Here is a 144,179-nt window from a genome sequence, read left to right on the forward strand (position 1 = left end):
CCCAGTACCACTGGGTGAACAGATTTCTCCAAAATAAAAATGATATCTCTTCATGGTGGAGGATCCCATTCTGGACAGTTATGGGAGCCGTGCAGAATGTGACACACCCGGGAAGGTTCTCCCCTTGGATAGAAGAGTGAATAATGGCGTCTTGCGAGGAAGTATCGGGAGTTGTAGCTGATGGACCAATTCAGCCAAGATAAAGTTCCCTCCAGCTCCAGAATCAACCAGAGCCTGAGTGGTGAGAGATCCTTGACCACACTGCAATGTCACTGGAACGACAAAGTGAGGAGCCAGGTTACTCCATAGGGTCTGCTCCTCGGAGACACCTAGGTTCGATAGTTTCCTGGGCGCTCCTGGCATTGAGCCAAGAGGTGTCCCTTGTTCCCGCAATATAAGCAAAGTCCCATCCTTCTCCGGCATTGCTTCTCCTCGGCAGTCAACCGACTTCTTCCTAACTGCATGGGCTCCTCCCTGTTTTCTGTTGGTGCTTCGGTAGTGGTAGGAGTAACCAAAGGTCGAGAGAAACCTGGAGCCAGGGAAACCATTCGCCAGGGTGGTCTTGCTTCCTTTGCGCGCTGTTGTAAACATCGGTCGATACGGCCTGCCAAGTCGATGAGAGCGTCCAAATCCTCCGGAATCTCACGGCCTGTGAGTTCGTCCTTGATGCGGGGTGACAACTCTTCAAGGAATATGCCCCATAGACAGTCCGGACGCCATCCTAGTTCGGAGGATAGGGTGCGAAAATCGATTGCGAAGTCAGCCAGAGCACGGGAACCTTGTCGCAGGTTGAGGAGTTCCAAAGAAACTGTGGATAGCCGCCCAGGCTCATCAAACACCTGACGGAAGGTCTGGACGAATCTGGATAGGTCACTTAAAATAGGATCCCCCCATTCCCAGATGGGAGAGGATCAGGCCATGGCTTTCCCATTCAGCAAAGAAATGATGAAAGAGGTCTTCACTTGGTCAGTAGGAAATTGTTGCCCTTGCAAGGAAAATCTAATGAAACATTGGATCAGGAAACCACAAGACTGTTTTGCATCTCCAGAGAAGCAAGGAGGTGTAGGCATGTGGGAAACCGAAGAAGAGGTACTTGGAAGTGTTGGTGCAGGAGCGGCCGCCTCAGCTCCAGGAGCAGAATCGACACGACGGACCAGGCGTTCCACGGTGGCAGTTAATGCCTCCAGACTCTGCTGTTGTTGTTGCTGTTGTTGTCGTTGCTGCATAAGCTGATGGGCTAGGCCTGGAATAGCCTGGACACCAATCAAATCCACCAGATCTATGGCCTTTGCAATCTGTTATAGTAGTGGATCCTTAGATTGGGACGAGGGATGACACCCACCTGTAGCGCCCAGGTGTACTTGTCTCCAGAGGGTGGAAAGTTCTGCAGCACAATCCGGCAAGGAGTCCCCAGGAAGGCGTCGAGCAACACAGTCCGAGTTCCAAGCAAGGGTCCAAGGCAGGCGGCAAACAAACATAGTCCGAGTTCCAGGCAAAGGTCAAGGCAGGCAGCAAACAAACACAGTCCGAATTCCAGGCAAGGGTCAAGGCAGGCGGCAAACAAACACAGTCCGAGTTCCAATCCGAGTCAGGCCAGCAGACAGAATCGAAACACAGGTTGGGGCAGGCAGCGAGCAATGAAATCCAAATCCAGGCAGAGGTCCAAGGCAGGCAGCAAGCAGCAAATCCAAATCCAATCCAAAATCAGGATTTTGGAAACAGGAAAGCCAGAAGAACAGCAGACAAACACTGGAACCTGTTGCAAAGGTGTCTTCCATTCCTCAGAGGGAGGTTAAATCTCCCTGGCTGATGATGTCATCTTCCGGGGCCAGCCTGGTTTGGGCGTCGCGGCCCCTTTAAGAGGCGGGACTCGCCGCTTCTCTCCCGATGCTATTCCACGATGTCCAGAGGCAGTCGCGCCGTGGCCCGTGCGCTGCTGCCTGCCCCGATGGAGACCCTGTGCCGGCAACGTGGAGGAGGTAGGGGGGTCTGGCCACAAGTAAGCACGGCTGGGACCCACAACAGGAATAATTTTCAAAGTTAGCATACATGCATAATTTTGCTTTGAAAACTAGTGGAACTTATGTGTGAATTTGTCAACTTTCTTATACAAGCTTTTACAAAATTGCCTCTAAACCAGGGATTCCTAACTCATTCCTTGGGACACAACTAGTTTTAAGGATATCCATAATGAATATGCATAAGGTATATGTGCATATTTTGGAGGAAGTGAATGCAAATCGATCTCATGCTTATTCATTGTGAATATCCTGAAAACCTGACTTAGCTAGGTGTGTCCCAAGAACTGATCAAAAACCACAGTCTAAATGTTCACTTGTTTTGCATGCTGCAAAGGGAAGGATAACACTGGTAAAATTGCATTCAGATGCCTTTTGAACTTTCGAGGGTTAATCTAAACTATGCTACTTGTAGAAAATTATCCAAGGAAAGGTCAGCCATTCATTAAGCCTTAACACAAGACAAAGTTATATATATTATGGTTTATTGCCTCAAGTACAAGTATAAATTAATAAAGAATGAAAAAAGAAAAGAAAAGAAAAACCAGGGATTCACACCTTTGCCTGCAGAACACTTATACTTCAGTTCCATGCTAAAATATTAATAGTCATTATAGTTGTGTAGTATTTTATTAGGCACTTAACTTTATAGGTTTTATTAAAAGATAGATGATATTCATTTATAACAAAATGCTGCAGAGATTTTAGGAACATTTACTCAAAATCCAATAAAATGTATTTTAGAGATATGGTATAACTACAGACTAATAATAGATATAAATTATTGATGAAGCAGAAATTCCTAATAATAGGAGGATGAAAGGAAGGCTATAAAGATTACTGAAATATCTTCATGATATCAAGGACAATTGTCTTCTTAGGGGGCATGGAAAAAAAAACAATAAAACTGATAATTACCTACTACAGCATTAATGAATTTTGCCTGGAAGGTTGTTGCACTGCTTATTTTTAGTCTTATGTGCATCTCATTTGTTTTACAGGATCCGTATGTTTTCTACTGCCTTCAGACAGATAAATGCTAAAGCTGTATGACAGATAATCATCTTCAAAGCTACTTACCAAAATAGTACTTTTACAGCCTTTTCATCAACAGCACGTGCTGGAAAATGCCTAGGTGTTTGAAAAGATGCCATCAGCATGCCAAACTGAAAACACAGATTGCACCTACAGATGCCAGCATTACTGCACATTCCCAAGGGCACATTCTACTATCCTCTCTGTCATACTAGGAACTGAAACCTGGAGTTAAGTTCTGTTGAAGTAAAAGTGGCACAAATGTTTATTCTGCAAAAAGTACATTACAGAAAAAATCCTTCTCAGCTAAGGGTTCAAGATAAAATATGCATAACCCTCAGTAGTCCTATCTCAATATGTAGAGTAACTCTCCAGATGTCACTAACATCTGGAATTAGGGAGAAGATGCAATTTGAGCATGTTCCTATTTCATGTCAGCTCAAAGTAGGGGTAAGATGTCAAAAATGTTTGCATTTCATTTACTATATGGCCTCATTTCAATATTATGCAAAGCATCTACAACTATAAAAATATCACTGGAAAGAAAAGAACAATTACACAAAAAATCTAGCATTTCTGTACAACAATCATTTTTTTAAATTTATAGTGAAGTAGTAAAGAATGCTATACGTTGCATTAGCCTGAATCATATCAGCAGCACTAAACATTAAGGAGAATCATTTCCTCTTAAAAAAAAAAAAAAAAAAAAATACACATGGCTCCTTTATACAATTCTGAAGCTTCAGTTTCCATTCCATCTCTTCTAGAATAGAATACTTTAACAGTTCTAAAGTGCACTATACATAGCAATCTCCCACAGAAGTGTAGGTGAATGAGAAAAGATATCCTTATCTTCCTCACATACAGGCTGATACAGTACTGTTTAGCCCGCGTTTGGCCACGCATTTTCAACACGCTCTTTTTACCCCTTATACAGTAAGGGGTAATAGCGTGTTGAAAATGCGCAGCCAACCCCCCCAAAACTAATAGTGCCCGCAACATGCAAATGCATGTTGATGGGCCTATTAGTTATTCCCACGCGATACAGAAAGTAAAATGTGCAGCCAAGCCGCACATTTTACTTTCAGAAATGAACGCCTGCCCAAAGGCTGGCGTTAATTTCGGCCGGCACCGGGAAAGTGTACAGAAAAGCAGTAAAAACTGCTTTTCTGTACACCCTCCATCTTAATATCATAGCGATATTTAGTCGGAGGCCCCAAAAGTAAAAAAAAAGTAAAAATTTTTAAAAAAATTTTTAAATCTGCCCACGGGTCGGAAGTCGGACTCTCAATTTTGCCAGCGTCCATTTTCCGTACCCATAGCTGTCAGCGGGTTCAAGAACCAATGCCAGTAAAATTGAGCGTCGGCTGTCAAACCAGCTGACAGCCACCGCTTCTGTCAAAAAGGAGGTGCTAGGGACGCGCTAGTTTCCCTAGCGCCTCCTTTTACCATGGGCGCTCATTTGCATGTTGTTCCCTCCGGAATCGCGCGCCCAGTAGAGTGGCCTGTGCACGCGTCGGGATAGCAGGTGCTCGCCAGCTCTCCTGCGAATTTTACTGAATCGGCCTTTAAAACTGCATGACTTGAAACAAACAGAAAAAAACCCCAAACATAAGAAACGAGTCTAAATAAATGCCTTGGTGACTTATGTGTCAGCTTAGTCTAAAACTTGCACCCCAAAAAATTAATTGTTCTGCATATTATGAACTTTTCCTCTAGGAACTTACTCAAACCTCTTTTAAACCCCGCTATGCTAGTTGCCTTGATCACTTTTTCTGTCCTGGAAAACTCATGCTTTAATAAATTGGTTTGTCTAGAAGGTGCCACACACCTCTTGTCATTTTTGCTATAACCAGACAAACATGGCTATGCCCTTGTATATATTCAGTGGTGCAGTCATGCCGCTGAATACCTTGGCCAAGTTAGCCAGCTAAGCTTATCCATCTAACTTGCTCAGCCAGATAGCAGTTAAATATTGGCTTCAATAACAATACAGTTTTTTTTCTAGTATATCAAAAGTAAAAGATCAGAGAGGAAGGCAGTTGGCTGACTGGATGCCAACGTGGTTAAGGTTACCAAAGCTGAATTATTTCTTTACCTAGGTCTTCACCACAGTGGCAGGCTTAGAATTAAGTATTACTACAGTTTTCTGTATCAACAGTGCTTTGGATCAAGATTAGAAACATTCCATCTGTTCTAATCCTGTTAGCTGTTAGCAGTTGTCACACTGTGTTAATTTGCACAGGTTTATAATGTTTTTAAAACATCTCACTCTGTCACTGCTACTGACTTAGAGGAAGGTAACTTTCTCCAGTATTCCCTTTCCTTTAGGGGGAAGTCACTCCAGGCTGCCTGGCCTGCCTGGCTGGCAATGGATATTTTTGCAGCAATTTATTAAATGTTAAACCTGTTGCTACCAGTGTAGTACCAGTGCTTTAGCTGATCTCTGCCACAGTATCCCACCTACAGGCCGATACAGTAAAAGTCGCAGGAGAGCGGGCAAACGCCCGCTCTCCCAGCACGCGCACAAGCCACTCTTCTGTGCACGCGATTCTGTATTCAAATGAGGGCCCACGGCAAAAAGAGGCGCTAGGGACAGTAGCGCGTCCCTAGTGCCTCTTTTTGGACAGGAGCAGCGGTTGTCAGCGGGTTTGACAGCCGACACTCAATTTTGCCGTTGTCGGTTCTCAAACCCACTGACAGCCACGGGTTCGGAAACTGGATGCCGGCAAAATTGAACATACGGTTTTCAACCCGCAAGCTGTGGGCCGATTTCTAATTTTTTTTTCTTTAACTTTTTTTAACTTTCGGGACCTCTGACTTAATATCACCATGATATTAAGTGGGAGGGTGACAGAAAATAAGTTTTTACTGATTTTCTGTGCACTTTCCCGATGCCCGGAGAAATTAACGCCTACCTTTGGGTAGGCACTAATTTCTGAAAGTAAAATGTGCGGCTTGGCTGCACATTTTGCTTTCTGAATCGCGCGGGAATACCTAATAGAGCCATCAACATGCATTTGCATGTTGCGGGCGCTATTAGGTTCGGGGGGGGGGGGGGTGGTTGCACTCTTATTACTGAATAAGGGGTAAAGCTAAGGCATTGAAAACATGCGTCCAATCGCAGGTTAAAAGTGCGCTCTGCCGGAGTGCACCATTTCTATTAATGCAGCTGTGGCCCGAGAGTAGAAGATCACACCGGGACCCCAGGTAATTTAAAACATTTTGGGGGGGTTCAGGAGGGTGGGGGATTTATTTTAAAGGGTCGGGGTGGGTTTTAGGGTTGTTTTAGTGTGCTGGTTTTCCCGCCCTCCCCCTTCCCCCGATTTACAATTTTTGACGATAAATCAGGGGAATTCCTATTGTATCGCGCCTCTAATGATTTTTTACGATTTAAAATATATCGGACGATATTTTAAATCGTCAAAAAATGATTCACATCCCTACTGGGCAACAAATTTTCACAAAAGTCATGTTACGGAAATGAAATTAGTCAATTCTTATACATTTCCATGTGCTAAACATGAATGTGACTGTGAAAATGCAAAATTGGCTCTAGTTTTTTTGTAATATGCAATAATATAATTACATCTTGAACTGGGCAACAAATTTTCACAAAAGTCATGTTACTGAAATGAAATTAGTCAATTCTTATACATTTCCATGTGCTAAACATGAATGTGACTGTGAAAATGCAAAATTGGCTCTAGTTTTTCTGTAATATGCAATAATATAATTATATCTTGAATTGTATGCCAGTAGTAGGAGACCTACGGTTAATACCGTTTGAAAAATGAAGACATAGACTACGTCTCAGATTTCTTTGCTTGTCCCTTGTACACCTGTTTGGGAGCATCTCTGCAGAGTGTCCAGCAGTAGTCAGCCAGCATGAATATTTCAAATGCTCACCCTTTCTGACTGGGCTTCATATAGTACACTGCTGATGTCAGCTTACTCGGCAGCAGCATGGCAGTAGAACTGCATTGCATCAGAAAATGATGTAATAAACTCTGGATGATGTGTGCATGATGGTATTATGCAATATGATGCAATATTACATCATTCTAGGCTTATTTACAGTCCTACTGGATAAATTTACATGACCAAACATAGAAAGTGAACTATATTAAATATCTTCAAAACGAGAGCCAATAAAAACTTTTCATGGTCATATTCGTGTTCAGCACATCAAGATACTACAGAGTAGGACCTTTTTAGGTCAGTAACACTTTCATTGTTGCCCAGTGTTATAAAACAAAATGAAAAAAAAAACAAAACAGATACTTTTTCTTTGCACATCCTTTCTGTTCTGGGTTCAGACCGAGAAAGCTTACCATAATACTCCTCTCTCTCTCACACACACTCATTAAGATAAAACACCTTGGTGCCAAGTGAAAATAATAGTGGATTTATTATGGGCATATAGGAATAATTTGATATTAAGAATTGCTACAAATAACACTAAATGATTGATTGCAATAATCAGACAAGAAGAAGAATCACAATAATTGAGTAGATTGTAGTGAACATCAGCATGTGTCTTGTCTGTTTTTTCTCTGTCTAAGAGTTTGTGTGTGTAGACAACGAGTTAACATACAACCACAGTGTGTGCGAGACATTTTGGCACACACAGAGTTACTGTGTATAGTATTATACTGTATAACTTGTGCCTTGTTTTTGGGTTTGCCAGCTAAATCTGTACGTCGATTACAAATTGTTCATATTATGGGGGCAAGGATTGTTTTCAGCTGCCCAAGAAGACTTAGTGTGACTTCATTATTGTGCCAATTACATTGGCTTCATGAAATAGGTGGGCCTGTGCCTCCTGGCCAGAACCCCCACCCTTACCTGACGCACCGCCCACCCCCACGAAGGACGGAGACACAACAAAAGTGGGGGAGGGGAATGAGAAGCTCGCAGCAACGCGGGTGGGAGTGCCTGCACGTGAGTCGGGAGCTGGTTAACAACCTCCCCCGGTGCGCGAGCGCGACGACGTGCAGCAGTCAGAGGGAGTGGCGGTGGCGCTGGCCGATGATGTCATCTGCCCTTTAAAGGGCCACGACGGAGGCCATAGAGCCCTCTTTGATCACGCGCCGGAAAAACCCACCCACCCACCTCCGAACTAAGTTAGTGTGAAAAGTTGAGAATGTCTTTGTCTTTGAAGAGGGGATGCTCGAAGAGAAGAATAATGCTTTGTACTATGTTAAGCTTCTATTATTGTGAAGTATAGTTAGCATATGTGTGTAAGTTAGTACACTTCAAACTTTATTCATTGTTGTGAAATATATGTCGCAGCTGAGAGGGAGGGAGTAGTTACCCGGGTCAGTTGGGCATATTGCAAGTGGTGCCGGTGACATCACAGGATGGCCTGGTAGCCGATCAGCGCCTTGTACGGCGCAAAAATGTGGGGGCGCGGAATGCGCCAATGGTCGTGTCCTCCGTGCTGGCAGATAAGGCAGGGGGCCCAGGGAGAAGGCTCCCTTGCTTGGTACCTACGGCGGGCAGCGGTGGATACATCACACCGGCTCGGGTACCCAAGGAGGTTTTCATGAGGTGTTAAATAAAAGCTGCGGCCTTATTATACCCACAACATTTTCTGTGTTTTCCAAGTTTTATAAAACAAATGCATAATTTGGTCTAAGGTATAAAAGGGGCCAGAAGGTAGGGATGACAGCCACGTGGGTAAGAGGCGGCTGCTAGCGTTAATGCTGTATTCAATTTAAAGTTCTGACAGTGATTTTTAAGGCATTGAGTAGTATAGGAGTGGGATATTTACAGCAAATATTGAGACATTATGCCCTAAACTGGAACTTGAGATCGACAAACAGTGGTCTTTTACAGATTCCTTCAAGAAAGGCGGTGTGTAAAGGACATAGCCATAAGAGAATGTTTTCAGTTGGTGGTATAGAGCTTTGGAACTGATTGCCTGGTGAGATTTGTTTGTAAATAAACTATTTGTGGTTTAGAAAGAAAGTAAAAATTTGGCTTTTTCCAAATGAATAGCTTTGTCTGGTGGGTAAAACAGTAAAGTGAAAGAAGCGGAAGAGAGATGGAAGAAATGCCAGTTCTTTATTTTATTGTATTTAATTTTAATGTTTTAAATGGTTTTAAATATGTTCTAAAATATTGTAATTGTATTGTGTTCTTAAATTTGTTGTGAACCAACTTGGGCAGCTATATTAGTTTGATTGGTATGGTATAAATAATAAATGAAATGAAAATGAAATGAAATTCTCTCTGCAATCTCAGTCACCTTCATATTTTTCCCTAAATTCTTCATTCATGCACTTATCACTGTCTCTCTCTTGAAGCATCCAGTGTAGCATTTTCCTTTATTCATTTTCCTTCTTTTTCTTCTCTCTTTTTTATTCTGTAGTAGGGCATCTTCTGAACACATCTCTCTTTGAATAAACAATCGAAATACGACTAAGGCATCTATTTTGTTTTTGTTTTCCTGACGGCTATCATAGATCGCCTACCTCTTTGCTTTCTTGGACCATATCAAAGATAATGCAACTCTCTCTAATTTGGTCCTATATCTATTTCCAAGCCATGCCAGATATTTATATGTTGAATAATTATTGGGTATCTATCAACTTTTATGACAGTTGATGTTTGACAATTTCCTATTAAACCTTAGCAGAATAATGTATAGACAGGTAGAGCAATTTAATTTGTGTTACTTTATATTTTCATGACAGAAATACGTTGATACATTATATTTGTTAAGAAGAGGCTATTTTGTAGACATAGCTACATGCTAAAGAAAGAAAAGACCAAATAAAACAAATCAGGTCACCTGCAGCTGGTATTCAGCTTAACAAAACCTTTTCTCATTTTATTCTGGTCTCTTTTTCTTTCATTGTATTTTTAGTTCAAGAATAATTATAATATATTTGCATAACAATCTACCTTTACTGTTGCTCTGTATTTGATTCCTTTTCATGTCATACTATTTGTGCCTGTTTGCAGTGTCTGTAATTAGAAATTAGCAGCAACTGGGGGCTGTCCCAATAACTCAGACTGCGGTGCTGCAGGCTACGAAGCAGAAGATCTGGGTTTGATTCAGAAGCAACTAGCTTCTGTTCTTTGGGTGAGTCCTGTGGATAGTATAAAATCAGCTTTTTTATTTTCAATGAGTGAAGGTAGGGACATGTATTCCTTTAAAGTGAAGGCGGCAATCCAAAACAAAATGTGCCATTTTTGTTTTGTTTAATTTAAACAAAACAAATGGAAACTGCCTTGAAAAATAATAAGTTTTCAAATTCTCTCCTCAATTCTTTCAGGCTTCCTGATGGCTTGGGAAAGCACCCTACCTGAAAAAGCCTCTCTTCCCTTGCTGTACACCTCAGGAGGGGTGACAGCTACATCCTCACTCCACACCTTCATATTGGTGAAGCCCCAGATCCACTCCGAACAAAGGGTGATATACTCTGCAGACATGTGCAGAAGGAAAAAATGTTGTTTCGATTCAGTTTTTGTTTCGCCGGGACCCAAATTCATTGCATTAGTTTCATAGGAGGAAAAAACAATTTGTTGATTACTTTTATTCCTTTTTCCATTTTCCCATTAAAGTCAATGTGGGAAGGATTTGCAGCCTATTTTTGGCTGCAAAATTGGGGTTTTCTTATCAATTCTGATGAAACTTCTGGGGAGTAATCATCAAAACGAGAAAAGAGCTCAAGGTACTTAGACTGAGGCAAAGTGGCACCAAAGTGGCATGAATTAACCTAAGGCACTGTATAGGGGCAAAGGGGTACCAGGAGTGGCAAGAGTGCTTTAACAGAGGTGCAAAGCAGCAACGAGAGTGTCAAAAACACACCACAGCTTCAAAAGAGAGCACCAATAACACTTGCATGAACCCTCGAAGGCAGCACGACAGGCAAACTGGCAAGACAAGTGGCATCAACATCCTACAGCACAATGAAAGGGGAACATATCAAGCAGAAAGACAAGCACTAGGGGTGTGAATCTTGTGATCGATCGTCTTAAAGATCGATTTTGGCTGGGGGGGGGAGGGAAATCTGATCGTCGTGTTTGTTTGTTTTTTTTTTAAATCGTTAAAAATCGTAAATTGGGGGAGGGCGGGAAAACCAGCACACCAAAACAACCCTAAAACCCACCCCGAACCTTTAAAACAAATCCCCCACCCTCCCAACCCCCCCCCCCAAAAAATGTTTTAAATTACCTGGGGTCCAGTGGGGGGGGGGGTCCCGGCATGATCTCCCGCTCTCTGGCCATGGCTGCGTTAAAAGAAATGGCGCTGGTGGCCCTTTGCCCTTATCATGTGACAGGGCAAAGGTAGCACGGCGCCATTTTGGTTCCTGGCTCCCGACGTCATGCGTGCAGGAGATCGCTCCCGGACCCCCGCTGGACCCCCAGGGACTTTTGGCCAGCTTGGGGGGGCCTCCTGACCCCCACAAGACTTGCCAAAAGTCCAGCAAAGGTCCGGGAGCGACCTCCTGCATGCGGGCCGTATTGCCAATATTCAAAATGGCACCGGCGCTACCTTTGCCCTCACTATGTCATAGATCCATCTTGGTGAAGATCCATGCCCCTTGAAGGTGGTCAAACAGCTCACTGATAAGGGGCAGATGGTAACAGTCTTTGCGGGTAATGGCATTGAGCCCTCTGTAATCAATACAAGGGCTCCAGCGGGAGAATCAGAGGGACGAATGAACCCTTTTTCTTGGTTCTCTTTCATATACTCAGACATGGCTAGGGTTTCTGGGCGAGACAATGGGTAAGTTCTGCCCTTGGGAGGCATCATGCCTGGCAGAAGCTCTATGGAGCAATTGAACTTGCGTAACAGAGGCAAGGTGTCTGCCATCTGTTTCGAGAAGATGACTTCGAACTCAACATACTGGGTAGGATAACCAGATAGAGTGGTAGACTTCATAACAGAAACTGCTGGGGATACTTGATGTAGGCATGTCTTCTGGCATTTGGAACCCCACTGCACCAACTGCAGAGAATGTCAATCAAACCGGGGTTCGTGGATCTGGAGCCAAGGCAGCCCCAGGATGACTGAATGTGTGGAATGTTTTAACACATAGAAGGACACCTCTTCCTCGTGGAACATGTCCACGGGAAGACAAACAGCCACTGTTCGATGGGTCATGAGCCCTGGAAGATGTTCTCCTTGAATGGAGGTGACGTGGAGGCTCACATCTAATGGCTGAAGAGGAATTTTCAGAAGCTTGACGATGTCCTCCGTGATGAAGCTGCCACTTGCTCCCATATCGATCAGAGCAGTGGTGGTGAAAGAGTGGGCCTGGATGCCCAGAGAGACTGGAAGCAGGAGTTGGGGGCTGCTGATGGTATCGCCTAAGCTCAGGACCCCCACTGAGCTCAGGCGTTGCAGTTTTCCGGACGGGCCAAACAGAACTGCTGAAGATGTCCAGAAGTGCCATAGTAAGAACATAAGAACATGCCATACTGGGTCAGACCAAGAGCAGTTTGTTTTCCATACCTCTAAGAGACCAATAAGAAATATCCATCAAGCTAAATTTGCAGCTGCGCCTATTAAACATATCAAACATGTGACCACAAGAGGCCGCGCTTTCTCCATAGCGGGAATCAACCTATGGAACAAGATGCCCACTGACTTGCGTCTGGAACCCTGCCATAAGAAATTCAAACAAGGCCTCAAAACGTGGTTATTTGAACTAGCTTTCACACAATGATATCCTATTAAACTGAAATGCCATTCAATTTGCAACCCCCTTTTTATCCCCTGCTCCTTGTCCCTCCTACCCTCTATCCCTCCCTAAATTCTTCCCCTCCCATTTGCCCACTGACTTGCGTCTGGAACCCTGCCATAAGAAATTCAAACAAGGCCTCAAAACGTGGTTATTTGAACTAGCTTTCACACAATGATATCCTATTAAACTGAAATGCCATTCAATTTGCAACCCCCTTTTTATCCCCTGCTCCTTGTCCCTCCTACCCTCTATCCCTCCCTAAATTCTTCCCCTCCCATTTGCCCACTCTTTCCCCGATTATGATATTTTAATTGATTTATGTAATAGAATTATCCTCTGTTCAATCTAGAACTTGTATTCCCTCTCAGCACCGTTATTGTATTATATGCTCTATGGTTTTAGTGTTGGTTCGTAAATATGTTTAGTTACTTCAATTTTATTTTTGTATGTTAAACACTAATGGATGGTCCACGGTCTGTACAGCCTGTTTTTCCGTCAATCCTGTTATTTGTAATTAATTCTAATTAATACTTATTAATAATGTCAATTGTAAAGCCTGTTGCTAAGTTATTGTTAAATGTAAACTGCGGTGATGTATATCCTTACGTACTGCGGTATATAAAAATCTCTAAATAAATAAATAAATACATCAAGCCCAGCATCCTGTTTCCAACAGTGGCCAATTCAGGCAATAAGAACCTGGCAAGTACCAAAAAAAAGTCTATTCCATGTTACTGTTGCTAGTAATAGCAGTGGCTAATTTCTAAGTCAACTTAATTAATAGCAGGTAATAGCAACTTAATTAATAGCAGGTAATAGCAAAGTCAGCATGGCTTTACCCAGGGAAAGTCTTGCCTCACAAATCTGCTTCACTTTTTTGAAGGAGTTAATAAACATGTGGATAAAGGTGATCCGGTAGATATAGTATACTTGGATTTTCAGAAGGCGTTTGATAAAGTTCCTCATGAGAGGCTTCTAGGAAAAGTAAAAAGTCATGGGATAGGTGGCGATGTCTTTTCGTGGATTGCAAACTGGCTAAAAGACAGGAAACAGAGAGTAGGATTAAATGGGCAATTTTCTCAGTGGAAGGGAATGGACAGTGGAGTGCCTCAGGGACCTGTATTGGGACCCTTACTGTTCAATATATTTATAAATGATCTGGAAAGAAATATGACGAGTGAGATAATCAAATTTGCAGATGACACAAAATTGTTCAGAGTAGTTAAATCACAAGCAGATTGTGATAAATTGCAGGAAGACCTTGTGAGACTGGAAAATTGGGCATCCAAATGGCAGATGAAATTTAACGTGGATAAGTGCAAGGTGATGCATATAGGGAAAAATAACCTATGCTATAATTACACAATGTTGGGTTCCATATTAGGTGCTACAACCCAAGAAAGAGATCTAGGTGTCATAGTGGATAACACATTGAAATCGACGGTGCAGTGTGCTGCGGCAGTCAAAAAAACAAACAGAATGTTGGGAATTATTAGAAAAGGAATGATGAATAAAACGGAAAATGTCATAATGCCTCTGTATCGCTCCATAGTGAGACCGCACCTTGAATACTGTGTACAATTCTGGTCGCTGCATCTCAAAAAAGATATAATTGCGATGGAGAAGGTACAGAGAAGGGCTACCAAAATGATAAGGGGAATGGAACAACTCCCCTATGAGGAAAGACTAAAGAGGTTAGGACTTTTCAGCCTGGAGAAGAGGCGACTGAGGGGGGATATGATAGAGGTGTTTAGAATCATGAGAGGTCTAGAACGGGTAGATGTGAATCGGTTATTTACTCTTTTGGATAGTAGAAAGACTAGGGGGCACTCCATGAAGTTTAGCATGGGGCACATTTAAAACTAATCGGAGAAAGCTCTTTTTTACTCAACGCACAATTAAACTCTGGAATTTGTTGCCAGAGAATGTGGTTAGTGCAGTTAGTATAGCTGTGTTTAAAAAAGGATTGGATAAGTTCTTGGAGGAGAAGTCCATTACCTGCTATTACTTTCACTTAGAACAGAGCTTTCCAAACTGTGTGTCGGGACACGTTAGTGTGTCGCCTGCAGTGTGCAGGTGTGTCGCGCAAGCCCGGTCAACTCTGATGCGAGTTTGGGCTTTGTTTTTCCTAGAGATTCACTTTTTTTTTTCAGTTTATGGGTTGCTTATTATTGGGTGATTTTTGCTGTCAATCGCGTTTTTTGGGGGGGCTTGGTGGGTGGAACGAGCCCAGCCATCCTTGCATTGGCTGCTGCTGCCGATGAGGCCTGGCCATGAGGAGTACTGACTGCAAGCAGCAGTGTCTGGTGATCATGGAAGGGAGTGAAGCACTTAACTGGCAACAATCAAAAAGACGAGGTACATGAGTGTGGGGGCCAGACATGTGCTGGGGGGAGGAGAGAGATGAGGGTGTGGGGGACAGACAATTTGTTTTATTATTGTTTCTCGTAAATTATAACAATAACATGAATCTTGGAATATATATTTTTAATATAAATTTAAGGTTTTCATGAGATAGGTTGTGTCGTGAAACATTTTATTTATGTATATATTTAAGGAAACATACATAAATTGTCGAAATATGTTTCGTTCGTTTAACCTTTAACCTCTGGTTTACTAGTAGACTGAATTACCGTGTCGTGAAATTATGTTTGTCTAAAAAGTGTGTCACCAACATGAAAAGTTTGGAAAGCTCTGACTTAGAGAATAGCCACTTCCATTAGCAATGGTTACATGGAATAGACTTAGTTTTTGGGTACTTGCCAGGTTCTTATGGCCTGGATTGGCCACTGTTGGAAACAGGATGCTGGGCTTGATGGACCCTTGGTCTGACCCAGTATGGCATTTTCTTATGTTCTTACTCAGAGAGGGTCCAAGACCCTTGGCGGAGGTGGAGTAGGCTGGCGACAGCTCACCGGCCGGGGTCTCCGAAGGTCTGCTTGAAGAGAGCAATAAACTCAGAGAGCTTGGAAAGCATAGGATCAGAGCATTCCCATAAGGGAGAGGCCCATGCCAGAGCCTTCCCTTCCAGGCAGGAAAGGATGAAGGTCACTTTGGTTGATTTCTTCGGGAACAAGGATGGTTGCAGAAAAAATTGCATGAAGCACTGATTGAGGAAGCCACAACAGGAGCTTGGGTCCCCATTGTATCGGGGAGGTGCAGGGAGCGCCAGTGATGCTTTGGGTAGCATAGAGGCCGATTGGTCAGGGCTGTATCTCGCGGCTGTGAATGAAGCTCTTTTCCAAAGAGACTAGCGATTCCAAAGCCCTGCGATGTTCTTGGACTGTGGTGGCCAAGCCCAGTAGGGCCCTGGAGGTGGGAGACTCTGACGAGGCCATGGCCTTGGCAACCTGTTGCACTTGGAGGTGGACCCTGGACCTGGAGCAGTGGGGAATTGCTCCCTGGTAGAGACCAGGGAGCACCTGCCCCCAGGGGGCGGAGCACAGGAGGAGACAGAGGCTGAGATGAGCTTCACTACTGCAAGCCCAAGGTCCTCCCGGGTGGAGCCCATAGGGATCTGGGCCACTTGGACTTAGGTGGGCCTCGCAGGGTCTCCCGGAGAGGTAATAGAGAGGCATGCCCATGATCAGCAAGGGAGCACGGTCGGATTTCACGCTGTTGTCCTGGATAAGCAAGGAAGGCCCAACAGCATAGGCGATGACAGGGCAAGGGACAGAGCCAGAATCAGGAGACGTAATCAATGGTAGCCAAGGTCAGAATCCGAGGATCAATCCGAGGAGTAGTCAACGAGGCAGAGGTCAGGTTCCAGAGGTCAGACGAGGTCACAAGGCAGGCAGAGGTCAGGATGCAGGCAGCAGACAGGAGAGTCAAGGAACAGGCCGAGGTCAGTACCAGAGAGACAGTCCGAGGGTTCTACCTGGGAAGAAGAACAGACAGACGCAGGAACAGGAGGACACTGGAACAGTAGGACACTGGAACAAGGCTGGAACAGTTGGCTCCTGGAACAAGGCTGGAACAAGACTGGAACAAGACAGTGAATGCGCAGGCAACCTAGCTAAAATACAATGCTGACCCGATTGCCAAGGCAAGGAAGTACAGGCAGGGACTTCCTTATATTAGGCAATCAATCAGGGCGCACCATAGAACTAGGACCCGCCCCAGGCCCTACAAGAGTCCAGGCGGTCCGTGTGCACGTGTAGGGGCATGGCCGATGCCACTGGAGATGCCGTACTCCAGCGTGAGGCCTGGTGCACAGTGGAAGGCCTGGCGACCGCCACCTGGGATGCTGAGGCCTAGCGGAGCTCTCAGCAGCCACTGGGGAGGCCGATCCGTGACCTGCAGAGGAGCTAGCAAGGTGAGCAGGCCGTGCGCGGGCCGGACGCGGATGGGGCGCGCAATACTCTCATGATTTTAAAGACCTCTATCATATTCCCCCCTCAGCTGTCTCTTTTCCTGTTAAATACCAGAATTAACTTACTTCTTAAAAATGCATGATAAAACAGGAGAAAAAAATGGTGCTAACTTTAGTGTTACTTAAAAATAGGGGTTCCCATGGGATGCAGTAAACCAATGGGATACAAGTTGAGCAGAAGTTTATAAAAAGCATGCTTTACTCCAGTATTCTTACTCTTATTATTCAATTGTCTTATTGCAAATGCTTAAATTGGTATTTGTATAATATATTGATGTTTGGATTCCTAAGGGGTACCTATTCTGTTTTCATTTTTATGCTTCCTTTTGTCAATAAAAAAATTATTTTGAAAAAAAAAGCACACTAAATAAAAACACATGCTAAAATGTGAGTTAATTGAAAAATCCACAGTAATGTAGAAAATATTGTTCAAAACTAGTGATGTGCATTCATCCTGGATCAGGAAGCCTGAAATATGAAGGAATTTTTCCCAAAATTTCAGGAAAATTTTGTTTCGGGTTTAGTGCGCACTAACGGAGTTAATGCGCACTAACTCCTGTTAGTGTGTGCTAATGAAAAAATGTTAGCAGACACTAATGGGAGTTACGTGCACTAACCTAGTGTGCACTAAACCAAAATTCGGGTCTCCCCAAATTTTAAAGGCCCGAACCACGAGAAATACGAGATTTCCCGCAGCGGGCTGAAAACGAAGACCAAACCAATAGGTTCGGGCTTCGCACATCTCTATTCAAAAGTGCTTTATTTCACTCACATTGGTGCCGTATTGCATCTGCCCCAATGTGAGTGAAATCAGGATTGAAATCCTGTACTAAAATTAGAGCGCCTTATTACATAGGCACTATTGTCACTTAGTGGCATTTATGTTACTTTGTTCCATTAGGTTCTTTGTCAGTGTTGTTGGTACTCTTTGCCCTTCTTTTAGAGCCTTGGGTTTTCTTGATACTGCTTGGTGCTGTTTTGCTCCTCTCCCAGTGGCTTGGAGTGTGGATGCCTCCGCTTGAGTTCTTTTGCCCTGTCATTATGCCTTGGGCTATTCATGCCATGCTTGATGCCTCTTTCCCCTATTCTTTTTGTCTTGCAATGCTTTTTCCTCTGCTGCTGGTATCTGCCAGCAAGTTTTACAAAACTTGAATAGAAAACCCCAATTTTGGAGCACAGAATATGATGTATTGCTTTCCCCATTGACTTTAACTGGAACTGAATGAAAGAATGACATGAAAAAAGTTGTTTGAAATGAACAAAATTAATTGTGGAGGCAAATGAAATGAATTAACAAACCATTTTGCTATAATAAAGTGTGATTTGTCTTGGTCAAGGGTGAACACATTCTAGAGATGTACAGAAAAAAAACTGTTTCAGTTCATTTATTCATTTCATTGGGACCGAAATTCATTTCATTCGTTTCAAAGCAAAAAAAAAAAAAAAAAATAGTGTTTGTTTCATTAGTTTACTTGTTTTCCATTAAAGTCAATGGGGGAAGCATTGCAGTTTATTTTGGGCTCCAGAATAGTGATTTTCTTATCAATTCTCATGAAACCTATGGGAAGATATCATCAGAAGGTGAAAAGAACTGCAAGGTACTTACATTGTGGCAAAGTGGCACAGAAAGTGGAATAAATAGCTTAAGGCTCCGCAAAGGAGCACAGGGGTGCCAGCATTGGCAAGAGTTCTCCTAATCACTGTCAGAACAGCAACTAACAGCAAGAGGAGGAAGAACACCCCCAAGGTGCCACATGATGACACTAGCAATAGTGACATGAACCATGTATTTATTTATTTATTTATTTATTTATTTATTTATTTATTTTCTTGCTTTCTTATCTGCCCTTCTTATGTTCAGGGTGGGGTACAACATAACATCCTCTGTTAGTTTGTTAACATAAAAATATTATTTAAAACATATCAATAACTAAAATAATGCACAAGTAGAAATTACATAACAAATTATAAGGACAGAATAAAAGCACAATAAAAAGCACAAAATATGTTTAACCTTCATAGGCTTGCTTAAAAGATAGGCCTTTAGGGCTTTTCTTAAAAAACTTGGGCTCCTTCAAGTTTTGGATTTCCTTTGGAAGTGAGTTCCAAAAAATCAGACCTGCTATTGAGAAAGTATGTTCCCTGGTGTCGTGAAAATGTGGTGACTTCGGACAAGGAATATCCAAAAGATTTTGGCCAGATGATTGACATGTTCTAGAGGGGGCTTGTAGTTTCATGGCATCACAGAAGCAAAATGGCACCAAAAGAGGCATCAACATCCTAAGGCACCATGAAGGAGGAACAAAGTAGAGAAGGTGGCAGGAAAAATCCAAGACACTAATAAATGGAGCAAGAATCAGAAAGAGTGGTATAAAGATTTCAAAAGAACAAGAGAGGTGTTCAAGCATGCCCTCAGACTGGGAAGAACACCTCCTGGTGTAATAACTTGAGTATGCCAGGCAGGCACAGTGTCAAAAAGAATCCCAAGTTATAAAATCTATGCATGGCAGCAAAGGCCAAGTGGCACAAAACCCAGAAGGTTTAATATGAGGGGCAGAGCAGTAAGGCAGAGTGGCATAGGAGATGCCAGTCATTCTGTCCAAGCATATTTGAAAATTGTTATAAACAGTGAAAGACAATGAACTGCGATAGGCAGAATTGTCTGAAATAAGCTTTGATTGCATTCTCTGCATTCTGCTGGAACTTGATCTAGGTGATGGGGGCAATAGTGATTGTCTTGTGAATTATTCTGAAGGAGCCTGTTATCACATGCAGGACATCTTAATGTTTTCTCAAATAAATGTGATGTGGTTTTCCTGGAAAGTAGTGAGGGTTGCTCCATTTAGAAACCATTTCTCATATTCTATAGCTGAAGTCTGTTCTAAATGCTAATTTTTTTGTTTTGTACATATTAAATATGTCTGACTGAAACTCTAACCACATGCAGAATATAGAAATGATGACTATCCTCTATGTTTTCTGTTCTGCTTGCATTTCTTCCTGCTGACTAAGGGCTTTTGTGGATAAACTACACTGGTATCATCAACAAAGAAATGGGACATGAAAAGAGAACCAGGATGGGACTGGAACAGTAAAAGAAAATGAAGTACTAAAAGAGGTAACATCTAAAGAGAAATTTATATTCTTTGACCATCTTATTCTGATCTGGGGATACAACACTCCAGCATAATCAATAAAGAGGATTAGAGTAGGCCACAAAAGTATGGTGTAAACCCACCAAAGCTGTATGAGAGGACAAAGTGGAACCATGTGTAGTATGAATAGCTGAAGGTAACATGAAGGTGGAAGAAAGCACCAGAAGAGGCAGAAAATACCTCAAAGCAATGATAGCGTGTGATAGAGTAGCTTGAGGAAACCAACACATCATAAGAAGGGCATCTTGGGGTGCTCTTACCACCATGAGTGGTAAGTGCACCCAAAGACTCCAGATGAGGGGCAAAGGGCTACAAGTATATTGGTCAAAAGTGACAAGTGTGCAGGAAAAAGACAGGGGAAAACCTTGGATGTCACCTGATATCATTTCTGCAGGTTGTGGCTGTTTGGGTTTGGATTGGGTCTTCACTGGAGGCTAAAATGCCACTGATTAGAGGCATGAAATGCTCTTTAGCCAGTAGTTGTGTAATATTCTATGATTCACGAATGCAAGACACGGTTCTCCTTCTGAATCAGTATTTGCAAATACTGACTCCATTACCTTAGAAGTAGGAAAGGGTGCAGTTCTGGTGTTTCTGAGTGCTGCATCTTTGCAGCACATCCCTTGCCTTTTACTCTGATATAATCCATCGAAGGTTAAATATCTAATGATACCAACATTGACAAGATCTGAAAGGGTACTGAGACTGAAGAAAATATTCAACAGACCTTAAAACCATTAAAGATAAGTGGAAGGGTAAGGCTTATGTTAAGTATCAGATAGCCATGGCAAATGCAAGAGTTGGCAAGTACCATAAGGAAAGATGATTTTGAAGGTATCTCATATACACTGCAAGCTGGAGTGGGGGATAGGGATGTGAATCGTTTTAGGACGATTAAAATTATCGTCCGATAATTTTAATATCGTCTTAAACCGTTATGGAACACAATACAATAGAGATTCTAACGATTTATCGTTATAAATCGTTAGAATCGTGAGCCGGCACACTAAAACCCCCTAAAACCCACCCCCGACCCTTTAAATTAAATCCCCACCCTCCCGAACCCCCCCCCCAAATGAGTTAAATAACCTGCGGGTCCAGCGGCGGTCCGGAACGGCAGCGGTCCGGAACGGGCTCCTGCTCCTGAATCTTGTTGTCTTCAGCCGGCGCCATTTTCCAAAATGGCGCCGAAAAATGGCGGCGGCCATAGACGAACACGATTGGACGGCAGGAGGTCCTTCCGGACCCCCGCTGGACTTTTGGCAAGTCTCGTGGGGGTCAGGAGGCCCCCCACAAGCTGGCCAAAAGTTCCTGGAGGTCCAGCGGGGGTCAGGGAGCGATTTCCCGCCGCGAATCGTTTTCGTACGGAAAATGGCGCCGGCAGGAGATCGACTGCAGGAGGTTGTACAGCGAGGCGCCGGAACCCTCGCTGAATGACCTCCTGCAGTCGATCTCCTGCCGGCGCCATTTTCCGTACGAAAACGATTCGCGGCGGGAAATCGCTCCCTGACCCCCGCTGGACCTCCAGGAACTTTTGGCCAGCTTGTGGGGGGCCTCCTGACCCCCACGAGACTTGCCAAAAGTCCAGCGGGGGTCCGGAAGGACCTCCTGCCGTCCAATCGTGTTCGTCTATGGCCGCCGCCATTTTTCGGCGCCATTTTGGAAAATGGCGCTGGCTGAAGACAACAAGATTCAGGAGCAGGAGCCCGTTCCGGACCGCTGCCGTTCCGGACTGCCGCTGGACCCGCAGGTTATTTAACTCATTTGGGGGGGGGGTTCGGGAGGGTGGGGGATTTAATTTAAAGGGTCGGGGTGGGTTTTAGGGGGTTTTAATGTGCCGGTTTTGCGATTTTTAGATTTTTAGATTTTTCACGATTTTTCACGATTTTTCACGATATTTTACCCCCCCAAACGGCAACAATACGATTCCCTCCCCCTCCCAGCCGAAATCGATCGTTAAGACGATCGAGGACACGATTCACATCCCTAGTGGGGGATTCCTTTCCTAGTCAAAGGTGTTATAATATATGACTGATCCTACTAGTAGAGTATGCTTCCATAAAATAGTAGACATTGAGCAGCATTTGCAGTGGCATAAAAAGGCCCTGGAGTAGTACAGCAAGCATTCAGGGCAACAGATATCCAGGGGAGGACCAGAAGTCAACAAGTACCATAGGGAAGGGGAAGGAGAATAGAAATGGGAAAGAATCTCCTATATAAGTAGAGTGGAGGAATGGAATTTGAAAGAAATGTTGAAGACAACTGGAGCAATGGAGGAAGTCCCACAATATACCAAGATTGGTTTGGAGAGGCAGGGAGAGCCATGGTGCTTGCTATTGTTGAAAACTGAAATAGTAGGAGCAGAGCAATACAGTCAGAAGATTAGCTGTATAACTCTAAGGTGCAGGGCCAAAGTGCAGGATGAATGGAATCAGAAGCATGAGTACTGGTGCAGCAGTGTTATTTGCCCTTGGGCTGCAGGAGATATCCATCACTGTGCTCTTCTTCCGATACTTAACATAAGCCAAAGGGGATGGGGCCCACTACTTCTGGTGTGATGGTTAACCAGAGTGTACTGTACTCATTGTACCTAGACTGCATAATGTTGCTGGTCAGGCAGGCTCATGCCAGGCTTCAGGCATCTGCAGTGATATTGGTGACCTACCCAACCTGTATGGAAAATTGGAAAAGGAGTCTAACACTTCTCTTGGGCCTCCCCGCTACTACAATAAGACCGCTACAACTTCTGCAGAATTTGGCAGTGCAACTATTAACTAACTCTAAAAGATCTGAGCATATCACGCCTATATTGAAAGACCTACATTGGCTCCCTATTAGTTATAGACTTCAGCACAAAGCACTTTCTCTAATTCATAAATCATTGTACAATCAGAAGGTTGAGTGGCTTAACACAGCCGTACATTTTCACACACCATCCCGATCAACTCGATCAACCAACATCGGTCTCCTTCCAATGCCTTCATTGAAAGCCACTCATTTGAACACAGTACACGAAAGAGCATTGTCAATTGCAGGGCCGAACATATGGAATACCCAACATTCACAGGATGGAATCTGACATTAAAGCCTTTAAAAAAGGAATTAAAACCTGGCTGTTTATCCAAGCTTTTCAATAGTATATCTATCTTTTATATCTTAAGTTAATTTTAGATTTTATGTTTATGACTGTATTTTAATGGTTTGTATAATGAGTTGAAACAATGTATTTATATATTTTAGACTGTTAATTTTGATTTGCAAATAATTGAACTGTTATTTGAGTAACTCTGTAAACTGACATGATATTTTCCTATGAATGCCAGTATACAAAAATCTAATAAATATATAAATAAAATATTTGCAAGTTGTATGGCCTCCGTAACTCTGTGGTACAATGAAAGTGAGGTCTGGCATGTGCCTGCTAATGTTGGTTCCCACAGTGGGTGCAGCACTAGATTGTTTCACCTGCCCCATTAGGCAGGTAGAGAATGAGTGTGTGTGCTTAGACCCAAAATATGGTGAACTATTCCTGGTCAAAGTGAAGTCAGAGGAAACCCTAGTGTCAGTTTGTAGTGGTTCTGATGTGAAAATAGGTTGTCTGGCCTGGGTTTTGAGGGAAAAGAGTAAATGAACTATCTGGTAGCTGGATCCCTGCGAAACGGGTAAGATAGTCTTCATGCTGGAATGGAGGTGGGCATGGAATATGAGTTTCTAGTGGGTCATCTTTGAAAAGCATCACTGGCTTTTGTCGAAAAAAAAATTTCTGGTTTGGTTAATTTGCCAAGTCAAAAAACAAATTAAACAAAACTTCCCACACAAAACAAAACAATAAAAATATAACTGCAAACAAAAGTACCACTGTTGGGAGCAGAACTTGGCATTGAGACCTCACCTGAGGACTAGAATTGGCACTGGTGCCCGGCCCAAGGTCTATCCCAGTGGTGAGACATGGTGGTCCTGGCACAAAGGACTGACCCAAGGTCTGTTCCCAGTGCAAAAACATGAACCAAAGCCTGATCCTTGTGCGAGAACCCATCCAAAGGCATAGTCTCAGCACTGGGGTCAAACCATGGCACCAGGGCCTGGACCAAGGTCTGATCCCATTGTTGAGGCTAAGGCCTAGGACCAGCAATGAGGTCTAGCCTATGGCCTAGGCCCAGTGCAAAGGCTTAAACCTGGCACTGGGGAACAACACAAGGCCTGTTCCCATCTCCGAGGCCCATGGCTGTATCGAGAGCCATCTTGGAGGCTTATGATCAGACCTCCTGACATCATCTTTCTTCATCAATCTTCAAAATAGATGCTGTAAGCTTGAAAGATTCACTGGAGTGATGTCACAGGGGCAACTTTTTCTGGCGTGGTCAGTGCCATTTTCAGGTATGGCTGTTGAAATATATAGCTTTACATTAAAAGAGCACTATTCACTCTGAAGCAGGTTGCCACAGTGAAATCCCTGCAGTGTTTCCGTCAAGCAGACGGAAACACTGCAGGGATTGTTAAAAATGTTATACTGTTATAATGTTAAGATAATAAGACTCTGTTGTTATGATGTAAAGATAATTTGACTCTGTTGTCAAATTATCCCATGAGTTACTATGTAAACCAATGTGATATACCTTATTGAATGTCGGTATAGAAAAATCAAACAAATAAATTATATTTTTGTTGATCTTTAAATAAGACTCTGTCTGCTTGATGGAAGCACTACAGGGATGTTACTCTGGCACCTTCCTTCAGAGTGAACAGTACTGGGCTGGGCCTAGGTGATGGGACCAAGCTTCAGGCCTAGGCCTTGCCTGAATGCCAGACCTAGGCGTAGGTCTTGGAAAAGAGACCAGACCTCAGGCCAGGTCCTGGTGATGGTACTAGCCCTCAGACCCAGCAATGGTCCCAGCCTCAGGCTGGGCCCTGATGGAACACTTAGGTCTTAGCTAGGGCACCAGATCTTTGGCCCTACCCCAGCTAGACTTGTCCTTTTTGTTGGGGACATTGGCACTGGGACTAGGCTTTAGTGTTGGAGGTAGGTCCAGGCCTTGGGAACAGCCCCAGAATTTGGTCTAAGCCTAAGCCTTAGTCTGGGAATTGGCAACAGTCAAAGGTCTTGGCAATAGGACCAGGCCTGGGCCCCATCTCCAGGCCTAGCCTAGGTTACAGAAACAGTACCAGTTTGAATGTTGAACCTGCCAAAGGCTAGGGTTTTTTTTAATTTTTAAAGCATGCATACAAATATACTAAAAAATTTGGAAGCATTTTTGTAGGAAGTTTCATTCAGAACCAACCAAAATGTCCTCATTCATTGCATTTTACACATTTGTTTTAAATGAATGCTCATTCCTACCTTGCATTCTAACTCTTGGGGGGGTTATGCCACTAAGGGCCTCATTTTCCATGCTGCTCGCACGCGATAAGGGGCTTTTCGCATGTGACAAGTCCCTTATCGCGTGCGATACCAGGATGGGGGTGGAGTTGGGGCGGAGTCGGCCCCGGAAGAGGAGGAGTCGGGGCGTCACCAGGGCCGACTCTGCCCCGATGCCGCGGACAGCGAAAAGGTAAGTGCCTTTTCGCGGCAGCTTTCGTTCCCAATAGCTCCCCCTTTATCAGCCCCCCACCCCTCATCTTCTAAAGTATCGCAGGCCTGCGATACTTTAGAAAATGAGGCCCTATATGATTTGCAATTCTCCGCACATATACTTTGGGGATTTTTATGCCACTCTACTTAAGAACATAAGAACATGCCATACTGGGACAGACGAAGGGTCCATCAAGCCCAGCATCCTGTTTCCAACAGTGGCTAATCCACGCCATAAGAACCTGGCAAGTACTCAAAAACTAAGTCTATTCCATGTTACTATTGTAGTAATAGCAGTGGCTATTTTCTAAGTCAACTTAATTAATAGCAAGTAATGGACTTCACCTCCAAGAACTTCTCCAATCCTTTTTTAAACACAGCTACACTAACTAACTGCACTAACCACATCCTCTGGCAACAAATTCCAGAGTTTAATTGTGCGTTGAGTGAAAAAGAACTTTCTATGATTAGTTTTAAATGTGCCGCATGCTAACTTCATGGAGTGCCCCCTAGTCTTTCTATTATCTGAAAGAGAAAATAATCGATTCACATCTACCAGTTCTAGACCTCTCATGATTTTAAATACCTCAATCATATCCCTCCTCAGCTGTCTCTTCTCCAAGCTGAAAAGTCCTAACCTCTTTAGTCTTTCCTCATAGGGGAGCTGTTCCATTCCCCTTATCATTTTGGTTGCCCTTCTTTTTACCTTCTCCATCGCAGCTATATATTTTTTGAGAAGCGGTGACCAGAATTGTTTTTTAGCCAGTTTGTAATCCATGAAAGGACATTGCCACCTATCCCATGAATTTTTACTTTTCCTAGAAGCCTCTCATGAAGAACTTTGTCAAACGCCTTCTGAAAATCCAAGTACACTACATCTACTTGTTCACCTTTATCCACATGTTTATTAAGTCCTTCAAAAAAGTGAAGCAGATTTGTGAGGCAAGACTTGCCCTGGGAAAAGCCATGCTGACTTTGTTCCATTAAACCATGTCTTTCTATATGTTCAGTGATTTTGAAATTTAGATATACTTTCCACTATTTTTCCTAGCACTGAAGTCAGGCTAACCGGTCTGTAGCTTCCCGGATCACCCCTGGAGCCCTTTTTAAATATTGGAGTTACATTAGCTATCCTCCAGTCTTCAGGTACAATGGATGATTTTAGTGATAGGTTACACATTTTTACTAATAGATCTGAAATTTCATTTTTTAGTTCCTTCAGAACTCTGGGGTATATACCATCCAGTCCAGGTGATTTACTACTCTTCAGTTTGTCAATCAGGCCTACCACATCTTCTAGGTTCACCGTGATTTGGTTCAGTCCATCTGAATCATTACCCATGAAAACCTTCTCCGGTATGGGTACCTCCCCAACATCCTCTTCAGTAAACACCGAACCAAAAATTCAGTTAATCTGTCTGCAATGGCCTTATCTTCTCTAAGTACCCCTTTAACCCCTCGATCATCTAATGGTCCAATTGACTCTCTCACAGGCTTTCTGCTTCGGATATATTTTTTAAAGATTTTACTGTGAGTTTTTGCCTTTATGGCCAAATTCTTTTCAAATTTACCCAGGGGAAGACTTGCCTAACAAATCTGCTTTATTTTTTTGAAGGGGTTAATAAACATGTGGATAAAGGTGAATCAGTAGATGTAGTGTATTTGGATTTTCAGAAGGCGTTTGACAAAGTCCGTCATGAGAGGCTTCTACGAAAACTAAAAAGTCATGGGATGGGAGGTGATGTCCTTTCGGGGATTACAAACTTGTTAAAAGACAGGAAACAGAGAGTAGGATTAAATGGTCAATTTTCTCAGTGGAAAAGTTTATACAGTGGAGTGCCACAGGGATCTGTACTTGGACCGGTGCTTTTCAATATATATATATATATCAATGATCTGGAAAGGAATACGACGAGTGAGGTTATCAAATTTGCGGATGATACAAAATTATTTAGAATAGTTAAATCACAAGCAGACTGTGATACATTACAGGAGGACCTTGCAAGACTGGAAGATTGGGTATCCAAATGGCAGATGAAATTTAATGTGGACAAGTGCAAGGTGTTGCATATAGGGAAAAATAACCCTTGCTGTAGTTACACGATGTTAGGTTCCATATTAGGAGCTACCACCCAAGAAAGAGATCTAGGAGTCATAGTGGATAATACTTTAAAATTGTCGGCTCAGTGTGTTGCAGCAGTCAAAAAAGCAAACAGAATGTTAGGAATTATTAGGAAGGGAATGGTTAATAAAACGGAAAATGTCATAATGCCTCTGTATCGCTCCATGGTGAGACCACACCTTGAATACTGTGTACAATTCTGGTCACCGCATCGCAAAAAAGATATAGTTGCGATGGAGAAGGTACAGAGAAGGGCAACCAAAATGATAAAGGGGATGGAACAGCTCCCCTAAGAGGAAAGGCTGAAGAGGTTAGGGCTGTTCAGCTTGGAGAAGAGACGACTGAGGGGGGATATGATAGAGGTCTTTAAGATGATGAGTAGATGTGACTCGGTTATTTACACTTTCGAATAATAGAAGGACTAGGGGGCATTCCAAGAAGTTAGCAAGTAGCACATTTAAGACTAATCGGAGAAAATTATTTTTCACTCAATGCAGAATAAAGCTCTGGAATTTGTTGCCAGAGGATGTGGTTAGTGCAGTTAGTATAGCTCGGTTCAAAAAAGGTTTGGATAAGTTCTTGGAGGAGAAGTCAATTAACGGCTATTAATCAAGTTTACTTAGGGAATAGCCACTGCTATTAATTGCATCAGTAGCATGGGATCTTCTTAGTGTTTGGATAATTGCCAGGTTCTTGTGGCCTGGTTTGGCCTCTGTTGGAAACAGGATGCTGGGCTTGATGGACCCTTGTTCTGGCCCAGCATGGCAATTTCTTATGTTCTCATGTTCTTATGTTCTTATGTTCTTATAATTCTCTGGTTGGTCTTGCCACTGTTGTTCTGCTGTTTTCCTCTTTAGGGGCCAATGTAATAAGCCATGCTGATCCTATCATGGGTTTTTCGGCACTAACGTTTCCCAGGCATATAAAAAGGGTTTTAGCGCCAAAATAACCTGTGCTAAAAAGATCCACAGTAAGGTTAGCACATTTGTTGCAAATTGGAGGTATTAACTAGGGGTGTGAATCGTGTGATCGATCGTCTTAACGATCGATTTTGGCTGGGGGGGGAGGGAAATCTGATCGTCGTGTTTTGTTTTGTTTTTAAATCGTTAAAAATCGTAAATCGGGGGAGGGCGGGAAAACCGGCACACCAAAACAACACTAAAACCCACCCCGAACCTTTAAAACAAATCCCCCACCCCCACCCCCCCCCGAACGCCCCCAAAATGTTTTAAATTACCTGGGGTTTAGTGGGGGGGAGGTCCCGGACCGATCTCCCGCTCTCTGGCCATGGCTGCGTTAAGAGAAATGGCTCCGGTGTCCCTTTGCCCTTATCATGTGACAGGGCAAAGGTAGCGCTGGCGCCATTTTGGTTCCTGGCTCCCGACGTCACGCGTGCAGGAGATCGCTTCCGGACCCCCGCTGGACCCCCAGGGACTTTTGGCCAGCTTGGGGGGGCCTCCTGACCCCCACAAGACTTGCCAAAAGTCCAGCGGGGGTCCGGGAGCGACCTCCTGCACGCGGGCCGTATTGCCAATATTAAAAATGGTGCCAGCGCTACCTTTGCCCTCACTATGTCATACGGGCGACCGTCTAACTCCAATTTTAGCTTAAGTTTTATTACATCAGCCCCTAAGTGCCTTGCTGTGTTCATGCTGCTATTCATAGTTCTCTATATTGCTCTTTAGATGCCTTGTGGTGTTTATGCCACTATTATTAATGCCCTTTGTTAATCTGCTGTTGCCTCGTGGTACTCATTCCAGTATTGTTGGAATCCTTTGTTCTCTTTAAGTGCTTTGTGGTGTTCATGCCTCTAATGTCAGTGGCATATCTCCTCTGTAAGTGTCTGGTAGTGTTCATTCACGCCACCACGGCTGCTGCTGCTTCATCCATCTCACTCTGTCTTGTTCATTCCGCCGCTGCTGCTTCCCCCTTCTTGCTTTTTCCTTGGGATGTTCATGACTCTTTTGCTGCTGCTTTGTTCTTCTTTAGGCTTCTTGTGATGGGTTGTTATATGTTAAAACTAGTCCTGCAGCTTGGTTTTCAGAGGCATTAAGGGGAGGAGAGGAAATTTTTATGTAAGGTGGAACGGGGTTGGTGAAAATTTCAGTCAGATGTTTTAAAGCAGAAATATCAGATTTCTTTAGTGAATTATCGCAAGTCGTGTTGGTTGGCTAAACTAATTATTTTACACAATCATTATCAAATTCACTCAATCGACCTTTGGAGTTGTTTTCAATAGTAAGGAAATTAACTAAAACACCAGTAAGTCTTTATCAGAATGTGCCGGCTTGTGAACAAACAGCAGATCATTTTCAAGAAAAGATTAATGGTATACAACAGAGGTTAGGGACAAATAGACATTTATAATCCGATATACTAGCTACATCTGTTCAATGGTCAGTTTTTTCCCCTATATATTTGAAAGATGTTTCCTCATTAATATGTTCCCTTAAATGTATTACATCGCCTTTGGACCCATGTCATTTTTATTTAATAAAGAATTTTCAGGATGCTTCTGGTATAATTATACAAAAGATACTAAATTGTTGTTTGACAGAGGGAGTTGTTCCAAGTGTGCTAAAGCAAGCAACTGTTAGACCAATACAAAAAGATTGCAAGGTGTCTGCTGGTGAGTTATCTAATTATAGGCCTCTTTCAAATTTGCCAACCATTTCAAAAGTTCTTGAACATAGTGTGTATTACAGTTAAATTAACTTTTATTAGATAACAGTCTTGATGAGCATCAATTTAGATTTAGAGAAGGTCATAATACTGAGACATTGAGGATCTCAATGTTTGATACATTATTGTATAACTTGCAGCATGGAATAAATGAAATATCGGTCCAGTTAGATATTGCTGTCCTGTTTATAAGCTACAGGGGATTATGAGCACTGTGTTGAAGTGGTGTGAATACTTTCTAAATTATAGAAAGCAATGTATTCAAATTGGAAATCAAAATTCATTGTGGCGTGCATTGCCAGTTGGTGTGCCTCAAGTTTCTGCACTATGCTCTGTTCTTTTAAATTTGTATTTAGGTCCACTTTGTTCATCACTTCACACATTATGGGTATTTATTTAAAATTAGGGATATTTTTTTTTTGTATACGCTGATGATATTCAGTTATATATTCAGAGTGAGAGTTTTGATGACATTCTTGAAAGAAAGCTTCAGGATTGCATGTATGAAGTAAAGAAATGGTTGTGAAACAATGGTCTGGTTTTCAATATTTTGAAGACTAAGCTTTTGTAGGTGGGGAAAAAACTCTGGGGTAATGGATAAGGCAGTGATAACTTTTGAGGGACTGGAGTTATGAATATCATCAGAAATAAAAACTTTGGGAGTGTATTTGGATTCACAGTTTAGTATGAAACCCCAGATAAAGCATATAGTGAAAACAGCATTTAATAAGATGAAGATGCTTAGGACATTGAAATATGTTATACCAATAAATATGTTTAGAACGGTACTTCAGCCTCTTGTACTAGGGCATATTGATTATTGTAGCACTATTTGTGTAGGTTTACCTGCAAAATTAACAATGTGCTGTAATTAATACAGCAAGCGGCGGCTTGGCTTTTTAACAGGTGTGAAAAAATATAAACATATAAGCTCGGTATTGTGGACATTACATTGGCTGTAAGTAAGGTATAGGGCTAAATTTTGATTGTTGGTCAGCATATTTTAATTGTTGCTTGCAACTACACCTTGCATTCTTCCAAAAAAAATTAGAAATGTATAATCCAGTACATGTTCTTTATTCAAAAAACTTACTTATTGACATTACCTTTGAGTAGAGATTATAAAGCAGAAAGACTACGGGATAGAGCTTTCTCATATATGGCCTCAACATACTGGAATGCCTTCCCATTGCATCTTAGACAGGAAACAGATTTTAAAGTGCTTACAAAGGGGGTGAAGGTGTTGCTTTTCCAAGAGGCATTTGGGTAAAGTTTGATTGCTCAATTTATGAAGTATTGTATATGTGATGTTGATTTTGTGTTTTATTTGTATTTTATGTATGATTTTATGTAAACCGCACTGAACACTAAGGGGTAGATTTTAAAAAATAGCGCGATCGCGTACTTTTGTTCGCGCACCAGGCGCAAACAAAAGTACGCTGGATTTTATAAGATACGCGCGTAGCCGCGCGTATCTTATAAAATCCGGATCGGCGCGCGCAAGGCTGCCGATTTTGGGCAGCCTGCGCCCGCCGAGCCGCACAGCCTGCCTCCGTTCCCTCTGAGGCCACTCCGAAATTGGAGCGGCCTCAGAGGGAACTTTCTTTTGCTCTCCCCTCACCTTCCCCTCCCTTCCCCTACCTAACCCACCCCCCCCCCCCCCCCGGCCCTATCTAAACCCCCCCCTACCTTTATCCATGGATTTATGCCTACCGGAGGCTGATGTAAATCCGCGTGCGCCAGCGGGCTGCTGGCGCGCCAAGACCTGACCCGGGGGCTGTTCCGGAGGGTGCGGCCATGCCCCCGACGCCCCTGGGCCCGCCCCCCAAACGCCACGTCATGCCCCCGAAACACTGCGTCATTTGGCGACGCCCCCTACACACCCCTTTTTAAAAGCCCCGGGACTTACGCGCGTCCCGGGGCTCTGCGAGCGCCGGCGGCCTATGCAAAATAGGCGCGCCGGCGCACGAGGGCCCTGCTCGCGTTAATCCGGCCAGATTTACGTGGGCAGGGCATTTAAAATCTGCCCGCAAATTGTTTGGAAGTTTGTGGTATATAAGTTTTATAATAAATAAATAAATAATATCATTAATGCCCTTTGTTGCTTTGTAGGTTCCTTGTAATGCTCATGCCATTATTGTTGGTACATTGCTCTTCTTTAGATGTTTTGTGATGCTCATGCCTCTATTGTTGGAATCCTTATTCAAATGTTCCTAACAGTAACAATCTCATATTCATAAAATCATAGTAAACATAAACATGCTGAAAAAAACACTTACCTTTCAAACCAACTGATTTAACCCAGTAAGATTCAACAAAAACTAATACCAATCTCATGGCAATTGACATTGGTTTCATCAAACGCACACAACAAAACACAAGAAGGGCACAAGCAACCGGAGGGCTACCTGTTAAGATGGCAGCAGAAGTCAGACGTCTGTAAGATCAGCGTTAACATTTCAAGAATTTTCTCTTTGAAAAACTCTATTATGCCACCTAAACATAAGGGTAAGGTGAGGGTATACCCAACGGAGCCTTTATCCTCACCTATTCAACTTGAAATTATCCGCTTCATGTCTGTACCTGCTGGAGTAGATCCAGGAGCCAAGGAACCTGATGGACAGAGCGGCGGGGGAGAGCCTCTCATGCCCTTAGATGAGGCGTCTCTGAGTCCTGATCTGAGGAGGCTGCCGGCACAGAGAGGGAATGGTGAAGACTTCAAAGAAGGTCCAGGAAATGACCTCACTTCCGACGCAGACACGAAGCAGAGGGGAGCATCGCTGGAGAGGCATCACGAAACCTGACACCTCCAGAGGTAAACTCCATTCTAGAGTCAGCGGAGAGAATGGAAAAAGCTGGAGAAGCAGAAACATCGAGCCTGAACCAGCGACCTGGAGAGAACATCATGGAACCCGGTCAGCGAGATGTAGCAGGTACGGGGGAGAGTGAGGTAGTCGGTGCGACCGGTGGTGACTCGAGCCATCCCCTGTGGTGATCCTTGATGGGCTCTGGGATTTGGTGATAGGCTTTATAACTGAAATGAGGATTGCCTATCAAAAGTTAGACCATGCTAATACTTAGCAACATCAGTAAATATCTGAAATTCAGGAGAAATTGAATACTGCAAGTAATACGATCTCTGAACTTGAGAAAAAAGATGAAAAAACTCAGGAATTCAAAGCATTGCTAGTTAAAGACCAAGATGCAATGGTAAGAAATATTTAAACTTCGGAGAATAACGCCAAAAGTTTAAATATTCATATTTTGAATTTTCCACGAATAGTAGGAGAAACTCCATATATTTCACTTAAAAAGTTTCTTGGTGAGATTTTGGGTTTCATAGACTCTGATACGCCAGCTGTGAACACATATTATTTCTTGCCTATTTTTAGAAGGGTAAATAGAGATTCCAATATACCGTTCCAAGATGACTTGACAAATTTTCTGGAGCAGTCAGATTTAGTGGTAATGGATAAGGGAACGTTATTGGTTTCTCTAATTACAAGCTTTGACATAAATAAAATAATGAAAGCATATTTCAGAAAATACCCTATAAAGTTTCATGATTTGAATGTTAAAATATTTCCAGATTTGGCATTGTTAACACAACAAAGATGAAAGAATTTTCTCGCTTTACGTCAAGAAATGATTTATTAGGATATAAGTTTTTATTGTGTTTTCCTTGTAAATGTCTAGTAAAAAGGAGAGATGAATGTAATATTTTTTTTGCTTCAGACCAGTTAGCTAGGTTTATAGATTCTAAAAAGCATCTTACATCATCCCCAGAGACATAACTATATGTACAGCAGAAGTCTTATGTATCGCTACTTAATGTTTTCCTCTAAAAATTAGATTGTATATTATATAACTCCCATATTCTATAGCCCAAGACTAGAGTCATTGACTGGTCAATAGGATATTGTCAATAGAAAAATATTCTAGAGAATTGTTGTAACAACTAAATGTTGAAAGTGACATACTCTTAATTTTCTGTTATGAACTGGAATTGGTTTGTAAAAATTTGGAAAAGCTAATAAATAAAGAATTAAAAAAAAAACAAAAAACACAACAAAACGATTTGCAATGTTTCCAAAACTGTTCCATGTATCATTCCAGTAATTGAGCACATCAAATGCTTATGTGAAGAAGAAAATACCCTTATGTTGTTCATGCAATAATTGTTGATATGCATTGTTTTTAAGTTTCCTGTGGTATTCATGCCACTGTAGTTGGTACATTTTGCTTCTCTGTAGGTTCCTTGTAGTTTTCTTGTCAATATTGTTGGTGCCCTTTGTTGTTTTGTAGGTACCTCATGGTGCTTATGCCACTATTTCCTCCTGTGTATGTGCCTTATGTGTATTGTGGGTATTCTGTTTTTCCATAAATTGGGTCATCATCTCTGGGAAAGAAAAGTACCACTTCCAGCCACTGGAACAACCGAATGTATGCCTATGTGTACTGCAGTCTCTGCCTATCAGTATGTATGTGTGAGTCTGAGACAGTCTGCACACTGGTGCGTATGTGAGAGTTGAGAATTAGAGGAGTACACACACTAATACTACTTGTAAAAAGACAAATTCCATTCATAGTAGCGTCATTGCTACTGCTGCTATACCCCAATCACTGTGCCTTGGTGTATACATGCAACTGTTGCTACTGCTTTGTTGCTCTTTAGGTGCCTTGATTATTCATTCTAGAGATGTGAATCGGAACCGGAATCGGTTTGGATTCCAGTTCCAATTCACATGTGGGGGTTTTTTCATCGGGCCTGATCGTGGTTATGTTTATCGGCTGCACCCAAGCCGATAAACAAAAAACCCACCCCGACTCTTTAAAACTAATCCCTTTGCTTCCCCCACCCTCCCAACCTCCCCAAAAACATTTTACAGGTACCTGGTGGTCCAGTGGGGGTCCAGGGAGTGATCTCCCGCTCTCGGGCCGTCAGCTGCCACTAATCAAAATGGCGCTGATGGCCTTTGCCCTTACCATGTGACAGGGTATCCGTGCCATTGGCCGGCCCCTGTCACATGGAGGGAGCACTGGATGGCCGGCACCAACTTTAAAAATGGCGCGGGTCATCCAGTGCTCCTACCATGTGACAGGGGCTGGCCAATGGCACGGATACCCTGTCACATGGTAAGGGCAAAGGCCATTGGCACCATTTTGATTAGTGGCAGCCGACGGCCCGGGAGCGGGAGATCACTCCCGGGACTCCCACTGGACCACCAGGTACCTGTAAAATGTTTTTTGGGGGGTCGGGAGGGTGGGGTAAGCAAAGGGATTAGTTTTAAAGGGTCGGGGTGGGTTTAGGGGTAATTTTTGTGTGCCGGTTTTCCCACCCTCCCCCAAAACGATAAGAGAACCCCCACGATCAATATTGTGGGTTTTTCCTATCGTTCGGGGGAGTCCCCGATTTCTGACAATTTTGAAAATATCGATGATATTTTCAATCGTCCGAAGCCCGATTCACATCCCTAATTCATTCCTCTATGGCTAGTGCCTTTGACTCCTCTCTAGGTGCGTTGCCATTTCATACACTTTTATTGCTGCCCTTTTCCCTTCATTTGGACCCTTGGGTACTCAACATTATCAGTGGCTGTTTTGCACCTTTCATTGTGCTTTGCAGTCTTTATGCCACTGGTTGTGCTTCTTTAACCCTCTGTTGGTGCCTTGGGGTATTTCCTGCCCCTATTGGTGATTTGTTCCCCATCTCATGATGTTTTGGGCTGTTCATGCTACGCTTTGTGCTGCTTTGCACTTCTTTTAGGGCATTGGGGTCTTCATGTCAATGTTTTGGGTTTTTTTACTTTTTACCTCTCTTTTGGAGCCATGGGATATTCTTGCCACTCTTGCTGCTGCTTTTCTCATTTCATAGTGTCTTGGGGTAAGGCTGCCTCTGTTTGGGCCTCTTTACCATGTCGTGATTCCTTGAAAAATTCATGCCATTCTTGGTGCCACTTTGACACAATCTTGGGACCTTGGAGTGCTCTTCCCTCTTACGGATATGTACAACTGATTAGAAAACCCAAATTTTGGAGCCCAAAATAGGACACCTTGCTTTTTTCATTGATTTTAAAGTGAAATAAATGAAAGAATGACAGGCATAAACAAATATTTTGTTTTTGGTCTGTAATGAATGAAACAAATTGGGTACAGGGGAGGCATGCAAAATAAATTAAGGAACTAAAACAAAATATATTTCTGTGTAAATCCTTATACTGTACGATAGTCTATGTGGGATTAACTCAAGTAGCTCTAAAAAGGCTACAATTATTCCAGAACACAGTAGCTAAAATTCTTGGGGTCATGGTTTCAGAGAGCAGGTTAACTCATTATTACATGCTTTTCTTTGGCTGTCAATTCAATATCAAATGCAATTTAAAGTTCCAGTATTGACGTTTAATAAAGCCTTTCATTTTGCTTTGCTAGTTTTCGATATTGAGTTTCATTTTTAGATTTTGCTAATTCAAGTTTATGCTTGATGTATTTGGTGGAAACATAGAAATAAAGAGTAAAAAATAGTCTTGAATGTTCTGGGCCCTGAATATTTAAATATATACATGTTCAGTTATGCTCCTTCCCAGGTTTAACAGTCGTCCCAAAGGAGGCTTTTGTGCCCTTTCATTAAAAAATGCTTGTATACAATAAATGAGAAAGATGGTCTTTCTCTGGAATAAACTTCAAAAGGCATGTTGGGTGCAAAAATACTTTAGTTCAGAGAATTAGCAAAAGCAGGGTTATTTCATGCAGCTTTTTCATCAGGGTAGTATGGTTGGGTGAGATTAGCTGATATGAGTTGTTCTTTTGATTGGATATAGTTTTTACTTTTTAGGTTCTTGTTATTTTTTCTGATTTTAGGAGTTGGGGCAAGAGGTCTATACAACTGAATGAGCATAGTGCTAGGAGGTCATTGGGAAATATTTTGTTATATATGATGACTGTGATGAGGTATGATTTATTAAGTAAGATGATTGAGATGATACATGGGGACATTTTAATTTTTATTACATTTGCTTGTTATTGTTTGAACAGCACTTTGATTAACAAAAGAAGTGAATGATCAATGTGAATATATAAAATAAAAAGATAGGAAAGCATGTTATTCAACTGTTATTCACCTTATGGAGGGTGAATTAACCTCTAGAGACCAATCATAAGATCAAAGTCAATACAAAAGACACAGACTTGTGATTAATGAGAACTTCTTGACCAGGATGAGATCTTAGTTTTCAAGAAATTAATTTGCACAAAGAAGGGATGAATCTGTGAGAAAATGCATAAGTACTAAGTAAATCAACTTCCCCTCATATCCTACATATACTCAGTGAATTCCATAAACATCGTCACTATATGCATTTAGAACAAGTACATTTAAAAAATTCCACATGCAGAATATGCATTCTAATAAACTGAGATATTTAATAAATAGTCCTAGAATAAGTGCTCTCTTTTAGTAGATCATCTTCAGGAAAGCTTTTATCTTACCACAAAGCATCCACTGGCAATTATAGGTTAGCTCTTTCATTATTTGAAAATATAGATAATTTTATATATAAAGAGAGTTCCATGAAGGGATAAGAACTACACTACCCAAAAGGATTTCATTAGCCATGGAACCATTTTCCATTATTCTTTCCCTTTTGTTGATCCTTCTGGCAATGGATGTAATTAAAAACAGTATTCATCTGCAGTAGTAAATAAATATCCTACAAGAAAGAAATCCCCTGGTTCTACAGAAAACACATTAATTAGTGTCCTATGTACTCTACAGCTGTAAAAAAATCAATTTTTTTTTAGCAGAATGGAATCTTTGGCAGCTATGTAACTTAGGCTACAGCATGGCCTCCATTGTTTTTCTGTCACTTCACTTAGTCTAGTGGAACATTGATTTTTTTTTTAAAGTATGTGCCTAAACAATATCCAATATTCTTTTTAAGAAAATGTTTGCATGACTATAAAGTAATGTATTATCTAATGGACTGTTTTAATAAGCTTTGCAAACAATGTACCTCTTTCTCTAAACATTCAAATAAAAGATATTTGCATTTCACTACAAAAAGAAAACAACATCCTCTTTCCTTAAGGGAATGAGCTGAACATGTCAGTAATTTAAGCAAAGTTAAAACTGTCAGAGTATTTGCAGTTCAGAAAGACTGAGTTTGGTTTTCTATGCAGAAGTCCTCCCAAATGCAATTAAAATGAATTTCAAACAAATTTTAAATATCTCCAGAAGTAATTGATGGCAGTTAATCTTTCAGTTTTTGACTGGTTTCAAACACATTTGGTAAAGACATTTAAGTCAGATTTATGTTTCTGTCCTAAGTAGTGCAAAAAACTTGCAAATCAGCTTGCCTGCACAGTTTAGAAATGAAATATCTTTAATTCAAGAATTTAGCTTCATGGATAGCCAACAAACCTCTTATTAAGAGCTGCAAGGGGGGGAAGAACCATCAGCCCTGAGGTACGGTCCCCTCTTGTCCACACTGCCATCTGCTGTGCGAATAGCTCCTTTCCTCCTATTGATGTCATTTTGTCCAGATGTAATATAATTCCTTCTTTTCTTCACGTCTCCTTTTTTGGGGGCAATAATTTTGGAAGTAAAATTTAAGACCCACGTGCATGCACACATGTGCATGCATTTGCCAACGTGCACACTAGTGCCCAATTTTATAAACCACTCGCGTATATGCTTGTATGTATGCACATGTTATGCTATTCGCACGAACCTGCAAAACCTGCAAATATATCTAGTATACTGCCCTCCCAAACTTCTAGATAACGAAATCTCCCCCTCTTAGAATTCCTAATAACAAACATCAGCATGAAAAAGCCGACAATTATACTTGGCGACTTCAATCTTCACACAGACACCAGCCCCAGATCGCAAAAATGCCAAACCATGCTCGACATGCTATCAAGTCTAAACCTAAACCAACAAGTGAACAACCCCACACATAAAGCGGGACACACATTAGACCTGATTTTCACAAATCATTTCTTCTCAGACACATCAATAACATATAGACCAGTCCCTCCTACAATGCAAGACACAAGCAAACGTCAATGTCAACAACTTGGCAAGAAAAAATGAATCCTCATCTTTCAAATACTGACCACCCTGCCAAACCAACATTCTCCAACAAGAACTAGGAAAACAACTAGCATATCTAGATCTCTCAAACATAAACAACGCCACTCAATCCTGGTTCCAACTTACAGAAGAAACTGCAAACAATATAAACCCTGAAAAACTAAAACAGATAAGGAACAACAGAGGAAAACTCAACCCATGGTTCAACTCACAACTAAGAATAACAAAATCCAACCTAAGGAAAAAAGAAAAGGAATGGAAAAGACAAATGTCCCTTAACACTGCAAAGATATTGCACGCAGCTCGCCATTTATAAAAAAATGATTCTGAACACTAAGGGGTGGATTTTCAGAGTCCTGCCAAAACCGGGCGGATTTAGGCGAGCAGGGCCCTGCGCGCCGGTGAGCCTATTTTACATAGGCCTACCGGCGCGTGCAGAGCCCCGGGACTCGCGTAAGTCCCGGGGTTCTCCGAGGGGGGCGTGTCGGGGGCATGTTGGGGGCGGGCCCGGTCGTCACGGCGTGTCGGGGGCGTGTCGGCAGCGTTTTGGGGATGGGTACGGGGGCATGGCTATGGCCCGGGGCGGTCCGGGGGCGTGGCCACGCCCTCCGTACCCGCCCCCAGGTCGCGGCCCGGCGCGCAAGAGGCCCGCTGGCGCGCGGGGATTTACTTCTCCCTCCGGGAGGCGTAAATCCCCGGAGAAAGGTAAGGGGGGGGGGGGTGTAGACAGGGCCGGGCGGGTGGATTAGATAGAGGAAGGGAGGGGAAGATGAGGGGAGGGCGTTAGAGGATTCCCTCCAAGGCCGCTCCGATTTCGGAGCGGCCTTGGAGGGAACGGGGGTAGGCAGCGCGGCTCGGCGCGCGCCGGCTATACAGAATTCATAGCCTTGCGCGCGCCGATCCAGGATTTTAGTGGATACGCGCGGCTCCGCGCTTATCTACTAAAATCCAGCGTACTTTTGCTTGCGCCTGATGCGCCAGCAAAAGTACGCCTATTCGCATTTTTTGAAAATCTACCCCTAAGCGTGACTACTATAGTCAAAAGATCAAAAACTCCACCAATAACTCCAAATCCCTATACAACATAGTAAACAACCTCATATCTGAAAACAACAACTCCCATACAACTGAAACCAAAAATATAAGCCAAGACCTAGCCATGTTTTTCAAAAACAAAATAAGCAAAATAACCGGAGCCATCAACAAATCCTCGATCACAGAAGACCAATTATCCATCACAAATATGATACCATAGTCTAATTTCGAACCAATCTCAACCACTGAAACAGAAAAAATGATAAGAAAAATAAACCCAGCATGCCATGATCTAGACATAATACCAACACGTGAGCTAAAGGAAATAGCCCACATCATAGCCCCAACCATAGCAGCAATGATAAATAAATCTCTCGAAGAAGGTGAACTACCAAATTAAAAATTGCAACGATCAAACCAATAATAAAGAAGAAGAACCTAGATCCAGACGATCTGAACAACTACCGTCCAATCTCAAACCTACCCCTGCTTGCAAAACTGACAGAGAAAGCGGCCCTGAAACAGCTCAATGAACACCTCAAAACCAACAACATATTACATCCCACCCAACACAGTTTTAGGACAAACCGCTCCACTGAAACCCTGCTACTTAACTTATCAAACAATATTTTAAGAGGCTTTGATAGCAACTAAGCCATCTACTAATCCTACTTGACCTCTCCGCTGCATTCAACACTGTAGACCACAAAAACCTAATATCAAGATTAGCAAACATTGATCTCTCAGGCAAAACTAGACTGGTTCATGTCCTTCCTCAATAACAGATATTTCAAAGTCAACTTCAACACCAACTCATCTGAAGCCATCCCCCTTGAATCAGGAGTGACACAAGGGTCTGCTCTCTCGGCCACACTCTTTAATATTTACCTACTCCCACTCTGCCATCTCATCTCAGGTCTAGTCATAACGTACTATAGGTACGCTGATGATAGACAACTCCTCATACCAATAACTTCCACCATCGAAGATGCAATGATACTAGCAGCCTCTCACCTTGATGTAATTAGAAACATGCTAAACCACCTAAAGCTATGCCTCAACATGAACAAAACAGAATGCATTCTGATAGAAAGAAAAAACACAGGATCAAAAACCAACCATTCCATACAAATAAACAACATCTGTATCCAACTAAAGGACAACGTAAAAAAACCTCGGTATATGGATTGACAATGAACTAAACTACAAAAAACACATTGCAATGAAAACCAAAGAAGGCTTTCACAAACTTCAAATTCTTAAACACCTAAAACCGCTGCTCCACCACCAAGATTTCAGAACAGTCTTACAATCTCTCATTTTCACTAACCTCGACTACTGCAACTCCCTCCTGATTGGACTCCCAAAAACGACCTTGAGACCACTGCAGCTACTGCAGAACGCTGCAGCTAGAGTACTGTCCAGCAAAAAAAAATCAGACCACATCACCCCTGTACTCAACAGTCTACACTGGCTACCGGTAGAAAAAAGAATTGAATTCAAAATCCTGACAATCTTACACAATGCAATATACAAAGCAGATAACACAGCCCCCAATAACGTCATACAGATACACAGATCACAACTCATGACAAGAATCACAAGTAAAATACATCTAGTCATACCATCACTTCCTCTAGCTAAGCTATCCAACACTAGAAACAGAGCCATTTCTATTGCAGGACCGAAATTATGGAACTTACTACCAGATCATCTGAGCTCATAAAAGTAACATCAAAACATTTAAAAAAGAGCTCAAAACATGGATCTTCAGTCAAACTTTCAAAGATATGGTATCTGTTAACCACACATATAATATCTATACAAGAACAATCTCAAGTCTATGACAGAGAATGTTTAAGCTTGATAGTTCACCGCCAAGAACGATACTGCATACTCACTTTACCCAGTTTGATTCCAGTTATCCCTGTTTATATCAGTCGTTGCCAAAATGTATTAGTTGTTGACCATTACCCGGTCTGATTACAGTTATACCCTGTTGGTCTCAGTTTTTGTCAGAATGTATTAAGTTGTTGTATCTGTAAACCAGAGTGTAGGCAGATAGCTAAACTCCGGTATAGAAAAACATATAAATAAATAAATAAATAAATAAATAAAAATAAATAAGAACATGTGCACCTGATTTTATAATGATACGTGCATGTGTGCATGATTACCATCTCGAACACGTAAGTGAGGGGAATTTTAGTAGGTATGTGCGGTGACGCAATAGGCCTTTTTCCCAGTTCACTCCCGGTTCACTGCATTAAAGGACAGGACTTCCTAAAACCCCTAGCTAATTTGCCTCCCTTTAACCATATTAGCACTGAGCCTTAAAACCCCACTGACTAGCCTCATTTTTTTGTTACATGACTTAGACGCCGTCCATAGCAGAAGTAAAGTTATGAGGTAGTGGACCCCAGCACATGCTTGTGCACATAACTACTTATGCGCTGACTTCATGGTGCAGTCCCAGCCTGCCCATGTGCTGCCCAGGCCATGCCCATGCCCCGACTCTTTTACAGAACACTTTTTTATGCATGTCCCAGGAGATACACATGTGGCCGTGGGCCTTGTAACATCTGCGTCGAACACGTGGGTCCGAGTCATGCATGTATCTCCTAGTTTTGGCACTTCAAGCCTTTGAAAATCGACCAGAAACTGTTCATGTTGGTGCAAGCAATATAGTAAACAGGTCAAATTTCTCTGATTATTGCCCCTGATGAAAAAAATCACCTGTAGAGATTTGCCCCTAATTTGTATTCAGATACCTTTTCTGTGGGACCTGTGTACATTATAGCCTCCATTGGCCTAATTCCACTCATGGGATTGTCTCCAAACATTGCAGGTAAATTATATGCATTGTATAATGTGCATAATTTTAACTGTATTCAGAGTGGGCAATTTTCAAATACCTTATTCACGCAAATGAAAAGCTGGTATATCCATAGAAATGTCTTTATTGCTGTCTTTGTGATGTGTAATACATTATTTCTCCCTCTCTAATTTATTTTCAAATGCAGTTGATGGTAAACACTGCCTATGCAATGAACTAATATGCATGTTAAGACCCTCTTGTGCACACTAAAATTATTGTACCATGCAAGAAGAACCTATCATGCATGTTAAAGTAGTGTGGACAGAAAGTAGTGTGAGCATGCTAAAATTAGTATGTACATCTATGTAAATAAAGGAATGCTATATGAAAATGAGTCTTTAGCATGTGCAAAGTAATTGGCATGGTATGGTTTCCTCTACAATATTTACCAAGTACTTGAAAATGACACACAATTTAATACCTATATTAGACAAGGTCAGTGCTGTGGGCTATCAAAATAATCACTTAACACTGGCAGCTAAAAGATAGATCTTTATTTAGATAAAGTAAGGGATATCCCAGGAGAGTGCAGGATTACCAGCAAGATAATTCAGAACCAGGATCAGAGAACATTGACACAATATATTAAATAGTTTACACTTCCAATTCATACACCAATGAGCTAGTTTGTTTACATAACATTTTCCTATTTGTTTGGCATTATAATTTTATCTGTTATATGTTACTGGGACCAGGATTTATGTGATTTCTTGTAAATCCCGCCCAGAAGGCAGGAATGAATTTTAAGGCTGAACTTTAACTACTTTTTGATTTTTAGTATACATTCTAGCATTTCAGAATATTCTGGCATATCAGCAACCTTGAATAGTTTTTTACAAGTCCAATCAATGTAATTTCACAGTGTCATAATGATTTTCAACTTAACTAGTCTGGTCTTAGTGAAGAATACATTTTCTAAGTACTCCTATATCAAGGGTTGGCAGCTTGCAGCTGCTGAGCCACATGCAGCTCTTTCCATCCTTCCCTGTGAGTCTCATAGAGCTCAGCACAGAACTGGTGGCCAAAGAAAAAGCACAGTAGGCTACATGGAACCAATCCGGCAGCAGCCAAAGAAGAGGCCCAGTAAGCTGCCACAAATCCCATCCCATGGTGGCTGAAGAAGAGGTCTGGCGAGACTGGTGGTGGCTGAAGAAGAGACACAGAAGAAAGGGGGAGGCTAGGAGTGAGAGCTTTTGTCAGTGTATATTGTTGTGTTCCACAGCCGTGGAAGGCCACGACCATATCCCCCTGATCCTGTGCCCGTCACTCCGGCACGGGCCCCAGAGATGGTTGCCGGGTGGTCACCGGGTGGGTTGCAATGGAGGAGCTGTCCCTGCTCCTCCCTTGCAGCGTCCAGCAGTTTTCCTCCACAGAGGAAATCCAAGATGGCCGCCACCATCTTTAGGCACAAGGCCGTGCCTCCTCATCAGATTTAAAGGGACCTGATCCCTTTAACTACCCACAGCTGTTCCTTATGAGCGAGAGCAGAGGAAGTATAAAAGGAGGCTTTCTCTGCTCATTCCTTGACTTGGCAACGTCCCACGTAGTCAGGTCTGCTTGCTTCGGTGAGTTCTTGTACTTCGGATCCTTGTTCCTGTCTCGTCTTGATGTTCTTGGTTCCTGACTTAGGATTGGCAAGCGGTGATTCCTGGTGTGTGACTTCGGACTGGCAAGTGGTCAGTGCATGGTCGTGTACCTGGACGACATTTTGATATTCTCTCTGACCGCTCACTGTCAGCACAAAGTCCAGGTATTCCAATGCCTCCGAGAACACAGATTGTATACGAAACTTGAAAAGTGCCTTTTTGAGCAGGAGTCCCTTCCCTTCCTGGGGTACATCATCTCCAGTGAGGGATTCCGTATGGACCCTCAGAAGCTTAAGGCCATTCGGGAACGGCCTCAGCCGTCCGGACTAAAGGCACTTCTATGGTTCCTGGGTTTCGCTAATTATTACCAATAATTCATACCTCATTATGCATCCATCATTGTCCCGATGACAGCCCTGACCTGGAAAGGCGCGAATCCCAAGAACTGGCCTCCGGGAGCGGAGGCCGCCTTTCATCGCCTCAAGGAGGCGTTCCTGCAACAACCGTGCCTTTGGCATCCAGATCCACAGCGGCCATTTGTCATCGAAGTGGACGCGTCCTCAGAAGGCGTAGGGGCCATTCTGAGCCAGACTTCCGAATGTCATAAGTTACACCCGTGTGCCTTCCTCTCCCGCCAATTCTCTCCAGCAGAGAGGAACTACGCCATAGGTGACAAGGAGCTCTTAGCTATAAAGGTGGCCTGGGAAGAGTGGCACCCTTGGCTAGAGGGGGCACAACACCAGTTTACGGTCTACACAGAGCATAAAAACCTAGAGTACCTGCATTGGGCACAACGACTCAACCCGCGACAGGCACGTTGGGCCCTATTCTTCACCTGATTCAATTTTATTCTCTGTTACCGACCTGCCGGGAAGAATATCAAGGCTGATGCCCTATCACATGTATTTGAGTCTACGGAGAATGCTGATGAACCGCAGTTCATCATCGAGCCATCACGCATTCTACTGTCTGCCACCACGACAATCCCTCCCTGGAAGACCGTGGTTCCACCACACTTGCGGAAGCAAGTCCTGGCGTGGGCTCTCGATTCCCTCCATCTTTAAAAATGGCGCGGGCCATCCAGTGCTCCTACCATGTGACAGGGGCCGGCCAATGGCACGGATACCCTGTCACATGGTAAGGGCAAAGGGCCATCGGCACCATTTTGATTAGTGGCAGCCAATGGCCCGGGAGTGGGAGATCGCTCCCGGGACCCCCACTGGACCACCAGGTACCTGTAAAATGTTTTTGAGGGGGTCGGGAGGGTGGGGGAAGCAAAGGGATTAGTTTTAAAGGGTCGGGGTGGGTTTAGGGGTTATTTTTGTGTGCCGTTTTTCCTGCCCTCCCCCAAAACAATAAGAGAACCCCCACGATCAATACTGTGGGGTTTTCCTATCGTTTCGGGGGAGCCCCTGATTTCTATCGATTTTGAAAATTTTGACGATATTTTTAATCGTCTGAAGCCCGATTCACATCCCTAGTGTGAATTAGCGCATGTAGGAGTGAGATCCTCTGTATGATAGCATATATGCATGTGCAAAAGAGCCTGTGGGAGTGAGAGCCTGAATGAGTGAGAGAGAGAGAACATGTGGGAATGAGAGCCTGTGTGTGTGAGAGAGGGAGTACGTGTGAGAGAGAGGAAAGGAGTGTGAGAGCATATGCATGTGTGAGAGAGGGAGGGGTATGAGTGAGAGAGAATGTATGAGATCATGTGTGTATAAGAGAGCATGTGTAAGGCCACTTGTGTGTGTGTGTGTGTGTGTGCGTGTGCTTACAAGAAAAAGAGGAGGAGTGTGTATGAGGGAGAAAGAGCCTCAATGTGAGAGAATGTGTGTGTGTGTGTGTGTGTGTGTGTATGAGGCAGAGAAAGCCAGTGTGAGTATATGTGAGAACATATGGGTGGGTGATAGAGAGTTTGTGCTGCCTTCTCTCCTGCTAGAAAGCAGAAATAGCTGAAGGGCTCAAGTCACCTATCTCTTGCCAACAACCTGATAGAAACAGTGAAGGTCCCCATTGGTTGCCCTTCTGCCAAATAGAATCAGAAGTTAAAGGGATATAGTGGCCTTCATCATGCTAGAGTGGAGGAGTAGCCCAGTGGTTAGAGCAATGAGATGAAAGTGGGGAGACCAGGGTTTAAGACCCATTGTCACTCCTTCTGTCTATGGGACAGTCACTTTACCCTCCATTGCCTCAGGTACAGATTTAAGGCCAAGTTTTAAAAGCCCGTTATACATAAAAGCCGGGTGATAATTCCAGGCTGGGCTCTTTTTAAAAACGGCCCGACACACCTGTATCTCCTGATGTATGCAGAAGTGCGGGCTCAGTAAAAGGAGTGGGCTAGGGGGTACAGCCAGCTGGTGCGTGGGGCTTACCACTGCTCAAAGGAGCAGGTAAGTTCAAAAATAAAAAAAAATAGGTTAGGTTAGGTTTAGGGGTCAGGGAGGAGAGGGGAAAAGGGAGGAAGAATAGGTAGGGGGATAGGAAAGTTTCCTTCCAATCTGTTCCTTAATTGGAGCAGACTAGGAGGGAACTGGCGTAGGCTCAATTGCGTCGCCGTGCAGTTTTTTACTAAAATCTCTCCCTTCCATGCGTAAGTCTCAACCCACCCACACATGCATGCACTGATATAAAAATCGGACGCACATGTTCGTGCAGGTATCATATTTTATAACATGCGCCGGCGACACATGCATATTATAAAAATCACTGCGTCCATGTTCTTCATCAGGAACCACACACGCATGGATGCCTGCGAATATGTTTTAAAATCTGCCTTACACATTGTAAGCTCTCTAGGGATAGGGAAATATCTACAGTACCTGAATGTAATCTGCTTTGAAGTGCCAAAAAGCAGAATATAAAAATCTAAATCTAAAAATAAGCAGAAGCTGAAAGGCCACAGTGGCCTTCCTCATGTCAAAGAAAAGCTGAAGGGCTCCAGTCACCTCCCTTCTGCCAGGTAGAAGCAGCAGCTGCTAAATGGCCACAGCCACCTTCATCCTGTGGATGGAAGCAGCAGCTGAAGAGCTGGAGCTGCCTCTTTCTCTTGCATCAGATATAATCACCTCCAGGTCCCAGCAAAGTGAAAGGACCAAGCCACCTTCACCAGCCCTATGTATTTATTTATTTATTTATTTATTTGCTTGTTTGTTTATTTATTTATTTAATATATTTTAATATACCGATACTCAAGATAAAATATCTAATCGTACCGGTTTACATCAAACATGGGATAACCAACGATATATGAGCATAAAAGCATAACAGTTACCTGAAACAGGGTGATGAACTCAGGACAACTGTAGAATGGATAACAAGCAGAGTTGAATAGTAACAAGGCGAACGATTTAGTGGGTGAACATCTAACAAACAAACAAACATTTTTTTAAATCACTTAGTAAGTGGTCAAACAAACAACAGTTTTAAGGGTAGTGCTGTCTGTGCATGGCAATGGCTCTAGGGTTGAGGCTAGAGGAAGGGGTAGAAGGGACAAGAGGGGGGGAAAGACTAAGGCTGGGAAGTGGGAATAGTGGGTAGGAATCTAGCGGGGAGGTTGCAATATAATTGGTTTGGGCGCAGGAGAGCGTTCTGAGCTTAAAATTGTAGATGGAACAGAGTATTTTAGTTAGCGGTATTTTAGTTGGAAGCTATGACATAATATTTAGGTACAATCTATGAAAGGATAATTATGTCCAATCCTAATTTGAGGAATGGTCAATTGGGGAAGGCTTCTTTGAAAAGCCAGGTTTTCAGTTTCTTTCTGGAGGCGACTGGGCATTGTTCCTGGCAAAGCTCTGGTGGTAATGAGCTCCATTGAGAGGGTCTGGCAGTGGACAAGGCGCGTTTCTGAATGGCAGGGTGAAGTGAAGCTTTGGTGGGGGGTGCGTGAAGAATCCTTTGTATGCCATTCTGATTGGTCTAGTAGATGCGTGAAGGTTGAGTGGAATTTTCAGTTGGCATTTATTTGGCATTTTGGAGTGTGGATTGAAGGTAGATGGTTTTATGGATAATGGTCAGAGTCTTAAATAATATTCTAAAGTCGATGGGGTGCCAGTGTACGTTTTTGAGTATAGGTGTTATATGGTCTCTTCTCCTTGAATTAGTTAGGATTCTAGCTGTAGCATTTTGGAGCATCTGTAATGGTTTTGTTGTGGAGGCAGGAAGGCCGAGGAGTAAAGTGTTGCAATAATCAATTTTTGAGAACAGTATGGCCTGAAGGACTGATCGGTAATCATGGAGGTGAAGGAGAGGTCTGAGCGTGTTTTAAGACATGTGGCTTGTAGAAGCATTCTTTGGTGGTGTTGTTTATGAACTTTTTGAAGTTCATGCGGGTGTCTAGAATAGCTCCGAGGACTCTCACATGGTTTACTGCTGGTGTGAAGGGGTTGTTGACTCGAGGGTTGGAGTCATTGGGAGAGATTACGAGGATCTCCGTTTTTGAAGTGTTGAGGACAAGGTTGAGACTGGAGAGGAGAAGATTGATGGAATGAAGGCAACTGTTCCAGAAATTTAAGGTTTTGGAGATAGGATCTGTGATGGGGATCAAGATCTGTACGTCGTCTGTATGAATGCTGGAGCATCTGGATGAATGCTGGAGCATCTGGATGAGTTCTGGGGGTGGTTGGGTGGATGCTGGGAGTGAATGTGGAGATAGGATGCGTGCCGGGTGTCTGTGTAGATCGGGAATAAAATTGTAAGAGAGAGGTAGAAAGCAGAAATTAGGGACTCTGTCCTGAGTCCTGGGGCCCACAAAGGGGCGCACTAAGGGGCAGGCCCCTTAGGTCGCACTCCTTCGGGTGCGTGATGCCACTGAGAATACTGCGAAATTTTAAAGAGCTCTAGGCGGTTTTAAAGAGCTCTGGGGGCGCGGTTTCACTCACCACGCGGTGCCCTCCTCAAATTGTTTCCTTGTTTCTCTTTATAGCTCCTTTGTTTTAATTTTAAGCTGGGTCCAATTTTTTTTTCTGCCCTGCCCTCTCTGCAGGCTCTTACACAGAGTGTGAGCGGGCTCCTGCCCCGAATGGGCTGCGCCGACCATGCGAGCCCCAGCGGAGAGGAGGAGGATGGATCGCAGGGACGGCAGTCGCAGTAGGGAAAGGGATGCCGCAGGGAATGCTGTGAAATTTAAAAGAGCTCTAGGCGACTTCCGATAGGCCGGGAGAGGTAATGGGGGCGCGGTTTCACTCACCACGTGGTGCCCTCCTCAGATTGTTTCCTTGTTTCTCTTTGTAGCTCCTTTGTTTTATGCAAGCAGCAGCTGCCCCTGCCAAGTTTAGGTTTTGGGATCAATTTTCTAGTCTTGATAAAAATACATTGTATTATTTTCCCATCATTTTGAACTATGTTTATTCTGTACTGTATGCTGTGGTAGGACTGTATTCATGCTGTTACTCTCTCTCAGACCTGCTTTCCATCCCCAGCAATCACTCTCTCAATTCAGTTTCGCCTTAATTAAAGGCTGCATCAGGGGCTGCAAATACATAAAATAAATATAAAATATATACAGATGTTGATCTAATTGACCATCAATACATTTGTATACATTTTAAAAACAGAAAAGAATCATATATTAAAAATGTAAGAGAATAACATGCCACATAATCTATAGGAAAAAGGGGGGCAACAGGGGGATAAAGTTAATTGTGCTAATTAAATGTATTGGTGGTCGATTAAATCAACATCTGTATTTATTTTATCTTTATTTTACGTATTTGCAGCCCCTGATGCAGCCTTTAATTAAGGCAAATCTCGGCCAGAGTTGGGCAAGAGTATTTTAATTAATGATGTGCTAATAAAGACTTTTTATTCCATGACTGGTCCCATCACCCTTCTGTTGCTATCTGCATTTTGCGACCATCCACCGCTGTTTTTTCTTTCAGACTGATAATTGTCATACAGCCATGTTATTAGATGTGAGCATTTCTTTTTAGAGCTTCCAATTAAGTTATTATGCATCCTATAAGACAAGAAAAGCAACATTAAATAAAACAAAGGAACAAATTCAATTAATGGACTTTAAATCAATTATTGTCAATATTATGCTGGGGGAAATCTCAATAACTTTCTCTTGGATTCAGCATATATACATTGTTTTAGTTGTAATTATCACCATTTCTCAGCTCAAGGACAGAGTAGAATATGCAATTGAAATTATTCTTGTTTCATCATCATTTTTTAATGTAATTGTTCCCAACAACATTTGCATTCTGGAGTGTAATATAAGCGATATTAAGAATTCAGTCTACTGCTTTACCCACTAGCTAATTCTCTACTCTTAGTTAAGGAGGAGTAGGCTAGTAGCTAAAGCAATGGATTGAAAACAAGGGAAGCCAGATTTCAAATCATGCTGCTGTTCCTTGTAACCTGCAACAATTTACTTCACGCTCCATTGCCTCAGGTACAAATTTGTACATTTACTAAGCTGAATTATGGCTACAATGCATGTTATAACTGCTTAAAAATTATGTAAAGTGGAAAGTGGAAGTTTCATATATTTTTTTGGCAGGAACCATCCAGGTTGTCCCGTCCTTTTGTTTTAATCATCAACCAACCCTCCTTCCACCGCTTTTTTTTTTTAGTAAATTGCGTGAAACACTGTGAAATTTATACTTGTTAAAGTGCACTTATAACGTGACAAAAATCTATTATTTTTTTCAATATTAAAAAACTGCCCTAAAGACTTTTCAATTTCTGTATACAGACTACTAGAACAGAAACTTAGCTGGATTAAGATGTAACATTAATGCTGCTGCTTCATCAAAACCGACTTGCGCAAGTTTTTAAATCAATCCTTCTTCAGGAGTCAATGTTCTTATAACAAAAGTTGTTCCCATTTGAATCATCAAACTTCTTCCACTTCTTCACTCCCTCAATTCCTATTTGGGCAGAAAGGCCTCTTCACCAAACATATTCAGTGGCGGTCATATTCAGAGGTTATATTCAGAGGAGGCCTTTCTGCCCGAATAGGCTCGGTGCACGCAGGGGCAGCTTGGGGCAGCTTTTCGGGGGTTACGCGCATATGTTACTCACGTAACCCTTTGAAAATATGCCCCTAAACGTTTTTATTGCACAGGCCACTACATGTTTTAGTTATCTAATCATTGACTGTTTTAGTAAAGACTGAAGTTAAAAACCTTAGAGGCGGATTTTCAGAGCCCTGCTCGCGTAAATCCGCCCAAAACCGGGCGGATTTACGCGAGCAGGGCCCTGCGCGCCGGGAAGCCTATTTTACATAGGCCTCCCGGCGCGCGCAGAGCCCCGGGACTCGCGTAAGTCCCGGGGTTCTCGGAGGGGGGCGTGTCGGGGGGTGTCGGGGCGGGCCCGGTCGTCGCGGCGTTTCGGGGGCGTGTCGGCAGCGTTTTGGGGGCGGGTACGGGGGCGTGGCTACGGCCAGGGGGCGTGGCCGCGCCCTCCGTACCCGCCCCCAGGTCGCGGCCCGGCGCGCAGGAGGCCCGCTGGCGCGCGGGGATTTACGCCTCCCTAGGGAGGCGTAAATCCCCCGACAAAGGTAAGGGGGGGGTTTAGACAGGGCCGGGCGGGTGGGTTAGGTAGGGGAAGGGAGGGTAAGGTGAGGGGAGGGCAAAGGAAAGTTCCCTCCGAGGCCGCTCCGATTTCGGAGCGGCCTCGGAGGGAACGGGGGGAGGCAGTGCGGCTCGGCGCGCGCAGGCTATACAAAATCGATAGCCTTGCGCGCGCCGATCCAGGATTTTAGTGGATACGCGCGGCTCCGCGCGTATCTACTAAAATCCAGCGTACTTTTGCTTGAGTCTGATGCGCAAGCAAAAGTAGGCTGATCGCGCTTCTTTTAAAATCTACCCCTTAAGGAATAATATTTAGACTGTGTATATCTGTGAAGTCTATGGGTACTTTTTACCCATGAGCTTTTATTATGTATGTTTGCTGTGCCTTGCACTGAAGGCAGGAAGGGTGAGTAATAAATATTATAAAATAAAATAATAAAAAATAAAATAATTTCAAAGTGAAAATTCAAACTTTCACTTTGAAAATATTCACAAGAAAATTACCCACACACATTTATATCTGTTATTTTGTGTGGGTAATTCTTCTGACTAAAAAATGCACATATGTTTGAATTTTCAAAAGTGTACATTAGGTGGCCCTTATTTTTCAACTTTTGAAATTCTTTGATCCCAACCCCTAATCTTGCTCTAATATATGACAAAGTGCTCCTTGCCAAATTTCAGCTCAATTGAACTATTTTAAGGTGACCTCCCAAAGGACTTAAAGTTTCAAATTTCACCAAAAACTTAGAATTTCTTTTTTAAAACTTTTGTATTTCATTTTCAAAGGTTGTTTGGAAAAATAATAGTCAAGCATAATCGAAAGATAATTTTATTTATAACTATTTTCTTCAAACAGTTATTTACATGAAACTAAAATTAACCAAGCTATTGAGCAAAAATTAAAACCAAAAGAAATATGCATAATTCACAAAATAACATCTAAAATGGAAATAACAATAAAAACGTAATAAGATACCAGATTTTACTGCATCATTAGGCCATTTTTGGTAGCATCTGGGTACTTGTTTTTGTGTTTACTAACAATCTGCACAATGTATTGCTTTTCTTTATCGTTCTTGGTCAGAATGTTCTGATATTCCTGCATTAGCTTCACTCCTCTCTCAGCCATGTCATTAACTACTAGGGATGTGAATCGTTTTAGGACGATTAAAATTATCGTCCGATAATTTTAATATCGTCTTAAACCGTTATGGAACACAATACAATAGAGATTCTAACGATTTATCATTATAAATCGTTAGAATCGTGAGCCGGCACACTAAAACCCCCTAAAACCCACCCCCGACCCTTTAAATTAAATCCCCCACCCTCCCGAACCCCCCCCCCCCCCAATGACTTAAATAACCTGCGGGTCCAGTGGCGGTCCGGAACGGCAGCGGTCCGGAACGGGCTCCTGCTACTGAATCTTGTTGTCTTCAGCCGGCGCCATTTTCCAAAATGGCGCCGAAAAATGGCGGCGGCCATAGACGAACACGATTGGATGGCAGGAGGTCCTTCCGGACCCCCGCTGGACTTTTGGCAAGTCTTGTGGGGGTCAGGAGGCCCCCCCCCAAGCTGGCCAAAAGTTCCTGGAGGTCCAGCGGGGGTCAGGGAGCGATTTCCCGCCGCGAATCGTTTTCGTACGGAAAATGGCGCCGGCAGGAGATCGACTGCAGGAGGTCGTTCAGCGAGGGTTCCGGCGCCTCGCTGAACGACCTCCTGCAGTCGATCTCCTGCCGGCGCCATTTTCCGTACGAAAACGATTCGCGGCGGGAAATCGCTCCCTGACCCCCACTGGACCTCCAGGAACTTTTGGCCAGCTTGGGGGGGGCCTCCTGACCCCCACAAGACTTGCCAAAAGTCCAGCGGGGATCCGGAAGGACCTCCTGCCGTCCAATCGTGTTCGTCTATGGCCGCCGCCATTTTTCGGCGCCATTTTGGAAAATGGCGCCGGCTGAAGACAACAAGATTCAGTAGCAGGAGCCCGTTCCGGACTGCTGCCGTTCCGGACCGCCGCTGGACCCGCAGGTTATTTAAGTCATTTGGGGGGGGTTCGGGAGGGTGGGGGATTTAATTTAAAGGGTCGGGGGTGGGTTTTAGGGGGTTTTAATGTGCCGGTTTTGCGATTTTACGTTTTTTTTGATTTTTCACGATTTTTCACGATTTTTCACGATATTTTACCCCCCCAAACGGCAACAATACGATTCCCTCCCCCTCCCAGCCGAAATCGATCGTTAAGACGATCAAGGACACGATTCACATCCCTATTAACTACTACAATGCTTTTCAATGTTTCCAACCCACATTGGAAATTGACATCATCTTTCCAAGTGGACATTTTTTAGAAAATTTGTGTTTATTGAAAATCTTCAGAAGCACATCTTCGATTCTGCAGAAATAAAATCATAGAAGTATTTTTCTATTAAATGGTTGAGGTCTTCACTACCAACAATGTATCATTTTATTTGATTTTATGCTTCTCTGTCTTCTGTAGTCATCATTATAGTAGCCATTTTTTGCTAAATGTCTAGTGGGATTTCATCATCAAAGAATGTGAATGCTGCAGTTTTTGGTGACAGATACCATAAATGGTTTGCAAATTTTTCATGGCAGCACTACTAATTTCTGGATCTATGTCCTTATACTTGATTAATTTCAGTAAAAAAGTGTATTCTGGATACGGAGCTTTCAGAGCCAGCAGTGCTAGGAACCAGGCTCATAAATAGAGTCTGATTTAAAAAAATGCATGTTCTTCTGACTGAATCGTCTCTTTCTTGGTCAGTTTAAATTGATCTTTTTATTGCAAATTAAATTCTCCTTCAATTATAATCTATACTTCTTTTGAAAAAAGTATGATAAAGAAGATAAAAACAGTTTAATATAAAAATATCGATTTTGTTAAAGTCTGAAATTTCAGGGCCTTTGGGGCCCATTTTAATATTATCTGAGTGAGCTGAAATTTTACAGAGAGTACTTTTACACAGATTGGAACAATTCTGGGGGTTGGAAGATGAAAAATATTTCAGTTCACAAAAACATATACAACTAATGGCCACCCTAGTGTACATGTAGTTCTAAAACCCATCTATTCATCCAATCAAAAAATCAATCAGATATTTCTGACAGGACCTTCCCCTGGTGATTCCATGCTTCTTCAGGTTGAGCAACCCACCCTATTGTAGATAGTTCACTGTCCTTTCCTTCAGCAGTTTCCATTAATTTTCCCACTACCAAGTTGAAGCTAACTGGCCTGTAATTTCCAGCCTCCTCTCTGCTCCCACTCATGTGGAGCGGGACCACCACCACTTTTCTCCAATCTTGCAGCATCATAGAGGGAGATTGTGATGGTGCTGAGGAGAGAGGGGGTTAGGTATAGGCCACTTTTCATCAGTGGGTTTTGTGAGGGAAGAGGAAATCTCCCCTGATAACTATCCATTTCATGTTAAGCCAGTTGGCACAGAGGATTTCCTGAAGCAGGTAGCACAACATACATTTTTGGGGATAATGTGCATGTTCCTACTATGGGCATGTTACACCTGGAATTGTTTGTGTCAGCTCACATAAACTTAATGCATAGCACATTTACTGCCATTTTCAATATATATCTTACACCCCTCTGCCAACTCTTATCAGATCTCGGCCTCAAATTCTATCTATATGCTGATGACGTGCAAATCATCATACCCATCCAGGATTCCTTAACCAATGCCCTTGAATTCTGGAAAAACTGCCTTGCTTCCATTAATGCACTCCTCTCTAACCTCCACCTTGCTTTAAACACGTCTAAAACAGAACTAATCCTTATCTCACAACACTCACCCCCTAAACCCTCCCTTGCAAATGATCCTGCCTTTAACACCTTTCTTATGCAGCCCTGTGCACGAAACCTCAGGGTTCAGATTGACCAGCAACTGAACCTAAAAAAAACATATCAACTTAATCCTCAAGGAAGGCTTCTACAAACTCAATGTGATGAAAAAACTAAAACCCTTTCTTCATGCTTGTGATTTCCGCACCGTCATTCAAGCCACCCTCTCATTCAAAAATGGACTATTGCAATGCCCTCTTCCTAGGCCTCCCCTACTCTTCCTTAAAACCTCTCCAAATGCAGAATGATGTAGCGAGAACTATCTCTAACACCGTAAATATGACCACATCACTCCCAGCCTTAAAAACTTGCACCTGGCTCCTGATCCCCTCTCGCATCCTATATAAAACCCTGACTGTGATTCACAAAGCCATACATACACACAACGCTAACTGGCTTGAAGAGCCCTTCCGTCCCGTGCGATCCAACCATTCCACCAGAGCCTCCAACAATGGGACCCTCCACGTGCCTTCCCTAAAAAAGGCACACCTCACCTCCACGAGGGATCGAGCCCTTTCCATTGCTGGAAATACACTCTGGAACTCTTTACCTCCCAACCTCCGGCTCAAGAGTTTCACTCCTAAATTCAAAACTAATTTAAAAACCTGGCTCTTCAAACAAGCTTACCCTCAATAACACCTCCCCCTCCCTGGCCCCCTCCTCTCCTGCCATGCTAGTACTTACTGAACTCCTGTACAAAGTTTTGGTTTCACAATTGTTACACTATTATGTTATTGTTTCTGTTTATTACTGGCTCTCAATTGTTTTCCGAGCAGCCCCACACGTTCGTACTCTTTTGTCTCTTTGTTATTTACTTGTTCCTATGTGATCCCTCCCCCGATACCTGTTCATTGTAATTTTCCATTCTATAGTTCTCATGAAAACTGATATGATGTCCCCACTAATATCGGTATAGAAAAGCCTTTAAATACATACATAAATAAATAAATAAATTTTACCATGCATGTGTGGCATCCCCTTAGGTCAGCAACTAGATGGCCCTAGGTCCCTATTTAGAAACAACATGCCTGTGAACCTTCCATCCCCTTCAGCCCCTCCTAATCTGGAGTACTAGAATTGATTGGCTGTGCCTATTTAATGAAGCCATTTTAATGTTTGGGGTGGTCAGTTTTATGTAGCCTCAGTGCAGTGAGGATCTCACTTTTTTTTTTACTCTCTGGTGAGGCCTCCCAGCCTTACCATGTTTCATGGTTTGAAGAGAACTCTCATTGTGCACTCTCTGCTAGAGTGTCCTTCTACTATTATTTACAGTAAGATAGATTTTTGTGCCAAATGCCCTCTGGGGACTCTCATTTAGTGGACTGGAGACCCATGAGCTCTATTCTACTCCCTAGGTGGGCAAGACTGGTAACAGCACCTATGAGTGACGTTTGATGGCTGAAGATGTATCCAGTTTTCTGCATTAAGATTGGTTGTGGGGAGGTTTGTGACTATGTTTTAAAGACTTTTCCTGCAAGAGAAGTCCCAAGCACCAAGACCTAGAAATAAGGAACAAAATCTAGGGAGTTCCCCACTGGATCTCCAACTCTTGACAGGCTGGGTGTCTGTGAAAATCTGGATTCAGTTAGGACTTTTCCACATTTGAGGGGTCCCCTCCACTAGGTTTCTCATTTGGCCACTGGGAAAACTTTGTGTACTTTAAAATCACCATGGGAAGCTTTTCCCAGATATTTGAGGTTAAGGATACCTACCCAGAGGAAAATCACATCTGTTCCATTCAACTGTAATTTCACCTTTATTGGAACAAATGGACTTTAATTTAATGATTAATGAATCTGTAAACATTTCAATTAATACCCAGTGCCTTGTCCTGCCTGGTTTGTCCCAGCATCTCACCTCCTTGGGGTGCAGCATTTAACTGCACTACACAGAGAGAAACACATCACTGCCTGGGCCATAAGCAAGAGCTTCCCCCCCACAAAAAAGATCCATCCTTGGGACAAAGCATCAAGTGTGGGAGGCGTGCAGGCCGTGTGCATGCCTGAAGAGAAAAAATAAGTTTGTGTGCTTTTGGGACCTAACCCCCCCTCTCTCCCCCCCCCCCCCAAGCATGGGTGACACATGTTAAAGTTTTTTGTTTGGTCACAAGATTTATTGTATAGACCTCAACATGTTCTTTAGAAGATGTATCTTATTTTGTAGGTTAGCCTTATGAATGTTATGTTATTCTCCAGATTAGGAGTATTAAACTGCAATCCTCAAGGACCACAGACCTTTCTGGTTTTCTGAATATCCTTTGATAAAATGCCCAAATTATATTTCCTTAAAGCTGAGGCAGTATATACATATGGATCTCATGAATATTCAATAGGGATATTTTGAAAACCAGACCATTTTGTGGTCCTTGACGATCAGAGTTTCATATCCTTGCTCTTTATTTTCTTATATGATCTGCTTTTCGTGAGATTGCTCTTTGACTTTCAGACCTTAAGCTCATGAAAGGGTGTCCAAACTTTTCCTAGTTACCCCATAGCAAGTTGGATATGCAGGATATCATATTCTTTGGAGAATCAAAGGTTGTTCCTTTTGCCTTCAGCTGTGTGCAATTAAAATGGAGCTGTTTCATCAAAGAGAGGAATTGTCAAGGTTTCAATTAACCCCCCCTTCCTCAAACAATCCAGTATCTCTCTCCCATCTCCCACAAAGGTTAAAGAATCCCAGGAAAAAATGGTTTATAGTGGGCTCTAGTAGAATAAGACATGTGACATACACCCACCTCCCCAACTTTACAGCATCCTGTGCAGCAACAACCACTCCTGCAGAGATGTTGGATATCCAGGATTCCAAAATCCAGGAGCAAGTGGGTAACAGTGTGCTCTGGCAAAATAAGGCCTGTGATGAAGAGATATACACTTTCCCCAAAGTTACCCCTACCTAATGCATTTTCTGCATTGGAGAATGAAGACAACTCAGCAATAGATTTTGAAGTGATTTGTAAAAGTGGTGTCACCCAATGCACCCAGAAGCCCTTCAACAGAATCAAATATCATAAAAGAAAGCTGCTTCTGCTGGGAGACTCAGTCATCAGAAGAACCAATTTGGGAGCACTTTTTGATGGTGACACAAAAGTTAAATGCATTCCATGGCTCTCTGCAAATAGAAACACAAATCAGATCATCCATGTCACTGAAGATGAAAGTAGTAACTTTGATATCAGTGTTATCATCCATCTGAGGACCAATGACCTCAATAGAAATGGTATTCATGAAGTACAGAAAGAGTTACAAAATCTAGGCAAGATGAGAAGTCACAATGCAAAGGCTATTGCCTTTTTGGAAGTACTCCCTGTTCATGGAAAGGGAAATGAGAAAATATGCCATTTAAATAATTTCAATTCCTGGCTCAAAACCTGGTGTACAGAAAGTGGTTTTGGATACATTGGAGGCCGGAGTTGTGTATGGAGCAGTAAAAGGCTTTATGGAAGGGATGGCCTACATTTGTCTGTAGCATGAAGGAGGATGCTAAGTGAGAAATTCAGATCATATATTATCAGGCATTTAAACTAAAGAATGGGGATAGCAGGAAATGACCAATGAAATTGGCATGTCACCCCCAAGCAATGCAGGACATGGAAGGAGAAAATAACAAAATCAATCAGCCCAAAAATGCAGAGAAGGTGCCTAGGAATTGCTACAAATCAAGGGAGAAAAATTGGAAATCTATGACTACAAATGTTCATAGTTTGGGGAATAAAATCTCTGACCTGCAGACCTTAATGATGGAGGTGGACTTGGACATTGTTGCTGTTACAGAGACATGGTTCATGAATTCTCATGACTGGGATATGGCCATACCGGACTATAACTTGTTAAGGAAGGACAGAGAGGACAGAAAAGGGGGAGGAGTAGCTCTTTATGTCAAATACAATATCCAGGCTACTGAACTGCAAGGAATGTGACGTAGAGAAGAATCATTATGGGCTGTCCTAAAAAAAGACGATGGTGCAATTATTTTTAATGGTATGGTTTACAGGCCTTCGACTCAAACAGAAGAAATAGATAGAGATCTGGTGAAAGACATCCAACAAATGGGAAAGAAAGGAGAAGTATTGATTTTTGGAGACTTTAATATGCCAGACATAGACTGGAAACTCCCTTCCGTGGAATCAACCAGAAGTAGAGAGATAGTGAATTCACTGCAAGGAGCTCTCTTCAAACAATTGGTAATGGAATACATGAGGGAGGGAGTTATACTCGACCTAGTGCTCACTAATGGGAATAATTTCTCAAATGTCCGGGTAGGTGCCCAACTCAGCACCAGTGTGTTAGAAAAGTAAACAAAAGTAAGAGAAATAAGAAACTGATCTGGTTCTCAAAGGAGGTGGCTGACATAATAAAAGCAAAAAAAAAAAGCATTCAAGAATTATAAAGGATCCCAAAAAGAGGAACACAGAGAAGAATACCTGGTAAAACTTAGGGAGACAAAGAAGGTAATGAAGAAAAAGGTCTGGCAGAAGAAAGGATTGCCAAAGAGGTAAAGCGAGGTGACAAAATATTCTTCAGTTACGTCAGGGAAAGGAGAAAGGACCAAAGAGGTATAGAGAAATTGAAAGGAAACCAGGATCAATGTGTAGAGAGAGATGAAGAAATGGTGGAAATATTAAACCATTACTTAAGTTTGGTGTTCAATAAGAAGACCCTGGAGAAGGACCATTGCTAGTTAACAAGACTGTAGAAGGGGGTGGAGCAGATGAAACTCCATTTACAGAGGAGAATGTATGGGAAGAGCTAGGAAAACTGAAAGTGAACAAAGCCATGGGGCCTGATGAGGTTCATCCCAGGATACTGAGGGAGCTCAGTGATGTGCTGGTGGATCCACTATGTGACCTGTTCAATAGATCCTTGGAAACAGGAGTGGTGCCAAGTGATTGGAGAAGAGCGATGGTGGTCCTGCTTCACAAGAGTGAGAGCAGAGGAGGCTGGAAACTACAGGCAGGTTAACCTGACCTCTGTGGTAGGAAAATTAAAGGAGAATGTGCTGAAGGAAAGAATAGTGAACTATCTACAATAGGGTGGGATACTCAACCTGAAGAAGCATGGAATCACCAGGGGAAGTTCCTGTCAGACAAATCTAATTGATTTTTTTTTGATTGGTTGAATAGATGGATTTTAGAACTACATGTACCCTAGGGTGGCCCTTAGTTGTAATGAACTGAAATATTTTTTCATCTTCCAACCCCCAGAATTGTTCCAATCTGTGTAAAAGTACTCTATAAAATTTCAGCTCACTCAGATATTATTAAAATGGGCCCCAAAGGCCTTGACGTTTCACACTAACAAAATCGATATTTTTATATTAAACTATTTTTATTTTCTTTAACATACTTTTTTCAAAAGAAGTACAGAATATGATTGAAGGAGAATTTACTTTGCAATAAAAAGATCAATTTAAATTGACCAAGAAAGAGAACGATTCAATCAGAAGAACATGCATTTTTTTATCAGACTCTATTTGCGAGCCTGGTTCCTAGCACTGCTGACTCTGAAAGCTCCGTAAAGGTCCTGTCAGATGAATCTGATTGATTTTTTTGATTGGGTGACTAAAGAATTGGATCAAGGGAAAGCGCTCGATGTGATTTACTTGAATTTTAGTAAAGCTTTTGATATGGTCCCACATAGAAGACTCATGAATAAAATGAGAAGCTTGGGAGTGAGCGCCAAAGTGGTGGCGTGGATTACAAACTGGTTCACAGATAGAAGGCAGTGTGTGATGGTAAATGGAACCTGCTCTGAAGAAAAAACAGTGTTAAGTGGAGTGCCACAGCGAGCGGTGTTGGGACCAGTTCTGTACAATATCTTTGTGAGCGATATTGCGGAAGGGATAGAAGGTAAAGTTTGTCTGTTTGAGGATGATACTAAAATCTGTAACAGAGTGGACACACCGTAAGGAGTAGAGAGGGTGAGAAATGATGTAAGGAAGCTTGAAAGGTGGGCAAAGATATGGCAACTGGGATTCAATGCCAAGAAGTGCAGAATCATGCATCTGGGGTGTGTTAATCCAAAAGAATTGTATGTGATGCGGGGTTGAAGGGCTGTTGTGCACAGAACAAAAGAGAGACCTTGGGATAATAGTGTCTAGTAGAGATGTGTTTCGTACCAGCGATCATTTCTGGTTTCGTTTTCATAGAACCGCAGGAAATTTCGTTTCCCACAGTTCTGACCAGTTTTTTTTTCGGCTGTCTCGATCCGAAAAACAAAACCCACCCTGATCCTTCAGATTTAATTATTTAAAATCCCCCACCCTCCCAACCCCCCAAAACCTGCCTAAAGTCCCTGGTGGTCCAGCAGGGGACCCAGGAGCCATCTCCCACTCTCGGGCCATCGGCTGCCAGTAAACAAAATGGCACTGGTGGCCATTTGTCCTTACCATGTGACGGGGCTATCAGTGCCATTGGCCGGCCCCTGTCACATGGTAGGAGCAATGGATGGCCAACACCATCTTAAAAAATGGCACGGGCCATCCATTGCTCCTACCATGTGATAGGGGCCGGCCAATGGCACTGATAGCCCCTGTCACATGGTAAGGGCAAAGGGCCATTGGTGCCATTTTGATTAGTGGCAGCTGATGCCCGAGAGGGAGACATTGCTCCTGGGACCCCCTCTGGACCACCAGGGACTTTAAGCAAGTTTTTTGGGGAGTTGGGTGGGTGGAGGATGGTAAATAATTAGATCTGAAGGGCTAGGGTGGGTTTGGAGTTTTTTTTTCTGTGAGCCCTTTCTCCCCCCCCCCCCAAAAAAAAAAAAAACGATAAGAAAACCACACGAAATTTAATGGAGTTTTCCTATCATTTTCGGGGACCCCTGATCCGCGATGAAATATATCGTCTATATTTCCTATTTCGTCTAAAATGAATGCACATCCCTAATGTCTAGCAATCTGAAGATGGCAAATTAATGTGTCAAGGCGTTAGCAAAAGCCAGAAGAATTCTGGGCTGCATTGAGCGAGGTATAGCCAGTAAGAAAAAGGAGGTGATAATCCCTTTGTACAGGTCCTTGGTGAGACCTCATCTAGAGTACTGTGTTCAGTTCTTGAGACCATATCTAAAAAGGGATAGAGACTGGATGGAGGCGGTCCAGAGAAGGGTGACCAAAATGCTGGTGGGTCTCCATCAAATGACTTATGAGGAGAGGTTGAAGGTCCTAAATATGTATACCCTGGAGGAGAAAAGGTGCAAGGGAAATATGATACAAACTTTCAGATACTTGAAAGTTTTTAATGATGGACAATCGACAAACCTTTTCAGTTGGAAATTATTAGAAATAGGGGTCAAGAAATGAAACTCCAGTGAGGACGACTCGGAACCAATGTCAGGAAATTTTTCTTCACAGAAAGGGTGGTGGATGCCTGGAATGCCCTGCCGGAGGAGGTGGTGAAAACAAAAACAGTAAAAGATTTCAAAGGGGCATGCAATAAACACTGTGGATCCCTTAAGGCTAGAGGATGTGAATGAAGACAAGAGTGCATGGGGGTAAATTGCTGGTGTGGTGGTTGCTACCCTTAACCAATAAACCTTTATGCTATTGATACAACTCCAACATTGCTCTCTGCTTCAATGGCAACTGGGAATTGGACTCAAACAGCAACCAACAAGGGCCCTGACTTTGACAGTCTGGGAAACTGATAATTATAAAGGTGTCTTCTATGGCCAGTAATTACAACCATACGCTTGCTGGGCAGACTTGATGGACCATTTGGTCCTTTTCTGCTGTCATTTCTATGTTTCTGTGTTTCTATAATGAATATGTATGAGATAAATGGGCATATTCTGTGTCATCAATGTATGACATTTTTTTCTCAAGCATATTCAATGTAGATATTCTGAAAACTTCATTGGCTCTGGGGTCACCAGTTCAGGTCTGAAAAGCCCTGTTTCATAAATGAATCACCTGATTTCTTTGCAAGTACCCTACAAAGTGAACAGAATTTATAGTTCTAATGTTCCAAAGGTTAATTTCCATCCTTTGCCTATGGGGAAACATTTGATAAATTAGGCCCCAAATATGAATTGTAATATTTTTTTCAAGTTTGTGTTTGGTATTTCTAGACATCATGTTGAGTCGAAAAAAGAATTCACACTGTGAATTCTCATGCTGTGCATTTTCAAAACAATTTAGGAACTTTGAAATGTAAATTTGATAAGTGAAAGCAAAGCACTACTGACATGCAGCTATTACTTGCAAAGCCTTAAGCAGGTGCAAATGAGATCACTTTGTGCTTACAGTCTGCACCTGCCTGAGAACTTCATTTAAAAGCAGCCAGAATAACACTAATGGAACTGACTGTACTAATTTTGGACTAGAAGAAATTGAATGTGTACAGTACCACTGTAATAAAGTTGATACACATTGCAACTTATTTCTCATTGAAAACTACTTTTGTCTAGACTTCCAGGTATATTATTAGATATTCTAAAACACAGGCAGGACACAAGTCAATGTAAAAAAAAATATGCCCTGCCAACAAGCCTACAACCTCATCCCCCAATCTCTTCCAAGTATTAAAAAAAAATGAAAGTAAGATGTGTTGATGCCACACTCCCACTCCCACATCCCACCTCCCTTTCCCCAAATAGACAAACTCTTCAATCCATGCTCCTTCCCCCCACCACTGCCAACTTCAACCCTTAACACTTTCACACACTCGTACCTTAATGAACCCCATCCTGCTCCAGTGCCGCAGGTACACAGTGATCCTGGTTGCTTTCAGCATTACTCTTAGTGTTTGGATAATTGCCAGTTCTTGTGGCCTGGTTTGGCCTCTGTTGGAAACAGGATGCTGGGCTTGATGGACCCTTGGTCTGACCCAGCATGGCAATTTCTTATGTTCTTATGTAACGCTGCCAGTGTGGTTGGCAGAGTGACAGCAATGCTGGCAGCTTATGCTGCCAGCATTACTGTCAGAGCAATGTTGGAAGCAGCCAGGATCACTGTGTACCTGCGATCCCGGTGCTGAATGGTGTCCACTAATGTACCAGAATAGTGAAAGGGTTAGGGTTAGGATAGGGAGTTAGGAATTGAAGGAACATGGATTAAAGAGTTTGCCTATCCAGGGAAGAGGAGAGGGGAGAGGGAGCCTGTAGCCAACCCAACATGCCTTCATTATTCAGGGATGGTGGTGAAGTGTACAACCACCTTCCGTGTTGTCTTATTTTCTTGATAAAACAATAAAAATTGTATTAAAAAAAAACAAAAAAAAACTTGGAAGGGTTTGAGGAATGGGGTAGTTCAGCTCGACAAGGTACTTTCTGAAGTAGGACCTGAGACTCATGTCATTAGACTGGTGCTCCACATTTTTTAAGGCCATTGCTGTTTAAGCAACTATATTATTTTGAATATAGCTGGTTAAGGTGCAAGTTAACTGGGAACATGATCCTGGATAGCTTTAGATCTGCTCCAGGGCGCAGTTAGCATTAACCAATAAACGTATTCAGCTAACTTCTAATATCGGAATTAGCTGGATAGGTTTCTTGACTAACTTGTCCCTGCGTCTGTAATGCCCATATTGTTAGAAATTATACACAAAATTACTGGCAAATTTGAAAACTTGGCATTCAGCCAGCTAAGCTGTGAGTTCTCGGTTACATTCCTTTGAATATTGATCTCATAAGGTATAATTTCAAAATATGAAGAAGCCACATCAAGCCTATATTAAAAAAAACTTAGCTTCTAATTATAGGCACCTAAGTTAGGTTCCTAAGTTAGAAACCTACTTTCAACCAAACTAATAGGGTATTTATCAAATTGCGTTAGGGCCTTATCGCACGCGATGATGCCATAATGCACACGATAAATAACACAACACAAATTGAGTATGCAAATTAAACATTGAGTATTCAAGTGGGGGGAGTTTGGGCAGAGCAAATACAAATGAGGGTCTGCCAGCACGGAATGCAATAGAGTAACGCACACTAACACGGGCTTTGACGCTGGAAATAACTACACCTTTTCTTTTTGCGGTACGGTGAAATATCCTTTTATCATGCTCCTGCGGCCGATATCACATAGCACGGATTGCAGGTATTATCGTGTGCAATAAAAGAGGTATTCTAACGACGCATCTACCAGGCCTTCCTGGGTCAATAAAAACACCTGTTCTTACCTGGCCTAGCTTCCTAAAAACATAATGTTTGTGACAAGTTTAATTGTTGGGGGATACTGGATGCTTCAGGAGGCTTGCCGCAGATAACAACAAGAGAAACAACAACAACAAACTCAAGAACAGGCAAGGGCAGTTCAGAGTCCTCCTAGACAAAGTCCCTACACTGGAGGCAGAGCTACTGGCCCCACAGGATTGGGGCCCATGGCAACACCTGGCACGCATGATGACCATGGCAAAGGAGATACAGGGAGTGCATCTTTCCTCCATGAGAATCATTACTGGGCATGCCAAAGGATTATGTGGTTAGCAGGCATTGCTTCAGCTCTCAGGCTATCCTGGAGTTATATGAAGAAACTCAAGGGGAATCAGGATCCCATCATGGAAAGGCCCCATGCTGTGCCTGGCCTCACCAAACTGATGGCCACCCTGCATTTCAAAGCAACCGGCTCCTTCCAAATGACAGTAGGAGTCATGAGGGGTATGTCCCAAATCACTTTTTTCTGCTTCTGGACCAGGTCATAACAGCTGTCTCTGCCCACATCAATCGCTACATAGCATGTCCTTATGACAGGCAGGACTTGAAGGATTTGAAGAGAGGCTTTTATACCTTTGCAAATTTTCCCAGTGTTCTGGGAGCTATTGACTGCATTCATGTGGCAATCATTCCACCCTATGACAGGGAAGAGATGTACTGCAACAAAAAACGATACCATTCCATCAATGTGAAAGTGGTCTGTGATGCTCAAATGTGCATCCTCGACGTGGTGGCCAGGTACTCGGGAGCCATGCATGATTCCTTTATACTAAGGCAATTGGGCCTGTGTGAAAATTTTGAGGATGGCCTGTATGGTGACTGTTGGCTCATAGATAAGAGAGATACTTCTTCCTCTATTCCATCTCAGTCTATGTGTTTGTGGCAAATGGCATGGAAATGGGGTGGGGGGGGGGGGGCTGTGAGGATGTAACAGCATCGCTGCCATGACAAGTGGCTTATACACTTATGTCTACAAGCCATTGCCCCAGGGCCTGCCTTTTTCTCTCCATGCAGCTTAGGCCTGCTAATCTTGTAATGACAAACAATGCACTTACCCTAATGCTCAGTGTGTGAGCTGGCACTATAAACTTTCTATGTTTTCACTTTCTAAATTGCCCTGTTCCTATCATCCCAATGGGAGCAATTGAAATCTCACTGGTTAATCAAAAGCTTAAAGTGTCCACACTGCTGGTACTGCCAGATCACATGTGGCCTGTTAGTGATGTGTCAGCCAGAATGTCAGCCACTGTTTGTCTTGACCCTCACATAGCTAAACCAGAAGCAGTGTCCTGTGCATTTTGGGGGCCAGGCATATTCCCTGTGTCAGGGCTCACAAATTTGTTTCTCTGGAGGGCATACTGCAGAGCAGACAGGCACTTGCCCAATCACACCATGAAGTAGCGTTTTTTCTGCTAGAACAGGTATGGCAGCTCTTATGTATTGTTTCAATGTTGGCTGACTGCTACACACCAGAATCCTTAGCTTGGTTACGAGGGCCTGGCATACAGTTGTTGGAATCTCCAGATGCAATTTAGTAGTCTGGAAGAACAGAGCTACATTTGGCTACTGCTATCCTGCACATATACTGGCCCAGAACAATGTGGCAGAAACTTAGGGTAGGGATTTAGGTAGGGGTGTGCATTCGTTTTCGAAGTATTGGCAATCCACAACATATATGTCCCTATTCGTTGTATTCGTGGGGTCATGAAACGTATGGTGAACCCCCACAAATACAACGTATCTAACGAATAAACCCCCCACCCTCCTGACCCTCCCCCAAGACTTACCAAAAGTCTTTGGTGGTCCAGCTGGGGTCCTGGAGTGATCTCCTGCACTGGCTGCCAATATTCAAAATGGTGCCGATAGCCTTTGCCCTTACTATGTCACAGGGGCTACCAGTGCCATTGGTTGGCCCCTGTCACATGGGTAGGAGCAAAAGATGGCGCCAGCCATCCATTGCTCCTACCATGTGACAGGGGCCGACCAATGGCACCAGTAGCCCCTGTGACATAGTGAGGGCAAAGGCTAACAGCACCATTTTGAATACCAGCAGCCGACAGCCCGAGTGCAGGAGATCACTCCAGGACCCCCGCTGGACCACCAGGGATTTTTTGTAGGGGGGGTCAGGAGGGTGGGGGTTGTAGTTAATTAAATTTAAAGGGTTAGGATGGGGTGTTTTTTGGGAAACGAATACATACGTAACTAATGAATGGATCAGAGTCCCCGAGTACAGATGCAACGGATTTGGCTCCCCACGAATACGAATACCGAATGGGATGAATCCGTCCCTGCTGCACATCCCTAGAATTAGGCCTTTTAGTCTCAGGCAACGCTACAGACTAACTTCTACTGTCTTAAAGCACGCTGTGGTTTGCCAATCAGATCTGCAAGTGACTGTGCTATGATTGATGCCTTAAATCTGTTGTTGCCGCATGAGATTCTGGGTATGTTTGCAGGACCTGACTTCTCACCCCATTGCCATTCCCAACACGCCGGCAGAGATTAGGTACAATGAGGCCTTATGTTCTACCCACTGTGTCATCGAACACAGGAAAGGGAGGCCTGTAGAGTGTTAGCTAACTGCTGCTCTCCTCTCTATTATCTTTCTTTCTCTCATTGCTTCTCTGTCTAGGTCAGTGTGTAACAGAAAACACGCATGCCTACTTAGGATTTCTCTTGACAATGAAGCAGTAGACTATGCTTGAAAAACAGTAGTCAAAGTAAAGATAAAAACAAATGCATGTGGCTGCCATAATGTGTTCTGCCTTGCAGTGACACTAAAAGAGGCATGTGTGGCACGTGAGTTTGTGAACGACTGCCAACTCAGTGTTCGTAGTTTGGTCTAGCTAGCGCTATTTGGCTTGCTGGTCCTCCCCAGCAGACCCCATCCTAGCCCTCATGTGTGGATGAGATAGTGCCATAAGTGTGATGGGACCTCAGCTGGGCCTTGAGCATGGAGAGCAACAGCTCTTGAAATGCTGTAAATCTCAAAAAGCTCTGAAGCTTAAAGGCACAGCCTAAAGGTACAGGTAGACAGTTTAAGGTTTCAGTTACAGAGTTCCCATTTTACTGCCTCATTCCATAGCTGAGAAACATGTGCATGTGAAGTTTTACTCCTGTACTGGGGAGGCTTAATGTCACATGGACATGCCAAGACACAGCTAACACCACTGCCTCAACAGTTTCAGAGCCACTGCTGACTAAGTTTTCCAGCTGGCTCCAGATTTACAGGACATATTGAACCAGTCCTGGTCTTACTCCCAAGCATGCATGTAGTTATAGACTTCGTTTTGCTAGGGAAAGCTATAAGAAAATCAGATGAAATCCCAGCATATAATGGCTTTAAAACCAGGACTGGATCTACCTGTACTGAAAATAGGAGCCAGTTGGCAACCCTACTGCTGACTTCAGAGTGCTCACATTGCAAGCCTTTATTTACAACCTTGGGTAAAGTTCCTGTGCTACTTGGTGACTTTCTCACAATGCTCACAGGTCCTTCCTAGCTATCATACCTCTTGGTGGTTGCATGCACCTCTATCTAGATGCACCCTACTCTACCTAGCTATGTAATTTGTCAATGATAATGTGCAGAAGGTGAGGGCCTTGGCCACTGGGATGTCATGTAGTTTCAGTTATCTTCTTGGGGAGCCTACACCAGGATGCATGTCCAGCTCTTAGAAGGCAGGATTGAGAATCAGATGGTGTCCTGCCTTCATTTGTATTTTCCAATGACCTCTGAGATGTCACCATCACAGTATAGTTTCTAATGACTCTTAAGTGCACCCACATCTCTTCTAAGTAAAGGTTGATGTCATAGAAGCCAATGCTAAGATATGTTAGAAGCTCCTGACTTCTACTGAGCCGTCACAGGTAGCCTTAGTTAGATATGGAGATGTCAGGGTGCTGCAAGGCCCTTGGCCATTGTAGCTCATGGACAGTCATTTGGTGCTGCTGTATGTAAATATGTATGTACCCAGAAAATATGCAGAGTAGTTTGCTTGTAGCAATAGCTAGTATTAATTAAAGCACTGGTATGATCTGTGACCAACTTTAAAGCATATAGACTGAGCACCCCTGCAGGTAGTCAGTATTCAATAGATAAGTGTGTCAGTGTGTGACTCGATGAGTGATGTGCTGTGTTAGCCTTTGTCAATCTCAGTGTCTGGGGGTGCTGTTGCACTCGGAGGTACCTCCCTTACCACAGCAAGGCATTCCCAAGAGCAGGCAGTGTGTGAACATTAATTTTGCATCAGGCCTGGCACGACCAGGTGTGCATACCATGCATTTGCATGGAGTAGCACACCCGGGGAGGCGGTGGGCCGGCGGCAACAGGAGAAGCTGCGGGCTGCCAGCAGAGCCTAACCAGCAGGTAGCCGAAGAAGGAGTGTGCCAGCAACAGAAGGAGAGGCCCGACTTCCAGGTAAGGGCATGCGTGCATGCATGTCCGTGCATAGCTTCCGCTCCCTCCCCCCCAAGCAGAAAGATTGGTGGGCCATATAGCATGAAGAAAGCAGGAGGCCCACAGTGCTGTGGTGGAGCTCATCCTACCATGGCTCGAACTCAGCAGGAGGCCCTTGGAGCCACAGCTCGAAGACAGCACAGGAAGCCTGTGGGACTGTGGTGGAGCTCATCTCACCATGGCCCAATGATTACAGCACACCATGCGTGTGTGTGAGCTTGAAAGTATGTGTGAATGAGTGAGAGCCTGTGTGTGTCTGAGCCTGTTTGTATGTGCATGTGTGTCTGTGTGAGAGCCTGTGTCTGTGTGAGAGCTTCAGTGTGGATCTGTGTGAGGATCTGTGTGCCTGTGAGAGCCTATGTGTTACATTTAGGCTCTCACAGGCATAAGAACATAAGAACATAAGAAATTGCTATGCTGGGTCAGACCAAGAGTCCATCAAGCCCAGCATCCTGTTTCTAATAGAGGCTAAGCCAAGCCACAAGAGCCTGGCAATTACCCAAACACTAAGAAGATCCCATGCCACTGATGCAATTAATAGCAGTGGCTATTCCCTAAGTAAATTTGATTAATAGCCGTTAATGGACTTCTCCTCCAAGAACTTGTCCAAACCTTTTTTGAACCCTTTTTTGAACCCAGCTAGCATGCACACACACACATACACACACACAGACATAATGTATCTGTGAGGGTGAAGGACGGCAGTCTGTGTATGTTAGAGAGAGGAAGTGTGTGAGAGAATGAATGCGTTATTGTGCATCTGTGTGAGAGAGAAGATACAATGTTTGTGGCCCTACCTCCCCCAATCCACGACAATCTCAGGGTGACTAGAAATCAGATCCCAGGTAAGGAGAACAGATTTTTAAATCCTTATTAGTTTTAATAATTGGGTGTAATTTGATGATTCTGCTCTTTTGAAATGGTCGGGGCCTTTGAGACATGATACAAGTAACAGGGGTTCTAAGGTCAAGTCTTCCCCGCAACACCACACAAGATCTACATGTTCGCAATATACTCTTTGGGCCAGCTAGCTAGTGTCCATCTCCCATACAGGCCTATGTAAACAGGAGTTAGCTAAGAGCATGCTGTGTGAAGAAGGCAACAGGAGACAATTTGGAAGGTCCCCAATAATGAGCTTCTTCTTTACCTCTTGCTGTCTTCCTTAGGAGCATACACTGAGCATTCATTCAGTTGTATGACCTAGCCCATATGGTCTTGCCTGCTAGTTGCAATGTGCAAGGGCATTCTAGCATGCAATATCATGTGGAGGACAAACCTTGTACCTAGTGAACTGTTAACACAAAAACCACACAATGAAAGGATCCAACCAGAAAGTGTATTTTTCAAACCCGTGACTACTTTATTAGAAAACACATGTGGTAATCACTTTCTGCAAGGACAAGATAGCATATAGCACAAAATATTGGAAATTAACTGAACAGCACATTCAGTATAGTCCTGTACATACATTGTTTGAAATGGTATCATTACATCACAGGATTAGTATCTTATTCTTTTGGCACCATCATGATTACAACAAAGAAAACAGAAAGTGGAAATGGCACCCCAATAGCTGCAGTACAGCTCTAATGTTAGAACTAATAGCAGCACAAATATGCACTGTTAAACCAAAGGCCACAGATAGCCCATGTTAAGAGAGTGCACTCAAGGGGATAGCTTAATGGCTAAGGCAGCAGAGTTCAAGTAAAGGCCCCTGACAGTCCATGTTGAAAAAGTACCCTCAAGGAGACAGCCTAAGGGCAAGGCAGCAGAGTTCAGAAAGAAGGCAGCAGGACCAAGGCCAAAGAGTGCAGTATGGAGACAGGAGGTCCAGGAGAAGACACAGCAGCATGGAGGCAGCAGGTCCAGGAGAAGACATAGCAGTATAGAAGCAGCAGCAGCATAAGCTGAGATGAGACATAGCAGCATGGAGATAGCAGCAGCATGAGCTGAGATGAGATGAAACACCAGCATCAGGAGCAGGAGATGATACATGATGAGAAGAGGCAGCAGCTAGACCATGACTGGAGGCCACATCAAGGAGGATAAAATAGACAGAGCATCGAGGAGGGTGTTAGAGTTAGGCTGTAGAACCACAATGGCTGACAGTAGACCATTCCTTCAGGTAGCTGGCACAGGAACCCTGTAGTGAGGATGGGCCTAGCAGGCTTCTTCCATCTAACTGGAAGAAGCCTCTGTAGAGGGGCCCACCCAGGACTATTGGTATGACTCTTCTTATTTGGCATTTGATGGCACCACCTTTGGGGCTTTATGGTCCCTTGCTATGTCATGGCTTGCCACTTCGGAGGGCATGCCTTTTGAGGGTCTACCCTTTGGGCCTCTCAGACCAGGGTCTGCTGTGGGGTGTGGACTCCAGTGATGCTGGGGAAGACACGGATGGATGCTCAGGCATCCTTTGAAGGATCTGCATCAGCACGTTGGTCATACTATTGATTGCTGTGGCCAGCATCATTACACCCCGCATGTGTGCGGCAGTCTGATCTCACAGGGTCTGGCTCTGTCTGTTCACAGCCCTCCTGAGGTACACTATCTCAGCCTGTATGTATCAAAGATGTACCCCATGCCTCCTTTCCAGCTGCTCCAGCTGCTTGTGCATCGACTCCTCTGTTTTTGACAGGGATGTTGTTGGTGCTGATGCTGGTGCTAGTGCTGGTGTTGGTGGTGGCGCTGTGATGGTGGTGTGGATTGCTGAAATTTGGGCCTCCAAATGTGGCATGATGGGGCTGTTTGGCTGCTCCTGCCAAGGGTGTGGTGCTTCAGGCTGGTGTAAACTGCCTCTCTCGTGGGGTAAGAAGACCGTCGTGGCCAGTATTGATGTGAATGGTATTAAAAATGTAGCTGTAAAATTAGGCAGCAAATTCTCTGATGTTGCCCACAAGAGAGTACAGTACAAGGCTTTCCTCCCTACTAGGTCTCCCTTAGGAATGGGGTGCGTAGGGATTCGAATTGCTACCACCCACCCAGTACAGTCTTTTGCTGGTAAAGAGGGGAGGCAAGGATAAATAAGGTAGTGTTGTACATTTTTTATAATTTTATTTAAAAACACTTCTTTAAAGTTATCATACTATTTCTTAATAATATTGTGCACATTAAAATAACAATTCTCTTAATAAACTTTAATATATATTTTCTTTTTCTTTTCCTACAACAGATTATCAACTATAAATAAACAAGAAATTACAAAAGAAAATATTCAAGATGCTTCTAACTCAATTACTTATTAGATAAGTATTAAAGTTAAATTTCTTCTTCTTTCTTTTATATTAACATTAATGTTCCATATATGTTGTTTCTTCTGTCTAAAATAAAATTGATTATTTGTGTTTCTTTTTCTTTTCTTCTTTTTTTTTTTTTTGTAGGTACAGTATTCCTTCTCCTCTTTGTATTCAGGTAAGTATAGTATTATGCTTTTCTTATAGTCTTTTACTGTCCCTTTGTATTTTGTGTCTTTTTTTTAACTTATTGTTTGTAGTTATTCTCAAGTGTGCATGTAAAATAATAAGCTCAGGCCTGGCAATAGTAGCTTTAAGTTCTGCTATTACACCTATCTGCTTTTCTTCTTCTTTTCGTTGCCGGCCAGATGATGGTATGTCATCCTCTAGTACTTTAGTCTTCTTTTCTCTGGATGCTATTTCTTCTTTCTTGTACTAACTTACGCTTTAAATAAACCAATAAAAAAAAATGCTAACTCCCTACAACAGCTCCAGTTCTTCTGTGTACTAGTCAGTGTGTTCCCTTCATGTAAGTGTCTTTGAAAGCTTATTGTTTCTGAATATCTTAATCAATTAAATTAAAAGATAATTAAAACCATCCTATCTTTTTTTATATATGAAAGAACAGTTCACTCTTTACTAAAACAATCGATACTGTCACACAATCATTCACTCTTTATTCTTTATTTTTGTGTCCGTCGGTGCCCGACGCCTCTCTCCACCCCCTTACCTCTTTGGCTCCTCCCTCTCCATCCGCAGGAAGACTGGCTGCTGCGGCATCCATTTGCCGAGGTCCCTCCGGCGTTCCTGGACTGGCTCGATGCTGCAACCGCCTTGTTTCCTGGAGGCCTAGGGGCCTAGGGGCACGTGCGAACCTCGGGGGCGTCCCCCAAAGATGACGTCACCCGCGATGGATATTTAAGGTCTCAGTATTTGCTAACAGATCGAGTTAGCAAGGGTTTCACTACCTAAGCAACTCTGCCTCCTCGGACTTACAAGAGGTATCCGCTCCTCGGGGGCCTCGCTCTCTCCTTTGTTTTTCAGGTGACAGTCTGGAACCGGTACTCGCTCCTCGAGGGCCCTGATCCCAGACTTGCTTCATATACTCTTCTGCCTGGAAGTCTTCACTACCAACTATATCAGCTACATCAGTGAGTTACCATCATTCTCTCTGAGCTTTCCCTGGAACCAGGTACTTGCTCCTCGAGGGCCTATACTTTCCAGCTCCTGGGCTTCATTGGGACATTGTGTGAGTGTTACCATCTGTATACCCTGTCTACTCACTATATCTCACTCTCTCTTCAGCTCAGCCTCCTTCCAGTATCTGAGGGACTACAGCCCAGCCGGGCTTACCAGCTCACTACTGCCATCTCTGGTGGTTCAGTATACTGTCTAATAAAAGAACTAGTGTGTGTTTGTCTTCTAACTCTGAGCCTGCCCGGTGGTCCCTCTCGGGATCATTCCCTGGTCATCTGCCACTGGTCATCTGCCACTGGTCCAAGGATCCACTCTCTACTCTCTATATAACTACAGATTACTGTCTCCAGCAACTCCGTTAATAACAGATTGCTAATTCCTATCTGATTGCTCCTCCCATCAGGCATCAGATTATAACATTTATACTCAAATATTTTTAACTTTTCTTCAAATTCTATATAAAATTCTGTTTCTTCATATAATATGTAGTTGTAGACAGACATTATAGAGACAGCATTTTATATACTGTTCTCATATATATATATATATATATATATATATATATATATATATATATATCAGACTTTTATATTTCATATTTCATCTGATATTGATGTAGTTGATGATGTTATTTATAGCTTTCTCAGCAAAGGGTGTTTCTTCAGTCTGATCTCACACTGGTCTATAGCGCTTTGCTATGAATCCTCATTTCTTGTCCTTCACTATTAATAGGAGTCACAAGCATACATTATATAATATTGCTAATATAATTGCTGTTTTAACACACGGTACAGCAACAACATTTATGAATTAACTTTGCTGCTTCTCTTCTTACCTTGTCAGGAACCTTATAATCATTCACTCTCTCTTATACTCATACTTATTTATTTATTTATTTATTTAAGGTTTTTTTATACCGGCATTCATGAACTCGTTCACATCATGTCGGTTTACAGAAAACAGGGGTGCGGATAATACAACCAAAAAACATAAATAACGTGATGAAGAGAAGCATCTTATATACTTATATACTATTGTGAATGTTCTTTCATTTACTTTTCAATGTTTATAATCTTTTATAGGCCTCAAAGTCAGAGTGCATTGACAGCACTTCTGATACTTTTGACTTCAGGCTCTAAACTGCTTTATTCTTTAACTATCTCTTTCTTTTCCTTAGATTATTAGATCATTTCTCCTGCTGATGTCTCTCCTTTAAATAGTAGGGGTGTGCATTCATTTCCTAAGTAATGGTAATCTGCAACGTATAGGGCCATATTCGTTGTATTCGTGGGGAAGCGAAACGTATCGGGATTCCCCACGAATACAACGAATCTTCGCCAAATTATTCGGCTGTCTAAAGGAGCCAATTTAAACAAACCTCCCACCCTCCTGACCCCCCCCCCCCCCACAAGACTTACCAAAATTCCCTGGTGGTCCAGCGGGGGGTCCGGGAGCCATCTCCTGCACTCACACCCTTGACTGCCGGTATTCAAAATGGCGCTGATAGCCTTTGACCTACTATGTCACAGGGGCTACCAGTGCCATTGGTCAGCTCCTATCACATGGTAGAAGCAATGGATGGCCGGCACCATCTTGTGCTCCTACCATGTGACAGGGGCTGACCAATGGCACTGGTAGCCCCTGTTACATAATAAGGGCAAAGGCTATCGGTGCCATTTTGATTACTGGCAGCCTGTGGCCCGCGTGCATAAGATTGCTCCAGGACCCCTGCTGGACCACCAGGGAGTTTTGGTAAGTCTTGGGGGTTCATGAGGGTGGGGGGGTTGTACTTAATTCAATTTTAGCCAGGAAATGAATAAGAATTAATGCATGAACGTATCGGGGGCTCCCCTTGCCGAATGCAACATATCTGCCCCCCTGACGAATACAAATCCCGAATGCAACGTATGGCGTCCCTCTGCACATCCCTATTAAATAGTACCCTACCCTACTCATTAGATATATTATCTTTTTCTATTTGTGTTCATTTTTATTTGGGTTTATTAATTTCAATATAAGAACATTTTTAATATAATGTTTATTGATAAAATCCCTTCTTATTCCTTATTTAAATTCAGCGCTGAGGCTCGAACTAGTGTACTTGTGCTCGCCTTGTCACCTGTAACCAGGGAAGCTATTGATCTCACTACACGGTTACCACCTTATTTTTCAAAGGTGTTGTGGTTCATACTACTCCTAATAGGGGTGCTCGGATCATACCAATTGTCTTATTATTTTATTTCTTTAACTTTCTCAGACTTCTACTTTTTCCCTAAATACCATCAAAATACTCAACATATTTTCTCCCCACTTTTGTAGTAATTTTCTTCCTGCTAATACCTTTAATATGCATACAATTATAATCTAAACTATCACTCCATTAAGATCCCTATTCAACCACACCAGCCAGAATTCTCCTCCAACTGCTTTCTTCCTCTCAAAAACTCACCCATCAGTTCTCTGCTTCACTTGACTAAGCTGTTCCTTTCTGCTTGATGCAGGACAGCTCTCCTGTACCGTTCACACAATTTCTCTCTCTCATCTCGATCGCAGCTCCTCATCTCCACTTGCTGTCCTGCCTACTTCCTGATTTCATCCTTCTCTGTGCTCAACACTGTTCCTTGTTTCCATCTCATCAGGCCTGACTCAGCACTGCCTATCTCGTCCTGAGGCAGTGACAAGCAACAAAAACAAACTTTTCTCTTTCCCCCTTATTTCTCTCGTGGTGACACCAGCCCTGAATCAGCACTGCCCACAACAGAGGGACAAAACAAACAAAATAAAGCACTGGTCCCCAGCTTTTCTTGCTTCCAGGTAACTCTCTTTTTAATTTATTTATTTATACTATCTACACTGGCTTGAGGTTGTGTTGCATCAATTGACTCCCAGTCGAGGCTGGGTTCCTTCATGAAGCCATTGAGTGGGCTGGGTGAAGCCAGGGGCAGAAGCATCTGCAGGGCCTCCTAAGGCTGTTGCTGCTGCTGCTGCTCCTCTTCCTCGCTCACCTGGGTCTGGGCGTTCATCATGAAGGCCCTCTGCAAAAAGGCTGGTGCGCTGCTGGTCCCTGGGGCTTGCTGGCTGGGACCGGAAACTTCATGGACAAGCGATGTGTAAACAAAGAATAAGTATCAATGGCAGCAAGTATCCATTTTGCATGGTGAACTTACTGACTGCAGCTCGCATAAGAACATAAGAAATTGCCATGCTGGGTCAGACCAAGGGTCCATCAAGCCCAGCATCCTGTTTTCAACAGAGGCCAAACCAAGCCACAAGAACCTGGCAATTACCCAAACACTAAGAAGATCCCATACTACTGATGCAATTAATAGCAGTGGCTATTCCCTAAGTAAACTTGATTAATAACATTTAATGGATTTCTCCTCCAAGAACTTATCTAAACCTTTTTTGAACCCAGCTATACTAACTGCACTAACCACATCCTCTGGCAACAAATTCCAGAGCTTTATCGTGCGTTGAGTGAAAAATAATTTTCTCCAATTAGTCTTAAATGTGCTACTTGCTAACTTCATGGAATGCCCCCTAGTCATTCTATTATTCGAAAGTGTAAATAACTGGTTCACATCTACTCGTTCAAGACTCTCATGATTTTAAAGACCTCTATCATATCCCCCCTCATCCATCTCTTCTCCAAGCTGAACAGCCCTAACCTCTTCAGCCTTTCCTCATAGGGGAGCTGTTCCATTCCCTTTATCATTTTGGTTGCCCTTCTCTGTACCTTCTCCATCGCAACTATATCTTTTTTGAGATGCGGTGATCAGAATTGAACACAGTATTCAAGGTGCAGTCTCACCATGGAGCGTTGTTGAGGCATTATGACATTTTCCGTTTTATTAACCATTCCCTTCCTAATAATTCCTAACATTCTGTTTGCTTTTTTGATTGTTGCAGTACACTGAGCTGATGATTTTAAAGTATTATCCACTATGATGCCTAGATCTTTTTCTTGGGTGGTAGTTCCTAATATAGAACCTATCATTGTCTAACTACAGCAAGGGTTATTTTTTCTTATATGCAACATCTTGCACTTGTCCACATTAAATTTCATCTGCCATTTGGATGCCCAATCTTCCAGTCTTGCAAGGTCCTCCTGTAATGTATCACAATCCGCTTGTGATTTAACTACTCTGAATAATTTTTTATCATCCATAAATTTGATAACCTCACTCGTCGTATTCCTTTCCAGATCATTTTTATATATATATATATATATATATATATATATATATATATTGAAAAGCAGCAGTCCAAGTACAGATCCCTGAAGCACTCCACTGTTTACCCTTTTCCACTGAGAAAATTGACCATTTAATCCTACTCTTTGTTTTCTGTCTTTTAACCAGTTTGTAATCCACCAGAGGACATCGCCTCCTATCCCATTGCTTTTTAGTTTTCTTAGAAGCTTCTCATGAGGGACTTTGTCAAATGCCTTCTGAAAATCCAAATACATTATATCTACCGGTTCAGCTTTATCCACATGTTTATTAACCCCTTCAAAAAAGCCGTGCCCTTGAAGACATCTGGTCCCAGCCATTGCATGAGGGTTTCCTCCATGGGTGTGAGGATGATGGGACAAGGGGCTCCTTTTTCGGTCTGGCATATATATTTATTTCAGATCACCACCTTTGCTTTCCACTGTGCCTTGATTTCCTGGTACCTGTGGACCAGCTGCTCCCCGCTGCATTGAATTCCACTGTGCCTGGAGATGGCCTGGGCTATGTTGCGCCAGATCTTGTGCTTGTCTGCCTTTGAGGTCTTGGCCTCATGGTTGCCAACCAGCATGGTATAATGCTGCAGGATCCTTGCAATCACCATCTTGTTGTCCTACACACTGAACTTGATAATATCCCTGAGATGAGGGCATCCTGCTGTCTGGCTGTGAGAATGGGGTGCCACTTATGCTTCCGTTGAAGTATCCTCCCTTTCCTCCCTCTCCCTCCCACTCCCCTATTTCCTCCCTTTCTCCCTCCCACTCCTGCCCCTGCCCTGCAAACTCTCTTCCCCTCTGCCCTTTCTCACTATCCCTAGACTCCTCCCTCCATCGCCTGCCTATCCCCTTCCTCCTTCCACCTCCTCCTATCCCTTCCCTCCTGTCTATCTCTACTTCTGTCCCTACTCCTCTTCCTCCTCCTAGCACTCCTGTCCTCATCTTCCCAGATCCTCTCTTTCCTCCTCCCCCTCCTCTCCTCATGCCTCTCCTCTTCTCTCTCCCCATCCCTCTCATGCTCCATCCTCCTCTATCCTCCTCACCACAATCACCACTCCTCCTCTCTTCTCCACTCTTCCAACAGCACTCCTCCTCCACTCACATCACTTCCCCTCATTCCTCAATCCTCCACCACCACTCCTCTACTCCTCCTCACTCCTCCACTCCTCCAGCACCACCACTCCTCCTCACCAAAAGATAGACAAAGAAACTGCACAAACAAAAACTTTCACTCCAACAAAGAAGACAAAAGATCAAGGTAAAGTGAAACAGATGGCAACAGAAGACCAGATAATGCCCTCAGGTAATTGCATCTGAAAATGCTCCTACTCCCACTATCCAATTCACCAGCTCTCTTCTTTTCTCTGTCCCATGCCTGATACACCCTCAAAAAGGCAGCTGTAGGAAGCCAAGATATATAAAGTGAAAAAATAATGCATCACGCACTAATCAACGCTGGCCACGTAAAATGATGTGGCATGCGCTGATGCGCGCACAATGTGCTCATGCAACACACCATACATTACTTACCTATGTGATGTGGTAGGCAGGAAATTAGCCTAATCATACCCCCTTTTTTTTAATTGCAGGCACTATTTTCGCTATATTTATAGCATTTTGATAAATCACTGCCTTAGGAACCTAGGGAGCCAATTTTCAAAGGGTTTAGGCTTCAATCATTGGGAGTTGGCTCCTAAATTGGCCTTTTTGAAAATGTACAAAGGCTGAGTCCCTAAATTTAGGATTCTAGTTTCAATAGGCTTCATAATTTTGAATTCTAAAAAGTGGCTACAGAGGCAGAGTTAAGGCAGATATATAATGTTAGGAGTTTACACTGATTTTCAGAACTGGGCACCTAATTTACTGGGTCATTCATCAAGCCATGTTAAGGCCTTATGGCATGATAAATGGGGTCTAATGCATGAAAAATGTGTGATAGTCATCACATCATGCATTAGCATGTAAATATTATAATGAGTAAGGAAAAGAAGGACAATTATGCAAATGAGGGACCCCTACCACATTTCACGGTAAAATAACACATAATAATATGGGATTTAATGTGGGAAATAACATCAACTTTTTTGCGTTAGAGTGGAAAAAAGAATTTATCGTGCCCTAGCAGCCGTTATTGTGGATCGTGGTTGTTATTGTGGCTATTATCACATGCGATAAAAAGAGACCTTCTCTCACACACATCTTCACACCTTTGCTGGCCCAATAAAAACAGCTTTTATTACCTGCCCTGTCTTCCTAAAGCTACAATGTTAGGGGGAAGTGTACTAGTAGTGGGATACTGGCTGGCTGCTTCGGGCTGCTCAGCAACAACTACTTCTATGATAGGCAAGGGAGGTTCAAATGCAACCAAGGCCAGAGTCGCAAGTCCCACCAATGGAGCACCCTGGCCTACAGCAGGGCTTGCCATACAGGAGGGCATGCAGGGTGTATAGGGAGTGTATCTTTCATTCACAAACCACATTGCTGCAGATGCCAGAGGAACACATGGTTATGAGGTTTCGCCTTCACTTTCAGGCTTTCATGAAATTATATCAAGAAGTCAGAGGGGATCTGGATCCTATCATGGAAAGGTCCGACACTATGCCAGGCATCACCAAATCACCAAATCACAATCACTATTGTGCACCTTGCATTTTATCGCATCTGGCTCTTTCCAGACAACAGTTGCGGTCATCGGGGTAATGTCCCAAGCATATTTTTCCAGCTGTCTGGGCCAGGTCATAACAGCTGTACTTAGCCGCATTAATCATTACATACGATTCCCTCATGAAAGGCGGACTTCCTGAACTTGAACAGAGTTTTTTATGCCATTGCCAATTTACCTAATGTTCTGGGAGCTAATGACTGCACTCATGTAGCCATCATTCCACCCCAATTCAGAGAAGAGATGTACTGCAACAGAAAGCTCTTCCATTCCATTAATGTGCAAGTAGTCTGTGACGCTCGACTGTGTATTCTTGATGTGGTTACAAGATACCCGGAAGTTGTGCACAATTCCTTAATACTTAGGCAACCTGGCCTGTTTGAAAACTTTGAAGATACCTTGATGGTGACAGTAAGAGTGCTGCTTCATTCTATAGTCCCATTCCAGCTATGTGTTTACAGCAAACAGCACTGTCACAGAGGAATGTTGAGGATGTGACTGCATCATTTACATAACAAGTGGCTTGCACAATTCAGTCTACAAGCCATAGTGCTAAGGTCCAGGCTTCTCTCTCCCTGCTGTAGAAGCAAGCTAAGGTTGCATGCCAAAACAATGCACTTGCCACAAAGCTCTGCATGTGACTGAGCACTGCTGACTTTCCCTCCCTTAACACCAGGAAAACAAATGGGACTATAAACAAGGCTGGCAGTATGTACAAATATATACAGGTTTATTAGACTATACAAACATATACATTTCTACATGACTATGTACATGGCTAATAGGATATCAAACAACACATTTATCTACTTGTGGGTAATAATCTAGGTCTGTACAACTACATACATTTCTACAAGTTAGCAAGAACATTCAGTATTTGGAATTTAGGGTTGTTGGGCCCCCCACAATATACCATCAAATACAATAGAATGGACCTCTTGCATTCCTGCTTACTCAAGCATTATTATTATCCTCCCCCCTTTATCTGAAGTCTTACCAATGTGAAAAGATGCAACTGGGCTGGTGGGCAGTGTTGGCCTGAGGGGGGTCTGCTGAATCTAAACTGTCTCCTTCCACTCTGCTGAAAGGACTGTGCCAATGCAGGGGTCTCCGCCCTCCTGGGAGACTGAACTCTACCTCCCAGTCTGTCGCTGGGGTCCAAGCCCTCCTGGGAGACCCAATTCTGCCTCCTGGTCTTCCACTGGGGTCCCCACCCTCCTGGGGATGCAACTCTGCTTCCCGATCTGCTGCTGGGGTTCCTGCCCACCTGGGGGATTTGACTCTGCCTCCCAGTCTTCCAGTGGTGTCTCCACCCTCTTGGGGGACCCAGCTCCACCTCCTGGACTTCTGCTGGGATCCCCTTGCTCAAGGTGGGAACCACTCTACCTCTCAGCTGGCTGCTGTGCTTCAGTTCTCTTCCCTTGGTAGGAAGGCTTTCCCTGGCTTGGGTTTAAAGCTCTATTAGGTTCATTGCTGTTTTAGCAACCTGTTCTGACCCTCCGCAGTCTCAACTTTCAGTGATTTTTAGCTCTGCTAAGCTCATGGTCAGTCATGTGCTGTTACCCAGCCTGGATAAGTCACCTTCTCTCATCCTGCTAGAACTGAGTGTTTGTATTTAATACAAACTGAGTTTATTGAAAAAAAAAAAACAAAACCCACCAAAAAAAAAAACAAAAACCCAAAAAGTAGCCAGAAGCTAAATATAAGCTAGGAGCAGTGTATACCTAACTAAAAAAGTTGAATAGTTCAGCTCAGTTATTCACCTTGGAAAGGTGTTGAGGCAGTGTGATTGGGTTTGAATAGGGACCAACATTTGTTAATTAAGAGAGCAGTGAGTCACTCTGGCTGACTAACTGAAGTTAGACTGTTTGTATTTCCCAACCCTCCCACCCCTCGTCCACCCACCCCTAGCTCATCCCTTAATTTATAGGCAGGTGCCACTTTCACAAAAAAAAAACAAAACCATCAACAAAAACTTTATTGAGAATTCGATCAGACCCCGGTAGGCCACTACCAGACACATAGCGAATTCACTAATACATTTAAAGGACGTTAGACACATTCCTCCTCCCATAGCAACCTAAAACTTAAGTAGGAACTGATCAAAATTGAGATGAAGGCAGCAGTCCAGCAGCAAGAGGGGGGCTTCCCAGTCTTTTGCATAGAGTGTCACATGTATGATTTTTTACCCACCGGTGAGACATTGTACATGTGCATGCGATGCAAAGACCTCCTGGCTCTCAGAGAACGAGTCCGATCTCTGGAGGCTAGAGTGGCAAACATGGAGGAGCTGAGGCAGACAGAGAGGTATATAGATGAGACTTTCAGGGACATAGTAGTCAAGTCCCAACTTCAGAGTGGCAGCCCTGGTGCTGCCTTGGAGGAAGAAGGTCTCATGATGGGAGAGCACCAACCAGGTGCAGCAGGAAAGGATCCTGTAGCAAGGACCTGCTTTCCAGGTGATGCATTGTCCTTTTGCCCTGAGGAAATCCCCCCAAGGCCTACTGACCAAAAGCGAAGGGTCAAGTCGGCCGTCATAGTTGGTGATTCGATTATTAGGAATGTAGATAGCTGGGTGGCAGGTGGACATGAGGATTGCCTTGTAACATGCCTACCTGGTGCGAAGGTGGCGGACCTCACGCGTCACCTAGATAGGATTTTAGACAGTGCTGGGGAGGAGCCAGCTGTCGTGGTACATGTGGGCCCTAACGACATAGGAAAATGTGGGAGGGAGGTTCTGGAAGCCAAATTTAGGCTCTTAGGTAGAAAGCTTAAATCCAGAACCTCCAGGGAAGGATTCTCTGAAATGCTCCCTGTTCCACGCACAGGTCACCAGAGGCAGGCAGAGCTGCAGAGTTTCAATGCGTGGATGAGACGATGGTACAAGGAAGAGGGATTCAGTTTTGTTAGGAACTGGGAAAACATTTGGGGAAGGGGGAGACTCTTCCAAAGAGATGGGCTCCACCTTAACCAGGGTGGAACCAGACTGCTGGCGCTAACCTTTAAAAAGGAGATAGAGCAGCTTTTAAACTAGAACAAAGGGGAAAGCCGACAGTCGCTCAGCAGCGCATGGCTCGGAGAGAGGTATCTTCAAAGGATACTAATGATGTATTAGAATTAGGGCATCCCGACAGTGAGGTTCCAATAATTAGAAAAATAGTCCAAGTGCCTGTAACTAAAAACTCACCTGAGCTAAAAAATTCTAACTTATCCCTATCAATTAAAAAGCAGAATGAAAATATAAACAAAAAACAAACTTTGAAATGTTTGTATGCTAATGCCAGAAGTCTAAGAAGTAAGATGGGAGAATTAGAATGTATAGCAGTGAATGATGACATAGACTTATCTGGCATCTCAGAGACATGATGGAAAGAGGATAACCAATGGGATAGTGCTATACCGGGGAACAAATTATATCGCAATGACAGAGAGGAGCACCCGGGAGGAGGTGTGGCGCTTTATGTCTGGGATGGCATAGAATCCAACAGGATAAACATCCTGCATGAGACTAAATACAAAATTGAATCTTTATGGGTAGAAATCCCTTGTGTGTCGGGGAAGACTATAGTGATAGGGGTATACTACCTTCCACCTGGTCAAGATGGTGATACTGACAGTGAAATGCTAAGAGAAATTAGGGAAGCTAACCAAATTGGTAGTGCAATAATAATGGGAGACTTCAATTACCGCAATATTGACTGGGTAAATGTATCATCTGGACACGCTAGAGAGATAACGTTCCTGGATGGAATAAATGATAGCTTTATGGAGCAATTGGTTCAGGAACCAACAAGAGAGGAAGCCATTTTAGATCTAATCCTCAGTGGAGCACAGGACTTGGTGAGAGAGGTAACGGTGGTGGGGCCGCTTGAAAATAGTGATCATAATATGATCAAATTTGATTTAATGACTGGAAGAGGAACAGTGTGCAAATCCAAGGCTCTCATGCTAAACTTTCAAAAGGGAAACTTTGATAAAATGAGTAAAATTGTTAGAAAAAAACTGAAAGGAGCAGCTACAAAAGTAAAAAATGTCCAAGAGGCGTGGTCATTGTTAAAAAATACCATTCTAGAAGCACAGTCCAGATGTATTCCACACATTAAGAAAGGTGGAAAGAAGGCAAAACGATTACCGGCATGGTTAAAAGGGGAGGTGAAAGAAGCTATTTTAGCCAAAAGATCTTCATTCAAAAATTGGAAGAAGGATCCAACAGAAGAAAATAGGATAAAGCATAAATGTTGGCAAGTAAATGTAAGACATTGATAAGACAGGCTAAGAGAGAATTTGAAAAGAGGTTGGCTGTAGAGGCAAAAACTCACAGTAAAAACTTTTTTAAATATATCTGAAGCAGAAAGCCTGTGAGGGAGTCAGTTGGACCGTTAGATGATCGAGGGGTTAAAGGGGTACTTAGAGAAAATAAGGCCATCGCAGAAATATTAAATTATTTCTTTGCTTCGGTGTTTACTGAAGAGGATGTTGGGGAGGTACCCATAGTGGAGAAGGTTTTCATGGGTAATGATTCAGATGGACTGTATCAAATCACGGTGAACCTAGAAGATGTGGTAGGCCTGATTGACAAACTGAAGAGTAGTAAATCACCTGGACTGGATGGTATACACCCCAGAGTTCTGAAGGAACTAAAAAATGAAATTTTAGACCTATTAGTAAAAATTTGTAACCTATCATTAAAATCATCCATTGTACCTGAAGACTGGAGGATAGCAAATGTAACCCCAATATTTAAAAATGGCTCCAGGGGCAATCTGGGAAACTACAGACCGGTTAGCCAGACTTCAGTGCCAGTAAAAATAGTGGAAAGTGTTCTAAACATCAAAATCACAGAACATATAGAAAGACATGGTTTAATGGAACAAAGTCAGCATGGCTTTACCCAGGGCAAGTCTTGCCTCCAAATCTGCTTCACTTTTTTGAAGGAGTTAATAAACATGTGGATAAAGGTGCATCGGTAGATGTAGTATACTTGGATTTTCAGAAGGCGTTTGACAAAGTTCCTCATGAGAGGCTTCCAGGAAAAGTAAAAAGTCATGGGATAGGTGGCGATGTCCTTTCGTGGATTGCAAACTAGCTAAAAGACAGGAAACAGAGAGTAGGATTAAATGGACAATTTTCTCAGTGGAAGGGAGTGGACAGTGGAGTGCCTCAGGGACCTGTATTGGGACCCTTACTTTTCAATATATTTATAAATGATCTGGAAAGAAATACGACGAGTGAGATAATAAAATTTGCAGACGACACAAAATTGTTCAGAGTAGTTAAATCACAAGCAGATTGTGATAAATTGCAGGAAGACCTTGTGAGACTGGAAAATTGGGCATCCAAATGGCAGATGAAATTTGATGTGGAAAAGTACACGGTGATGCATATAGGGAAAAATAACCCATGCTATAATTACTAGGGGTGTGAATCGTGTGATCAATCGTCTTAACGATCGATTTTGGCTGGGGGGGGCAGGGTAATCTTATCGTCGTGTGTTTTGTTTTTTTAAATCATTAAAAATCGTAAATCGGGGGAGGGCGGGAAAACCGGCACACCAAAAAAACCCTAAAAACCCACCCCAAACCTTTAAAACAAATCCCCCCCCTCCCGAACCCCCCCAAAATGTTTTAAATTACCTGGGGTACAGTGGGGGGGTCCCAGCGCGATCTCCCTCTCTCTGGCCATGGCTGCGTTAAGAGAAATGGCGCCGGTGGCCCTTTGCCCTTATCATGTGACAGGGCAAAGGTAGCACCGGCGCCATTTTGGTTCCTGGCTCCCGACAACACGCGTGCAGGAGATCGCCCCCGGATCCCCGCTGGGCCCCCAGGGACTTTTGGCCAGCTTGGGGGTGCCTCCTGACCCCCACAAGACTTGCCAAAAGTCCAGCGGGGGTCCGGGAGCGACCTCCTGCACGCGGGCCGTATTGCCAATCTTCAAAATGGCGCCGGCGCTACCTTTGCCCTCACTATGTCATATGGGCGACCGTATGACATAGTGACCGTATGACATATGCACCATTTCTCTTAACGCAGCCGTGGCCAGAGAGCTGGAGATCACGCGGGGACCCCCCCCCCCCACTGGACCCCAGGTAATTTAAAACATTTTGGGGTGGTTCAGGAGGGTGAGGGATTTGTTTTAAAGGTTCGGGGTGGGTTTTAGGGTTTTTTTTGGTGTGCCGGTTTTCCCGCGCCCTATTTAACGATACAGTACAAATGCCCCTGACGATAAATCGGGGGTATTTGTATTGTATCGTGCACTCTAACGATTTTGGACGATTTTAAAATTATCTGACGATAATTTTAATCGTTCAAAAATGATTCACATCCCTAATAATTACACAATGTTGGGTTCCATATTAGGTGCTACAACCCAAAAAAGAGATCTAGGTGTCATAGTGGATAACACATTGAAATTGTCGGTTCAGTCAAAAAAGCGGCAGTCAATAAAGCAAACAGAATGTTGGGAATTATTAGAAAGGGAATGGTGAATAAAACGGAAAATGTCATAATGCCTCTGTATCGCTCCATGGTGAGACCGCACCTTGAATACTGTGTACAATTCTGGTCGCCGCATCTCAAAAAAGATATAATTGCGATGGAGAAGGTACAGAGAAGTGCTACCAAAATGATAAGGGGAATGGAACAGCTCCCCTATGAGGAAAGACTAAAGAGGTTAGGACTTTTCAGCTTGGAGAAGAGACGGCTGAGGGGGATATGTTAGAGATGTTTAAAATCATGAGAGGTCTAGAACGGGTAGATGTGAATCGGTTATTTACTCTTTTGGATAGTAGAAAGACTAGGGGGCACTCCATGAAGTTAGCATGGGGCACATTTAAAAGTAATCGGAGAAAGTTCTTTTTTACTCAACGGACAATTAAACTCTGGAATTTGTTGCCAGAGGATGTGGTTAGTGCAGTTAGTATAGTTGTGTTTAAAAAAGGATTAGTTCACTTAGAGAATAGCCACTGCCATTAGCAATGGTAACATGGAATAGACTTAGTTTTTGGGTACTTGCCAGGTTCTTATGGCCTGGATTGGCCACTGTTGGAAACAGGATGCTGGGCTTGATGGACCCTTGGTCTGACCCAGTATGGCATTTTCTTATGTTCTTATGTTCCTCCTCCTCTTCTTCCATGCTCCATTGAGTCTGAGCATCCAGCTGCAAGCTGAGAGCTAAGGTTATGCTGCTGGTCCCTGTGGCTGCCTGGGCAAGATCTGTGGAAACAAAGAAGAAATTATATGCATGATTGCATACTTTTGCATGACATTACAGACTCAATGTCCAAGATCCGAGTGGGGGAATTTCAGAGTAGGCATGTTGAGAGTGGGCCTATCAGGATCCCATCCCACGTAGGTGCAAGCTCTGGTACATCCCAGGAGTCTGGACTGATCCGGTATGTACAGGGAAAAGAAAATTAGGTCTTACCTCTGATAATTTTCATTCCTGTAGTACCAAGGATCAGTCCAGAGTCCCGCCCACTGTATGCATAAAGATTGGGGAGAGTCCGCTATTTCTGTTTGTTTGTTTTCCTTTGATCTGCAAATTTTATGCTGTTCGTACCCTCATTTACGGGTCTGGTTTTGTTGTTGGGGTCAGTGATCCATATTTCAGGTTGTGATTCCTGTATATAGTTAGTTTGGTTTGGGAGTCATTCTGCTTTGGCATTGCGTAATACTGGCTGACTGTAGGTGGCACCCTGGTATATATGGCAGAGCTAGTCAAATCTTGCTCTGTCTCCACCTGCTGGTGCGGAGGCAAAACCCAGGAGTCTGGATTGATCCTTGGTACTACAGGAATGAAAATTATCGGAGGTAAGACCTAATTTTCTTTTACCGTACCTATTTACCAAAATGCAACAATGTGCTAATGTGCATAGCTCAAAAATAGGTCCCAAACACTAAGTATGTGTGATGATGTGTGACAACACAGAAAATTGTGTTTTTGTAAATAAATCCCAAAAAGAACATTTTTCAAAGCTGGATAAATTGATCATTCTGGGCATTGTTCTTCTTGTCCCAGTTAAACGTATACATGTATAAGTTTCCTCAGCATGCTTACTTTTATCCAGGCCAAAAAGAAGTTGCCAGCAGAGTGTTTTCAGTGGTGGGTGGTAGAGGAGAAACAACTAAACAAGTCTAATATTTGACATTTCAAAAGCACAAATACTATCCCCCCTCCCCAACCATTGTCCAGCCAGACAAATAGCAGGTGCAAAGTACCCTACCCAGGCGCTTTTAACATAAGTGCTTTTAATTAACTGATTTTCATAGAGAAACTTTCCTTTGCAATTACATAGGCTACTGAAAATTGAATATGCAAATCAATCATTCCTTATGCACAACAATTATAAAACAAAACTAAATAAAACTCTAGCTTACTGTTTCTCTTTTCTTCTCTTTCTTATTCACTCTGCCTCTCTCTCTCCGCTCTGTTTCCTCAGTCTCCTCACAAAAGCCCACATGATGTTACCAGAGACAACCTCTTGAATACAGCATATGACAAACCTGGTGCAACTACAATGGCTCAATTGTTAAACTTTTCACTTGAAACAGTTAGCTTTATTTCATGGTCATAGAGTCTGACTATTCCCGTATATTTCTAGCGTGACACAAGATAGTAGAAAAAAAATGTTGGAAATATGCCAGGAAGCTTTAGCTCTTGGCACTAAGTTTGTAGTTCATTTCCCATGTAAATGTATTCTATTTTGAAATATGTCTTTTACGAGCCTTCGCAGCTGCGTTTCTTTCTAGATTCTAAGAAGCTACAGGGACCTTAATTTGTTGGATTTACATATTTGGCTCTGCCAGCAATGTAATATAATATTAACATCACTGCTAAATTCTCGATGTTAGTTTTCTTATTTCGTTTACTGTTCAGAACCTACTTGGAACTCCCATTTGTGTCACTCTCAAAAATGCATGGAAAGAAATATTCTATTTTCTAGGTTATCTTTATTTTTCTTCTTTGTGCAATGTAGTCTTGGTTTCAAAATCAAGTTTGTACTTGTGTTAAATTTAAATTCACATTACATAAAAGTTAAAAATAAAAACATGCTGGCAACTTCCATTAAACTTTCTGAGACAGCAGATCTTAGCTATAGATTTGTCGACCTTGAAAGCCTCATAAATTATCGGGCTTGGTTAAAATTAGAAGAATATGTCAGGTTTTCCTGAACTTTTAAAAAAATCTGATGAATTTCGATCAAACTATGTTTTTCTATTAGTGAGTGTATCTAATTGCTTCTTTAAAACTATATTTTCATTAATGATGCAGCAGGAACTTTCTAATTAGATTACTATATTGTTAACAGTCACATCCTTCATCATACTTTTCAAATCTTCTTCAATCTGGTTGGCATTCTCAGCCACTTGCTTTTTTTAATAATATATAGGAATAATTTTCAAAGAATTATGTGTATAAAATCTTAGCCACAGGGCCAGTGCTTCCAATAGAAAAACTACCGAACTGAAATTTTGGGGACAGCAAAATCCCACCAGCATGTGGCCCAGAGAGTCAATACTGCCAAAAAATGGACTGTTGTGCTGGAGCTACTACCAATAGGTAAGTTGGGGAAGGGGGAATGCATGTCCAAAGGTTTGCCTAAGATACCAAATACTCTTGCACCAGCCCTGACTTAGTCATATTATTAAAAATTAGGCTCTATATTGTCAAATCTTCTGTTTATTTATGTTTCTAGGCCATAAATAACCAAAAACAAAGATCTTTAATTTCAAAGGTATAGAATTAGAACCTATTTGGCCTCATTAAGGATTCCACATCTCTGTTATCTCTCTTTGGCTTACAGAGACCTCTTTCTTGATGCAAAATAAATATAAACTACTGATACTGCACAATCAGTTACTTACAAATCACCAATACTGAACACCAAGATAGTTCTTCAGCTCCATTCCTAGTTATCAATATGGTACTCATTGTGAAGTCCTCCTGTAGCACTAAACTACCAATAAACAGAGATGTACCAACTAGGGTTATGCATTTCTTTTGAACAAAGGCAAAAATATGTAATAAATGAGGACATTTTTTATTTGCATGAATGATACAAAACAAAAATAGGCCTCAGATGAATATATGCAAATGTTTTCAGATAAATTTGTATTAGTTCAATAAAAATATATATACTGGCTTCCAGTGGGACCAGGTCTCAGCATAATCCCATCATCAGGGCTCGACTAGATGCTGAGTCCTCATCGCAGATGCCAGGTCTAGGACCAGGCCTTTCATCGGTGCTTGGCCAAGGCCAGGTCCCTTTAGCCAAGGCCCGAGCCTGGGGCTAGGCCTGAATTCATTGTCAGGGCTTGGTCACCAAATCCCAGGCTTAGGGCCTAAGCGACCAGGACCTGGCCTCAGGCTGGGCCTTGGCATTGGGACCCGGCCTCGGTCAGTCTCCTGCATCAGTAATAGACCTGGATCAGTAATCGTAACCTCTGTTGGGCCCTGACATTAGACCCAGGCTTCCATTTTTCTTTTACAGTAAAAGTAATGGTGCTTTCCCCCATTGACTTCAAAGTAAACAAAACAACAGATGGCACAAATGAACAAATATATTTTTTTCATTCCAAAACTAATGAAAGAAATTGATGAGTACACAAAACAAACCAGCGAACCAAACCAAAATTTTTCAAGGCTGCACATTCCTAGTAGCAACTGTTGAACCCTCTGATAGAGTAGTTCAGTTTGGGTTTCTCACAATGTATTCTCCTCCTATCATATGGCATGATGATAAAGTCAATTAAACTAATATAAGGACATAAGAAATGCCATTCTGAGTCACATCAAGAACCATCAAGCCCTGCATTCTCTCTGCAACAGGAGCCAATATGAGTCTCAAGTGCCCAGCTGATCCATAATAGTTGATAGAGATGTGTTTTGGCTGAACCTTTCGGTTCGGCCTTCATTATCAGCCCACCATGGGAAATTTCGGTTTTCCGCAGTTCGGGCCTCTTTTTTTTTGGCTGTCCCGAATTTCAGGTTAGTGCTAACCCCGAAAAAATGAAATTTCCCAAAATTTCAGGGAAATTTCCTTTGTTATTCGGGGTGACAGGAAGAATTAAATAATTTCATTGAAATTGTCTAATTCGTCCTAGACAAATGCATGTTCCTAATAGTTGATCTTTTTCTTGTACCTTAGTCCCAGAGATGAGCACTGGCTTTCCCAAATCTACCTGGATAATAACTGTTTATGAATTTTTCCTTCAGGAACTTGTCCTATCCTCTTTTGAACTCCACAGTGTTAGTTGCCTTTACCACATCCTCTGGCAAAAAATCTTATAGCTTGATTGTGTGCTGAGTAAAAATAAAATCTTAGGATTTGTTTTAAATCTGCTGGTTTCTAGTTTCATGGAGCATCCCCTAGTCCTAGTATTGTTTGAAACGATAAATAACAGGTCCCTATTTACCTATTCCACCCAACTCATGGTTTTATAAATTTAAATCATATCCTTTCTCAATCTAGCTAAAGAGCTCTAACTGTTTAGCCTGTCTCCATAAGAGAGCTTTTCCATCCCCTTTATCATTTTTATTACACATCTCTGTGCCCTCTGTATGCTCGCTCTGTTCTTTTTGAGATGGAATACCAGGACTGCACACAATATTCAAGATGCTGTTGCACCATAGTTCTATACAAAGACATTATGATATTCTCAGTTTTGTTCTCTATTCCTGTCCAAATAATTCCTAACAATCTCTTTGCTTTTTTGACTACCACCGCAAATTCAGCTGAAGATTTCAAGGTATTATCCACAAGGACTCCGAGGTCCTTTATCAGGGTGATGATTCCTAATACAGAACCCATCATTGTGTACATATAGTTAGGATTATTTTTCCCTACATGCATTACTTTGCCCTTGTCCACACTGAATTGCATCTACTATTTAGATTTACTTAATTTTTTTATTTATTTGATTTATATTCTGCTTTCCAGCATTTCAAAGCAGAATTCATTCAGGTGTTATAGGTATTTCCCTCTTCTCAAAAGGCTTACAATCTAACTGGAAGATTCATCAAATCACGGTAGGGCTATAATACATATTAAACAGTGTATATAGTGTGATATACGCTGTATGTCATGCTTTGTACTCTATTGCAGTGATAACATGTGGTATTCATGATAATTTACATAAATTTGGCCAGATTCCCTCTCCTATTTCAATGAGATGCTTTACATGTCATTTGAATGCATGAATTTTGAAATTCTATTGTTACGCTCCACGGCCGCAGATGACTGCAAACGCTGCTGCTCACCTCTCTTTCTTTTTACTTCTTTGGTTCCGTTGAGTGAACCCGTGGCCTCTGCCAGCTACTGCCGGCCTTCCGGCCTCCATTCCCAGGCCTGCCTGAGCAGCATGGATGCTGCCGACCGCCATCTTACCCTCAGGCTTCCTTAAGCGTGCGTGCTCCCTGAACTGCTTTAACCACATCATGGCGGGAACCTCGGGGGCGTCCCCATCAGATGACATCACTCAGCCGGCGACTTGGCAACGAGTTCACTTTGCTGTATCTACCTACTCTCACTTCAGTGTTGTTCCGGTTCCTGCTTCCATGGTGTGAGACTATCGGGTACCAACTCCTTGGGGGCCCTTCCTCGTCTCTTGGCTATCCGCTCCTTGGAGGGCTTTCTATGGAACTACTACTTGTCTTCAGTCGCTGTGAGTATCAATGTTGTGGACCCCTGTTGTGATATCTACGTGGGAGTCCTCTCCGGTGTACCCCGCTCTGCGGACCATTGCCGTGACATCATTAGAGGCCTCATCTCCAGGTCCACACTGCTCTGCGGACCCGTGCCGTGACATCACTGGAGGAACCCTCGCCGGTGTACCCCACTCTGCGGACCACTACCGTGATCTCCCACCGAGGAACACTCTTGTATACCATCCCTATGGACCCAGTGTGACTTCAGTGACTGTAGCCATCTCTTGGCACCCCGCTCCTCGGGTAGCGCCGCATCCATTGCCTGACTCCAGTCATCCGAGCTGATTCTGACGTCAGCATCTGCGCTGTCACTCCGTGACCCGCCTCCTGGGGTCACCCTCTCCTTCTCTTTCTCTACCTCTGCTGTATATCATCCCGCAGCCGAGACTCTGCTTCCCGACGGTGAGGCTCAGCGGGACTCCTCCCCTGGATGGTACCATCTCTCACCTCGGTCAAAGGGCCCACATACTTTCAGATCCTAACATCTATAGAAAGCAATTCATGCATAGGTAATCTGATATAAATAAAATAAAGTGGCTGACTTGGAAATGATTGAATAGTCTGGCAGCGGTTTGTTTAATTGCGTGTGACATGACTTGCTGATATCCCAAATTAATATATAGTTTTACCTGGTTTTAATTATCATTTTTTGACTTTACCTTTTCAAACACCATATTATTTTCTTGTCTTAGTCTGCGTACCTTTTTGGTTATTAGTTGCATCTGATTTTAGTGACTTTGGGCCTGATTTACTAAGGTTTTTCTCCCATTCTGCAACTATGGGAAAATCATTTAGTATATAAGACCTTTATTTGGTAGTTTCACTTATCGGGTATGTTGTTTTGATGCTACCTATGGATACATTGAGTTTCTCTGATGCTGAGATTCAGAAGGCTTTGAATACATTTTCTTATTTTTCACAACAGCTTGACCTCATGACCAATCAACAATGGCTTGAGTTACAGTGCCTTCACTATCGTCCGACACGTACAGAGCTTCATACCAAGCCACTAATTGAGTACAGTAAATGCTATATGATTCCACAAGGGCTGCAGGTTCTAAAAGAACCCCAGCGGTACACTGAAACAAGACTTTTTGACATAGTGAAATACTATTTTAAATAAATGCAGCTTAGATTTAATTGTTCTTATTATTAAGACAGCACAAGATTTGAGATCTCTGAAAATACTTCAACTATTCAATCTTCTATGACTACTAACAGCTTTGCTACTCATTTTTAAAGCCTGACTCTTTTAAAAATGATTTAAAAAAGATGAAGTGAAACAAATTTCAGAGGGACAATGGCAATTATCACAAAGGAACAATTTATCACTGGATGTCTCCTACTATTACCTCTCAATGATGTGTTACATTTGACTCTTCCAGTGAAGACTCCTCCATTGAAGACGAGTCTCAATCCAGAGGTACTGGCTACACCGCTTTTATCCCAAGGCTGAAGTCCATGCACTCAAAGTATGAGATAATGATGTGAATGGCAATGCAAGATAACACAGCCAATAGAAGCACCTCCATATTGTGAAATCCACTCTCAGATGAAATAGAACCTTCAATTCTGAAATGCCTATCCTGCACATCAAGTTCTTCATCATCATCATCTATGCCTTCTAACAGTAAAAAGTCCTTGGTTTTGAATCTCTCCACCACTCTACTTACCACAGCTCAGGAGCAAGTCTTGACAAAGGTCCTTTCATTTGTTCTGACACCAACTTTAAAAGACTTTGATCTTGAGGTGAGTTTGTTTCCTTTCATATGTACATTGAAATTTCAACATTTTTTTTTGTCTCTTGAGATGTCACTAGTAATGATCCTTTAATCTTTTACAATCCATGGATGCCCCCTGAACCTGATGATCTGGCCATTAAAGTCTTCCATTCTTTATTGCAGCAAGATATTAGGCAAGGAGTCACTAACAATCACACATGTTTTTACAATTTTTCATGACAAGACTTCTTGGCAGTACAGGAGTTACAAAAGTCAACCCAAAGTATTATCAAGACTGCTAGCAAACAGGATAAGGTGGTGGTCCTTGATCTCTCTGTATATCTACAAAAAGTACACGTCAGCTTTCATAATGCATCTATTATCTATCCTTAAAGGAGGATCCTACTCCTTCATTGCAGAAGACAATTGCTGAAGAAATTGTTTTAGCCTTTGCTACCGGCATTTTGATCACCAAAAATGCTGCCTGTGTGAAGAAAAAACATCCTAAAATGCCAGTGTTTTATATCCTTCCCAAGATCCACAAAAGGTTAGATAATCTTCCTAGATGCCCCATTGTCTTGGGCTGTGATTCTTGTTCAAACCACTGTCCTAGTTTGTGGATCATTTTTTGGCTCCCTTTGTTCTGGAGATACCATCATATGTTTGTGACTCCCAGGACATGATCTCCCAGCTTTTTTTTTTCCACTGTGATATGTCGGATACTCTATTGGAAGCCTTCGACGTAGAATCTTTATATTTTATTTATTTTGTTATTTATCTGATTTTTTTATATTCCACTTTTTGGCACTTCAAAGTGGATTGCATTCAGGTACCATAAATTACTACAACAATGTGTGATTGAGATCGCTACTTTAACTTTAGAAAAATACATGTGGCCTCATTGGATTCTTATGAGTTTTTACAGCATCTACAGGATATTGTTCTCACCAAGAATTTCTTTGCCATCGATTTACAGATTTTTCAGCAGGTCTGAGGAACGGCCATGGGAGCCACCATGGCCCCAGATTTAGGAAAGCTATCATTTGTCTTTTTTCAGGAACAGTGGTAGGAAAACCATCCCTTTACTACCTCATTACTTATGTAAGGATATTCTATCAATGATGTATTTTGTCATTTGGATAGGAACAGATAAGACATTTGACAAGTTTATTCTATTTATATATGTATTTTTTTTTTTTATATTTATATTTCACCAAGCCACCAATCTTGGCTGATTACATCATTACATAATTTAAAATTTGATAACAAAACAAAAGAAAAAACATTAAAACTAATTAAACAACAAATACCCTTCCCTTCCTCCCATCACTTCTTCTTTTATCTCTTTTCTGTTCCCTATGCCCTTTCCCTTTTCCTTACTAACCCCTAAATCAAAAACAATTAGTTTGACAGATGTACTGAAAAAGCTAATGAATAAAAATACACTTTAAGACTCTTTTTAAAATGGAGTAAAACATCTTCATCCCTAATTTTATTTGTTAGTCCATTCCCGAGAGTTGGGCCTGCAACTCTAAACAACCGATTATGGGATTTCATCAACCGCATTTCTCTAACAGAAGGAACTTCTAATAAAAATTGAGATGCTGAGCACAATAAATGTTTGGGATGATATTGCTGAATTGCTGATGCAATACAGAGAGGTGATAGATTTCTCTGGGCTTTAAAAATTAACACTAGTGCCTTAAATTTAATTTGCCAGAAGCCAGTGCAGAGATGCCAACACAGGCATAATATGTTCTCTAGGCCCCATACCAGCCACCAGATGAGCTGCCGAATTTTGTATTAGCTGGAGTTATCTCATATAAGAGCCTGGAAGACCAAAAACCAATACATTACAATAATCCAAAGTGAATAAAATTAACAATTGGACCATGATCCTAAAATCAAAATAATTAAGAAATGGCTTTAAATTCTTAACAAACGCATTTTATAATCTGCACCAAGGTACTAAAATGTGTAATGGATTAATTCTCTTGATCCACACATAGGGCCAGCTTTTCTAACCTACACGCGGGCGTAGATTTGTGCGTGCAACTGGCACGCACAAATCTATGCCCGATTTTATAACATGCACGCGCAGCTGCACGCATGTTATAAAATCCGGGGTCAGCGCACACAAGGGGGTGCACACTTGTGCACCTTGCGCTCGCTGAGCCCTAGGAGAGCCCCGATGGCTTTCCCCATTCCCTCCAAGGCCTCTCCGAAATCAGAGCGGCCTCGGAGAGAACTTTCCTTTCTCCCCCCCCCCGCAACTTCCCCTCCCTTCCCCTATCTAACCCGCCCCCCAGACCTACCTAAATCCCCCCCACCTTTATTATTTAAGTTGTTCCTGCCTCCGGGCAGGCATAGGTTGTGCGCACCGGCTGAGTGTCGGCGCGTGATCCCCTGGCCTAGCAGGCCTTCGGAGACCTCTGGCCATGCCCCCGCCCCGCCCCAGACCGCCCATGCCCCGCCACATTTTTCAAGCCCCGGGACATACAGGTGTCCCGGGGTTGCGTGTGTCGCCGAACCTATGCAAAATAGGCTCAGCGCGTGCAGGAGCGGATTTTCGGGGCTACGCGCATATATTACGTGCGTAACCCTTTGAAAATCTGCCCCATAATGTTTACAGTGCAGGTGCACGCACAAGAAATTGATTTTTTGGATGAACCCATCAAGAAGATTGCTTTTGGCTTTACAACATCTCTACATTGAAAATCTATTGATAGCAACAGCCTTCTAAGCTATGACAGTGCTTATCCCACGAGCTTGAAAAATAATTTTGCATTTAGCCGGTTTTCCATCTATGACGGATCTGCACTTTATTGCAAGATTTTCAAGAACAAGTCAAGAAGATGTTTGATCATATCATTGAGAAGGGGTATCCACAATCAGTAGTGCGCAGACCCTATAAGTATGCTAGAGTTTGCCATAGAGAATGGAAATTTTTACCTTGATGCTATGAAGATTCCTCAAAGTTGACCTGTGTTCTGGCCTTCTCTGCAGGAGTACTTATCATACAAGCAGCCATTTTCAAACATTGGCACATTCTTTAACTCCATCCTGAGTTCACAGAGCCTCCATGCATTACTTTATACGTGTGGTAAAAACTTTGAGAGACAGAATTATGAAATCTGATTTTTGCCAACAATTTCTCCCCATAACACAGGAAATCATTGTTTTGCTTGTCAGACACAGATGGCTGTGACCACGTTTACTTACTTCCTGCACCGCACTCCTGCCCTCTCTGGGTCTGTTCGTGGCTCAGGCCAGCCTCCACCGCCTCGTTCCCTTGGACTCCACGTGGCGGCCTGGACGCCGCCGCCGCCCACATCGACTGGTCCTTTCTGAGACGTACTGAGACGTGAAGTGAGGTAGTATGCAGTGATATGGAGGGGTGTGACAAAAGGAGTGCTCAGATTGGCTGAAAGATGGGTTGGGTTTGGTTTTCATTGGATATAAGATGGACTTTAAATCGACGGATGAGATCATTCTTCTTCCGGTATGGTGGTCCGGTGGACAGTGGCGTCTTTGAAAGTATTGCCAGTAAGTGCTTTGAAACATATGAGAAGTGTTGGTATTTTGGGTTGTTCTATGGGATGCAATGGTTTTCTTTGTAGTATTTATTAGAGATGTGAATCGGAACTGAAATCCGAACCGATTCTGGTTCCGATTCACATCTCTAGTATTTATGTTTGGTTATAGGTTGGATAATGGCGGATATTTGGAGCAGATCGGATATTTGAAAGGAATAGCGTATTAACACTGATGTGACATAATCGCCATCTGTAAGAGTTAGGTATGAGGTAGTGGTTTTCATCTAATTAAATGGTCGTAAGGTTGTAGAAGATGCTTTAAATGTTGTATTAATGTTGTAGAATTGAGAAGTAATGAGAAATTGGTGATATGGGATAAATGGAAGAGACTTGGAAACACTGCGATATGAGATGAGCGGTATAGGATTGATGTGGTTATACGCATAAGTAGCATAATTTATGCCTTTATATAAATTTAGACATATGCAAAATTTGCTGATAAGCTGTTTCTATACACTATAGGACACTATTTGGACACTTGTGGATAAGGAGGTGAAAACTTTCAACAGCTGGGATTTTTTACATGAACGTGGGAATGGAGAATTTTTCATGAAGATATTTGAAGAAGCTAACCCCTGAGGAAGCCTTGCAGGGCAAAACAAATGTCCTTGTAGGGATTGTGGAGATAATAATAAATGTGTAGGAGTAAAATAGTATAGAAAAAATAGTGAAAAGAATACCCAGGTTGTTGATTACAATAAAATAATATTTGGATATATGTGGATATTGGTGATACTATAATGTGTATTGGGGGCTGGTGTGAATTTTAACATGCCCCTACGGGGACAGGGAGTGTGAATGTATGAATGAATGAATGAGGTATGAGATTTTAGGGGGAATATTTAAGTGATTGTGTATTGGGGATATAGTTGTATATTCCATGTGTCCGTAGTGTCATATGGTAAAGGGTTTTACAGTGCGTCTAAAGTATTGATATGAATTTAATGATGTAATATTTATTTTATTTATTTTTTATTTAACTTCTTTTACTATACCGATACTCAAGACCAGGTCTTATCGTACCGGTTTACATTAGAACATGGGGGAAACCAATTAACGTCTAAGTAGAAATGAAAGTTACATTAAAAACAGGGAGCGTAAAACATGGATGTCGGAAGATAGGGCAGAATTAAACTATAACATTAATGAGTGATAGCTAATTAACAAAGACAATAAATTAACAAAAACAATAAATTGGTAATACAGAAACATGGATTATAATCAGCGGATATTTACATAGTATGTCCGGTGGGAGGAGTGGCGGGGAGGTGAGAGGGGGGGAGGGAAAAGGGTGGGTTGAGGGTGAGAGACAGAGTTGGTTGAGATGGGTTCCTGCAGCGGTAGGCTTGTGTAAACAGCCAGGTTTTAAGTTTTTTTCTGAAGGTTAGATGGCATTGTTAGATGGCATTGTTCCAAGGCCGCTCCGATTTCGGAGCGGCCTTGGAGGGAACGGGCAGCGCGCAGGGCTCAGCGCGCGCAAGTTGCACAAATGTGAACCCCCTTGCACGCGCCGACCCCGGATTTTATAAGATACGCGCGGCTACGTGCGTATCTTATAAAATCCAGCGTACTTTTGTTCGCGCCTGGTGCGCGAACAAAAGTACGCGCGCGCGTATGTTTTTAAAATCTACCTCTATGGTTATAAAATACTGTCATAGATCTCTGTGCAAATATATAAGTGTGTCTATGAGGCCTCATGGAATTGTTTGAAAGTTATCCTTTTTAAGCTTAAATTTAGCCTCCAGAACCTCCCTGCTATATCTTCCTATAGCTTAAAGAAAAAACGTAGGGTATAAAAATGACATATTTGCTAGAGTACTAAAGTGCCAAAACAGAGATATTTTAAAATGCAGGAAATCCAAAGTCCTGGTGGAGCTCAAAGAAAGTGTCTAGCTGCCTTGACTATCATGGCTTCACTCCACCATTTGATCAGATTAGCATAAATGTTCCCTGTTTTGACTTCTGTCTACACGAGAGCCTTCTATGATTCTTAGATACCATTCTCTGTAACTTTCTAATGAATATGGAAGCATTTCTACAACAACATTTAAATATTTCTGTTAATCCTAATTTTTCCATTGATTCTCATGGAATTAGGTTTAGGCCGGATTTTAAAAGGCCTGCATGCGTAAAATCCAGGGTTTACACGTGTGGCTGGGCCTTGCGCGCGCTGTGAGAATTTTCAAAGGGGTCCAGCACGCGCGTAAACCCCGGTATGCGCAGAAGTGCCGGGTCTCTTCAAAGGGGCCGCTGTCCAGTGGAAGGGCTCACCGGCAGGCAGCCAGCGGACATAAATTACTTCTGCTCCCAAGGATCAGCAGGTAATAAAATAAAAAAAATCAGGCAAGGTAGGTTAGCTTTAGGGGGTGATATACAAAGAATAGGGATGTGCATGGAAATTTTTTTGGGCTCAAATTATTCTCTCAGTTTATTTGGCTTGGTGATTCACTTTGTTCTTTCCTGGCTCCAAAATATATTTATTTGTGTCATTCAGTCATTCTTTTTCCAATAAAGTCAATGGGGGAAGCAATTCACTTTGGATCTTAAAATTGGTGGTTTCTGGTCAAGTTTAGTGAAACTTGCAGGTAGACATCAGCAGCAGAGGGAAGAGCATTCAAAGAGAGAAAAGTGACATCAAAAGTGGTGTGAATTGCCCAAGGCACTATGCTAAGGACAGAACAGCCAAGACAGATGCATTAACTCCTCAAAGCACAAGCATCAGCATGGATAGCCCATGGTAGCAAAAGAGAGCTGGACACCCTAAGGAAAAGATTGAGGGAAATGGCAATAATCTCAGTGGCACAAACACTCCAAAGCACAGTGGGGCGGATTTTAAATGCCCTGCGCATGTAAATCCGGCTGGATTTACGCGCGCAGGGCCCTCGCGCGCCGGCACGCCTATTTTGCATAGGCTGCCGGCGCGCGCAGAGCCCCGAGACACGCATAAGTCCCGGGGCTTCGTAAAAGGGGCGGTGAGGGGGCGTGTTTGGGGCATTCCCAAAATGACACGGCGTTTTGGGGGCAGGCCCGGGGGCGTGGTGCTGGCCCGGGGGCGTGGTCGAGGCCTCCAGACCAGCCCCCGGGTTGGGTGATGGCACGCCAGCAGCCCGCTGGCGCGCGCAGATTTACATCTGCTTTTAGTAGGCGTAAATCTGCCAATAAAGGTAAGGGGGGTTAGATAGGGCCGGGGGGGTTGGGTTAGGGAGGGGAAGGGAGGGGAAGGTGGAGGGAGGGAGAAGGAGAGTTCCCTCCGAGGCCGCTCCGAAATCGGAGCGGCCTCGGAGGGAACAGACAGCACGCGCTGGGCTCGGCGCGTGCAGGTTGCACAAATGTGCACCCTCTTGCGCGCGCCGACCCCGGATTTTATAAGATACGCGCAGCTACGTGTGTATCTTATAAAATCCAGCGTACTTTTGTTCGCGTCTGGTGCGCGAACAAAAGTACGCGATCGCGCATATTTTTTAAATCTACCCCAGTGAGAAGGGCAAAGGGCACAAAAAAACAGTGCTCTCAACAGCACAAGGCACCAATAGATGAACAAAGCAGCAATAAAAGTGGCATCAACACCCTAAACACCATAAGAGGGAGAAAGCGGCATAAAAAATGGAATGAACACTGCAAGATATTATAAAAAGTTTAAAGGGCACTAACACCAGTGGCATTAATACTCCATGGGACTGACCTAAATACTCCATGGGACCGACTGAAGGACAAAACAGAAGAAATAATAAAATGAACACCCCAAAGAACCATTAGAGGGGACAAGCACTACCAGCAGTGACAGGACTTACCCAGGTCATCATGAGCAACCCAGGCATTAATAGTGGCAAAAAAATACAACATTGCACTGTACCAGAAGAAAGGTAGGGTGGAACAAGAAGGTTTTTCTTTTTTAATTTTTTATATTATTAAATTCAAAATACTCCAGTATAACCAAGAGAAATGCAGGGTAGAACGATCAGGCTGGACAGGAGCAGAAAAATGCAGCAAGATGCTAAAACAGGAAAGAAACAGGGTGGGAAATGCAATCAGGGAAACAGAAGCAGGCTAGGTAATAAAAGTGAAAAAAATAACACGGCAAAGTGCTGAGCAAAGAGAAATACAGAGCATGAAGAGTAGGCAGGGCAGTAGCAGCAGGAGCAAGCCAGACAGCAACAGTGGTACAAAAACAAAACAAGGTGTTCAAATGGAGAGAGGCAGGGTAGAAGGAGTCAGCCTGGCAACATTTCCACTATCTCTGGTGCCAATAGTGAACGATGTAGACTTCTGATATTCACTGCTATTGAGAATACTCATTCACTAGGCATGTTGGTTGCTAGGCAAAAAAAGGAAATGCTGGGCCAATTTGGCCAGATCTGGCCAGAATGTAACCTTGTGTGCCTACTATGTCAATGAGTCTGTGGCCATGTCCTCTATGGGCTCTGCAAGACGGTGTGTGACTGCAATTTGAAAATGCATCTCCTGTGCGGGGGCAAGATACTGGTTTCTGCTTCCAACTGCTATAGCTATGGGTAATATCAGGAGACCTGTTCTGCAGTGGCCATGGAGGGGAGGTGTGGCTGATAAAGGTGAGGGAGGAAGTGGTAGCTGACTGGTTACTGTACATGTTGACCGTAATATGCAAGGGGTCCATTCTTTCCTCTGCTGTCACCTCACTGACCTTCTGTTTCTTGTGTCACCCTGTAGCTACTAGCTTCTCCTTCCGGTGAATTAGACTGTTGAATCAGAGGGCAATACTCCCTTTCACTCATGGGTCACACAGCATGGATATCATGTAAGAATCAGCTGGGTGAGGGTCTGAGCTTATTTTCCAATTGTAGCCACAAAAAGTCTATGAGCACTAACATGTCTGGTTTGGTTTCATCCCTGTTCCTGCTGATGAGGCTTCACATTTCTATCAGAAAATTCATATTAAGGATGACATCACCCAGTGTAACTCTTGTTGAACTCAGATTCCCCCATGGCATTCGAGAAGGGCTGCAGGACTTGTATTACTTGTATCATGTGAATCCAATCATGATATTCCAGTGGGCACCCTACACCTCTCTCAGTTGCCAGAGACAAGTCATGAAGGCTTGCCTGTTGCTGCAATAATCCCTGCTACATCATATATATGGAATTCTACCTGGTGCCTGCAACATGAATATGCTAGACAGATTCCTGCGTCTCACAGAGGTGGTGCCTACCCATCATGCTCCAAGAAAATATTCCATTATTTTCCAGCACCTCTCCAATAGTTCCTACAAGGCTAAGCTATTGAATTCCTTGGCCCCAAGCCCCAGGGCATCCCTTACTGCAAGATGCAGCAAGTGTGCAAAGCATCTGATCCCCTGGTAGTCCCCATCTTCCACTTATTTTTTCATGTTATTACCACTATTTGCAACAACAACAAAACAAAATAAATCAACAGTCATGTGTTGCATCCTACCCTACAGCTCTCCAGGATAGTATACATCCTAGAATGCTGAAAGAACTGAAAAATGAAATTGTGGACCTGCTACTGGAAATTTGTAAACTATCAGTAACATGGTTTATGATACCTGAAGACTGTAATGTTGCCAATGTAACACCAATTTTTAAAAAGGGATCAAGGGGTGATCCAGTAACTATAGACCAGTGAGCCTGATGTCTGTGCCAGACAAAATGGTATAAATTAGCATAAAGAATGAAATTGCTGTACATATATAGAGGCATAGTTTAATGGGACAAAGCCAACATGAATTTTGCCAAGGGAAGTCTTGCCTCACAAATTTGCTACATTTTTTGAAGGGGTAAATAAACATGTGGATAAAGGTGAGCCAGTTGTAGACTGTCAATTGGTTAAAAGATAGAAACCGAGAGTAGGGCTGAATGGTACATTTTCCCAATGAAGAAAGGTGAATAGTGGAGTGCCCCAGGAATCTGTTCTGGGACCACTGGTTTTTAATACATTGAAAAACAACCTAGAAATGGGAACAACAAGTGAGGTGATCAAATTTGCTGATGACACAAAATTATTCAAAGTTAATATACACAACAGGATTATGAGAACTTGAAAGAAGACATAGCAAAACTAGGAGACTGGACATGCAAATGGCAAATGAAAATTGGGACAAGTGTAAAGTGATGCACTTAGGGAAGAGTAACCCAAATTATTTCTACACATTGCAAGTTCTACGTTAGGAGTCACTACTCAAGAAAAGGATTTAGGTGTCATCGTTGAAAATACATTAAATCATCTGCTCAATGAGCAGCATTAGCCAAGAAAGCAAATAGAATGCTAGGGATTATTAGAATAGGAACGGAGAATAAAACAGAGAATATCATAATGCCTCTATTTTGTTCCATGGTGCAACCTCATCTGGCATATTGTGTGCAATTCTGAGCACCACATCTCAAGAAAGATATAGCAGAATTGGAAAAGGTAAAGAGAAGGACGATCAAAATGATAAAGGAGATGGAACAATTCCTCCATGAAGAAAGACTAAAAAGATTAGGACTCCTCAGCTTGGAGAAGAGATGGCTGAGGGGGGATATGATAGAGGTTTACAAAATATTGAGTGGAATGGAATAAGTAAATATTAATCAGTTGTTTACTCTTTTAAAAAGTGCAAAGACCAGAGGGCACACAATAACGTTACTAGGTAATACATTTAAAACTAATAAGAGAAAATAATTTTTTACACATCATATAAATAAGCTATGGAATTCATTGCAGAAGATGGGGTGAAAGCTATTAGTGTAGCTGCATTTAGAAAAGGTTTGGACAAGTTCCAGGAGGAAAAGTCCATAAACCATTATTAAAGTACAGTTGCAGAAATCCACTGTTTATTCTTGGGATAAGCAACTTGGAATATAAAAACCCCATGGGATCCTGTCAAGTACTTGTGACCTGGATTGACCACTGTTGAAAACAGGATACTGGGCTTGATGGACCTTTGGTCTGACCCTGTATGACTAGTCTTATGTTCTTATATTCTTATCCCCCTTAATGCCATTAAAATGTGAGCTGATGTATGGCTCTCTCTCTCAACACTGCCCACTTGTGTTCTGCTGATGTGCCTCCATTAGAGTTGATGTCTAACCCTGTGTCATAAGGGAGAGGTAGACATGTATAGTATTCTGGCAGTGCAGGTAACATTGATGAAATGGATGCTATCCCTCTCCACCTTGGCCTGCTGAACTGTATGCAAGTATGTCACTGAGTATAAAATGCAGGTGTAAGGGTACTTTGAGAAGGTGTTCTATTAAGCCAGACTAGTTGGTGGCGATAAAGGAATAAAAATAATTACAACACAATGAGATTGCATTGATCAGACCTGTAGAAATCACCAAGCAAAATAATCAAGGCTGTTGAAATGCTAAAACATATGCTAAAAGCTAACTAGAATGTTAAAAGTCAGCATTAAGTTTATTTCTGCTGTCTGGGCTTAATTTACAAGAGTTACAATAATTCAGTCTTATCTACCTTATAAATAGGCTCTGACTGACGGCCCCCAAATGCGCAGTAGAGAGCAGCTCAACTGCGCATGCGCGGGCGGGAGAGCTGATCGGTCAGATGGTGCTGGGAGGAGCAGCAGCGGCGGATCGGCGGCGACGATATTGGGCGGAGCAGCGGCAGTATACGAATGTCAGGCGGGCCGAGCTACACTAGGTGGGAGGAGCGGCGGCCGCAGCAGCGATATCGGGAGGAAATGTGGCGGCGGTGGCATGGAGCAGCTGAGGTGCGCGCTGGGGAGGGATCCCCAGAGACCTCCCATCTCCATGAGCAGGCCACGCTGAAGAGCATAAGAGGGAGAGGGAAGGCGGTAGGGATTGAGAGTGAGGGAGGGGATTGAGAGTGGGTGGGGAATGACTGAGGGAGAGGGAGAGAGAATGAGAGGGGAGGGGAGGGAGGGAGAATGAGGGGGGAGGTGAGAGTGAGGGGAGGGAGTGGGAGGGAGAATGAGGGAGAGGTGGGAGGCAGGAGGAGAGTGAGGGGGAGGTGAGTGAGGGGAGGGAGTAGGAGGGAGAGTGAGGGGGAGGTGAGAGTGAGAATGAGGGGGTAGGTGAGAGGGAGGGGGAGGCGAGAGTGAGGAGAGTGAGGGGGGAGGTGAGAGTGAGGGGGAGGTGAGAGTGAGGGAAGGGGAGGAGAATGAGGGGGAGAATGGGGAGGTGAGAGTGAGGGAAGGGGGGGGAGTGGGAGAGAGAATGAGGGGGGAGGGGAGGGAGGGAGAATGAGGGGGGAGGTGGGAGGGAGGGTGAGGCGAGAGTGAGGAGAGTGAGGGGGGAGGTGAGAGTGAGGGAAGGGGAGGGAGAATGAGTGGGGAGGTGAGAGTGAGGGAAGGGGAGGGAGTGGGAGAGAGAATGATGGGGGAGGTGAGAATGAGGGAAGGGAGAGGTGAGAGTGAGGGAAGGGAGTTTGAGTGGGGGCAGGGGAGGGAAGGGGGGGTGAGTGACCGAGGGGGAGGAGGATGAGTGACTGAGGTGAATGAGCAAGGGGAAGGGGGAGTGAGGGAAAAGAAGGGTAGACGGGTGCAGTGTCCAAAAACGGACCGAAATTTTTTTTTATGTAGTCCATTTTAACGGGCTTAACGGCTTGTTAGTATATATGAGATAAAATTATAATGCTAACCAGTTAGTAAATGTTATGCAAGCAAACAAACTAACCCATTGGTGTGTAAGTTTAGAGTCGGTGACATAAATAATTTATTTATTTATTTATTATTTTTATATACCGACATTCATCTCAATTGAGACATCACACCGGTTTACATTCAGGTACTGTAGGTATTTCTCTATCCCCAGAGGGCTTACAATCTAGGGGATTGAGAGTGGGTGGGGAATGACTGAGGGAGAGGGAGAGAGAATGAGAGTGGAATGGCTCAAAAGTGCAGAGTTGGCATTTACTCTGCATTTTCGGTAAGCTTCACGGGTCCAGTTATGAGATACTGTGTAATATAAGTTTTACTGGTTGTTAGTATTCAGTGTTTTTACTAGTGACTCAACAGGGATAACCTGTCTCCTGAATGTTGTCCTGGAGGGCCCTTTGTAATTGGAGGTTAAAAGCTGCAGTAGCTGCTTAAATCTCTTGTTCTCCATGATTTGCCAGGTCAATCATTTTTCCCAGTTCACCCTTAATGCTGTCTGCCTTCTACTATGGAATAGTGATGTGACAAACACCCCATCTGCTCCATGGTGGCACGCTGCTGACATGGGGTTACAGGCTGTTTGTCACCTCACTGAAGGAAGAAGCTGGGGATCAGCATAGAAGACTGATGTCCCCTTTTCTATGGCTTTCCTGCTGCTGCTGCTGCTGCTGCTGCTGCTGCTGCTGCTTTGTGTGATAGATGGGGTCACCAGGCTAGTATTAGTGGCCTACACTGACACCAATGTTAAGAGTGTTCATTTTGTAAATGCTGCTGTTTACCACTGTGAAATATGGCCCAGTATGTTTCCTGTATTGATGGCCTAGTAATAGTGATTAGTGAATGCATTCTGCAAATTGCTGATCCTCCTTAACTCTAAAATAAGACCACACCCTGGATGTGTTGCAGAATCTCCTCTCCTTCTCTGGATGCTTGAGTGCTGCTGCTGGAGTTGGGGATGGGGATGGGGTTGAGGGCAGACCAAAATGAAAAAGGCCAGGGACATTTCTCATGCTCTCCACTATCTGCTCTTCCTGGGGGGTGCTCTTTGTTCCAGCAGTGTCCCTTTCTGCCTTCTGTAGTTGCTCACTAGAGGATAGTATGCTGGTAACTAAATTTCCCAAACCCTCCTGAGGTACTAAAAGTTCTGTGACCTCTAGATCTGAGAAGCCCACACAAGAATCAATACTTTATCTGAACCAGCACTTTTACAGTATCTGGTACAGACGCTACATAGATAGAATCAGGAGGAGCCATATGCTGCTTTTAAGTAACTGCTTCTTGTGACTCTTCCCCTCCTCTGCTGATGCCACCTTGCACTGATTTTTGCCTTCTCTTGCTCCTGCATCATAGGAACGGAGCTGACAGTGGGAGCAGGTGTCAGATGCTCTTCCAGCTTGAGCAGCTTTTTTCCTGACACTATCTGTGGTTCCTGCTACAAAACAAAAAATTATCTCTCTTTATTTATGTGAGGGAGACTTGATCTTCTCAGTACTATCATTAGTGCTTCTATTAGAACTTATGCTTACTCTAAGTTTCTTTCTAGGAGGTAAAGCTTTTACTCTACACATTCCCATGTCCCCTACTAGTCCATCTTCCTCCTGCTCCCTGTATCATGAAGGAATTTGACACACTCCTAGAAGTGCCTAGAGAAGATGTTTTATTTTTCAATAAATGTAGTATTCTCTTCATATTTAGTACTCCTACACACACACACACACACACCAGTGTGGTAAGTGGAAAGTTACACACACATACACAGAGATCAAAACAGATAGCACATACACTCTGTTGTTAAAAAACATGCCACACTATCTGTTTTCTGTCTATACAGACAGATTTACACTACAGCTTGTGGAAAGAGGAACACCTTCATACTGTAATCAGTTTATACTGCTTTCTATTTCCAATCAAATAGTCAGATTGAAAAAGAAAAATCTAGGCTGGCGTTCAAGCTGGTCAGTGCTGTGGTTGCTGGTCAGAAACACTGCAACTGTTAAAATCTCTGGCAGTGGAAAAGTGCACTTACTGTATACAAAGAGAGATATGCCCTTTTATTTCTGCTGTTCAGTAATGCAGTACAGCACTAACTCTGCAACACTGAAAAGAGAAAAAACTGTGATGAGAAGGAAAGGCACAACAAATCTCTCACCTTACTATTAAGTTCTTCTTAAGATCATAAAATTGTTTCACCCGTCGGTCGCAGACAGCTGCAACCACTAATGCTAACCTCTTTTTATGTAGCCCTGACATCTTTGGGGAAAGTGGCGTCCTCCACCATCTCCCACTCTCAGGCAGTAAACAAAATGGCGCCAGTGGCCCTTTGCCCTTACCATGTGCCAGGGGCCGGCCAATGGCACCGATAGCCCCTGTCACATGGTAAGGGCAAAGGGCCATTGGCGTACCATTGACAAATAAAAGTGGAGCACGCTGTGCACTGCTGGTCTCCTTTTTATCCTCTTCCACCCATCTTGTTGTGGGTCTACTTACTGAGCTGGCCAATAGTGTCCTAGCCTGCCCCAACATGAGGATTGAAGCTGCACTGCCATCCATAAGGGAAGAGTGAGGGTGCAGATGAAATTCCTTGCCTAGGGCGGCATGCTGCCTGATGATGGGCCTGTACATGGTACTCTATTTTTAACTTCAAAGGCAAATCTTTACTCTGACTCCCATAAGATATATATATATTTTAAGTGACTGAACCATTATTTTGACTAAGAATTCAATATTTAGGAATTTGTTTATTTATTCATGTTATAAAAAAACATATGGAGAAGATTCAAATTATAGCAGTTAGAACTTGGATATCATTTCTTAGTTCACGTGACATATGAGAAGGACAAAACTATTGTTAATTCCCTTCAGAATATTTTACTTTGACAATCCTCAGAGAAAAAGAAAGAGAAGTAGTTATCTTTTCCCTCAACAATGCTAGCCTGCGTAGGTTTTTTAAAATTAGTTTCAATCTGAATTTTTTGATTGCTTAGGGAAGTAAAATTTAGTTTCAGGCAAAACTCGTCTGCTCATTTTTGCACACTCTTTTCACTGTTACATTTCTGTCATTTTTTTCCATTGGCATTTTAGTATTTATTTAGCATGTTGGTTATAATAGCTAAGTGTTAATTGGCTCTTTGGCATGCTATGCCAAGATGATGAACCTGATTAATTAAAACAGGAAGTACCATCCCTAAAGCAGCATGATTAGTATACTGGTGTTGATACCGCAGGTTCATTATATAATATGAATTTTTACCACAGGCAATAGGGTGACTGCATACTTCTCCACCTCTGGCAAAGAACAGAATTAAGCATTAACGCTATAGCAGACCTCTGCTTATCAGCAACCTTGCTATTACTACACCGACCCTGATGTGCATAAGCAATATTTTCATCCACTTCCCAAGAGATTTATCTGGCTGTTGAAGTAGAAAATGAATATTTTACAGTTCACTTGTCTGATCAATTACCTACAAGCTGCTGCAGTATTTCATAGCCAGTGGGAGAGCTGTGTAGGTGATGATAGTGAAATCTGTAGGGAATCTGTTAGCAAACTACAAAAAAAAAAAATAAATTTGTGAATGAGCCATCAGTAACAATTCTTTGTTCATAAGGGTCTTGCCAGAAATTACAGTGTAACCAATTAAAGTGCTTAAATGATAATCTGCAGAATGTGAATTCCAGAGGTGAAGAAATTTGACTGCTTGATTGGAAGATAATTATGGTACAGAATGGTTCAAAGCTAGTCTAGTCTCAATGAAACATCTTCCTTATTATTTTAGGTGCAATTTTTGTCATCAGATAATTGGATGAAATACTTATCCACCGACAATAAAAATTAAAAGAAGTCTAAGAAGTTGTGTAATATTCTGAATCTGATGGGCACAGGGTATGTTATACATTAAATACAGATAAACCCATACAAAGCAAGCTGGGGAGTGGGAAATTGTATCTGGATATTCAGCAAACATCCTTGGATATATATCCAGCTTAAATCACCCATCTGTCTTTGATCAGACTTACACAGCTAACCTGGATACATTTTAGCCATGCCCCCAGAACAGTGCTCCCTGGCTCTTCATATTGGTTACATTTTAGGCTAGAAAACCACTTACTCACCTAAAATCTACCTGCTCTGTGGGGTGGGAAATTTAAAAATTGGGGTTTGTGAAGATCGCGGAGAAATGGGAGGCGGGACCAAAGATGGCCGCTCGATAGAGTAGCACGATCTTTGAGCTCCTGTGTTGCCTGAAAACTTTTCTTGCTAAAGAATTACCGCTAATGGGAAGGAAGCGAAAACCACGAGGGGAATCCTACCCTGCAATTCCCTCGTCATCAACGCTGATCTCAGGGGCCAATGGATGCCCATATCGTGTGCAGAGAAGTAAACACGGGAAATGCTCAGCCGTTGGAGATTCAGGGAGGAGAAGTTGAGCTCCCCTCTCTCCCAGGCTCGATGTCACCTTTCAGCCCCGTGACGAGGACACCAGCAGAGAACCCAGCAGGGGAGAGAGACACCCCAGTCCGAGCAGGCATGCCAGATGACCAAAGAGCCGAAGGGCGTATCCTGGCAGGGAACGGAGGGGTTGGAACGCCGCCAGCAAACCCAAGTTCCAACGAGGGATTAAACGACGTGAATGCAGGTTCTTCTTTGTTGGACAGAGCTGGGGGAATAACAGCGGTCCCGGTGCAAAATATTCCTGAGGTGGTAAGACCTTCTCATTTTTCAATGGAAACTTTATGGGAAACAATCATAGAGATGCGTGCTTCTATTATACAGCTTATTCAACTACTAACAATAAAAATTACTCAGTTTGAAGAGGAAATGAAAGTGCTAAAACATGCTACAGTGGAGGAAAACCAAGGAATGACTAACAGACAGCAGATATTGGAAATTAAGGCAACACAGGAAATGTTTATTAAAGATAGAAACAGCACTGCAAGGAAATTAGAAAATTTGGAGAACGTGAGTAAATATAGAAACTTGAGTTTATAAACTTTCCTCAGGTACCATTGATATCTCCAAGGGACTTGTTTAAACGTTATTTGTATAATGTATTTATTGACTATTATTAAGTTATTGTTCTGATTCAATTTTTGTTATACTGTTATGGATTTAAATGTAACTGGTTTGTTATAATGTAAACCGGAGTGAAGGCAATGTCTGCTATACCTCGGTATATAAACGAATGCTAAATAAATAAATATTTGTTGGAAATATTAAAGATAGAAGAGGCAGCAATGCCTCCTATCTCAAAGATGTTTTATGCACCTAAAGTAAGAAGATCTGAGGAGCAAATTCAAGGGAGAAGAGTAGTAGACCCTGGACAAAATCAAATAACAGATATTTCCAATATTCTGGAAAGTTCAGACATTGACTTGGCTATACCAGCAACATTAATAGTCTGTCTAGCATTGGATCACGATAAAGATTGGCTTTTGCGGTTATGTTTACGATATAGAAACAAGGTATTTCTTGGTTGTAATATAAGAGTTTTTCCAGATGTCTCTCGCGAGACACAAAAGAGGAGAAAAGCCTTCCTACTGTTAAAACCGCAAGTCTTGCTTATTAGATGGATAACATAATAGTTATCCATCTAAATGGCTTACACAGCTATATTCAGCCTTTATCTGGCTAAATTTTAGCCAGCTAATAAATTAGGAGAATAGAATTTAGTTGCATAAATTAGGAAGGGTCCAGGAGTATAACTGAGAGGAGTTGAGTTACCCAGCTAAGTTAACCAGCTAACTCCAATATTCAGAGTTAGCTGGATTACATAGCCAGCTAAGGTCCTTATTTTCTAAATGTATTGCACGCGGTAAGGGACGTTTCGCACACGAAATGTCCCTTTTCGTGTGCGATACCAAAATGGGGGTGGAGTCGGCCCCAGAAGAGGAGGAGTCGGGGCGTCACTGGGGCCAACTCCGTGAAGACGCCGTGGACGACGAAAAGGTAAGGCCCTTTTCGCGTCCGAGTTCGCTCCCAATAGCTTCACCTCCTATGGTGGTGCTATTGGGTGCGAAACTGGCAGCAATCGCACCGCGACGGTGCGATCGCTGCTGGCTAGCGCAGTCCCGCCCCCTATTTCGGCCCCCCACCCCTCATTCTCTAAAGTATCGCAGGCCTGCGATACTTTAGAAAATGAGGCCCTAAGTCTGGTTGAGTCAAAGAGCCATCCTAAAGTTAGCCAGCTATTAGTTGGATTACTAATTAAGAGCCTGATTCACTAAGGCATTTCTCCCATTCTGTATCAATGAGAAAACGCCTTAATGAATTGTGCTCTAAGATACCTGGCAATATTCAATAATGTGGCAACAATGTTGAATATCCCTCCAAAATTAGCCACATAGGTTTATCCGGCAAAGGTCTAGAATCATCATTTTGCTATAAATATAGCAGAAATGCTCTAACCCGTTAAATTATTCGTATCATGTTATATTTATTCTACCTGCCTCTATCTTCCTTCCAGCTTGTCTTTAAGCCTCCAAGTTTTTCATACCTTGTTGATTGTAACTTTGACTTATTCCTTTTCCTGTTATCTATTATTTACCAGAATTGTTACCTCAGTTTTACCCTTTGTTAAAATGTAAACCGATCCGATATGGTTATCTACTATGAAGGTCGGTATAAAAAACTGCTAAATAAATAAATAGCACCCACAATAAAAAATGGGCATGGTTAGGGGGAAGAGCCTTCCTTCTGCATTGCATAGGCAATTTCTGCAAAGCGTGATGCTGTACTGAAAAGTGCGATAGTGTATGGCAAAGCACGATACTATATCGTGAAACACCATGTGTCAGCATGTTACACATCATTAGCCACATCTCGTGTTATTTAATGCATTGTGCACTATTTATTTTTTTATTTATATATCCAGGCTTCCTAGAGCCGCCCCTTTGAGGGTGTGTCAGGAGTTTGTAGAGAGGAGGTAGGTAGGTGGTGTTGGGGCTAGTTGGAGGTTCTTTATAGTGGTTACTGAATGAGTTGTCTTGTTTTCTGTTTTTTCTTCTGGTTCCCTTTTCCTTGGCCTCTTTTGTTTTTTAGTGTGTGGTTTGTCCTGTTTGTGTGACTTTTTCTTTGAAGTGGAGGAGTTGAGAATTGGAGGAGTGAAGGAGGAGCAGAGGAGTGGTGGAGAAGTGGAAGAGTGGAGGAGTGGAGGAGACAGGAGATGTTAGAAGGAGTGGTGGTTGTGGTGAGGAGGAGCAAGGAGGCATGAGAAGGAGTCGTGGTAGTGATGAGTAGGAGTGAGGAGTGGTGATTGTAGTGAGGAGGGTTGGAGAGGATGGAGCGTGAGAGATGTGTGGAGAAGATGGGTAGGAGAGAAGAAAGGAGGAGAGAAGATAAGTAGGGATGTGCAGAGCAAAATTTTATGTTCATATTTTTTATGTCCGAAAGGGGGTCCCACTTGCGGCCAATATGGACATAAAAAAAATCCAATGAGTTGGGTATATGTACATATGTGCAAAAAAAAATTTAAACCCCCTCACCCTCCTTAATCCCCCCCCCAGACTTACCACAACTCCCTGGTGATCGAGCGAGGAGTGAGGACGTCATTTCTGCAATCCTTGGCGAGAAGCATGTGACGTCGGCGGCACGTCGAGTGACGCGGCGTCACGTGATTCCCGGCGAGTTCGCGCCGGACGGCTCGTTCGGCACATGCTTCTCGCCAAGGATTGCAGAAATGGCGTCCTCACTCCTCGCTCCATCACCAGGGAGTTGTGGTAAGTCGGGGGGGGGGGGGGGATTAAGGAGGGTGAGGGGGTTTATATTTTTATTTTGGCTCAACAATCGCGATTTCCCACATATCGAACATATCTATGTTCGATATGTGGGAAATCCGATCGTTTATGTCGAATCAATTTTTTAAGTAAAAAAAAAATATGAGTTGCGTTTTACTAATGCGGTCAATCCGAATGCACACCCCTAAAGATAAGGGAAGAAGTGATAGGGGAAGGAGAACTAGGAGTAGGGACAGGGATAGGATTAAAGATTGGCAGGAGGGAAGAGATAGGAGAAGGTGGGAAGTGGAAGGGGATAGGCAAGTGAGGATGGAGGGAGGAGGATGGCAAGCTAGGGATAGAAAGAGAGGGTAGAGGGGAAGGGATATGGAAGGGCAGGGGCAGGAGGTGGGCAGAAGAGAGGGGAGCTGAAGTGGGAGTGAGTGTAAAGAAAGAGAGGAGGACACCTCTCTGGAAGAGGAAGTGGCACCCCCAACTGGCAGCTAGGCAGGAGGACGCCCTCGCCTGAGGGCTCTCAATTCAGCTTCCAGACAATGAACTGATTATTGCTGGGAGCATTAAACAATGCTATTTGTAATCCATGCCGACAGGACCTCCAAGGCATCCAAGGGCAAGATCTGCCACACCAATATCCAGGAAACTTCACTGCGGAGCGGTATTCAGCAGAGAGCCGAGTAGGTGGCGCAGAGGTACCAAGGCATCAAGGCCCAATTAAAGATGAAGGTATACAGCAGAAACAAATACTTCTGGAAGATCGGTAGAAGAGCACCTTGCCCAATAATACTCATGCCCATGGAGGACCGCCTCATCCCAGCCGCTAGGAGCGGACATGTTTGAGGGCATGGCTGATTGGCTAGACACCGTGCGAACCAGAGCTGGTAAATTCACCTCACTTGTAAATGTCAAGGCTCCTACAGTTGTGCCCATCATTTGGCAAAAGGTGCTCACATTTTTTGAGATGCAAAGTGCGCATGTCATGCCAAATGTTCCACGTGTGTCCCTCTTGGCTTTGGTACTTATGCCTTCTTCTATGTTTCCATAGTCATGCCCAGGACTCTGCTGGTCCCAGCTGTTAATCCCCAGTGACCAACAGTGAAGCCTCAGGGAGCAGCAGCACAGTTGGACTTTTAACTGGCCCCTTGCTTATCGATGCCCAGATGCAGTTTAGTGAGGAGGAGGAAGAGGAGAACAGCAGCAGCAGCAGCAGCAGCAGCACAGCTCAATCATGGAAGGCCTGGGCTCAGCCAGCACACTTAATGTCAGTTTAAATCTTTTTGCTTTAATGGTGGAGGAATCCAGTCTGTAATGGCCTCGCTACAGCACACCACATAGGCAGCAGGAAGCAGTAGGCAGTGAGCTGGACCAGCCCACCAGCCCTCTCATGCCCCTTCTGGAGGCGGAAAATGTCTGTTGCCACATGACAAGCATTGCACCAGTACTATCCACAGAAACAGCTCCGGCCACAGCACTGCCACCAGCATCGTCCCCAGCAACAGCATCGTCTACAGCACCAGTTCCATCACTAGTGTCACCGCCTCCATGCTCCAGCAGCTGGACCAGCTGGAAAGGAACCATCATGTCCGGCTACACCAGATACAGGGAGAGATAGTGCACCTGAAGAGGGCTGTCAACATGCAAACCTAAGGCCCTTGTGCCTTCCCCAGCATCAGAGATCTCAACCCTGCACAGCAGTCCCCACCCAAGAGATGACAGAGAGGTAGGCCCCCCAAAGATATGCCACCTCCAAGTGGCAAGCCACAGTGTGGCAAATGCCCATGAACAGAAATAGCTGGCTTGTGTCCAAGGGGTAGGTCCAGCCAGCCAAATGCTGCAAGCTAGGGAAAGCTCTATACACTGTGATTGCAGTCCTACATGAATACTATGTAGAGACATGGCTGTTTTACATTCACAATCATTCAGAAAACCACAAGGAAGCCACATTTATTTGTTGTTCTCCTTACCTGGAATACACTTTTTCTAGTATAGTGAATTTCTATTTGCAGCACTGTCTAGGTGAAGGCTAACTAGGCCTAAGTGGTTTCTTTATACACGGATCCAGACAGAGGAAGCCTGAGTGAAATAAAGATTCTCAAGGGAAGAGTAAATCCTCTGCTCAGCTCTCTTAAATGAAGAGGAAGGGGTAGTTGAGTGCTAATAGGAAAAGTGGCACTGTATGATGCTTTGGCGAAGCTGGCTGCCACTCAGTGTGGTGTCCTGGCCTTCTGTGGGGGAACATGGGGGATCCTGGGATAGGTCTTGAAGTATCTCTATTGGTAGACCATAGCATAGGGTGAGATTATGGAATACACAGCAGAGCAGCACTATATCTACTAATCTGGGTGGCATATACATTAAAGCTCCCCCTGCTTTGTCTAAACAGTGAAATCTACCTTTCAGAATTCTGAAAATGTATTTTATAACACAGCAAGTTGAACATAAGGCCTTGTTGTACCTCATTTCCGTCAGCATGTTGGGAATTGCAACAGGGATGAGAAGCCAGGTCCAGCAACCATATCCCAAATCTCCTGCGCAAAACCACAGAATGGCTGCATCATTCACCCCACAGTGTCTTCATCCAAATACCTGTGATGATATTGGATAGTTTATATATATTCTTGGTGGTGCTGGGAGGAAAGTTAAATAGATATCTGTGATAATATTTTTTGCTTTGTTTTGGCAAATTTCAATTTCTACATGTGTGTCTTCTTTTGTTTTTATAGCAGTGTCTAGAAAGTAGTTATTAATGGATGGGTGTTCCTCGGTGAGCCTTTTGGAGAGGTATAGGTTGATGAAGTATTTGTGGAATTGTTTAAGTAATTAATCACTTTGTTTTCGGAAGATAAAAGTCATCAGTGTATCTGAGGTATGTCAGAATTTACCTGTCATTGAAGGGAAAGTTGTATATGAGAATGAATTCCGTACATTCGATGATTGTGATAGGTATTATATCTTCCATACATGTTGTATTTGTCATTTCAGTAGAAATTTCTAGCAGGTATGTCATCCTTATAGAAATTGCTTGTGTATAAGTAATTCCCATAAGGATGACATCCATAATCTCTAAGATGGGTTTCAGGTATAGCTAGATATAATTTTTCTGAGTTTTCTTAAAGTCAGTGGTTTATTGGCTATCACTTCTGCTCCTGTTTGTTCCAAAAGAGTTTATAGTGGATTAAATGATTCCATAAATACTTTCTTTAATGTTTTGATGATGGCTTAGACCCAGTTGCCTGTTTTGTGGGTTTTTGGCAGCAAACAAATGTTGTTGAGTATGGGCAGTCTGTGATCAGTAAGGATATGCATTAGTTTTGAACGAAAGCGAAATCCGCAACATATAGGTCCCTATTCGTTGCATTCATGGGTCCACAAAACATATGGCGAACCCCCACAAATGCAACATATCATCAACGAATAAAACCTCCACCCTCCTGACCCCCCCCCCACCAAAGACTTGCCAAAAGTCCCTGGTGGTCCAGCGGGGGTCCTGGAGCAATCTCCTGCACTCGGGCCGTTGGTGTTGTAGCTCACCCTGTCAGGAGGGTGGAGTTTGCAATCTTTTGTAACTTTACTCCTCAAGAAGGGAGGAGTTATCAATCTGTTGTTGATCACCCCGCCAGAAGGGTGGAGTTATCAATCTGTTAGAATTTCTGCTAGGAGTTAGCAGTCTGTTATAGGTTAGGACTGCTGCATAGCAATCTGTTGTAGGAGCTGCTATGGAGTTGCTCCCCAGAGGGGAGAGGTCAGCAACCATCTAAGATCTGTTCTTCCAGAGAGGAGGAGTTAGTATCTGTTATGGATCTCCGCATGGAGTGGCAACCTGATATACGAGAGTTCCCCTGACGGGGGTGTTGGCCATCTGTATGGTTCCTGCTAAGAAATAGCAATTGGCTTTGATACAGTTCCTGAGGAAGGAGATGTTAGCAACAGTTGAGGATAGACTGCAAGGTAGCAGTTTGTTGTACTCAGTTCTTGAAGTGTGAGAGATGAGCACTCTAATGTAGAATGGTGAATCCTTGGGCCGATGGCAGATGACAGCGCCTCCCCTCACCTTCCCCTCCCTTCCTCTACCTAACCCACCCCCCCGGCCCTATCTAAATCCCCCCCCTACCTTTGTCTAAGGATTTACGCCTCCCGGAGGGAGACATAAATCCATGCGTGCCAGCAGGCCGCTGGTGTGCCGAGACACAACCCGGGGGCGGCCACGCCCCCGGACCACACCGGGCCGAAACCACACCCCCAGGCCCACCGCGTCCCGCCCCCAAAACGCATCCCGCCCCCAAAACGCTGCGTCGATCGGCCCCGCCCCCGACACGCCCCCGACAAAAAACCCCGGGACTTACGCGAGTCCCGGGGCTCTGCACGCACCGGCAGGCCTATGGAAAATAGGCACGCCGGCGCGCAAGGCCCTGTTCGCGTAAATCCGGGCGGATTTACGCGAGCAGGGCTTTTAAAATCCGCCCCCATGATACCAGCTTAGGAATAAATAAGGGAGCATCTGCCCAGCTGCATATATGTAAGAAATTAGAATAACTCGGTTGTTTTAGCAATAAACTGGATCTAGTTGGAATACTGGAATAACCATTTTACTTCTTCTAACGTATATGCACTAGATGGCAGTATTAACTAGATAATTCTGAGATGATCATAGGGATTTCCAATCAATATCAGATTAGTGGAGTGAGATCACCAGATATGGGTGTAGCCAACATGCTAGCTTATTAACATGTATGGAAATTTAGAATAATGCGCAGATAATATGCAAATTTATGATCCATCTCCTTCATAATATGTAAAATAGAAAAGATTCCCGCTTTTTATTCTCGATCTTGCTGTGCTTTTGTGATAAGCAAATATGATAGGAGTTCTTAAGTGACAAGTTCCTGATACTAATATATACACTAATATATATATATTTATTTTTTTTTTGCTTTTTCCTGTTAAAGATGAACAACTCATACTCTGTGTTTTATTTTTTTTGTTCCAACAGGTTTTTCATGTTTTGATGTTCTTTGTTACATGTAATGCTTTTTCAAGCAAGTTTAAATGTTCAATGTAAACCGATTTGATTTGCATATAATGCAAGAAGACCGGTATATAAAAACCAAAAATAAATAAATAAATAAATATCCTGAGAGGGACCACCGACTAGGCTGGAGTATGGAGACAGACACAAGCCTTTCCCGAGTCTAATATCCATTAACAGACCATTGCTGCATAATGTAAATACTTCTTATTGTAAATATTTTACTTCTGTATAATTTTCTTTAATTATTGTCTTCTTGCTCCACCAGTTCTAGCAACCCTGTTATATTGTAACTTTATTGTTTCTTATGCACTTGTTATATGTACGAAGTTACTGCACCCCTTGTTATCTGTAAACCGGCATGATATGATTGTATCATGAATGTCGGTATAAAAAAGCTCTAAATAAAATAAAAATAAATATAGTTCTTTATTAGACAGGTAGTAGAACCACCAGAGGTGGCAGTAGTGAGCTGATGTGCCCGGAAGGGCTGAAGTCCCTCAGATCCTGGAACTGCTATCTCCGGGTTTGCTGAGCTGTAGAGAGACTCTCATAGATAGTGAGTAGACAGGGTATGCTGGATACATAACCAGAAGTAGATTACTCACATAGATTAATAAGAAGGCTCAGTAGCTGGAGAGAGTTAGGCCCTCAAGGAGCGAGTACCTGGTTCCAGGGACAGCTCTGAGAGAGTGATGGTGACTCACAGTTATCTATCTCTGTAATGGTTTCTAGGCAATGAAGAATAGTTGGTATATTCAGGAACAGGAGCCTCTAGGCGAGTACTGGTTACTATATGCAAACTGAAATAAGAACTCACAATATCTATATATGAAATAACTTCTGTAATAGAAGAGAGTCTTTGGAGGGTTTTAGGAACATTGGCCCTCGAGGAGCGAGTACCGGTTCCTATATGCAATCTGCAATAACTCACGATCTCCATACCTGTGATAGCGTCTTAGACAGAAGAGAATCTTCAGAGTTCTAGGAACATGGGCCCTCGAGAAGCAAGTACTGGTTCCTATATGCAACTGAAATAGAAACTCACAATGTTCACATCTGCGATCACTTCCATGCAATAGGGAGTCTTCTGAGTATTCAGGGATGTAGGCCTTCAAGGAGCGAGTACCGGATTCCGTCTTAGCAATCTGAAAACAAGAGGAGAGAGCGGGGCCCCCAAGGAGCGGGTACCCCTGGTAAATTCGAAGAGGCAGAGCAGCGGAGAATGAAGCAGGTCGAGATGATCCCCGCAATCAATCCCTTGCTAACTATTCATAAGCGTAAGCAAAGACCTTTTATGTTGGAAGCGGATGATGTCACTACGGGAGGACGCCCCCGAGGTTCGCACCCTTGCTGGTACAAACTTCTGAGCCTGTGCACACGCGCGCCCTACATTATCAGGAACATGGCGGATCCGCAGCGTCAGGCCAGCCCGGGGTCTCCAGGAAGAAACGGCGAGGAGAAGCCGCAGCAGCAACTGTCCATCAGACCCGAAGGGAGTCGCCTCAGAGGTAGAGAGGGTGGAGCGAGGGCAAGAGTAGGCACGAACGCAACAGTCGGATGCCAGTATTCAAAATGGCGCCAATAGCCTTTGCCCTTACTATGTCACAGGGGCTACCGGTGCCATTGGTCGGCCCCTGTCACATGGTAGGAGCACAAGATGGCACCAGTCGTCCATTGCTCCTACCATGTGACAGGGGCCGACCAATGGCACTGGTAGCCCCTGTGACATAGTAAGGGCAAAGGCTATTGGCGCCATTTTGAATACTGGCAGCTGACGACCCGAGTGCAGGAGATCGCTCCAGGACCCCCGCTGGACCACCAGGGACTTTTGGCAAGTCGGGGGGGGGGGGGGGCAGGAGGGGTGGTGGGTTGTAGTTAATTAAATTGAAAGGGTTGGGATGGGGTTTTTTTTTTGTTTTTCCAACTTTAATGAAAAACGAATACCGAATGCAACTAATGGATGAATTGGGTTTTCCCGAAAATGGACGCAACTGATTTGGGTCCCGGTGCAATGAATACAGAATAGCAACAAATTCTTTCCTTCTGCACATCCCTAGTGATCAGTGGGTTTAATCATTTCTGCATGTAAAAAGAGACAGTCAGTCCTCATAAAGTGTTACCTTACCCTGAACACAAGAACATAAGTATATAAGAAGATGCCATACTGGGTCAGACCAAGGGTCCATCAAGCCCAGCATCCTGTTTCCAACAGTGGCCAATCCAAGAATTCAAACATCTTCATGACTAAGACTCTGCTAATATCTCTCTTTGTTGCTAATTCAAGTTCTTCTAAGCACCTTCTGATGACCCATACTGTAGAAATTCATACTCCATAACATTATAATAAAAGTTGCCTGCTCCAGTTCTATAGTCATATATGAAAAAGAGGCCTGCAAGGTCTTAGATTACAATTTTTATCAAAGCTCTTCATAAGTTATACAATGGTGACATGCATGAGTCACTTATTTAAGGTTACTTCGAAAACAAGTAGGGCAATGAACCCTACAGCAGTGCACTGGATATTTCAGAGGAAACATTTCATTTTGTTTTGAATAGTTTAGAAATATTTTTGAGCACTCAGAAAGGATGAGATAAAACATAAATTAATTGGTACATAGCATGTAGCATGCCTTTATTTTGATTTACATGGGAAATTAAAAGGAAAGTATACTGGAGGGTCGACTTCTAGTTGACCCCTTGGTCCTAGAGTAAACATAAGGCTTGTGTCTGAGTATATGTGTCACCTTATGATGTACTATGATGAAAACCGTAATTCATTCTGAGCTAATTTAAATAGGGCAAAATAGATATCTTTTGTTCTGTTATTTATGTATAAATAAAAGCACAACACCTTTTTTGCTGTTGGACTAGCTCATCATTGATAAATTTGAGGATGATGATAAGGAATGGAGACTTTTACAATAACTTGTTTCAATTTAGAAATGCTGCAGATCACTGGCTAGCTGGATTGGCACCAGCAGGCTATAATTTTCCAGAAAAAAAGTGAGTCTTCATGCTGCCCACATTAATATGATACTCTGTTACCATGCTAATATAGAATATCTAAATATTGTCTGCAATCTGGCATATGCGACAATATGTAAATGTTATGATATCATGCCACCAAACGCTAACAGCTGTTAACTTTTAAGTTCATTGAGTATAAATGCTTCATGTAAACTCAATACAAGGCCACAAAACAATTACAATCGCTATGTAATTGAACTGTCTTTTGTGTCAATTACTATGTACTTTGATTTCTTCCAACAGCAATGTGTCAGATTTATCAGAGATCAGAACAATTTAACCTTTTGATTCATTTTAAGTATGCAAGTGCAATATGTAATCTAGCAGTTCTAACAAATTATGTAATTGATCTCTTTCAATTGCAGTTTTTTTCTGATGCTACATTGATTGTTATGTAGTTAAAATGCCCTTTTGATCAGTTACACTAATGATTAAGAAAATAAGAACATAAAATATCATGCTGAGTTAGACCAATGACCATTGAGGCCAGCATCCTGTCTCCAACAGTGGACAGTTTGAGTCACAAATACCCAGCAGATCACAAAAAGTAGATCCATTTTATGTTGTTCACTCCCATGGATAAGTAAAGGCTTTCCTTAGTCTACCTGGCTAATAATATGTTATGGACTTTCCCTCCAGAAACCCCACCATTCTAGATGCCTTCAGCAATAAATTCCATAGCTTGATTGTGTGCCAAGTGAAAGAAATACTATCAATGACTTATTTAAAATCTGCTGGTTGTTATTTTCATGGAATGTCCCCTTGTTTTAGTATTATCTAAAAGGGTAATTAACCATCATCTATTTAATGTTTCACTCAGCTCATGATTTTAAATAAGAGAATTATAAGTAAAAACTAATCAGATATTTATTCTTAACAGAGCAGTTGTTCAAGAAAAGCACCCTGGTAGTGGATAAACCACTGCTAGGGAGCATGTTATGAAGAGGGACTAAATACCCTAGAACAGTGGTTCTCAATCTTTCTTTTGCTGGCAGAGCCATTTTAAGGGGGGGGGGGGGGCGAGAGGGGAAGTCCACCTTGGGTGGCAACAGGGGGAAGAGTGTCATTGCCGCTGGCAGGAAGGTCTTACGATGGTGCGGAACAGTAACGTGGCAAGGGTAACCCAGCCAGGAAAAGCAAAGAGCTGCAATGGCAGAGGCCAGCGTCATCGTCGGCATTTCCTGGAGCTGGTGAGGCAGCAAAGAACGGGCCCAGCATTGCTGCCGGTGGCCGAAGAAGGGAGAGACTGGCCCTGTGAGAATAAGTGCCAGTGTATGAGCTAGGGGTGTGTGGGGGTATGTGCATGTGTATGAGTGTGTTTGGGTGGGTGTGTGTCTGTGTCTGTGTAGGAGGGTGTTTGTGTGGTTGTGTATATGAGGGTGGGTGGGTGTGTATATGAGAATGTGTGTATGTGTTTGTGTATATGAGGGTGTTTGGGTGTGTGTTTGTGTGTATGAGAGAGTGTGTGCATGAGATGGTGAATGTATAGAGTGAGTGTGTGTGTGCCTGTGGGTGCGTATGTGTAAGTGGGTGACTGTGTGCGGCGGTGGGGGTGGGGATCAGAGAGAGGTAAAGAGAGATAAAGAGGAAGCAAGTATGTATGAGAGAGAGACAGAGGAAATGTGTGTCTGTCTCTTTCTTACACATTCATACTCAAGCTCCCTCTGTCTTTCGCCAAGCATATATGTGTTTGAGAGATAGAGGGAGCATATTTTGTCTGTGTCTGTGTGTGTACCCCCAATTCATGACAATCTCAGGGTGACAGGTATGGAGAGTGGGGGATTTTTAAAATCCTTATTATTTTTAATTACTGGGTGTTATTTGATGCCTGCTGTTTTGAAATATTTTATTGATGTTTAGGAAATTTTAAAAAATGTCTACAGGAGCTTCTAATTATTGATATTATTCTGTTCATCAGCTGTTTTGAAATGTATATTTTTAGTATGGTTTTACTATTCTGATTGATTCATATTTCTTGATTGTATTGTTTTGAGGAATAGTGATTTTCTGCTTTTCCATTGTTGCAGTGCATACAGAATCTGGCTTGTGTGTGTTAGTGTGTGAGAGAGGTACAGAGAAAGTGTGTATGTGTGTGTGTGTCTCTCTCTCTCTTACACACACATGCTCCCTCTGTCTTTCCCCAAGCATGTATGCATGTGTATGAGAGAGAGGGAGCATATTGTATTTGTTTGTGCATGTGTGTGTGTGTGTGTGTGTGTGTGTACCCCCATTCTACAACAATCTTAGGATGACAGAAATGGAGAGCAGGAGATTTTTAAAATCCTTATTAGTTTTAATTATTGGGTGTTATTTGATGTGTCTGCTGTTTCAAAATATTTTATCGATATTTAGGAAATTTTAAAATTATATATTGCAGGGGGGATTGCCAAAAAAGGTATCCGCCCCAGGTGCCAAATACTCTAGGTCCGCCTCTGTTTGTTGAGACAAACCTGACAGATGATGCTGACATGCGAGACACATGAATGTCAAGGGGCTAAATGTAAACATGTAATCTACATCCACAGGACCATCATCCTTTTTGCCCTACAAAAATGGGTGCAGAGCAGAACTAGGATATTTCCCTGTACAACTTACTATGCAAAATTGCTGCTCCATACTTCAAAATACTGCTATCCAAACACTCAAATATTATTTTATTCGAATAACTCCAAAGGCTTATACAGTTTAGAAAATCATGCAATCCCCTGACATGGGCCATGCTTCACTAGAGAGGCTGTGTCAGGAGAGACAAGTAGGTATACATCTTACATCAATTGTGGAAGAGTTTTCATTTTAACCTAGTATATAGGTGAATGCTTAAGGGATTTACAGGCTTACGCATGGTTCATAGCATGATATTGGGACCCATCAGATGAGCAGAAGGAGGTGCCAATGTTATGGTTTGTGGGTATGTGGATCCTTGGCCCGAAGTGCGAGTTGTTACAGCCCATGGGGAGGAGCCCCTCAGGTCCGCACCATCAGGAGGCGACGTACAGGCACAGCGTGGAGAACCCCAGGAACCAGGAAGTGACCTCTGTAGAGTGACTGACAGTAGATAGTATCTGGAGTGAGTCCTTGAGGAGAGAGGCACCAGACAGACCACAGAACGGTAGGCGCAGGATTAGTCATGCTGCAGTTTCTCTGGGAGGATAGTCCCGAGGGGCGGAGCCGCAGCGTACTGGGCATAGACTTGGAGGCGCAGGCCCACCCATGAAGCAGGGGAGCCTAGAGCCAGTCTCAGCTGTTGACATAGGCAGGATCCCAGAAAGCAGTGGAGTGACAGTAGTCTAGTAGAGAAGCAGGCCCGAAGAGAGGGACAGTTGACAGTTGTTGAATGCACTGGAGCAACCCCCCTGGAGTGGGGAGGCTCTAGGTAGTCTCTTGAGTAGAGAGCATGGCCCAAGGAGAGGGAGAGTGCAGACAGTCTTGCTAGAACACAAGCGCAACCCCGAGAAGTGGGGAAGGCTAGCCAAGGAACTCACAGGTTGCCGCAGTGTTCCAAGGGAGACCTGAGTAGCAGAAGCTTGTTGCAGACTAGGACGCAAGAGGTGCAGGGCCAGCCCGAGGAGCGGGATAGGCAAGGGGAGCGAGTCCCCGTAGGACCACACGCTGACCCCCATGGAGTGGGTACAAGACAGGGTCCAGAAGCAAGGCTCATAGCGAAGTCTCAGGAACACAAGGTAGGAGTTGAGGACTCGTACGGAACATGTTGCCAAGTCGGCTAGCTGGGGGCAAAGGTGGAGCTTAAGTACAGGAGTCTGATGACATCATCAACCAGGGAAGCCCCCGAGGTTCCCGCCGAATAGGCTTCAAATGCGGGGCCGGTGATGTGCGAGAGTGCCTAGGAAGGCTAGACATCGAAGTAGGAAGTAGCGGCGTCCATGCTGCCGTGAGGTGTCCCCAGGAATGCGGCGGTGTAGGCAGGCCTGCACTGTGAGCAGACCCAGGGAGGGCAGGAGAGTGGTGCAAACAGTGAATACTCGCGGTCGCAGCTGTCTGCGACTGACAGGTATAACAGTACCCCCTCTTAAGGCCCCTCCCTAGGGGTTTGGTTTAGTGGGGATGATTGGCATGAACTGCAGAAGAAGATCCTTGTCTAGGATATTAGCCATAGGTTCCCAGCTATTCTCCTCAGGACTAAAACCCTCCCATGACAGGAGGTATTCCCACTTTCTTCCATGCTTTTGGATGTCCAAGACCTCCCACACTTGGTACATGACATCAGTTTTAGAAGACAGTGGAACAGGTTCTGGTGGCCTCTTGGAGAATCCGGAGAGAATCAGAGGCTTGAGTAGAGAAATGTGAAAGGTATTGTGAATCTTGAGTGATGATGGCAATTGTAGCCGATAGGTAACAGGACCCAGATAATGTAACACTGGAAAGGGTCCAATGTATCTTGGAGCAAAACGGACTGAGGGCAGCTTGAGGTGAATACATTTAGTGATGAGCTATACCTTATCTCCAGGTTGAAACTGGGGTGCAGCATGGTGATGACCATCAAAAGCCCTTTTTGATCTCTGAGCATCCTTTTCAAGTAGCTGTTGGGTATTTTGCCACAGATGATGTAGTTCTTGGGCAGTCGCCTGTGCTGCCGGGGAGGCGACGGACAGCGGAAGTGGAAGCAGTGGCAAATGTTGGCATCTGTAGACCAGTTGGAAAGGCGATGAACCCGTGGAGATGGACACATGGGAATTCTGTGCGAACTCCGCCCAAGGCAGGAGGTTGGCCCAGTCATCATGCTGCAGACTCATATAGGCTCACAGAAATTGTTTAAGGGTTCTGTGGGTCCTCTTGGTTTGGCCATTGGCTTGAGGGTGGTAAGCCGAGGTAAAATCCAGGGGGGATATTAAACTTCTTGCAAAGAGATTTCCAGAAGCGTGCAGTAAATTGAACCCTATGATCAGAGAGAAAATATATCTGGGAAGACTGTGGAGCTGGAACACGTTTGAAAAACAGTTTGGCGAGCTGAGATGGCGTAGGAAGATCCGGTAGAGCCACAAAGTGCGCCATCTTAGAGAAGCGGTCGACAGTGACCCATATGGTGTTATTTCCATTGGAGACTGGCAAATCCAAATTAAATTTGTGGCAATATGGGTCCAGGGTTCGTTGGGAATGGGGAGTGGCTGTAGAAGTCCCCATGGTTTCCCTGCTGAAGGCTTATGCTGACTCTACATATGCTTGAGTATCTTTACGCATAGTAGGCTACCAGTAGTAGTGTTGCAGATTGGAGAGAGTCCTGGACTGACCTGGGTGTCCGGAGGTCAATGAGTCGTGGGCCCATTGCAGAACCTTTGGCCGTAGTGGGCATGGAACTACTGTCTTACCCAGAGACACTGGAAAAGTGGCTGACAGTTGGACCTTTGCGAGGTCAATAATGTGTTGCGGGATATCAGGCACATCCTCAGTGACGAATGATTGAGAGAGGACATCAGCATGACCATTCTTATCTCCTGGGTGGTAACATACTATGAAGATGAATCTCATAAAGAAGAGAAACCAGTGGGCCTGGTGGCCGCGCGTATCTTATAAAATCCTGGATCGGCGCGCGCAAGGCTGCTGATTTTGGGCAGCCGGCGTGCGCCGAGCCGCGCAGCCTGCCTCCGTTCCCTCCGAGGCCGCCCCGAAATTGGAGCGGCCTCGGAGGGAACTTTCTTTCACCCTCCCCACACCTTCCCCTCCCTTCCCCTACCTAACCCACCCCCCCAGCCCTATCTAAACCCCCCCCCACCTTTATCCATGGATTTACGCCTCCCGGAGGGAGACGTAAATCCACGTGCGCTAGTGGGCTGCTGGCGCGCCGAGACCCGACCCGGGGCGGTTCCGGAGGGCGCGGCCATGCCCCCGGAATGCCCTGAGCCGAAACCATGCCCCCCGGGCCCACCCCCGAAACGCCGCGTCCCGCCCCCAAAACGCCGCGTCGTTCGGCCCCGCCCCCGACACGCCCCCTAAAAAAAACCCCGGGACTTACGCGCGTCCCGGGGCTCTGCGCGCGCTGGCGGCCTATGCAAAATAGGCGCGCGAGGGCCCTGCTCGCGTAAATCTGGGCGGATTTACGCGAACAGGGCTTTTAAAATCTACCCGATAAAGGGGCGGATTTTCAGAGCCCTGCTCGCGTAAATCCGCCCAAAACCGGGCGGATTTACGCGAGCAGGGCCCTGCGCGCCGGGAAGCCTATTTTACATAGGCTTCCCGGCGCGCGCAGAGCCCCGGGACTCGCGTACGTCCCGGGGTTCTCGGAGGGGGGCGTGTCGGGGGGCGGGGCCGGAGCGCGCGGCGTTGCGGGGGCGTGTCGGCAGCGTTTTGGGGGTGGGTACGGGGCGTGGCTACGGCCCGGGGGCGTGGCCGCGCCCTCCGTACTCGCCCCCAGGTCGCGGCCCAGCGCGCAGGAGTCCCGCTCGCGCGCGGGGATTTACGCCTCCCGGAGGGAGGCGTAAATCCCCCGACAAAGGTAGGATGGGGGTTTAGACAGGGCCGGGCGGGTGGGTTAGGGAGGGGAAGGGAGGGGAAGGTGAGGGGAGGGCAAAGGAAAGTTCCCTTCTAGGCCGCTCCGATTTCGGAGCGGCCTAGAAGGGAACGGGGGTAGGCTGTGCGGCTCGGCGCGCGCAGGCTATACGAAATCGATAGCCTTGCGCGCGCCGATCCAGGATTTTAGCCGATACGCGCGACTACGCGCGTATCTACTAAAATCCAGCGTACTTTTGTTTGAGTCTGATACGCAAGCAAAAGTAGGCTGATCGCGCTTCTTTTAAAATCTACCCCAAAATATATAAGCATATTTTTATAAAATGGGTAGAGAAAGAATGTGTGTTCCTGTATTACAAACATATGCATGTACTGAAACATATGCACATACTTCGGGGGCAGAAAAATACCATATTTTATAAACTGTGAGCAAATGGTGCACTTCAGACAGTTTTGAAAGTTGGGGTCAATATGACTGCTGTAATGAAATCCAACTTTGCCAACATAATTTGAACTGGAACTGGAAAGGAGGCTCCTCATATACTACAGTTCTGCTAGTGCCTAAAAGAGTAGTGTGAGAAAAATTAATAGCTTGAAATTCAACAATTTACACCAGAAGGGTGATTAAACATTCTTGCCAGATGTCTTTGAAAAAGGAGGGGTGCCTTGACAGAACTTTTAGAGTTACATAATTAAAGAAAGGTCATTGCTTAAATCTGTTTAAATCCTTGAAAGCTGCCACTGGCACATATTGTAAAGAGCTAGACACTAAATATTCTTCAAGGTGAACATGGCTTGCAGTCCTATTCTTGATGATGATAGTTTTGTAGCAATCTACTGTATCCAGAAAGGAAATCAAGTTTTAAAGTAATATAAGTCACAAACTTTTATTGTTCAAATAGTACTTTCTTAACCATATAAAATATTTAACCTAGAGCTATTTATGGCAAATAAATACAAAAATAATTGTATGAATTATTTCTTTATGTAATCCACCATGGTCCTATCTCTAGGAAAAGGTGGAATATCAGATGCTTATAAATAAATATCAAATGTGTTTGAAGACAATTGTTAGGTTAGATTCAGACCAAAACAAAACAACTTTAATAAATATATTCAGTTTTGATGAATGCAATCATGTAAAATCCTTTTATACAACAACCCATTGTATTTATTGTATGGCAATCCGAATGAAGCTTGAGAAATCGAGCTTTTCCTAGATGTTAAAAAGTTGTCCTGTTCTTTGCCAGCGATGCTTAGTGTAGATGTCAAGTTGATCCTTTACATGCCTAGATTCCAGATCCTTTCTATTATTTTTATATTTCCTCTATAATCTCCTATTATTAACACTGCTTCCTCTCTTTTTATTTTGAGGACTAATGTTAAGTGAGATTTGTAATTTTTATTTTCTTGCTGATGTTATCTTTTTGATTTGTTTCATAAGATTTCTCTTTTGTTTCAATAACAAAGCTGAATGCTTTGTGGAAAAAATATTAAAGTATTAATTAAATAAATAGAGTCCAATATTCAATAAGCCATTTAGTGGACAAGCTATCCAGCTAAAGTTAACCGGATAACTTGTTCCATATATTCAGTGGGATAAACATTCCACTGCATATACAGTTATTTGGTTGCATGTACCCAGATAGCAAAAACCTAACCGGTTAAAAAAATTTTAAATAGCCGGTTAGGTTTTTAGTTATCCTGCCTTGTGTGTCTGTACAATGTGCTACTTGGCTAACTTGTGCTGTCATTAAAGAAAAATAACAAAAAAAATAACAAAAAAATATATGAGCCAGTGGGCATCCCCTCCCTCCCCCCAAAATTTCTTATAAAGGCTCTGTCGGGCCATGCCCTCCTCACCTCCAAAATGTTACAGAGACCCACCCTGTCCCAGTGTTTGCAAAAATAAAAAAATCAGGCTGCCACCTACCCACATGGATTTAAAACACTGTGGCACTCCCCCTTCCCATGACCCTCCCAGTCCCCCCACTACCTTATATTTTATTGCTGGTAGCATGGAACACCTTTTTAGAATCTAAGAAGAAGCTCAAAATCACTTATAAATGCTGATTTGTAAGGACGTGTTTTCATTTTTAATGACATAGGCAATGTCAACAACACCCCAAGGCTTCAAAAGAGGGCACAAATAATAGTGGCATGAACCTCCAATGGCAGCAAGAAAGGGGTGAAATGGCAGTAAGAGTGGCATGAATATCTTAAGGCACTATGAAGGGGGAAACAAAACAGTAAAGGTGCAACAAAAAAAAGTCTTAGGCACTGACAGAGGAAAAAAGAAGCACAAATACTGGCATGAAGACTCCAAGGCACCATGAGAGGTACAAAGCAGCCACCCACAGTGGGAAGAACATGCCAAGGAAAATAGTGATTGGTATGCTAGCAAGGCTGCGTGTCAGAAAGACTCCCAAGGTGTAACATAAGGGGTATAGGAGCAAGAAAGAGTGGCAGCAAGATTCCCAAGGTGTAGTGTCAGGAGCCGAGCTGCAAAGCAGAGAGGCAGCAATATTTCCAAGTTGTAGAGTCTTGGGTATTGCAGCAAGGTTGAGTGTTTGCAAGACCCCTAATGTGGTACGACAGCAAATCCGAGCTGCTAGGCATGTGCATTAGTTTCAAATGAAATTGAAAAACAAAACAAATAAGGATTAATTTGTTTCTTTCTGGGTCCCCAAAACAAATTAAGAGGGTCTCCTGAATTAAACGAATCCTATTTGTTTGAAATAGAATGATTTCTATAACCCATTCTAGTTAATGGACTCATTGAAATCATAGAAAAGCAGCACGTGCATGTGAACAGTTAGAAATTGATACAGTGTACAGCAGGAAGTCAGCAGAGAAGAGGGATGATGGCCATGTTGTCAAGGAGATGAGAGGAATGACATATCAGAGCGAAGAAATTTACCAATCTGAACTATCGCTGCAGACCGGGCACAGTGATGCTGTCACACTGATCTTGAAGACTGAGCATGTCAGAGATTTGCTTTGCATTGCTTCTCAAGACATTGTCTATGTGAAAGCATAGCTCTAAGCTCTCTCTGAGTTCTTGCTAAAGATTTTTGCTGTAGCATATTTTATAGTCTCACTGAGCCAGCAACAGTCCATCATACAAGAGAGGATAGCAGTGAGGCAGTGCTGCATCACTATATCTGTGTTTCATAGCAGATTTGTGTTGGTTCGCTTAAAGTTGCTGTTCTGTTTTTCCTTTCTGGTGATTAAAGCCTTAGCTACACTTGAGATTAGTCATTTATTTTCTGTTTGTCTGGCAGTGGGCTCAGTGTGGGCAGTGGGCACTAGGTAGTGGGCATAAATAAGCAGTGAGGGCAGGGCAGAGAATGCAGCATAATGGGCTGTATTGTAAAGCCTGTCTGTGTCAGAGAAGAAGTACAGAGCAGACAATGTAACACTCACTGCAGCAGTTTCTATGTGTTCTCCACACAGCAGTGTGCTATTGGCACAGTCTGAGCATTATAATTCCACTGCAAAATATGAAATCATTATTGTAATCTTCACATCCCCAGTAACATACAAACAGTCATGTCAGCGATAAGGAAAGACAGAGCAGACAAAGAGAGAGAGAGAGAGAGAGACTATCTACAAAGTCCTCATAGTAGTTAAGTATTAATAACTCTATAGGAGGGCCACCTGATAGATCAATGTGAGGTGTTAGTGATGGTTTCGGGTTTAGGGGCCAGTTTCGCATGTAGAGTGAGACATACGAACAGCACAGTACACCTTGGTAAAGATTTGGCATCATTTGGAATGAGGAAAGTCTCACAAATATGACATTTCTATTATATTCTCTCACCCTAGCTTTATGGTACCCTCAGCACAAAAAGTGACTTCAACGTGTAAGGTCTGGTTTTTGCCGCCGTGTTGGAGGATCCTGTGCCGGCAGGCTGCTGGTGTGTGCAACTTGTGCCTGCCCAGAGGCAGGCGCAACAGGTAAAATAAAGGTCGGGGGGGGGGGGGTTAGGATAGGGCTAGGGGTGGGGGGGGGTAGGGAAAGGGGAAGGGACTTTAGGTTAGGGGGTTGGAAAGTTCCCTCCGAGGCTGTTCCAAAATCAGAGCAGCCTGGGAGGGAACGGGGGAAGGCCGTGGACATCGGCATGCACAAGTTGCACATTTGTGCACCCCCTTGCGTGCACAATCCCCTGATTTTATAACATACATGCACCTGTGCGCGCATGTTCTATGTATAGCCCATGATCAATGTTCTATGTACAGCTCATGAGCAAGTTTACCGTTTACTGTAAACCGAGGTGATCTGTATCTCATACAGGAACCCCAGTATATAAAACCCAATAAATAAATAAATAAATAAATAAATAAATGTTATTAAATCAGGCGTCCATGCGTGCGCCGGGTAGCACACGCACATGGACGTACACGCGCAACCTTATAGGTGGGCCTGAGCCTACTGGCCCAGAGCCCACTCTTAACCGATGCGCCGCCCTCCCCATGAGAAACGGAGACCCTGCGGGAATGTGGGGGAGGGGAACGAGAGGTGTGCGGTGAGGCCGTCTGAAGCGCCGGCGCACATGCATGAATGCGGGCACTAAGCCTCGCCCCGAGTTACCCCAGTCCGAGCGAGCGTCAGTGGCGCTGGCCGATGATGTCATCAACCCTTTAAAGGGCCGTGACGGAGGTCGGGGAAGCCCCTTTTTTATTTGGACTGCATGTTGGCGAAGAGAGGGCCGTTTCAGTTCTTACTGCGCGCACGTGGGAGGTGAGGGGGATGATTACTCGCCTACAAGGGAAAAAAGATTGATCGCACGACAGCGGGAGTTAAAGGGGGCCCAATAACTCGTTGCCAAGGGACTAAAGATTTATTTTGCGCCAGCGGGAGGTAAAGGGGGGCCGATTATTCGCCGGCAAGGGACAGAAGATTGATCGTACGCCTGCGGGAGGTGAAGGGGAGCCGATTAGGGGATCCGATTTCTCGCCGGCAAATAAATAAATTAATTAAAATAAATAAATAAATAGCTAAATATTTATCACACGCCAGCGGGAGATGAGAGGGCCTTTTTATGAGGTGTTCGGGGCCGGGGCAGTGGGGGAGAGGTTTTGTGCTCTCGCGGCGAGGATCATATCAGTCTTGGGGCGGTGATCCGGGTCGATGGCATTTAGGTCATGAACTCTAGGCCTCCATCGAGCCTCGGGTTGCAGCCGATGCCGCTGGTCCAAGCGACCGGGAAGTGGTGATTTACGGGCCTGGGAGCGCGCAGTTTGCGGGGAACTTGGGATGCACTGAGGGGGTCCTGCCCGGGCAGCAGAACAGGAGTTTGGGAGGGGGGTAGCACCGCATGCTGTCCAATGGGCTGGATTGCGCTAGAGGAGAGCCTCATTTAATTAAAAGGAAAAGGGGTAGGAGGTGAGGGACCAACCTGCAGACCCTGAAACATTTGTGTTACATCTAGAAGGGGTGGGGGGAGGGGTTAGTAGAAATCAGACCACAGGCCATCCTAGAAGACTTTTGTTTTAAAAGGTATGAATTACAGGAATGCCTTACATGCTTAAAAAAAAAAAATGCCGACGCTGGGGAGGAAGAGGTGGGTGACTGGGTTGGTGTCCACCTGGGGGGGTGGCACTCTCCTCCTCTCTTCGGGGGCATGACCTAGGGTCCACGGTGGAACGAGAGTCTAGTCAAAGGGCCTCAAGCTCTGGGCCTCAAGTGGTGGCAGTCAAGAAAGCAAACAGAATGTTGGAATTTGTGGAAAGGGAAGGGCGAATGGAACGGAGATTATCATGGTGTCTCTGTGTCGCTCCTTGGTGGGACCACACCTTTAATTCTGTGTACAATTCTGCTCACTGCATCTCAAGATATAATTGAGATGGAGAAGGTGCTGAGAAGGGCGACCAAAATACCAAGGGGAATGGAAAACCCCCTATATGAGAAAAGACTGAGAAGGTTGGGACTTTTCAGCTTGGATAAGAGACAGCTGAGGAATAGGATAGAGGGGTTTAAAATCATGAGAGGTCTAGAACGAGTAGATGTGAATTGGTTATTTACTCTTTAGGATAATAGAAAGACTAGAGGGCAATCCATTGAGTTAGCTTGTGGCACATTTGAATACAAAAATAAATAAAATAAAATATAAAAATAAATAAATAGATAATTAAATAAAAAACTAAAAACAAAAAAAAGAAATTATATACATATCATTTTTCTTGCTCTATGTTCTTATGTTCCAGGAAATTTAATGTGGACAAGGGCTAGGTGCTACATATAAAAAAAAACTAAAAATAAAATAATGTAGTTACACAAGGTTAGGTTCCATATTGGGAGCTACCACCCAGGAAAAATATCTAGGCATCATAGTGGATAATACTTTAAAATGGCCAGCTCAGTGTGCTGCAGCAGTAAAAAAAAAAAAAAAAAAAGCTAACAGACTGTTACGAATTATTATGAAGGTAATGGTTAAAAAATAAAAACGGAAAATGTGAAGCACTGCGAAAAGTGGAATATAAAGCTAAAATTATGCACTACAGCCGATAGACGACAATGTGGGGGAGCCCGAGGACACGGATAGGGGAGAGGGCAGAGCACGAGTTTTACTGTGTAAAGGACAGCAAGGCGACGGCTGGAAAGGAACGCCGAGTGAGGCACCACCTGGCTAGTTCCAGCTCAAGCAGGGATTTCCTCATAATCTTCAGCCTTCACAGGCAACAGTTCCCCGAACAGGGAACCTGGTGGTCCACCCGCACTCACTGCACTACTGAAACTATAGGAGGATAAGCTCAGACAAAAAGCGCAATGGAATCTGAGTGAAACCTACTTGGAGGCAGGGACGGTGCGCAGCAGGCGACTGAGGGAGAGCGGGAGACAACAGCAGAGAGTCAGAATAGGAGTCCAGTGAACCACATCGACGGGAAGGAGACCTTCTTGGCATGATAGGCGTAGGGGAACATTGACCCTCAGCATTCTCCTAGCATGCCAGAAGCGCAAGAGCTGGGCGTGGCCCAAATGCGAATAGGAATTAAAAAAAACAAAACAAAAAACTCAGATAGGACAGGAGTCGTTTCATCAAGCTGGGTGCTCCTTAGGCCGCCACCTAGGCATTGGTAAGCACCCAGGGCAACTGAGCAGGGAGGGCGCTCAGGGGGCACAGGCTTATCTTCCAGCAGACATCATCTCAGGAGCCTTACCTCCCATCCAATATCATCTCCCAGCAGGCATTCCATTGAGAGGTTGGTTGTTTCCAGCACGCGCAGCACCTAACCCAGCGATGATGGATTAAGGCAGGGAAGGGCTAGCTGCCGACAGTTCCAGACAGCACCCATCAAGATGGAGGCAATGATTCCAGGGCAAGAACTCTTCAGCCTGCTCCTCCAAGGAGGGAATCTGCCTCTCAGCCAGCCAAGGCAGTTTTGAGTCATACCGTATGAAACAGGGGAGGATGGAGGATATGGCAAGATTACGGGAATTCCACGACCAGTTGGAAGGAACAAGGATGTATTGCGATCCGGCAGGCATACACACTGGAGACTACGTTGGAGAACGAGGGGCACTTGTCTCCAGAATGTATTGGAGGTCAAGGTCCAGAAGCAGCTCGGTTGAAAGTGGTCATGCCCGCACACGATCGTTCGGGATTGGCCAATAACGGCAACTGAGTAAAAAGCGCGGTTATGCCACCTTCAGTGCAGCAGGGACACGGCTCAGATCATGTGGCGAGGGTATCCTTGCTGGGCAACTGACTGGGAGTCAGTTGACAGACCCTTTCTAATACACTCGGGAACAGTCAGAAAGCAGCGTTACTAGGACAGATGCAGGCCTATGAGATATTCCTGTATCAGGCATGTTAGCAGCGGTCTTCAGAGCAGGATTTAGCGTCGACCAGCATGGTGCACTAATGTTGAATATCTTCTTAATTCTGGGAGACCAAGTTCCGCGAGATAAGTTCCGGCCTATCACCCAGGACTTCAGGCTTTCTTTGGCACAGCGAGACTAAGAGCTTTCCCTTCCTTGCCATCCAGTTGCAGCATCAACAGATTCACGTCAGGCTAATTACTGGGATATGGGATAAGTTCATAAGGAGGAAGTGACCTACTGGTGAGAGAAATAGGCTGAGAACCAGGGAGGCCATGGTTCATATCCTCGGCCTATCACCCAGGAGTTCGGATTTTCTTTGGCGCAGCGAGACTAGGATCTTTCCCTTCCTTGCCATCCAGTTACAGCATCAACAGATTGCACGTATATGCTGGGGGCTAAGCTCGTCGCTTGGATCACTGGTCAATCCAATATACAGCACTATGCGAAGCGACCACACGGGCGACTCAACCAATCACACATAAGGCTGGCACCACAAAGTTTAGGTCGGCACAGGGATGGAACAAAGTTTAGGTCGGCACAGGGATGGAAAGCCCAGCATGCGTGGCGTACAGTACAGCTACGGCACCCGAGGGACTAGAGGGCTGCTCTGGATGCAAGAATAATACATCTGGAGGGTAAGGACATGTGTGCCCCTAGGCAATTTTAATAATGTACTACATGAGGTCAGCCAGGCAGAGTATGAAAGGACACAGGCCGCAGCTTATTCATTGTTTGGGGGGACACGGGGCAAGGGTCCTTCCTACCTCGTGTCTTGGCGGTTACCCGGGCCAGTTGGGCTTATTGCAAGTGGTGCCGGTGACATCACAGGATGGCGTGGTAGCCGATCAGCGCCTTGGGTGGCACAAAAAGCTGGGGGCGCAGAAGGCGCAGATGGTCGGGGGTCCCCTTGCTGGCGGGCAAGACGGGGGGGGGCCTATCGAGAAGGCTGCCTTGCTTGGTACCTACGGCGGGCCATGGTAGATCCAGCATACCGGCTCGGGTACCCAAGGAAGTTTTTCATGATGTGTTAAATAAAAGCTGCGGCCTTATTATACCAACAACAGTGTCCGTGTTTTTACATGTGTTACAAAAGGAATGCATAATTTTGGCTAATGTACTGAAGGGACCAGAAGGTAGGGACGATGGCCACGTGGGTAAGTGGCGGCTGCTAGCATTAATAGGTGGGCCTGAGCCTACTGGCCCAGAGCCCACTCTTAACCGATGCCCCGCCCTCCCCACGAGAAACGGAGACCCTGCGGGAATGTGGGGGAGGGGAACGAGAGGTGTGCGGCGAGGCCCTCTGAAGCGCTGGCGCACATGCATGAATGCGGGAGCTAAGTCTCACCCTGAGTTACCCCAGTCCGAGCGAGCATCAGTGGTGCCGGCCGATGACGTCATCAACCCTTTAAAGGACCGTGACGGAGGTCGGGGAAGCCCCTTTTTTATTTGGACCGCGCGCTGGCGAAGAACCCACCCACCCACCCCTGAAACCAGTTCAAGAAAAAGTTGAGAATGTCTTTAAAAAACAGTGCTCGACGACCAGAATAACGCTGTGCATTATGTTAAGCATGCAATCTTATAACGTATAGATAGTATATGTATGTTAGTAATAGGGATGCGAATCGTTTTTCAACGATTAAAATTATCGTCCGATAATTTTAATATCGTCTTAAATCGTTATAGAACACAATACAATAGAAATTCTAACGATTTATCGTTAAAAATCGTTAAATCGTATTAGTGCGCACTAACGGGAGTTACTGCGCACTAACTCCCATTAGTGCGCACTAACAGAAAATGATACAAATTGACACTTTCCAGGTCAGTGAAGGTCAGTTAGGAATGAATATGTATTCCTATTGGCTGGCTGCCCTCTTATCTATTGATGTTACCAAGGTTCCCACTGAGGTGATGGTTGGGGGGATGGGAAATGGAACTGGAAACTCACGAACACCAACAGAAAATGATACAAATTGTTGACACTTCCCAGGTCAGTAAAGGTCACTTAGGAATGAATATGTATTCCTATTGGCTGGCTGTGCTCTTATCTATTGATGTTACCAAGGTTCCCACTGAGGTAATGGTTGGGGGGATGTGAAATGGAAACAGTTGGAAGCTTGACAAAAAAAGTAATGTGATGATCATCACTCATGTGACTAGAACTTGTTTGTTTATTATTTTTGTTAGCAGGCATGTGAAATGCTAGTGCATGTTGAATTTGCCAATCACTGTGCATTTTAGAAAGGTGGTCCTGGCTGGAACTACACAGTTCAAATATATGTGGTAATTGATTGTTGGTAAGTGTATTTTTTAAGTAGCCACACTGGCCACCAGTATGTTTACTTTTCCTCCTACTTAACTCACTAGCTCAGCTTTATAAGAAGGGCTTCTCTGCATGTGTGTTGCTTTTGTTTGGTGTGAGGAGAGCAGAAACATCAGATCTTTATTCAATCTACTACAGTCATCTATTATATTAACCTACTCAATTTTTTTTAAATGATTTATTATATCACTGAATTAATAATTAATTATTATTAGGTGGTGGTGAATGTCTGACTAGGCTACTAGCCTAGTGTCACTGGTGAGGCTAGTGGCATTTTAGCAGAATTATAATTTATTTTTATTAGTACTGCAGCATTAATATATTCAAGCCTAGGAGGGCAGGCAGTGCTCCACTCCAGCAGTCACATCATTGCTTCCTGTGCATTGCATTATGTGCACACATTGACTCCAGCTTGGGGACAAGGCAGGTCTCCTTTACTGCACATATTGACTCCAGCTTGGGGAAAATGGCAGGTCTCCTTTACTGCACACATTGATTCCAGCTTGGGGATAAGGCAGGTCTCCTTTACAGCACACTGACTCCAGCTTGGGGACAAGGCAGGTCTCCTTTACTGCACCCATTGACTCCAGCTTGGGTACAAGGCAGGTCTCCTTTCCTGCACACGTTGACTCCAGCTTGGGGAAAAGGCAGGTCTCCTTTACTGCACACACTGACTCCAGCTTGGGGACAAGGTAGATCTCCTTTACTGCACACACTGACTCCAGCTTGGGGACAAGGCAGGTCTCCTTTACTGCACACACTGACTCCAGCTGTGGAAAAGGCAAATCTCCTTTACTGCACACATTGACTCCAGCAAATTGGAAAAGGCAGGTCTCCTTTACTCCACACATTGACTCCAGCTTGTGGAAAAGGCAGGTCTCCTTTACTGCACACATTGTGCAGGAAGATCACAACACCCCTGGTATCAGGGTTAGGGCACTGTGTGCAGGAAGATCACAACACTCCTGGTATTAATAGGGATAGGGCACTGTGTGCAGGAAGATCACTACACCCCTGGTGTCAGGGTTAGGGCACTGTGTGCAGGAAGATCACAACACTCCTGGTATGAATAGGGATAGGGCACTGTGTGCAAGAAGATCACAACACCCCTGGTATCAGGGTTAGGGCACTGTGTGCAGGAAGATCACAACACTCCTGGTATGAATAGGGATAGGGCACTGTGTGCAGGAAGATCACAACACTCCTGGTATTAATAGGGATAGGGCACTGTGTGCAGGAAGATCACAACACTCCTGGTATTAATAGGGATAGGGCACTGTGTACATGAAGATCACAACACTCCTGGTATTAATAGGGATAGGGCACTGTGTGCAGGAAGATCACAATACCCCTGGTATCAGGGTTAGGGCACTGTGTGCAGGAAGATCACAACACTCCTGGTATTAATAGGGATAGGGCACTGTGTGCAGGAAGATCACAATACCCCTGGTATCAGGGTTAGGGCACAAGTTCTAGTCACATTGACTGATCACATTACTTTTTTTGTCAAGCTACCAACTGTTTCCATTTCCCATCCCCCATATACTGTCAGTGGGAACCTTGGTAACATGAATAAATAAGAGGGCAGCCAATAGGAATACATATTCATTCCTAAACTGACCTTAACTGACCTGAAAAGTGTCAAATTGTATCATTTTCTGTTAGTGCGCACTAATCGGAAAAAACGATTTTTAACGATTTTTTAACTAAAAAATCGTGCCAAACACGATTTTCTTCTCCTGCCAGACGATTTCGATCGTTAAGATGATAGGGCACACGATTTGCATCCCTAGTTAGTAAGTACATGTCAAAGCTTATTCAATGTTGTGAAATATATGTTGCAGCTGGCAGGGAGGGGGCGGTTACCCGGGCCGGTTGGGCTTATTGCAAGTGGTGCCGGTGACATCACAGGACGGCCTGGTAGCCGATCAGCGCCTTGGGCGGCACAAAAAGCTGGGGGCGCAGATGGTCGGGGGCCCCCTTACTGGCAGGCAAGGCGGGGGGGGGGGGGGGGGGGGGGGCTATCGAGAAGGCGGCCTTGCTTGGTACCTACGGCGGGCAGCGGTGGATCCAGCACACCGGCTCGGGTACCCAAGGAAGTTTTTCGTGATGTGTTAAATAAAAGCTGCGGCCTTATTATACCAACGACAGTGTCCGTGTTTTTACATGTGTTACAAAAGGAATGCATAATTTTGGCTAATGTACTGAAGGGACCAGAAGGTAGGGACGACGGCCACGTGGGTAAGTGGCGGCTGCTAGCGTTATTAAAATCTACCCCTTAGTGATGTACCAGTTTCGTAATCACTTTTACATTTGACAAACCCTTTCTACAAGAAAATTTTAATTCTACCCTGCACCTTGGGGGTCTTTGTGCCATGCAGCCTTGCTACTGTTAGTGCGTGCTAACCCTAAAATCAGGGGCCCATGAAAAAAAAAACAACCTGAACCGCGTAAAAATGAAGTTTCCTGCCGGAGTCCGAAAATGAAGCCTGAAATGAAAAAAGAAACCAATGCACATCTCTATGCCCTTTTTAAACAAAATGACAAAAAATACTGACAAAATGTATTTTTTTCTTTTTT

The sequence above is a fragment of the Rhinatrema bivittatum genome, chromosome 2 (genome assembly GCF_901001135.1).
Source record: "Rhinatrema bivittatum chromosome 2, aRhiBiv1.1, whole genome shotgun sequence".
In the NCBI taxonomy this organism is placed as follows: domain Eukaryota; kingdom Metazoa; phylum Chordata; class Amphibia; order Gymnophiona; family Rhinatrematidae; genus Rhinatrema; species Rhinatrema bivittatum.